The 144,111-nt window shown below is 47.3% G+C and overlaps 2 protein-coding genes across 11 annotated transcripts; one reads left to right on the top strand and one right to left on the bottom strand.

Moving 5' to 3' along the window:
• The first annotated feature begins 2,508 nt into the window (after positions 1-2,508).
• Positions 2,509-49,674, top strand: serhl (serine hydrolase like). The gene is made up of 13 exons (XM_041177872.1): positions 2,509-2,527; positions 5,081-5,161; positions 6,687-6,836; positions 12,676-12,789; positions 19,133-19,174; positions 19,833-19,852; positions 21,778-21,852; positions 28,227-28,330; positions 37,380-37,459; positions 42,728-42,762; positions 45,695-45,771; positions 47,410-47,503; positions 49,396-49,674. The coding sequence occupies exons 2-13, from the start codon at positions 5,119-5,121 to the stop codon at positions 49,504-49,506; spliced, it is 945 nt and encodes a 314-aa protein (XP_041033806.1). The 5' UTR covers positions 2,509-2,527; positions 5,081-5,118; the 3' UTR covers positions 49,507-49,674.
• Positions 49,675-108,348: 58,674 nt separating this feature from the next.
• On the bottom strand, positions 108,349-138,190 carry naga (N-acetylgalactosaminidase, alpha). 10 transcript variants are annotated; one of them, XM_041177983.1, is made up of 9 exons: positions 137,983-138,190; positions 127,970-128,158; positions 126,134-126,308; positions 122,777-122,954; positions 120,611-120,705; positions 117,568-117,729; positions 115,270-115,467; positions 112,793-112,936; positions 108,349-109,976 (listed from the first exon to the last, which is right to left on the bottom strand). In XM_041177983.1, the coding sequence occupies exons 2-9, from the start codon at positions 128,122-128,124 to the stop codon at positions 109,842-109,844; spliced, it is 1,242 nt and encodes a 413-aa protein (XP_041033917.1). In that variant the 5' UTR covers positions 128,125-128,158; positions 137,983-138,190; the 3' UTR covers positions 108,349-109,841. The 10 variants fall into 10 exon arrangements, with proteins under 10 accessions (XP_041033917.1, XP_041033920.1, XP_041033915.1 ...); XM_041177986.1 differs by lacking the exon at positions 137,983-138,190 and adding an exon at positions 135,695-135,820 and having other exon boundaries at positions 127,970-128,143; XM_041177981.1 differs by lacking the exon at positions 137,983-138,190 and adding an exon at positions 135,695-135,820.
• Between the last annotated feature and the right edge of the window lie 5,921 nt (positions 138,191-144,111).

The raw sequence follows: 144,111 nt of genomic DNA on the forward strand, positions 1-144,111 counted from the left end.
TACAGGGCATTGGTGAGACCACATCTGGAGTACTATGTACAGAACTGGTCTCCTTATTTCAAGAAAGATGTAAATGCATTAGAAGCAGTTCAGAGAAGGTTTACTAGACTAAGAGCAGGAATGCACAGGTTGTCTTATGAGGAAAGGCTGGACAGGTTAGGCTTGTATCCACTGGTATTTACAGAATCACACAGTGCAGAAGAGGCCCTTTGGCCCATCGAGTCTGCACCAACACGTGAGAAACACCTGACCTACCTACCTAATCCCATTTACCAGCACTTGGCCCATAGCCTTGAATGTTATGACGTGCCAAATGCTCATCCAGGTACTTTTTAAAGGATGTGAGGCAACCCGCCTCCACCACCCTCCCAGGCAGCGCATTCCAGACCGTCACCACCTTCTGGGTAAAAGAGTTTTTCCTCACATCCCCCCTAAACATCCTGCCCCTCACCTTGAACTTAGGTCCCCTCATGACTGACGCCCCAACTAAGGGGAACAGCTGCTCCCTATCCACCCTGTCCATGCTAATCACCCGGCTAATCTTTGTGTCATCTGTAAACTTACTAATCCTACCCCCCACATAGTCATCTATGTCGTTTATATAAATGACGAATAATAAGGGACCCAGCACAGTTCCCTGTGGTACGCCACTGGACACTTGCTTCCAGTCACTAAAGCATCCTTCTGTCATCACCCTCTGTCTCCTACAATTAAGCCAATTTTGAATCCGCCTTCAAATTACCCTGTATCCCATGTGCATTTGCCTTCTTTATAAGTCTCCCATGTGGGACCTTGTCAAAGGCTTTGCTGAAATCCATATAAACTACATCCACTGTACTACCCTCATCTACACACCTGGTCACCTCCTCAAAACATTCAATCAAATTTGTTAGGCATGACCTCCCTCTGACAAAGCCACGCTGACTATCCCTGATCAAACCTTGCCTCTCCAAGTGGAGATAGATTCTCTCCTGCGGAATTTTCTCCAATAGTTTCCCTACCACGGACGTGAGACTCACTGGCCTGTAGTTCCCGGGCTTATCTCTACAACTCTCATTATATACTGCCAATCTGAAAAAGACCCATTTAAGCCCACTCTCTGCTTCCTGTTAGCCAGCCAATCTTCTATCCAGGCTAATACGTGACCCCCTACACCATGAGCTTTTATTTTCCGCAATACCCTTTGATGTGGCACCTTATCAAATGCCTTCTGGTGGTAAAAACAAAAAAACTGCGGATGCTGGAAATCCAAAACAAAAACAGAATTACCTGGAAAAACTCAGCAGGTCTGGCAGCATCGGCGGAGAAGAAAAGAGTTGACGTTTCGAGTCCTCATGACCCTTCGACAGAACTGTTCTGTCGAAGGGTCATGAGGACTCGAAACGTCAACTCTTTTCTTCTCCGCCGATGCTGCCAGACCTGCTGAGTTTTTCCAGGTAATTCTGTTTTTGTTTTGCCTTCTGGTGGTGTTCGCATTGCATTTGCTGCCCTTGTCCTTCCAGGTGGTAGATTTGAAAAATGCTGTCAAGGGAAGTGAGGGTTAACAAGGGTGTTTCCTTCCTCTCTAACCAACCATATGGGCGATTGCTCCCCCTGTTGGGTTTACAGGGAATTGCGGCTTGTTGGCGCATTCTGTTAGCGGAAGGCGGGGGTACAGACCCCGGTCATTGACGGCAAAGTTCAATGTCATTCTTCTTGGGAAAGCAAACCCTTCGTTTGTTTACAAATACGATTTCTTTTATTAGGCGGCTGGTCCCTCGCGCCTCGAATGACGATTTACAATTTAACGGGCACATTTAAAGCTCATTCCCCCACTTCCCGATGAATGGGAAGGGCGCCTGGCACGTCACCCGATCCACTGATTGGACAGAGCCCGTGTCAATCAAAGCGATCCCCGCGGGTCATTGGACAGAAGTCCGTCTCCCCGTCCCCGCGCTGGATGGTTCCGAGCTCGGATTGGGTAAGGGGCATGTCAATCAGGTGTGGGCGGGGACCACTCACGCATCTGGCTGCGGACTGCGCATGAGTCGGGCCTTGGCGGTTCAGGCCCGGGCAGGAGAGTGGATTTGGCAGTTTCGGTAAAACTCGCATTTGTTATTGCTGTTATTTACTTATTATTGTTGGATTTGTTTTACCTGAGAGTGTCCATGATTTATGGTCACGTTAGAGGTTGGTGAGCTCTCACCTATATGCAGGGGGGTGGGGTGTAGGTGAACCCTGACCTGTTTGCGAAGGGGTGTCTGGGTGTAGGTGAACCTTGACCTGTTTGCGAAGGGGTGTCTGGGTGTAGGTGAACCCTGACCTGTTTGCGAAGGGGTGTCTGGGTGTAGGTGAACCCTGACCTGTTTGCGAAGGGGTGTCTGGGTGTAGGTGAACCCTGACCTGTTTGCGAAGGGGTGTCTGGGTGTAGGTGAACCCTGACCTGTGGGGGAGAGTTTTGGTACAAAATTAGGTGAAGGAATGCAAAGTGACAAGTTATGATGTGCAGTTGCTCCTCGGACATATAGGAAGCCTTCCCCTGATTTTGGTATGAGGACCATTGCTCTTTTTAATCACCAGAACAAATGTCATGATTTCAAACTTTGCAAATGGCACCAAAACTTGGAAATGTGGTAAACAAGGATTTTGTAGTAAGTAACGGATTTCGGGAAAACGGACTGGTAAAACGACATATGGCAAATGAAATTTAATGCAGGGAAGTAAGACCATAAGACATAGGAGCAGAAATTAGGCCATTCGGCCCATCGAGTCTGCTCCGCCATTCAATCATGGCTGATAAGTTTCTCAAACCCGTTCTCCCGCCTTCTGCCCGTAACCTTTGATCCCCTTACCAATCAAGAACCTATCTATCTCGGTCTTAAATACACTCAATGACCGGGCCTCCACAGCCTTCTGTGGCAATGAATTCCATAGATTCACCACTCTCTGGCTAAAGAAGTTTCTCCTCATCTCTGTTCTAAAAGGTCTTCCCTTTACTCTGAGGCTGTGCCCTCGGGTCCTAGTCTCTCCTACTAATGGAAATATCTTCCCCACTTCCACTCTATCCAGGTCTTTCAGTATTCTAATAAAAACAAAAAAACTGCGGATGCTGGAAATCCAAAACAAAAACAGAATTACCTGGAAAAACTCAGCAGGTCTGGCAGCATCGGCGGAGAAGAAAAGAGTTGACGTTTCGAGTCCTCATGACCCTTCGACAGAACTTGCGTTCGAGTCCAAGAAAGAGTTGAAATATAAGAGTTGAAATATAAGTTTCAATCAGATCCCCCCTCATCTTTCTAAACTCCATCGAGTATAGACCCAGCGTCCTCAAACGTTCCTCATATGTTAAGCCTTTCATTCCTGGGATCGTTCTCAGGAACCCTCTCCAGGGCCAGCATATCAAGTATGAGGTGATACGTTATGGTCAGAAGAACGAATGGAGCTGGTATAAAGAAACTATTCAGTTTTAAAGGAGGCACAGGAACAGAGACGAAGCTCAATGGGGAAAGGTCGCTGTCTATGGCCCTCCCCCCATAGTACACCGAGGGTTTGGAACTGTTATAAAAACCACTCTGGGTGAATGCACCATAGGCAGTAAGATAGTTGAAAAAAAAGCATACGGGACCCTTGGCTTTATGACCAGAGGAGTAAGGTACAAAAACAAGGAAGTTTTGCTCATCATTCCTAAAACACAGGTTAGGCCTCAGCAGCGGAAATCTTGTGTTTAGTTCTGGGCAACGCACTTTGGAAGATTTAATAGAATGGTTCCAGTAGTGAGTGACGTGGGGAGATTGAAGAAGCCCGAATTGTCCTCTGTCGGGGGGAGATTTGCTCGAGGAGTTCAAAATCACGAAGGCTTATGATGGCTCAATAAGCAGAAACTGTTTTTGGGGCGGTGAGGGAGCGCTAACCAGAGGCCATCGATTTATGGTGATTGGCTAAAGAACTAGAGAGGAGATGAGGGAATTTTTTTTACACAAACAATTATGATTGGAATGTGCTGATGAAAAGGTAGTGAAAGCAGGTTCAATACCGTTCAAAGAGAATGTGACACTTTAGCTTAGGAAGGGCATTATTGTCAAAGAGGGAGTGCTGTGAAGGTTCATCAGACTTGTTCCTGGGATTGTGGGACTGTCCTATAAAGACAGATTGGGGAAACTGGGTCTATATTCTGTAGAGTTTTGAAGAATGAGAGGTGATCTCGTTGAAACCTACGAAATATTTGAAGGGATAGACAGGGTCGATACAGGTAAGATGTTTCCCCTGGTTGGGGAGTCTAGAGCCAGGGGACACAATTTCAAAATGAGGGGGAAGCCACTTAGGATCGAGATGAGCAGAGATTATTTTTACTCAGGGTTTTGAATCTCTGGAATTTTTAAAATTCATTCGTGGGATGTGGCCTTCGCTGGTTGAGCCTTCATTTATTGCCCGTTCCTAGTTGCCCTTGAGAAGGTGGTGGTGAGCTGCCTTCTTGAACCGCTGCAGTCCATGTGGTGCAGGTACACCCACAGTGCTGTTAGGGAGGGAGTTCCAGGATTTTGATCCAGCGACAGTGAAGGAACGGTGATATATTTCCAAGTCAGAACGGTGAGTGACTTGGAGGGGAACTTCCAGATGATGGTGTTCCCATCTATCTGCTGCCCTTGTCCTAGATGGTAGTGGTCGTGGGCTTGGAAGGTGCTGTCTAAGGAGCTCTCTACCCCAGAGGGCTGTGGAAGCTCAGTCACTGAGTATGTTTAAAATAGAGATAGACAGATCTCTAAATACCAATGGCGTAAATGGATATGGGGATAATGTTGGGGGGGGGGGGTGGGGGGGGGAGACATTGAAATGGATGATGAGCCATGATCGTATTGAATGGTGGAGCAGGCTTGACGGGCTGAAGGCTTACTCCTGCTCCTATTAAGGAAAAATATTTACTGGGCTATGGGAAAGGGGTGGGGCAGTGGGACTAATTGGATCACTCTACCACAGGCACAATGGGCCAAATGGCCACCTTCTGTTGATAGACACTGATATTTGAGGCGGAGCGTGATTAATAAATGTGCTTTAGCCCATGGGCTCACCGATAATTTGCAGTGTTGTTCTTCCCTTTAAACAGGATTTTATCTGAATCCTTTGCTGCAGCCAGCGGAACAAATGTCTATCTTTTCAAAATGGATTTCCACAGCAGCCTTAAAAGGTAAGAGTTGATGGGGACACCAATCTGTGGGTGAAACTCGAAAGTGGTCCGTTCTTCAGCGATCAGTGCCTCCAATTTCAATTAGGGTTATTACCATTGAGAGGGAGTTTGGGTACAAAGATGGAAATTCATTGTGGGGAAAGGAAGGTTGAATGGGAATAAGGATTTTTAACATTAATTTTTCATGATTTATATTAGGATATTTTTATTACACTATAAATGACTTTCACCAGCAAATTTTGATTTTCACTTTTGTTTCTGTTGAGTTGCAATGCCTTGCTGTTTAATAAAAAATGATGGAATTTGCCTATAAGCCTGTTATAGGTTTATCTCTGAGCGAGTGTGATAGAGAATTGTGACATGAAGTGTTAACTTGTTACAACGGAAAGGGGAGCACACGGACGGTATTCGGTACTCTCCTATTCCTTCAGCTTTCCTCTACCGATCATTGAGAGGCACCTTGTCACCAATCTGATACTGGATTTTGCATCTTGGCCGTGGATAATTGCAATATGTAGTGCCCTGGATAATTGCAATATGTAGTGCCCTGGCTGGTATTTCAGATTTCCTTTACAACTGCAGTATTATTATTAAAATTAGGTTTTGTGCTGCTGACTAAGAGAAACTGAAATTCTTCCACTTTTTCAACTTGGGCAGGCCATGCTTAACATAAAGAAAACAGTACAGACCTTCATTTTTTTATATCCAAGGAAATTCATGGGAAGTTGACTAGAATACCTTCGTCTTTTCAGTGGTGTTTGTAGTCATTTAATTATTTGAGTTTAAAATGGTCTGTGCTTTAAAAAAAGTACTAAAGGCAAATATTTTATACCTGTTTTGATCCTGCAACCCAGCAGTAACTGTCCATCTGCCTGTGTCTGTCCCTATAATCAGCTGCTAATGGTTTTATGGCTATCCCAATTCCCCCCATGGTGGTGATCTCCTTGGCACCTTCTTCCTGTGCCTGGCTAAGATTAGAATCGTTTATGTGGGGGCTGGGGGAAAGATCAGGCTTTCTTCTGGCACTCTGTGCTGTTGCAGTGCCACATTAATGCAAAATGTTGAAAATGTTCACTTATTTGGACAGTATTTTTGTTTTTTTTTAATTCTTTCATGGGATGTGGGCATTGCTGACAAAGCCAGCATTTATTGCCTATCCCTAATTGCCCTTGGACTGAATGGTTGCCAGTCAACCACGTTGCTGTGGTAGTTACAAGGAGGCCAGACTGGGTAAGGCCTGCAGATTTCTTTCCTGAAAGGCCATTAGTGATTCAGATGAGTTTTTACAACCGATTGACAGTTTTGTGGTCACCGTTACTGAGACCAGCTTTCAATTCTAGGTTTATTACATAATTAATCACATTTGCTGTGCTGGTGGGATCTGAACCTCTGTTCCTGTACCATCAGCCTGTGCCTCTGGCTTACTAATCCAGTGACACTGCCGCTGCGCCACCGTCTCCCCTTTGCTCTACTGATGCTCACTGGAAAACCTCACAGTCCTCTCCCACTTGTTCTTTCTACACAGGTCTCTGCCAAGAGCTGAGTTTCACAGTCCCGTGGGGCCACATTGCGGCCAAGGCTTGGGGACATCCCAGTGGGCGGCCAATAATTTGCTTGCACGGCTGGGCAGATAATGCAAACTCCTTCGACCGACTCATCCCATTGCTTCCAGAAGGTGAGTGTTGGGCTACGTTATAATCATGGATTTCGTGACAGGAAGCACCATCTTTTTTTAAGGTAATCAAAAAGGCTAATGAACATTGACTTTTATATATAGGGAGTTGGATTGGAAGACCCTGCCTCGGCTCATCTGCTTCTGAAACCCTCACGTTTGCCTTTGTTGCCCCTAGACTTGACTATTCCAATGATCTCCTGGCTGGCTTACCCACCCCCAGCCCTTGTCTTGCACCTCCCCCTGTAAACTTGAGCACATCCAAAGCTCGACCCATATCCTAACTGGCACCAAATCATGTTCCCCTGTGCTCACTGAGCTCCATTTGGCTCCTGCTTAAGCAACGGCTCGGTTTGGAAATTTTCACCCTTGCTCCATGCCCTTGCCCTCCCTAAGTCTGTAACATCTTCCAATCCTACAACTCCTCAAGATATCTGCGCTCCTCCAATTCTGGCCTCCTCCATGTCCTCGATTTTAGGTGATCCATGCCTTCATCTGCCTGGGTCCTAAGCTCTGGAATTCCCTGCCCAAACCTCTCCACCTCTCTTTCTTCGTTTAAAGATGCTCCTTAAAACGTGCCTCTTTGGCCAAGCTTTTGCTCATCTGTCTTGTGTGGCTCAGTGTCAAATTTTGTTCAAAAATGCTCCTATGAAGTGCCTTGGAGCATCTTACTACACTAAAGGCTCAATAAAAATACAAGTTGTTATACACACCTTAAGTTAAACTCCATTTGGAGTAATTGTTCTCAGTTTTGGGTCCTCCAGCTCAGGAAGGACATTTTGGCCTTGGAGTGGACACATCACATATTTACCAGATTGGCGCTGGAGCTCAAAGGGTTAAATTATGTGGACAGGTTGCACAGACTAGGCTTGTATTCCCTTGAGCATAGAAGGTTTAGAGGTGATCTAACAGGTGTTTATTAAAATAATTCAACAGAGTGAATAAAAAGAAACTATTTCCTCTTGGGGAGTCCAGAACAAGGGGACATAACCTGCGGAATTAGAGCCAAGCCATTCAGAGGTGATGTCAGGAAGAATTTCTTCACACAAAGGATAGTAGAAATCTGGAATTCTCTTCCTTACCCCCCCTTCCCTGAAAGAACTGTGGATCATTTGGAGCTTTCAAAACTGAAATGGGAAGATTTAGTTGAATTAGGATATTAAGAGAGGCAGGGAAATGGAATAATCAAAGTGCAGATCAAATATCTAAATGAATGGAAGAACAGGCTCGGTGGGGTGGGGTGTGTGTGGGTGGGTGTATGTGTATAGCAGGTTTTAAGCAAGCACAGAGGCAGGGAAAGGGATTAGGGGAGGCAGGGAAAGGGATTAGGGGAGGCAGGGAAAGGGAATAGGGGAGGCAGGGAAAGGGATTAGGGGAGGCAGGGAAAGGGATTAGGGGAGGCAGGAACAAAAGGGATTAGGGGAGGCAGGGAAAGGGATTAGGGGAGGCAGGGAAAGGGATTAGGGAAGGCAGGGAAAGGGATTAGGGGAGGCAGGGAAAGGGATTAGGGGAGGCAGGAACAAAAGGGATTAGGGGAGGCAGGGAAAGGGATTAGGGGAGGCAGGGAAAGGGATTAGGGGAGGCAGGGAAAGGGATTAGGGGAGGCAGGGAAAGGGATTAGGGGAGGCAGGGAAAGGGAATAGGGGAGGCAGGAACAAAAGGGAATAGGGGAGGCAGGGAAAGGGAATAGGGGAGGCAGGGAAAGGGATTAGGGGAGGCAGGGAAAGGGAATAGGGGAGGCAGGAACAAAAGGGAATAGGGGAGGCAGGGAAAGGGAATAGGGGAGGCAGGGAAAGGGATTAGGGAAGGCAGGGAAAGGGATTAGGGAAGGCAGGGAAAGGGATTAGGGGAGGCAGGGAAAGGGATTAGGGAAGGCAGGGAAAGGGATTAGGGGAGGCAGGGAAAGGGATTAGGGGAGGCAGGGAAAGGGATTAGGGGAGGCAGGGAAAGGGATTAGGGAAGGCAGGGAAAGGGATTAGGGGAGGCAGGGAAAGGGATTAGGGAGGCAGGGAAAGGGAATAGGGGAGGCAGGGAAAGGGATTACGGAAGGCAGGGAAAGGGATTAGGGGAGGCAGGAACAAAAGGGATTAGGGGAGGCAGGGAAAGGGAATAGGGGAGGCAGGGAAAGGGATTAGGGAAGGCAGGGAAAGGGATTAGGGGAGGCAGGGAAAGGGATTAGGGGAGGCAGGAACAAAAGGGAATAGGGGAGGCAGGGAAAGGGATTAGGGGAGGCAGGGAAAGGGATTAGGGGAGGCAGGAACAAAAGGGAATAGGGGAGGCAGGGAAAGGGATTAGGGGAGGCAGGGAAAGGGATTAGGGGAGGCAGGGAAAGGGATTAGGGGAGGCAGGGAAAGGGATTAGGGGAGGCAGGGAAAGGGAATAGGGGAGGCAGGAACAAAAGGGAATAGGGGAGGCAGGGAAAGGGATTAGGGAAGGCAGGGAAAGGGATTAGGGAAGGCAGGGAAAGGGATTAGGGGAGGCAGGGAAAGGGATTAGGGGAGGCAGGGAAAGGGATTAGGGAAGGCAGGGAAAGGGATTAGGGGAGGCAGGGAAAGGGAATAGGGGAGGCAGGGAAAGGGATTACGGAAGGCAGGGAAAGGGATTAGGGGAGGCAGGAACAAAAGGGATTAGGGGAGGCAGGGAAAGGGAATAGGGGAGGCAGGGAAAGGGAATAGGGGAGGCAGGGAAAGGGATTAGGGGAGGCAGGGAAAGGGATTAGGGAAGGCAGGGAAAGGGATTAGGGGAGGCAGGGAAAGGGATTAGGGGAGGCAGGGAAAGGGATTAGGGGAGGCAGGGAAAGGGATTAGGGAAGGCAGGGAAAGGGATTAGGGGAGGCAGGGAAAGGGAATAGGGGAGGCAGGGAAAGGGATTACGGAAGGCAGGGAAAGGGATTAGGGGAGGCAGGAACAAAAGGGATTAGGGGAGGCAGGGAAAGGGAATAGGGGAGGCAGGAACAAAAGGGAATAGGGGAGGCAGGAACAAAAGGGATTAGGGGAGGCAGGAACAAAAGGGAATAGGGGAGGCAGGAACAAAAGGGAATAGGGGAGGCAGGAACAAAAGGGAATAGGGGAGGCAGGAACAAAAGGGATTAGGGGAGGCAGGAACAAAAGGGATTAGGGGAGGCAGGGAAAGGGAATAGGGGAGGCAGGAACAAAAGGGAATAGGGGAGGCAGGAACAAAAGGGAATAGGGGAGGCAGGAACAAAAGGGAATAGGGGAGGCAGGAACAAAAGGGATTAGGGGAGGCAGGAACAAAAGGGATTAGGGGAGGCAGGAACAAAAGGGATTAGGGGAGGCAGGAACAAAAGGGATTAGGGGAGGCAGGAACAAAAGGGATTAGGGGAGGCAGGGAAAGGGAATAGGGGAGGCAGGAACAAAAGGGAATAAGGGAGGCAGGAACAAGAGGGAAGGCCTGTGGCTGGGTGGAAGGTAAGTGAGATTAAATGATGAAAGGGATGATGGGGCAATGCGAAAAGAGATGAATTTGGAGCAAGTAAAGAAATGGGATGGATCGAGAGGAGGTGTAGACGGGAATAACAAAATTGTTGCCAACAGCTGTTGTTTAAATGAATTGGTTTTGCAAGCGCAGGCTGGTTGAGAATGGTCCGCACCCTGCCATGAACAGCTGGAGGAACATATTGTTTGATTCAATCAACCAATCACTGGGACATACAGCCTACATGTCTGGCATCACACCAGCATTGAAATTCATACAAATACCTGCCACATGTTCCTCCAGTTCATAATAGGTAGAGAAAAAGACCGACTCAGCACACACTTGCAAAACCCAAAACAGAGTCTAGTGTCAGATGTGATTCCGCAGTTTGGCAGCACCTATTGAACAATCCTGAGTGCACTAATAGCTACACTAACAATCAACTTAAGATAATCAGTTGTGCTTGTAATGTGGCTCATTTACACTTTCTAGAAGTGAAATACATTCATATGCAGGAGCCCATTCTCTGCAAGCAAAATGAATATGTCTAAGCCTTGCACTTTGTTTGAATTACCCAGTAGCTTGGGGAATCTATAGTTCTCTGTTGTTTTCTCTATGTTAACGCCTCGGCCAATCAGAGTTGATTTTCCAACCAATCAGCACCCTATTCTCTTGTAGTATAAATTGTTGTGATCGTGTGAAATTTGGCATTCTTGTGTTTGTCTTGTCAAACGTTTTGGCAACATGTCTCTCTCTTCAGCAATAATAAAGTAAAGATTTGTCTGTAATTTTGCCATGCTGCTGCACACACTGCTGAGAATGATGTCACTTTTGAGGTTTCCTCCTTTGTCTGGTGTAACCCCCTATGCCCCGGCTTCTTCCTAGAGACTCTGCTACTGGTGTTCAGCTGCTCAGTTTACTGCCTCAAACTTACACAAACCACTACAAGTGCTAAAGACTCAGAGAAGCATCTCCTTCTCCCTCTGTACAAAATTCCTACTCTTTCCAAATTCTAAATTTCCCACTCAGTTCATGATGCAATTTCTGTTAAGCTTGCTGCATAAGAATAATTCTCCTCTTCTCCTATCTGCAGTTTGCCAATCCTGGTCCTCCCAACAGTGGGTACAGTCTCCTCTAATTTACTTTAGCAACAACCTTCATAATTTTGAACATGTCTATTAAATCTCCCTTTAATCTTCCCTTCTCTAAGGAGAACAATCCCAGTTTCTCTAGCCTTTCCACATAACTGAACTCTCATCCTAGATGTCATTCTAGCAAGCCTCTGTAGCCTCTCTGAGGCCTTGCCATTCTTCCCATAGAGTGTATGCCCAGAACTGTATACAGAGGCCTAACCAGTGATTTATAAAGGTTTAGCATAACTTTGTTGCTTTTGTACTCTTGAACTATGTAGAACATGCCTGTGTTTATGCTCCATATGTATCTCCTCCACCCCTCTTCATCTCAACCTACCAGCGTAACCTTCTATTCCTTTCTCCCTCCTGTGTTTAACTGGCTTCCCCTTAATTTTGTCTATGCCTCAACTATTCCTTGTGGTAGTGAGCTCCACATTCTCAACACTCTGGGTAAAGCATACCTGAATTGAATATTAGATTTATTAGTGACTATCTTAAATATATGGCCCCTAGTTTTGGTTACCTACACAAGTAGAGACATTTTCTCTACGTCTGCCCTGTGAATCCAATTCATAATCTTAAAGACCTCACCAGATCTCCCACTAGCCCCTCTTTTCTAGAGAAAAGAGCTCCAGCCTGTTCAACCTTTCCTGCCTGGTGGAGCCGCTTCGTTCACTGGCAGTGGGAGATGGTGGCGTAGTGGCAGTGTCATTGGACCAGAAATCTAGAGGCCCAGACCCAATGCTCTGGGACACATGTTCAAATCCGACCATGGCAGCTCGTGGAATTTAAATTCAGTTGATAAAACCTGGAATTAGAGCCAGCCTCAGTAATAGTGACCATGAAACTATCATTGATTGTCATAAAAAAAAACCCATCTGATTTACTAAAGTCCTTTAGGGAAGGAAATTGGCTGTCCTCGCCTCAATCTGGGTACATTTGACTCTAGACCCACAGCAATGTGGTTGACTCTTAATTGCCCTCTAAAATGGCCTAGCAAGCCCACTCGGCTCAAGAGTAATTAGAGATGAGCAATAAATGCTGGCCTTGCCAGCGATGCCCACACCCTATAAAAATAAGTATCGGTCCTTGTGAATCTATTGCAGTTACACAACCGTGGAAATCAGCTGAGGCTGCCAGCTGCAACCCAGTTGAAATTGTGACCCAGAATTTGACCATCGCTGGGCCCAGTCTGAGAAAGTGAACTTCCTTTGATGGAAGAAAATTGTTCTTCTGCAAAGCCTATGTGTAGTGACTGCTCTTTCCTCTTCCAGAGTTTTATTACGTGGCATTGGATCTTCCTGGCCACGGTGTTTCCTCGCACCGGTCCCCAGGTATACCCTATTACTTCACTGAATACATCTCTGACGTGCGGAGAGTGGCAGACGGTGAGTTTCAGACCCTCGAGTGGGATTTAATGGAGTTAGTGAATCTGGTCTTGAGAACGTTACCCCTTCACTCAGCCCCCGCTGGTTCTTCCTGCTTGCAGGTGGTGTGTAGCTGAGGCAGTAAGAACAGAAAATGCTGGAAAAGCTCAGCAGGTCTGGCAGCACCTGAGAGAGGGAATCAGAGTTAACGTTTCGAGCCCAACATGACTCTTCTTCAGAGCTGGAGAGAGGCAGAAATGTGGGTTTTATGGCTTTTGAAAAGGTGGGGCGAGGCAGGTGGAACAAAAGAGATAGGTTAGAGGGGCAGGAGAAATTAAATGACAAAGATGGCATGAAACACAAGACAAAAGGAGTGGTAATGATAGTGTTAAAGATTAAAACTTTGATCCAGTGTAGGTGTTAACAGCAGAATAAAGGGCAGCACTGTCTGAAAGCAGAATTTTGCTTAATTTTGCCAGCATTTTCTGTTTTTATTTAGGATTTCCAGCATCTGCAGTGTTTTGCTTTTAATGTTGTTGAGGCATGCAGATTGGCAGAGCTGACTTAACTGATGGGAACGAGAGAAGCAGCCAAACTTTGATCACTAGAAAGTGGACGTTTGTGGACATTGGCCTGTGTTGGCTATAGGGACTGTTATGGTCAAGGCTCACACATGAAGCATGCCCAATTTGATGAGGTACCAGAGGATGACTTTCCCAGCATGCATTACAGTAGTGTTGTGGTTATGCCTCTGGTCTAGCCATCCAGAGGCCTGGACCAAATGGACTTGCATTTACATAGCACCTTTCACAAATGAATGATGTCCCAAAGTGCTGTGCAGGCACTGAAGTACCTCTGACATGCAGTCATGGTTGTAATGCAAGAAATGAGGCATCAAATCTCTAGAGAGCAATATACTACAGATGTAACAAGATAATGACCAGATAATATTTTCTTCATGATGTTGGCTGAAGGGTAACTTGGCAAGGACACCAACGTGAACTTGCCTACACTTCTTTGAATAGTGTGATGGGACCTTTGGCATGTACCTGAACAGGAAGACTTCAGCTTGTAATCCAGGCTGATACTCCAGTGCTGAAGGAGTGCTGCGCTATCAGAAATTTAAGATGTTAAAGCGAGCCCCTGTCTGCTTTCTCAGGTGGATGTCAAAGATCCCATGGCACTATTAAAGAAAAGCAGGTGAGTCCTGCCCAGTATTTATACCACAACCAATCATTATCTTGTTACTACTTTTGGGATCTTGCTGTGCCTGAACAGCTGCCATGTTTCCTACATGACAGCAGTGGCTATGCTTCAAAAATATTCCATTGGCCATTTTGGGACGACCTGAGATTGTGAAATATAAATACAATTTTCTTCTTCTTAAATATGAACATCATTTTATTTAAGCCAAAATGTATGGAGGAGGCAGCATGTAAAAGGCTCATGACTAAAGGTTTCAGCATTACTTGGTTTTGGAGGGAAATATCAGCTGGAGATCAGCCCCCACCTCTCTCCTCCCCTCCCCATCACAGAATTACAGAATTTTTACAATGCAGAAGGAAGCCATTCAGCCTAGGGAGTCTGCACTGGCTCTCTGAAAGAACATTCTACCTAGTTCTACTCCCATGCTTTATCCCTATAACCATGCGTGTTCATTCTTTTCAGTTAGCAATCTAATTTCCATTTGAATACCTCGATCGAACCTGCCTCCACCACTCTCTCAGGAAGTTCGTTCCAGACACCAGTGACCCTCTGGGTGAAAAATTTTTTCCTCACATCACTTCTACTTCTCTTGCAGATTATTTTGAATCAGTGCCCTCTAGTTTTTGATGCTCTCTTGAGTAAGAACAGTTTCCCACCACTTCCCCTGTCCATACCCCTCAGGATCTTGAATACCTCTATCGTCTCCTCTCGGCCGCCTTTTCTCCAAAGAAAGCAGTTCCACCCCACCAATCTATCAGCATAGCCACAGTTCTTTATCCCTGGAATCCTTCTTGTGAATCTCCCCTGTAGTCTCTTTAAGCCTTCACATCCTTTCTCAGGTATGGTGCCAGAACTGGATGCAGTACTCCAGATGAGGCCTAACTAGTGTCGTATACAAGTTCAACATAACCTCCTTACTCTTGTACTCAGCGCTCCTATTAATGAAGCCTAAAATACTATATGCTTTATTAACTGCTCTCTCAACATACTCTGCCATCTTCAGTGACTTATGTACATAAACACCGAGGCCCCTCTGTTCCTGCACCTCCTTTAGAGTTGCTCCCTTTATTTTCTACTGTCTCACCATATCCTTCCTGCTGAAATGCATCACCTCACACTTCTCTGCATCATACTTCATTTGCTACTTGCCTGCCAATTCCACCAACGTGTCTTATGGCCTTTTAAAGTTCAAGACTATCTTCATCACAGTTGACACCATTTCCAATCTTCGTATCATCTGCAGATTTTGAAATCATGCCCTGAACACAACAGTCTAGGTCATTAATATATATATATATATATATATATATATATATATCAAGAAGAGCAAGGGTCCCAAAACTGACCCCTTGGGAGCTCCACTACAAACCTACATCCAATCTGAAAGACAACCATTTATCACTACTGTTTCCTGTCACTCAGCCAATATCTAAGTGCCTACTTTCCCTTTTATTCCATGAGCTGGAATTTTGCTCACAAGTCTGTTGTGTGGCGCTGTTTCAAATGCCTTTTGAAAATCCATATACACCATATCAGCAGCGTTGCCCTTATCAACCTTCTCTGTTAGCTCCTCAAAAAAGCTCCAGCAAGTTAATTAAACTTGATTTTCTCTTAATGAATCCATGCTGGCTTTCCTTAATTATCCCGCACTTGTCTAAGTGACTATTGATTTTGTCCCGAACTATAGTTTCCAGAAGTTTCCCCACCACTGAAGTCAAACTGACTGGTCTGTAGTTGCCATCTTTATCCTTGCACCCTTTTTTGAACAAGGGTGTGATGTTGCAATTCTTCAGTCCTCTGGCACCACCCTTGTCTAAGGAAGACTGGTGCCTCCGCAATTTCCACTCTCTCTTCCCTCAGTACCCTTGGATGCATCTCATCCAGTCCTCGTACCTTTATCTAAATTAAGTAAAGATAGCCTTTTTAACACCACCTCCTTCTTGATTGTAAATTCCTCTAGTGTGCCAGTTTGGTCTGAGTAGCAGCATCTTTCTTTGTAAAGGCAGATGCAAAGTACTTGTTTAATACCTCTGTTATTTCTCCAGTCTCCACGTGCAAAAGTCACCTTTCCTATCCCTAATCGGCCCTACTCTTTCTTTTACCACCATTTTATTATTTACATGCTTGTAGAAGACCTTGGGATTCCCTTTTATGTTCGCTGTCAGTCTCTTTTTATGCTCTCTCCTTGCTTTTCTTATTAGCTTTTTCACTTCCGTCTATATTCAGCCTGATTCTCCTTTGTATTTTCTACCTGATATCTGTCATATGCACACTTCTTCCTTTTCGTCTTCACCTCTATCTCTCTCATCATCCACTCTGGTTTTATTTGTCCCACCCTTCCCCTTCAAGTTAATATACATTGCTATTGCCTGCAATACTTTTTCTTTGAAGGTGGCCCATTGTTCAGCCACTGTCTTTTCCGACAACATTTCATTCCAACTCACTCGACTCAAATATATTCTCATCCCATTGAAGTTGGCTTTCCCTCAGTTGATTATCCCTGCTCTGGATTGCTCCTTGTCTTTCTCCATGTTGATACAATGGTGAAGGTCCCCTAAATGCTGTCCCACTGATATTTGATCCACTTGAGCCAGCTCATTCCCCAGAACCAGGTCCAACAGTGCCTGACCTCTTGTTCAAGACTATGCTGCAGAAAATTGTATTGAACACATTCCAGGAATTCTCACCCCTCTTGTCCCTTTGCACTATTCCCATCCCAGTCTACATTTGGTTAATTGAAGCCCCCCCATTATAATTACTCTATAATTCTTGAACCACTCTGTAATGTCTTTGCAAATTTGTTTCTCTACATCCCTTCCATACACTATACTGATCAATGTTATTGCACCTTTAACTTTCCTTGCCTCTAGCCAGAGAGATTCCATTCTTGACCCCCCCCCCCCCCCCCCCGAACATCCTCCCTCTCCAGTACTGTAATGCCATCTTTAATCAGTACTACCACTTTCTGCACCTGCCCCTAACTTTTCTTCCTTTCCTGTCTTTACTAAACACCTTGTACTCAGGAATATTTAACACCCAGTCTTGCCTTTCTTTGAGCCAGGCCTTTCTTATAGCAGTAACATCATAGTTCCATTTGTCAACCTGTGCCTGTAGTTCACCAATCTTATTAATCACACTCTGTGCATTCACATACATGCACATTAACCCTGATTTTGGCTTTCTTTTTACTTTTACCTTACTTTGACCCCACCTAATGACTTGCTATTGCCTACTCTAATTCTGTTAAACTCTCCAAGTATTCTATTTACCTTGACAATCTACCTTTGATATATTCCCCTTATTAGTTAGTACTACTTCCCACTGCCAGTTTTCCACTCTCCACCCTGAATTTCTCCACCAGTTCCCCCCCCCCCCCCCCCCCCCCCCCCCCCCCCCCCCCACCGCCAATCTAGTTTAAATCCCCCCCAACAGCATGAGTAAACCTCCCCACAAAGGACATCGGTCCCAGTCCTGTTAAGGAGTAACCTGTCCTCCTGGTGCAGGCTCCATCTGTCCCAGAACTGGTCCCAATGCATCAGAAATCTAAAACCCTCCCTCCTACACTGTTTCTCTGGCCACATTGAACTGCTCAATCTTGCTATTCTTATGCTCACTAGCACGTGGAGTAATCCAGAGATTATGGCTCTTGAGATCCTGCTTTTTAACACCCTTCCTGAATCCCTAAAACCTGATTTCAGGATCTCATCCCTTTTCCTACCTATGTCATTGGTCCCGATGTGGGCCACGAGCTCTCTCTGTTCACCCTCCCCCAAAAAAATGTCCTGCAGCAGATCTGTGACACCCTTGACCCTGGCACCAGTGAGGCAGCATAACCTCCTAGAGTCATGACTATGACTTCAGAAATGCCTGCCTCCTCTAACCATGGAATCCCCTACCACTATAGCACTTCCATCCTTCCTCCTCCCGTCCTGTGCAACTGAGCCAGCCGTGGTAGCACAAACTTGGCTCTTGTTACAGCCCTCTGAGGAACCATCTCGCACACCAGTATCCAAAATGGAAAAATGGTTAGAGAGCGAGATAGTGCAGGAATCCTGAGGCTATCTGCCTGTTTGTCTTTGATACTCTGGCGGTCACCCATTCCCTCCCTGCCTGTGCACTACTTAGCTCCCGTGTGCCGCCTCGCTAAACGTGCTATCCATGTAGTCCTCGGCTTTGCAGATGCACCACAGTGACTCGAGCTGCCGCTCAAGTTCTGCAACCTGCAGCTCAAGTTTCTGCAACTGGTGACCCTTCCTGCAGATGTAGCCATCGAGGGCACTTTGTGACTGCATGACTTCCCACAATTTTAAAAAAAATTTGTTCATGGGATGTGGGTGCCACTGGCTAGGTCGGCATTTATTGCCCATCCCTAATTTTCCTTGTTCAGAGGGCATTTAAGAGTCCGCCACATTGCTGTGGGACTGGAGTCACATGCAGGCCAGACCAGGGAAGGTTGGCAGATTCCCTTCCCTAAAGGACATTAGTGAACCAGATGGATTTTTATGACAGTCGGCAATGGCTTCATGGTCATCATCAGACTTTTAATTCCAGATTTTTATTGAATTCAAATTTCACCATCTGCTGTGGTGGGATTCGAACCTGGGTCCTCAGACCATTACCCTGGGTCTCTGGAAGACTAGTCCAGTGATAATAACTCTATGCCACCACCTTCCCACACCCTACAGAATGCACATTGCACACGGCTGAGCTGTACTGACATACCATGCAGTAATAGATGCTTTATATAAAGTTTAAGGAATGATATAATAACTCAACTGATATTCACTGATTGTCCCCCTTGATGCCGAGTCCAGAAAGGCCTATATTTACTAACCAGTCAACATGAGGGACTCCTGTGACATCGCTTTTAGATTTTATCTGTAAACTTCCTTACAGTCTTAATGTCCACTGTTGGTTGTATGTGGGTGTGGAGCGAGGGTGAGGAGAGCATAAACTCTGTGTTGCCCCCATAGTCTAACAATCTGCAGCACTGAACGCCGAGGCTCCCACAAAGGTGATTGGAGAAAATGCTAAGCTGAAGTCCATGGAACTTGCCCCCGGTGAGGAGTCGACATCTGCAGGAGATGAGGTTTGGAAATTTGATGAGAAGTTAAGGCTTCAGACATGTTTCTGATCATATTTCGTTTTACTATTGCAGCCTTAAACTGGAATAGATTCAGCATTTTAAGCCACAGCATGGGTAAGTGAACATCCTAATTAATCAAGGAAAATGACATTGTATGTGTGGTGACACACAGTAAAGTGCAGACCAAGTGTAGTCTTCAGGTGAAGTGGGGTTAGAGACTAAGTGATCCATCAGCGTAACATATGAATGTCAGTGAGTCAGAAGATTGCAAGTTTAAGCCCTACTCCAGAGACTTGAGCACACAATTCATGCTGACATTCCCAATGCAGAACTGAGGGAGTGCCGCCGTGTCAGAGGTGTTGTCTTTCAGATGAGACATTAAACCGACATTAAACAAAATTCAAATTTGAATTTAAACAAAAGGTTAGTGGCCACTAACCTTAACCAATCAGAGTCCACTTGCCAACCAATCAGAGCACTTGGCTCATGCAGTACAAATTGTTGTTTCCCCCGTTGCTGTTGGTAGTTTCTTGTGAGCTATCCTGATGAGTGCAAGACGAAACGCTTTGACAGCATGTCTCTTTTTTTCAGCAATACTTAAGATCTGTACTAGCAAACAACTATTTGATATACTGATAGTACTAGATGAATAGGGAGGAGATTCTTGTGGAATATAAATGCTGGCATGAACCACTGGGGCCAAATGTTTCTGTGCTGTAAACTTTAGGCAATTTTATTTCAGACATTAATCTTTTCCATGGTTCTTTTTCAGGGGGGAATGTTGGAGGCCTGGTGAGTGCTGAGACTTTAACCATTTTAAGATGAGCTGCAGATTCCAAAGCCATGGTTTAATTTTGTAATCGTCATTTGCATTGACATGCTTGACTTCCATGTAGTACTTGTGCTGCAATAACCATCAAGTTTTGTGGAAGTAAGTCAGCTTCGTTTAGAGTCTGGGGCTGTGGCTGACCCAGGGAGCTATGAGGAAGGAACAGCAGTCCTGTTGATGTGTCACGTTGGGTTGGTGGGTTTGGCTTTGCCTTCAGTATTTACTCAGGTGCTTAAGTGTGTGATTCAAATGAAGGCTGCATGTTGACGAACTGCCCATCTGGCCCGGGGAACAGATCTGGAAGAATGAATGGCTCCATTTAATAATGTACAGAACAATCTGCTCGAGGCAGCGTAGTTGATGAAATGAGGCAAGGGCGGCCAGCAGAACCCGGTTACTAAGGGGCAGAGTCCATTGAGCAGGCATTTCAGCATAGAACCCCAACAGCTGATGTGCTAGAGGCTATCTTGTTTTTAGATAAAACAGGAGAGACACACCCAGCCTTGGGAAAAACCTTTTAAACATGTTTGGGCAAGAAGCTTGTCAGATTGTTTTGGTGCTCTGATGAGTTCTCTAAAAACACAGCCCTTGGGAGATGGAAGTGCAGCAACAGCATCTACTGGTGGGATTTTTCTCATTTCAGAATGCCGGACAATATGAATACTAGGCTTTTCTATAATTTAGGTCATAGAATAATACAGCAGGAGGCCATTAGGTCCATTGTGTCCATGCTGGCTCTTTGGCAGAGCTAACTAATTAGTCCCAGTCCCTTGCTCTTTCCCCATAGCTCTGCAAATCTTTTCCTTTCTAGGATTTATCCAATTCTCTTTTGAAAATTACTATTGAATCTGCTTCTGCCACCCTTTCAGGCAGCACGTTCTAGATCGAAAAAACAATGTTCCCATGGGAAAACCACCACTTGTAAGTTCCCTCTCCAAACTGCACACCATCCTGACTTGGAAATATGTCACCATTCCTCCCCTGTCGCTGGGTCAAAATCCTGAAACTCCCTTTCTAGCCGCACCATGTGGCCTGCAGAGATTCAAGAAGGTGGCTCACTACCACCTTCTCAAGGACACTTCAGGATGGGCAATAAATACTGGCCTAGCCAGTGATACCCAAATCCTCTGAACGAATAAATAATTTCTTTTAAATTGCGATGTCGCCTCTGGTTCTTTTGCCAGTCACCTTGAATCTGTAATAAAAACAGAAGTGTGGAAAAACTCAGCAGTCCTGGCAGCATCTGTGGATGGAGAATAAGAGTTAAAGTTTCGAGTCTAATATGACTCTTCAGAACTGAAGAGAGTTAGGAATGTGATGGGTTTTATGCTGTTGAAAAATGGGGGAGGGGCAGGTGGAGCAAAAGAAGTCAGGGATTTTTTTTAGATACTTTATGAATAAAGTATATTTTTGAAAAAAAGAAGGGTGTCAGGGATAGGCTAGAGAGCAGGGAGATACAATGACAAAGCTGTCATGGAACCAAAGGCAAAGGGAGTGGTAAAGATGCAAAGCTTGGTCAGAATAGGTGATATTCTGCGTTCTCTAATTGCCGACCCTTCTGCCGCTGGAAACTGCTTCTCCTTGTTTACTCTATCCAAACGGTTCATGATTTTAGACCTCTTATCAAATCTCCTCTTTAACCTTTGCTACTTTAAGGAGAAAAATTCCAGCCTCTTCACGTAACTGAGGACTTTGGCAGAAAACCATTAGTCTGAGATTGTGATACAGCAACAACTGTAACGTGACTGGAAACAAGAGTTTTAATATATCGATAATGATGCCTAATATATATTCATCTGAGTACATGTAACTGTGTCCACGTGCGTGGTGCATTAGTGAGTTATAACTGAGTCTTTTTTTTCTTTCTGATTTGTTCTTGCTCTTGTAGTTCTGTTCAATTTTCCCAGAGATGGTGGATAAGCTGATTATACTGGATGGATATGGGTTTTATCCATTCGCTGGTGTAAGTTTTATTGTTTTTTAATATGAATATGCATGCAGGATAAAAGCAAGCTGGCAGTATGTTACACACAAAATAACAGATAGCTGAGAGTCCTGCACACAGCTGCCTCCAGATCTTACACTTTGGCTATATCCAGTCTGGTGGTCAGGGTTACCTGGACAATGGAGCTCAACTTATTGATTTCCCTTCCCCAGCAGAAACAGCTGATCTTCCAACAATGTGAGAGACGGTGACCCAGTGGAATGTCACTGGACTAGTAATCCCGAGGCCCAGGCTAATCCTCTAGGGGCACAGGTTCAAATCCCGCCACAGCAACTATCATCCATTGTCATGAAAAGGTTCACTAATGTCCTTTTAAAGAAGGGAATCTGCCGCCCTTACCTGGTCTGGCCTACCTGTGACTCCAGATCCATAGTAATGTGGGTTGACTCTTAACTGCTCTCTGAAATGCCTAGGAAGCAATTCAGTTCAAAGGCAATTAGGGATGGGCAATAAATGCTGGGCTTACCAGTGACGCCCATGTCACAGGAAAAAAAAAATTATAAAGGGGAGTTTAAAAAAAAATCAGGCAGTGCTGTCAGGGTTCTCAGTAGGAGGGTTGAACTGCTTTTGCCACTCCCAGCTGCACTGTTTTAGTCCACACTGTGGCTCTGTGCTACAGCTGAGAGTGGGAAGTTGGATAGTTCATCTTAGAGCAACAGATAGACTCGTATCCCAAAGCCTGAGCCTGGGGATACCTCCCTTCGTAGACTGCACCCGACTTTCAGATCTCACCCTCGGCAAGTGGCAGCGTCTCTGACATCCATTCCCACCATGTCCTGCACTCAGTGTCCACTGATACTGCTTCCACCACACTTCCCAGCAGTACATTCCAGATCCTGACATTGGGACTGAGCTGGGAGGATGGGTTAGAGGCAGTAACACTGGGACTCAGCTGAGTTCCAAGCAGGTATTTTTCACACCCTTCACTGTCCAGAAGCAGAGTATTGAGAGTAGGTGAATCTGGAGGCCACGAAAGCTTTTGTAAAAGTTTCAACACTCAAGAGGCCGAGGAAGGAAGGTTGTGTTAGAGTGATGGAAGTAAATTGTCTTGCAGATGAATGGGAAATGGGGTTTAAAGCTCAGCTCAGGGTCAAGCAGAGTGTCAAAGTTGTGAATATTTTGCTTCAACCTCAAATAGGGTACTGTAGTGTACCACAATCCTACCACAGCCAGTGCAGCTGAGAGTGGCAACTGCAGTTCAACCCTCCTAAAGAGAAACCTGACAGCACTGTCTGATTTTTTAAAAATCCCTCCCCATATTAGTCTTTTTTTCATGTGATATGGGCGTCACTGGTAAACTGGTAAATGGTAGCCAGCAAGAAAGAGTGACTCCGTCAAACATCAGATGAGAGGCACCCTCTACATGGTCATACACCTACACCCAGCCGCCTAAAGTCAAGGAAGTGCTTCATGAACAATATTGTTCCATTACAGTCAACCCCATCTGAAGCCCACATTGCCTTGTGGAAAGACTGGCTTGCCAGTCTCGAACAGCCCCCAGCGATGGAAATTCTACCAGATGAAAGCCTTCCCCCAGGAGCTAATTGCAACTGGACAACCTGGAAGTGCCTTAACAAACTTAGGACTGGTGTAGGTCGTTCAAAGGTGTCACTAAGCAAATGGGGATATACAACCTGCCTGACAACTTGTGAATGTGGAACTGAGCCACAGACTATGCAACATCTCCTGCAATGTCTATTGCTAGAGGAACCCTGCATTGTGGCAGATCTTGCCGAATTCAACAAGGTGCAAAAATGTGTCCAGTTCTGGCTGGGTCATGTATAGACTGTCTGTGGACACGATAAGAAGACTGGTAAACTCAATATTAATTTGGAACACAAAGTCAGTAATGGTTACCACGGAACTACCAGATTGTGGTAAAAGCCCACCTGGTTCACTAAGGCTCTTTAGACTCTCGCCTGGTCTGGCCTCACTTGAGTCAAATCTACGTGATGTGATTTGCTCTTAACTTCCCTCTGAAATGGCCTATCAAACTCCTCATTTGTTAAGGAGGCCTACTTCAAGAGCAATTAGGGATTGATTAAAAATACATGTCCTTATTCCAAAAAGTAGGAACTTTTTTATTCCAGTCCATGTGGTGTAGGTGTACCCACAGTGCTGTTAGGGAGGGAATTCCAGGATTTTGACCCAGCGATAGTGGAGGAACGGCGATATATTTCCAAGTCAGGATGGTGAGTGGCTTTGAGGGGAACTTCCAGGTGGTGGAGTTCCCAAGTGTCTGCTGCCCTTGTTCTTTTAGAAGGTAGTGGTCATAGGTTTGGAAGATGCTGTCCAAGGAGCCTTGGTGAGTTCCTTGCAATGCATCTTGTAGATGGTACACACTGCTGTCACTGTGTTGGTGGTGATGGAGGGAGTGAATGTTTGTGGATGGTTGCCAACCAAGTGGGCTGCTTTGGCCTGGATGGCGTCAAGCTTCTTGAGTGTTGGAGCTGCACCCATCCAGGCAAGTGGGGAGTTTTCCATCATGCTCCTGACTTGTGCCTTGTAGATGGTGGACAAGCTTTGGGGAGTCAGGAGGTCAGTTACTCGCTACAGGATTCCTAGCCTCTGATCTGTTCTTGTAACCACAGTATTTATGTGGTGAGTCTAGTTCAGTTTTTGGTCAGTGGGAGCCCCAGGGTGTTGATAGAGGGGGATTCAGTGATAGTAATGCCATTGAATGTCACTGGTCGATGGTTAGATTCTATTATTGGAGATGGTTATTGTCTGGCATTTGTGAGGCGTGAATGTTACTTGTCAGCCTAAGCCTGGATATTGTCCAGGTTTTGCTGCATTTGGACATGGACTGCTTCACTATCTGAATGGTGCTGAACATTGTGCAATCATCAGCGAACATCCCCACTTCTGATGTTATGATGGAAGGAAGATCATTGATGGTTGGGCCTAGGACACTATCTTGAGGAACTCCTGCAGTGATGTTCTGGGACTGAGTTGATTGACCTCCAACAACCACAACCATCTTCCTTCGTGCTAGGTATGACTCCAACCAGTGGAGAGATTTCCCCTGATTCCCATTGACTCGAGTTTTGCCAGAGCTCCTTTCGTCAAATGTTGCCTTGATGTCAAGGGCAGTCACTCTCACCTCACCTCGGGAGTTCAGCTCTTTTATCCATGTTTGAACCAAAGCTATAATGAGGTCAGGAGCTGAGTGGCCCAGGCGGAATCCAAACTGAGTGTCAGATAGCAGGTTATTGCTATGCAAGGGCCGCTTGATAGCACTGTCGATGACCCCTTCCATCACTTTTTTGATGATCGAGAGTAGACTGATGGGGCAGTAATTGGCTTGCTTTGATTTGTCCTACTTTTTTGTGTACAGGACATACCTGGACAACTTTTCACATAGTCGGGTAGATGCTAGTGTTGTAGCTGTACTGGAACGTTTTGGCCTAGGGGCTTGGCAAGTTCTGGAGCACAAGTCTTCAATACTATTGCTGGAATATTGTCAGGGCCCATAGCCTTTGCAGTATCCAGTGCTTTCAGCCATTTCTTGATATCACGTGAAGTGAATCAAATTGGCTGAAGGCTGGTAGCTGTGATGCTGGGGACCTCCACAGGAGGCCGAGATAGATCATCCACTCGGCACTTCTGGCTGAAGATTGTTGCGAGTGTTTTAGCTTTTTGCACTGATGTGCTGGGCTCCCCCATCTTTGAGGATGGGGATATTTGTGGAGCTTCCTCCTCCAGTGAGTTGTTTAATTGTCCACCACCATTCACGACCAGATGTGACAGGACTGCAGAGGTTGGATCTAATCTGTTGGTTGTGGAATTGCTTAGCTTTGTCCGTCTGTGCTGTTTGGCACATAGTAGTCCTGTGTTGTACCTTCACCAAATTGACATCTCATTTTTAGGTATGCTTGTTGCTGCTATTGGCATGACCTCCTGCACTCCTCATTGAACCAGGCTTGATCATCTTGCTGGGTGGTAATGATAGAGTGGAGGATATGCCAAGCCATGAGATTACGGATTGTTGTTGAGTACAACTCTGCTGCTGCTGATGGCCCACAGTGCCTCATGGTTGCCCAGTCTCAAGTTGCAAACCTGTTCGAAATCTATCCTATTTAGCATGGTGGTAGTTTGTCACAATATGATGGAGGGTGTCCCCAATGTGAAGGTGGGACTTTGTCTCCACAAGGACTGTGCGGTGGTCACTCCTACTGATGCTGTCATGGACAGATGCATCTGCAGCAGGCAGGTTAGTGAGGATGAGGTCAAGTATGTTTTTCTCTCTTGTTGGTTCCCTCACCACCTGCCACAGACCCAGTTTAGCAGTTATGTTCTTTAGGCCTTGGCCAGCTCAGTATGCAGTGGTGCTACCGAGCCACTCTTGGTGATAGACATTGAAGTCTGCAACCAGGGTACGTTCTGCACCCTTGCCACCCTCAGCGCTTCCTCTAAGTGGTATCCAACATGGAGGAGCGCTGATTCATCAGCTGAGTGGGGGGCGGTATGTGGTATTCAGCAGGAGGTTTCCTTTCCCATGTTTGACCTGGTGCCGTGAGACTTCATGGGGTCCGGAATCGATGTTGAGGATTCCCAGAGCAACTTCCTCCTGACTGTATACCACTGTGCCACCACCTCTGCTGGGTCTGTCTTGCCAGTGTGACAGGACGTACCCAGGGATAGCGATGGTGGTGTCTGGGACATTATCTGTAAGGCATGATTCCATGAATGTGACTATGTCAGGCTGTTGCTTGACCAATCTGAGACAGCTCTCTCAATTTTGGCTCTAGCTCCCAGTTGTTAGTCAGGAGGACTTTGCAGGGTCCACAGGGCTGAGTTTGCTGTTGTCGTTTCCAGTGCCTAGTTCGATGTCGGGTCGTTCATTTTATACCTTTTCAAGTTTTTAGCATCTGTCGATGACACCATTGGTGGGAGTGACCACCTCACAGTTCTTGTGGAGACAACTGAGAGGCTTGCTAGGCCATTTCAGAGGGCGTTTAAGAGTCAGCCACATTGCTGAGTCTGGAGTCGCATGTAGGCCAGACCAGATAAGGATGGCAGATTTCCTTCCCTAAAGGACATTAGTGAACCAGATGAGGTTTTATGACAATCGACAGTGGTTTCATGGTCATCATTAGACTTTTAATTCCAGATTTCTTTTACTTCAGATTGCACCATCTGATGAGGTGAGATTCAAACCTGGGTCCCAAGAGCATTACCTGGGCCTCTGGATTACTAGTCCAATGTCAATACCACTATGCCACCCATAATTGAAGTAGCCCATTTAGCCACTTGTGCCTGTTCTTCCATTCTGATCTGCGATCTAATTCCTACACCTTTACCTCATATCCCTCAAGGCTTTTGGCAAGCAAAAACCTATCAATCTCCATTTTAAAATTAGCAATTGATTTATCATCAGTTGCCCTTTGCAGAAGAGAGTTCCATCCCTCGAACATCCTTTGCCTGAAGTGTTTCCCAATGAATTTTTTTTTAAAAAAGGGAGCCCAGGTGAGGAATGGAGTCAGTGGAACTTTCATTAGGACAGAGGAGGTTTATTGGATAGAAGTATTTAAAGTTAGGAAGAGAGGGAACAGTGTGGATTGAAACAGTGTTTCCAGTATTTCAAGGACATTAATTTAAAAGATTTTGATTAGAGAACAGGAGAAACCTTTATATAAAAGAGGGTTGTGACGCTTTGAAATGCACATCTGGCATCAATGGTTGAAGCACAGACTATGTCAATATTTAAGAATAGGGCAGATAGGTGTTTGAAGGAAAGGGGAGTTAAAAGGATGTGGAAACTGAGTGGTACATGAGACTTGGAATATTGCTGGATATGGAGGATAAATACCAAGATGAACTGATTGAGTGAAATGGTCTTTATTGCATGTTGTGATCTTCGTATAGTTCCCTAACCTGGTCCAGGCTAAGGCCTGGAATGGAAACTGAGTCGGTGGGAAGATCGTGTGGAAATTGCAGCAGACGACAGCTTCAGTCTTCTCCATTTTTAGCTGAGGAAAGTTATGATTTGATGTCAAACAAACAAACTGACAGCGCAGAGGTAGCTGTGGGGTCAGGCGAGGTGGTGGGGAGGTACAGCTGGGTGCTATCTGGTAAAGAGTGGAAGCTGAGAGCACGTCTGCAAATGTCCCCAAGAGACATCATGTCGTAAATCCACACAAGTCAAAGTCAGTTTAGCCAGTTATGGTCATCTCACTGCTTGAATCTGGCTCACAGTCTGTTGGGAGAACAGGGAGCTAAGAGCATGTTTTATATACAAATATAGAAAGGGGAGTAGAAAGCTGGTTTTTGTCAGGTTGGGAGTGCCTGTGCTAAACTATCATTATGAAATACTTTGTTTTAATTACTAGAACGTTGTGCAGGAACATCTTCAGAAAGCAATCAACGAGCTTATAAAACTGGAGAAGGAACAGGATTCACCCAGAGTGTATACGCCTGATGGAGCTCTAAAGAGGTTGGTACTGGTACTATGGCAAGAATTAAGAATGGGTCAGATTGTTATCTTGAGAGAACTTGCATTTATATAGTACCTTCCACAGCTGGGACATCCCAAGAGTTTCACGTTACTCCCGAAGTACAGTCACTGTTGTCCTGCCAGCCCTTGCAGCAGCCAATTTTCACACATCCAGATCCCTACATCCCTAAATTTAGAAGAATGAGAGGTGATCTTATTGAAACATATAAGATCTGAGGGGATTTGATAGGGTAGATACTGGGAGGATGTTTCTGCTTGTGAGAGAGACTAGAACTTGGGGACACAGTTTAAGAATAAGAGGTCAACTGTTTAAGCCAGCGGAGAAATTCTTTTCTGAGGGTCATTAGTCTGTGGAATTCTCTTCCCCAGAAAGCAGTGGAGGCTGGGTCATTGAATTTATTCAAGGCAGAGTTAGACAGATTTTTGATAGACAAGGGAGCCAAGGTTATGGGGGGCAAATGGCAAAGGGTAGTTGAGACCACAACCAGTTCAGTCATGACCTTATTGAATGGCAGAGTAGGCTCGAAGAGCTGAATGGCCTACTCCTGCTCCTAAGTCCTATGTACTTATCCCACCAAAAGTAACTGGTGTGATTGACCAGTTTATCTGTTTTGGTGACGTTGCTAAAGCTGTGAATGCTGACTGGGACACGAGGGCCGGTTTCCTCAATCTTCAAGTGTGGCTATGGGATGTTTTTACTTGCACATGAACAGGCAGATGTGTCCCCACTTTAATATCTCATCCAAAAGACAATACAGCACTCCTGCATTACCACACTAAAGTGTTAGCCCTTTAAATTACTTGCTCAAGTGGGGCTTGAACCCACAACCATTTGACTTGGGCAGACATTTATTTAATACAAACTGAGATGGATTGAGGCCCTTAAATGGCCTTTAGTTGACCATCAAATTTGAGTCCCTCCACAAACTCCGAACACTTGCCACCCGTTTGTAATCCATCCTGCCCACTGAACCGGACTGTCTGCAGTCTAGGCAATCGAGCCAGTCGGAGCAGCAGCAGGAACAGAATGAACGTGGGGGTGAACGTTGCCAGTGGAGCTTCTCCAATAAAAGCCTGAAAGCCGAGGCCCAGATAGAACCAGTCTGAGCAGCAGCTAACCCCAATAGGAACCCTACCAGAATTCGAAAAAGCTGACAAAAGTGACATCAGCGCAAAGCAGAGAGCTGATTGGTAGACAGTGGGTAAGTTGGTTTTCTCCATTTTAAAGGTTGTAATCTCTGGATTACTCCCGGTGCCACGTGCTAGTGAGTATAGGAATAGGCGGATAGAGCAGATGAATGCGTGGCTGAAGAGTTAGTGCAGGAGGGAGGTCTTTAGGTTTCTGGGTCACTGGGTCTGTTTCTGGGAAAGTGGGACCTGTACAAGTCAGACGAGTTGCACATGAACCAGAAAGGGACCAGCATCCTCGAGTCGGGGTTTTCAGGTGCTGTTGGAGGGGGGTTAAAACTAATTTGGCAGGGGGATGGGATACAGAGTGAAGGTATAGTAGGGGGTGATGCACATACAAGTATAGAAGACAAACTGAGTCAGTCTGGAAGGCAGGGTGTGTATAGTCAAGTTAAGGCACAAGGGAGCATGGCAAGGCTGGATGACATTTATTTTAATGCAAGGAGCCTTGCGATAAAGGCAAATGAGTTGAAGGTGTTCATTAACACATGGGGATAATATATCATTGCTATCACGGAGACATGGTTGAGGGAAGGGCAGGACTGGCAGCTCAATATTCCAGGATTCCAGGGTATAGAATCGTCAAGCAAGTGGTGGTGGTGGTGGTGGGAGGGGGGTCAATATTAATCGAGGAGTCAATTACTGCAATGAAGAGGGATGATATCTTAGAGGTTCCTCAAATGAGGCCATATGGGTAGAACTTAAAAAAACAAAAAGAGGGCAATAACATTGCTGGGAGTGTACTATCAAGCCCCAAACGGTCAGGGAGTGGTAGAAGGGCAGATATGTAGGCAAATCTCAGTAGTATAAAAATAAAAGGTTAATAATAGTAGGGGACTTCAACTTCCCCGATATTAACTGGGATAACCTTAGTGTGAAAGTCTTAGAGGGGGCGGAATTATTAAAATGTATCCAAGAGAGCTTTTTAAATCAGCACATAAAGTCCTACAAGAGGTGCTTGGACCTAATTTTAGGGAATGAAGCCAGGTAAGTGCTAGAAGTGTCAGTAGGAAAGCATTTTGGTGCTGGTGAGCATAACTCAGTAAGATTTAAGAGAATTTAAGGGAAAGAACAAAGATGGACCGGAAATAAAAGTTCTGAGTTGGGGGAAGGCCATTTTTAATATAAGATAGGATCTGGCCAAAGTGGATTGGGAACAGCTACTTGTAGGAAAATCTACATCAGAGCAATGGGAGTCATTCAAAAAGAAAATAGAGAGAGTGCAGGGCCAATATGTTCTCGTAAAGGTGAAGGGTAGGACCAACAAGCCTAGAGAACCCTGGGTGTCGAGGAATGCACAGGATTGGATAAGGAAAAAAAGGGAAGCTTATGGTAGGTACCGAGGGCTCAAAACAGCGGAAGCCCTAGAAGAGTATAGAAAGTGCAGGGGGGTATTTAAAAAGGAAATTAGGAGAGTGAAGAGGGGGTGTGAATAAACACTGGGTAAAATAAAGGAAAATCCAAAGGCATTTTATAACTATATTAGGATCAAGAGGATAACCAGGGAAAGAGTAGGGCCCATTAGGGACCAAAGTGGCAATCTGTGTGAGGAGCCGAAAAATGTAGGTGGGGTTTTAAATGAGTACTTTGCATCTGTATTCCTCCAGAGAAGGACGATGTAGGTATAGAAGTCAGGGAGGGGGACTGTGATATACATGAACAAGTTAGCATTGAGAGGGAGGAGGTTTTAGCAGGCTTAAAAGTGGATAAATTCCCATGCCCAGATGAGATGTATCCCAGGCTGCTGTGTGAGGCAAGGGAGGAGATTGCAGGGGCCCTGACTAATTTTCAAATCCTCTCTGGCTATGGGAGAGGTGCCAGAGGACTGGAGGACAGCGAATGTGGCACCATTGTTCAAGAAGGGTGGTAGGGATAAACCAGGTAATTACAGGCCAGTGAGTCTAACATCAGTGGTAGGGAAACTTTTGGAAAAGTTTCTGAGGAACAGAATTAATCTCTACTTGGAGAGGCAGGAATTAATCAGAGATAGTCAGCATGGCTTTGTCAGGGGGACATCATGTCTAACAAACTTGGTTGAATTTTTCGTGGAGAAGACTAGTCCTGTAGATGAGAATAGTGCAGTTGATATAGCCTACATGGACTTTAGTAAGGCTTTTGACAAGGTCTCGCATGGGAGACTGGTCAGGAAGGTAAGAGCCCATGGGATCCAGGGCAATTTGGCAAATTGAATCCAAAATTGGCTTAGTGGCAGGAGGCAGAGGGTGATGGTCAAAGATTGAGACTGGAAGCCTGTGACCAGTGGCGTACTGCAGGGTTTGGTGCTGGGTCCCTTTGTTTGTAGTGTACATTAACGATCTGGACATGAATGTAGGAGATATATATGTAAGTTCACAGATGACACGAAAATTGGTAGTGTGGTAAATAGCAAGGAGGAAAATCTTAGACTACAGGATGTCATAGACGGGCTGGTCAGATGGGCAGAACATTGGCAAATGGAATTTAATCCTGAAAAGTGTGTGGTGATGCATTTTTGGGAGGTCTAACAATGCAAGGGAATACATGATGAATGGTAGGACCCTAGGAAATACAGAGGATCACAGGGACCGTATGCCCATGGATCCTTGAAGGCAGCAGGACAGGTGGCTAAGAAGGCCAATGGATACTTGCCTTTATTGAATACAAGAGCAGAGAGGTTATGATGGAGCTGTATAAAATGTCAGGCCACACCAGGAGTACTGTGTGCATTTCTGGTTGCATATTATAGGAAGGATGTAATTGCACTAACAAAGGATGCAGAGGAGACTCACCAGGATATTGCCTGAGCTGGGGCTTTTCAGCTGTGAAGAGGGACTAGATAGACTGGGGTTGTTTTCCTTAGAGCAGAGAAGGCTGAGGGGGGTACCTGATTGAGGTGTACAAAATTGAGGGGCATAGATAGGGTAGATCGGAAGAAACTTTCCCCTTAGTGAAAGGGTCAATAACCAGGGAGCATAGATTTAAGGTAAGGGGCAGGAGGTTGAGGGAATTTGAGGAAAAACTTTTTCACCCAGAGGGTAGGGGGCATCTGGAACTCACTGCCTGAAAGGGTGGTAGAGGTGGGTAAGAAGTATTTAGATGAACACTTGAAACGCCATAGCATACAAGGCTACAGGCCAAGTGCTGGATAATACAATTAGAGTACATAGGGTCTTGATGACCGGCCCGGACATGATGGGCTGAAGAGCCTCTTTCCGTGCTGTAAAACTCTGACTCTATGACTCTAACCTGTCTGATCCTGAGCAGAGCCTCCAACCTATTACTCCTCTCTGTCCACAAAGATCGTCCACTTCCACCTGTGTAATATAGCCTACCTTGTTCAAAACGGTGGGTTTTCAGTAAGGTTTTGAAGCAGTGTCAAGAAGATATAATAATTCTCATTTATTGGAATTTATTGTAAAATAGAGTGATAGTGGGATGTGTCTGTGTGAGAGAGAGAGAGAGAGATTTAGGCCACAAGACCATAAGATGTAGGAGCAGAAGTATGTCATTTGGCCCATCAAGTCTGCTCTGACATTCAATGAGATCATGGCTGATCTGATTATCCACAACTCCTGCCTTTTCCCCATAACCCTTGATTCCCTTACTGATTAAAAATCTGTCTATCTCAGCCTTGAATATACTAAACGACCCAACTTCTACAACCCTCTGCGGTAAAGAATTCTACAGATTAACTACCCTCTGAGAGAAGAAATTCCTCCTCATCTCTGTCTTAAATGGGTGACCCCTTACCCTGAGATTATGCCCCTTGGTCTTAGACTCTCCAAAGGAAAACAACCTCTCCAATCTACTCTGTCAAGCCCCCTAAAAATCTTTTGTGTTTCAATAAGGTCGCCTCTCATTCTTCTATACTCCAATGAGTACAGACCCAACCTACTCAACCTCTTCTCATAAGAAAATCCCTCTATACCCTAATGAATCAACCTAGTGAATCTTCTCTGGACTGCCTCCAATGCCAGTACATCTTTCCTTAGATAAGGGGACCAAAACTGTTCACAATATTCTAGGAATGGCGTAATTAGTGCCTTGCATAGTTCTAGCAAGACTTCCCTATTTTTATACTCCATTCCCTTTGACATAAAAGCCAACATTCCATTTGCCTTCCCTATTACCTGTTGAACTTATATGCTAGCTTTTTGGGATTCATGCACGAGGACCCCCCAAATCCCTCTGTGCTGCAGCTTTCTGCAGTCTTTCTCCATTTAAATAATACTCAGCTCTTCTGTTCTTCCTACTAAAGTGCATAACCTCACATTTTCCCACATTATATTCCATCTGCCAAGTTTTTGCCTACTCATTTAACCTGTCTATACCCCTCTGTAGACTTTGTCATCCATTTGCCTTCCCACTTATTTTTGTCATCCGCAAGCTTAGCGATAGTACATTAATTTCCCTCCTCCAAGTCATTAATATATATATATATATATAGTAAATATTTGTGGCCCCTGCACTGATCCCTGTGGCACTCCACTAGTTACAGGCTACCATCCTGAAGATGCTCCCCTTATTCCTACTCTGTCTTCCATTAGTTAGCCAATCCTCTATCTATGCTAATATATCACCCCCAACACCATGGCTCTTATCTTATTACGTAGCCTTACGAGTGGTACTTTATCGAATGCCTTTTGGAAATACAAATATATTACATCTACTGGTTCCCCTTTATCTATCCTGTTTGTTATGACCTCAAAGAATTCTAATAAATTTGCCAGGCATGATTTCTCCTTCATGAAGCCATGCTGACTCTGCTTGATTGTATCATGCACTTCTATATGCTCTGCTTTACATCCTTTGTAATAGACTCTAACATTTTCCCAATGACGGATGTTAAGCTCACTGGCTATAGTTACCTGTTTTTTGTTTCCCTCCCTTTTTGAATATGGGTGCTACATTGGCAGTTTTCCAATCCTCTGGGACTTTTCCAGAAGCTAAGGATTCTTGGAAGATTACTACCAGTGCATCCACTATCTCTGTAGCTACTTTAATTGAATTAGAGGCAGCTAGTCTAGGTGCTTTGATCTTAGAAGAAAGGGTAAGTTTGAAATGTTAACTGGATAAACATGGGGAAGTTTAGAAACATAGGTTTCAAGGGATCATTTGCATTTTGAAATAAACCAGACTACATTGTTTTCAAACGAGGGGTGAAATGTGTCACCTAGCCAGGTGAAGTTTAGAAACAGCCTGTTTATTTTTCCCAAGCACTACTGGTAAAACTTGGTGCTATGAGAGGGTTTTATTACCAGGGCGATAAAGCCCAAATACGTAGTGAAACAATGGGTGTTTGCATTCAAAGAGGAACATGGAAAAAGAAGAGAAGACTGTTTTGTAAGGGAAGGCATTTTTAAGACCTTACAAGTATGAAAAGCCTTCAGCATCTATGCCTCAAGCTTCTGTCTTCCAAAGGACTGACGTTAAGAAAACTCAGATGGAAGTCAACTTGTTCAGGGTGTCATGTTTCTTTGACTGGGACTTTTAAAATCTGTGTGTCTTACTGTTGCCTTAATGAAAGCGTAACTGGGAGTTAGATTGAGTAGGGGATTTAGAAGTTATCATAGTAATTTGTAGATCCATGTATTTAAAATCTTTTCTCTTATTAAATGTTTAATCTAGTTTTATAAAAACCTATGAGACTCGGTGGTCTTACTAAATTCAAGGCATACATCTCGAAATTTATACAGTCTGAAAATTGGTTGTGACAGTTGTTTCAAATTTCCCTCTGGGATTTGAATGGCTCAGCATTTACCATTGCAGGCAAGGCTGTGAAGGGATTTAAACTCGAGGATGTTAGAGAAATAAACAGCCTTCAAAGAGGAGGGAAAGGAAATGCAGCCTTTGTCTTTTTTCACACCTTAGTCAGGAACCAGGAATTTGCAAAGATCTGCCAACCATTTCAGGACGTGGCAAAGTGGTATAAGGCTCCAGATGCCCTCAGGTTGTGCCTATTTAAAGCATTTGGGTTTTGTGTGCTTAACATCATCTCAACTCAACTCACCAGTAGAATGTGGCTCCATATGTCACGTGGGATAATGCCCTTGTCCTTTTAAATATCATCATCAACATGTTTAAATCCCTTTTCTCTTGAAAGTTCTGAGTGAATCTGTTTCCACCAGCCTACATGTAGTGCATTCTTGGTTCCTTTGCCAATTACCTGTAACCTGTGTCCTCTATTTACTGACCCTTCTGCCATTGGAAACAATCTCTGCTTATTTACTCTATCAACAGCCTTCATGATTTTGAATGCCTATATTAAATATTCCTTTCTACTTCTCTGCTCCAAAGAGGATTTCTTAATCATGCCACATAATGAAAATCCTTCATCCTTGATACTCTCTATTCTCTACATTCTAGTCTCTTCTACACCCTCTTCAAAAGCTTGATATCCTTTCTAAGTATGGTGCCCAGAATTAGCATTTTTCTACAATAAGGGCATGATATAAATGCAAGTTGTTGTTGCAATTGGATGACAATTACAGAGTGTCGAACAGGGGCAAACTCTGACTTGCACAGTGTGTTTTAAGTTCAGGAGTTTGCTGATTGAGATCCTGTACGTTGAGAAAGACCAAAATAAAAACCGAAAAAGCTGAAATACTCAGTGGGTCTGGCAGCATCTGTGGAGAGAAACCACGTTTAATGGCCAGAATCTTCTGCTTCCGCCATGGGGAGTTTGGCGGGGAGGGGACTTTTAATCACATGTGAGCGTGGCAGATGGGGATCCTGCTGACCCAAGTCCATGGTGGAGAAGTCCGCGGGTGGCCTTCATGTCCTGTCATCAGTTGGGGCCCTTGAGTGGCCGATTAAAGCCCATTTTGGGCTATCTCATTGCTGTTTGTGGAAAATTACTGGGCCTTATCCTGCCACCATTGCAGGTAGTGGGGCTCGCTTCCAGCATGTGTAAATGAGGGTAAAGCAAAATGTCTACTATTAGATGCGATTCCACGATTGGGCAGCACCTGCTGAGCAACCCTGAGTGTGCTAATAGTTACGCTAACAAAGAAAGACAAGTGGGGTTTATAACATGATTCGTTGTCACTTGCTAGAAGTGACATGTTTTCATGTGCAAGGACCCGTTCTTTGCAAACAAAAGGATTATGTCGAAGCCTTGCACCTTTTTTGAATTACCGGAGAGTTTGGGCTGTCTATAGTTCCCCATTGGTTGAGGTATTGCCATGGAGAAGTAATCAGAGTCAATTTGCCAACCAATCAGCACTCTTTTCTCCTGTAGTATAAATTGTTGTCATATGAAATTTGGCATTCTTGCATTTGCCCTGTTGGGTGGAAGACAAAAAAAGCTTTGGCAACATGTCTCTCTTGTCCTCAGTGTTCATAGTAAAGGAACAAAAGAAATATCCAGATGAGGCGTGAATGGCGCCATGCGTCTGAATGCAGTGTAAAGGAATAAAATAAAGAGGCAAGACCAAACTGGCTTAAAAAATATATAAAACAAGGTGAAGGCAGTGGTTGTGATGTAAAATTATCGACCTCTGTGTTGAGTCCAGAAGCCTGTAGACTGCTGAGTCAAAAGATGAGGTGCTGTTCCTTGAGCTTACATTGAGTGTCATAAAGCTCAACGCATGACACCACATCCACACACCAACTCCACCCCTACCCACCCACCCACTACCACCACCACCTTCTACAGGCTCAAAGCCTATTACACTTCTACCCTTCGGACCTGAAACATTACCTTTGTTTCCCTCTACGGATGCTCAGAACTGCCAAGTGTGTTTCCAGTGTTTTCTGTTTTTATTTCAGGTTGTTTTTCCTCTGCTTTATCGTTGTCCAATGTCTGTCGTATTGAACTTTCAGATTCTCTTAAACCAAACTCTTTTCCCCCATTCTTCAGGCTGCTGCTGGGAAATGGATCGGTTTCAGAGGAAAGCGGCAAGATTCTGCTTCAGCGGGGATCTACTGAGGTACCTGGAGGTACAGTTAGGCTGCGAAATGGGAGTATCTGATTGTGAACTTTTATTTTATTCCTAAGTTGTTGGACGTTTGCCCCGGTGCAGTCACGATAGGAGTCATAGAGTCAAAACAGCATAGAATTAGGCCATTTGGCTGATTGAGTCCATGTTGACTCTCTGTGGAGCAATTCAGTCGATCCTTTCCCCTGCTCTGTCCCCTGGTGCTGTAGGTTTATTTTCCTTAAATGTCCATTCAATTTCTGACTGAAATCATTGTTTCTGCTTCCACCAGCCTTGTAGGCAGCAAGCTCCAGGTTACCACTCCCTGCTCAAAAAAATGTTCTTCCTCACAACCCCTGCTATCTCCTGCCCAAAATCTTAAATCCTTGGTCCCTTTATTCTTGTACCATCAGCTACTGGAGCAACCTTTCTTTTTCTATCTCATCCAAACCTGTCACATGTCATTCAGATCTCTCCTCAAACTCCCTTGCTCCCAACCCCAGCTTCCAATACAAAAACAAAATTACCTGGAAAAACTCAGCAGGTCTGGCAGCATCGGCGGAGAAGAAAAGAGTTGACGTTTCGAGTCCTCGTGACCCTTCGACAGAACCCAACACATCGTCATCAAACCTGCTGACAAGGGTGGTACTGTTATTGTCTGGCGCACTGACCTCTACCTCGCGGAGGCTGAGCGTCAACTCGCAGACACTTCCCTCTACCTCTCCCTGGACCATGACCCCACCACTGAACATCAAGCCATTGTTTCCAGGACTGTCACTGACCTCATCTCCTCTGGGGATCTTCCTCCCACAGCTTCCAACCTGATAGTCGCCCAACCTCGGACGGCCCGCTTCTACCTCCTACCCAAAATTTAAAAGACAATTCTGTCGAAGGGTCATGAGGACTCGAAACATCAACTCTTTTCTTCTCCGCCGATGCTGCCAGACCTGCTGAGTTTTTCCAGGTAATTCTGTTTTTGTTTTGGATTTCCAGCATCTGCAGTTTTTTATTTTTATCCCAGCTTCCAATACCCTTACAGATGGTGAGTTCCAAGTTATTACTACATACGTCATAAGAAAGTTCTTTCTCACAGTCCCTCTATCTCTTACCCAAAACCGTAAATCTGTGACCTCCCTGTATCATCAGCTAATAGGAACAGCTTTTCTTTTTCTACCTTTTATCTAAACCTTGTCCATTTCTATCAAATCTCTCCTCAATCTCCTTTGCTCCCAGGAAAATTGTCCCAGCTTCTCCAACCTAACCTTGTAGCTAAAGTCCGTCATTCCTGGAACCATTCTGGTGAATCATCTCTGTATCCTCTCGAGGACCCTTGTAATGTTCCTAACGTGTAGTGACTAGAATTGAGGCAACACTGTAGCTGTGGCCTAACCAGAGCTTTAGAAAGTTTCAGTATAGCTTCCCTACTTTTGTTCTCAATGTCCCTATGTAGGAAGGCCAAGATCCAAAATGCAAGAAACGAGGGAAGGAAACATTTGCTTTTCCTCCCTTTCTCTTGTGCAAGTCCTGTTGCACGCTCATTTCTCATGTAGTTGGGTCTGGCTCCTTCGGGTATCATTTTGGTGAATCTGTGCTTCTGTGAGATCGACTGTCAACTGCCCTTTGAAATAGCCTAGCAAGCCACGCAAGAGGGTGACTCACCGCTGCCTCCTTGAGGGCAATTAGGGATGGGCAATAAATGCTGGATTTGTCAGTGATGCCCACATCCCATGAATGAATTCTCTCCCCCAGTGCCCTGGCCAACATTCTGTCGACCAACATCAATAAAGCAAATTCATGGACTCAGGTGTTTACAGCACAGAAGGAGGCCATGCGGCCCACTGATTCCATACTGGTCAACAAAGATCTGACTACACATTTCCGCTACTTGTCCCATAGCCCTGGAGGCTATGGCAACGCTAGTGAATATCTAAATACTTCTTAAATGTTACGGGACTTTCTGACTCAACCACCCTTTCAGGCAGCGAGTTCCAGACTCCCACCACCCTCTGGGTGAAAAAATTTCTCCTCAATTCTCCTCTTCCTTCTACCTCTTACCTTAAATCTATGTCCCCTGGTTATTGGCCCATCCACTAATGGAAAAAGTGCCTTCCTATCCACCCTATCTATGTCTCTCTGCTTATACACCTCTATCAGGTCCCCTCTCAACCTTCACTTCTCCAAGGAAAACAATCCCAGCCTATCCAATCTTTCCTCATAGCTCAGACCCTCCAGCCCAGGCAGCATCCTGGTAAATCTCCTCTGTACCCTCTCCAGTGCAATCATATCCTTTGTATAATGTGACCAGAACTGCACGCAGTACTCCAGTTGTGGCCTAAGCAATGTTTGTACAGTTCCAACATAACCTCTGTGCTCTTGTATTCTATGTCTTGGCTAATAAAGGCAAGTATCCCATATGCCTTTGTAACCACCTTATCTACCTGCCCTGCTACCTTCAGGGATCTGTGGGAATGCACACAAAGGTCCCTCTGATCTGCAGTACTTTCCAGGGTCCTACCATTCATACTGTAATCCTTTGCCTTGTTAGCCCTCCTAAGTGAATTACCTCTCACTTTTCTGGGTTGAATTCCATTTGCCACTGCTCTGCCCACCTGACCAGTCCATCGATATCCTCCTGCAGTTTACGGCTATCCTCCAAACTATTTACCACCTACCAATTTCCATGTCATCCGCGAACTGCTTGATCATACCCCACCTACATTTAAGTCTAAATCATTTACGTACACCATAAATAGCAAGGACCCCAGCACCGAGCCCTGTGGAACCCCACTGGAAACAGACTTCCAGTCACAGTAACATCCCTCTACCATCACCCTCTGTGTCCTGCTTCTTAGCCAGTTTTGGATCCAACGTGCCACTTTGCCTTGGACCCCATGGGCTCTTACTTTCTTGATCAGTCTGCCATGAGGGACCTTATCAAAAGCCTTGCTAAAGTCCATGTAGACCACAAAAAATGCATTACCCTCATCAACACTCCTAGTTACCACCTCAAAAAATTCAATCAAATTTGTCAAACACGACCTTGCCTTAACAAATCCATGCTGACTATCTCCGATTAGTTCATGTCTCTCCAAGTGCAGATATACTCTGTCCCTCAGAATTCTTTCTAATAACTACCTCACCACCGAGGTTAGACTCACTGAGCTGTAATTTCCTGGTTTATCCCTTCCTCCCTTTTTTAACAATGGGACAACGTTAGCAGTTCTCTGGCACCTCACCTGTGGCCAGAGAGGAGTTGAAAATTACTGCCAGGGCCCCTGATATCTCTTTCCTTACCTCCCTCAACAGACTGGGATGCATCTCAAACGGGCCTGTAGATGTATCCACTGTTAAGGCCACTAAACCCGCTACTACCTCCTCTCTGTAAATTTTGTCTAATATTTCACAGTCCTCCACCCTGACGTCTATACCTGTGTTATTGTGAAGACCGACGCAAAGTATTCATTGAGGACTGTACCAATGTCCTCCGGTCCATACATGCATTACTTCTTTGGTCCCTAATTGGCCCTACTATTTCCCTAGTTATTCTCTTGCTCTTTATATATTTAAAAAACCCTTTGGGTTTTCCTTTATTCTACCCACCAATACTTTTTCATGCACTTTTAGCTTTCCTAATTTCCTTTTTAAGTCCCCCCTCGCACTTTTTATACTCCTCTAGAGACTCTGCCGTATTGAACCCATTGTGGCAGCTGCTCCAAGCTTTAGTGCGTCCCTCAGCAAGTAGTCCTGGTCCTTGGAATGTGCCAGTCTGCAACACTCGGTCAGGGACAACTCTTTGCGCTGGAAGACCAACAAGTCTTGGGCATACCAAAGTGTGTTTTTCACCGAGTTGATGATCCTCCAGCTGCTGTTGATGTTTCTCGGTGTGTGCCCCTGGGAACAGCCCGTAGAGCACAGAATCCTGTGTCACAGAACTGCTCGGGATGAACCTCGACAGAAACCACTGCATCTCTCTCCAGACCTTCTTTGCAAAGTCACAATCCACAAGGAGGTGAACAACGGTCTCTTCCCCACCACAGCCACCTCGAGGGCAAAGTGCAGAGGGGGTGAGACTCCTGGTGTGTAGGAAGGATCTGATGGGGAGGGCCTTTCTCACCACCAGCCAAGCTACATCTTGGTGCTTGTTGGAAAGTTCTGGCGATGAGACATTCTGCCAAATGACTTTGACAATCTGCTCAGGGAACCATCCCACAGGATCCACCCTCTCCTTTTCCCTCAGGGCCTCTAAGACGTTATGTGCCGACCACTGCCTGATGGACTTGTGGTCAAAGGTGTTTCTCTGCATAAATTTTCCCACGAGGGACAGGTGGTACGGCACGGTCCAACTACTTGGAGCGTACTGCGGCAGCGTGGCCAGACCCATCCTTCACAACAGCGGGGACAGGTAGAACCTCAGCACGTAGTGACACTTGGTGTTTGCGTACTGAGGGTCTACGCACAGCTTGATGCAGCCACACACAAAGGTGGCCATCAGGATTAGAGCGATGTTGGGCACGTCCCGGTCCCCCCCCCCCCCCCCCCATCTAGAGGTTTGTACATTGTGTCCCTGCGAACATGATCCATTTCCGACCTCCAGATAAAGCAGAAGATGGCTCGGGTGATCGCCACCACACAGGAGTCTGGAATGGGCCAGACCTGCGCCACGTACAGCAACAGCGAGAGTGCCTCACACCTGATGACCAGGTTCTTACCTGCAATGGAGAGGGAGCGTCACTCCCACATGCCCCGTTTTCTTTTCACCATAGCCGCTCGCTCCTTCCAGTTTCTAATGCATGCCCTGGTCCCTTAGACCATCTGACCTGACGGTGAAGGGGACAAAGGATTGGTCAGTCCAGTTCCCAAAGAACATGGCCTCACTCTTGCCACGATTTACTTTGGCTCCTGAGGCCAATTGGAACTGGCCGCAGCCCAGGGTGGTCCTCTCAAACTCTCTTCTGGTGATCTTTCCAGATGGTCCGGTCATTTATCGCATTGCTGTTTGTAGGAGCTTGCCATTACAACAGTTACTACACTTCAGAAGTCCTTCATTAACTGCAAAACACTTGGGATGTGCTGAGGGTGTGAAAAGCATATATAAATGCAAGTTCTTTCCTTGGAAAAGATATTTAGAGTGCAGCCTTTCTGAATGATCCATGTGGTATGGTTTTTTTTAAGAAGTGTGATAATCTTTAATGGGTTTCTGAATGTGAAAAATTATAAATGTTAACAGGGGAGGAATTGAGAATTGTATTTTTTTATGTTTCTGATTGTTTGTTTGTGTCATTCTTGTCAGGTCTTATCTTCACCCGAGATTTAAGAATCAATCTGGTGAGTTCTCTTTTAACTTTGCCAAGTGCTGTACCAGTGATAAATTAGTACATCACTTATTCCATTTTTCACCTTTGGTGATAGTTGCCTACCCACCACCCCACCCACCTCAAACAGACAATCAGCACGAATCTGTCTAATGAACATATTTATTAACTAGCCTCCACTGCTCTAAGGAAGAGAATTCCAAAGACAAATGACCCTCTGCGGGAAGAAATTCCTCCTCATCTCTGTCTTAAATGGGAGACCCCTTACTCTGAAACAATGCCTCCTAATTATAGAGTCACCTTAACGGTAACCCACCACCTCCAAAAGACCGGGATACGCTAGGGCTTGGTGGTATTGTCACTGGACTAGTATTCCAGAGACCCAGGGTAATGCTGTGGGGACCTGGGTTCAAACCTCACAACAGCAGATGGTGAAATTTGAACTGAATAAAAACCTCGAATGAAAAGTCTAATGTCGACTTTTGCCGATTGTCGTAAAAACCCATCTGGTTCACTAATGCCCTTTAGGGAAGGAAATCTGCCATCCTTACCGGGTCTGGCCTACATGTGACTCCAGGCCCACTACAGTGTGGTTGATTCTTAAATGCCCTCTGAACAAGGCCAATTAGGGGTGGGCAAAAAATGTTGGCCTAGTCAGTGACACCTACACCCCATGAACAAATTTTAAAAATAATTGTTTTGTAGCAAAGTAGTAACTGAGATAGGACCTCAGAAAATATACAAGATATTAAACCATATCATAAAGGCAAATCCAGGACATTACTTCAAGCTAAACCATTACAGTTGGATCACACTGGGGGAGACACGGTTTGAAGTAAAAACAGATTTAATGCAGACGTCATGCTTTTTTTAATATATTTGTTCACGGGATGTGGGCGTCACTGGTTAGGCCAGCGTTTATTGCTCATCCCTAATCACCCTCAGAAGGTGATAGTGCACCACCACCTTGAACCAATGCTGTCCATGTGGTGTAGGTACATCCATAGCCCTGTTGGGGAGATGAGAAAATAAGAACTGGGAGCAGGAGTAGGCCATATGGTCCCTCAAGCTTGCTCTGCCATTCGATAAGATCATGGCTCCACTTTCCTGCCTGCTCCCATAACTCTTGACTCCATTGTAGATCAAGAATCTGTCTAATGAACATATTTATTAACCCAGCCTCCACTGGTCTAGGGAAGAGAATTCCAAAGAAAAATGACCCTCTGGGGGAAGAAATTCCTCATCACCTCTGCCTTAAATGGGAGACCCCTTATTCTGAAACAATGCCCCCTAATTCTAGATTCCCCTAGGAGGGGAAACATTCTATCAACATCTAGCCTGTTATGCCCCCTCAGAACCTTATATATTCAGTAGGATCACCTCTCATTCTTCTAAACTCCAATGAGTATAGGCCTAATCTGCTCAACCTTTCCTCATAGAACAACCCTAGTGAACCTTTGTTGAATTACCTCCAATGCAAATATGTCCCTCCCTAAGTAAGGAGACCAAAGTTGAACACAGCACTCGAGGTATGGTCTCACCAACGACCTGTACAGTTGTTGTAAGACTTCCCTACTTTTATGCTCCATTACCCTTGCAATAAAGACCAACATTCCATTTGCCTTCCTAATTACTTGTTGTGCCTGTATACTATTATCCTAAACACCTTAATTGGATCACCACTTAACCTAGTCTATACCACCTGCCCTCATAACTTAACACTTTTAGCTTCAGTGTGAATCTGGTGAATCTGCATTGCATCTCCTCCAAGGCCAGTATATCCTTCCTGAAATGGGGTGGCCGGACCTGAATGCAGTTGCTCCAGATTAGGTCTAACCAGAAGTCTGCACAGGATTAACACAACTTCCACTCCTTTGTATTCCAGCCCCCTTGAAATAAAGGCTAACATTCCATTAGCCTTTTTAATTTACCCTGATCTACCTTAATTAGGTCCAAAGTGAATAGCACCTCACTTCTCCACAGTGAACTCCAGCTGTCACAGTTCTGTCCACCCACTTAATCTGTCAATGTTGTCTTCTATCTTTCTGCTCCTCCCTACACCATTTACAGTGACACCTAACTTAGTGTCATCAGCAAACTTGGGTATATGGCTCACTACTCCTACTTCTAAGTCATTTATAAATATAGTGGAAAAGCTGAAGTCCCAGTGTGAACCCCTGAGGTTCACCACTAGTTGGCTTGTCAATTTGAGAACATCCATTATCCCTACTCTCTCCTATCTTCTACTATATCTCCTATCCAAGCCAATAGGTTGTCTCCACTTCCATGTGTGCTTATTTTTGTTTAAGTCTATTATGTGGAACTATATCAAATGCCTTCTGGCAGTCCTCAAAAAAAAAAAATTCAACTAGGTCCATTAGACATGACTTACCCATTACAAATCTCTGCTGCTCTGCCTAGTCAGCTTATGTTTCTCCAAATACTAAGTCACCCTGTCCTCAATAACTGATTCTAGTGATTTTTTTTCACAAGACATTGGGCTAATAGGTCTCTAGTTTCCTAGTTTATCTCTTCTACCCTTAAGTAATGGACATCTTCCTCTGGGGTACCCTTCCTCTCCTATGTTTCACTGACTATTCAGGATAGGCAGATGACCCCCATAATCTCAACCCCGCCCCTGTCAACCCACTGCCCCTGTGTAACTGGGACTAAGAATTGCAGGAGCTTCTTTCATTTCTTCACCTTAATTTAGCCTTCCCCTGCCAAACACCAGGAGATTCAGAGGGGCAGTTGTGTGTGCCTTTGAAGGCATGCCGGGCCACGTGACAGAGTTTTCTCAACTGCCTTGAACCGCTGTCATTCGTACATGCCCGTGAGAGCTGTGTTCTTGGTGAAGAAGGGACTCATCTGATTTGAAGCAAAAAGAGCAGCCAGTAAAAGCAGAAGTTAATGGTTCCACCTTGTATTTTGTTCAACCTCATCAGCCCAGCCCTTTGAAGAACACCATTGACCAGTGTCTGGAGTTTCAGAAGAATATCACAGCAGCCGTTCTCATTATTAGGTAAGTACATCGCCTGCCTGTAACCCCTCACTGTTTTCCTAGGTGTGAGCTATGGCCCCGTGGGTAGCACTCTCACCTCTTGAGTCAGGAGGCTGCCACTCCAATCCCACTCCAGAGATCTGAGCACAAAACCTAAGCCAATACTTCAGTGCAATGCTGAGGGAGTGCTGTCCTGTCTGACCTGCCATCATTCTGATGAGATGTGAACAGAAGAGCACAAGAAATAGGAACTGGAGTAGACAATATCTCTGTGTAGCCTGCCCTGCCACTCAGTACAATCATGGCTGTCTTGGGCTTCAACCCCACACAACGAGCTTGATCAAACATTGCAATTGTCAGGTTGGTTAAGGGTTAAGTTTATATTTACCAGATTTTCCCTTTTCCACTGCACAGCCCTTGATAGATCCATCTAATGTTCTGGGACTGAGACCAGGAAGGCTCCAGATTCAGCTCCTGGGGCAGAATTTTCTGCCAGGCGGGTGGGCGGGCCTGACCCAATCTCCGGCGGGCGGGGAGCCAATCCCTGCCGGAGAAACGGGCACCGCCGCCATTTTAAGTGGATGGGCCAATTAAGGCCCGCCCAGCATGACATCCGGCGGGAAGCGTTTTGGGCTCCCTGTGCGGGCGGGGGTGGGGTTCCCCAGATGCGAGAGTGCGCTCTTTCATGCATGTACACGAAAGAGCGCACATCTCCCTGAGGCTAAGTGCAGCCTCAGGGAGATCGCTGACAGCTTTATAAACTTTAAAAATAGAAAAATAAAAAAATCCTTAACATGCCCTGTTAATAAATTTCACTGAAACTTTAATAAACTTTTTTAAACCCTACATGAAACATCATTCCGCCGTTGGATGAGGTTTCATGTTTTTTCAGAAGCCCGCCGGGCCTCCTGGCCTGCCCTTAAAGGTTGGACGGACGGGTCCTTTAATTGTTTTAATCATCCTGTCAATGGCCTCAATTGGCCATTGACAGGTCGGCGGGCCCACAGCTGATTTCGCTGTCCGCCCACCTTCCTGCAGATTTAAATGGGACGGAATGACATCGGGGGTTCCCTTGATGTCTTCCCGCATCATTTTGCGCATCAGTGAGCGGGCCCCGCCCCCTGCTCATCAGCAAAATTCAACCCCCAGTCTCTGAGTTTGCTGATCTTAGCCTCAATACACTTAGGCTGCGGCTTGAAAAATCATTCAGGATTCCCATTTCTGAACCTTATGCTCTGGGAAGTGCTTGTGTGGGTGTCTGATGTGGGGTGGGGATGGTCCCCAGTGTTGAATAGCCTGGTTTCACACACAAAAGAATAGCCACAGGTCAGGCACTGGGTGGTGTGGGGGACTGTGGGCTGCTTTATAGAGCTGGACCCCAGCATAATTCAGCCTCTTGGGAAGGGGAGACTGGCCACAAATAACCCCTCAACTATTTCCCTGTACCCCAAAGCCATCTCTCCAGGCCCTGTCTCTGGTCTTCAGACGTAACGCGTTGCAGCCAATCAGGTGCTGGAGCAATGGGTGCCTCTGCTGCACATGTTCAGAATTACACTCGAGACTGATCTGATCCAAGCAGGGGTATTTCTGGGCTTCACCCCTGAGTTTCACCACAGCAGCAGCCTGATGCCAGTGACTCTGTGTCTTTGTTTTTTTCAGCGCTAAGGATGGACTGTGGAAGCAGGAGAAGTGGAACCCTAACAAGCCACCATTTAGTCTCTTACTGGATGGATACCGGTCTCTTTCAATTCAGGTAAAAGAGATGTCTCCAATGTCAGGATTAGAAACTGACCTCTCTCCAGTCTGGCCCTTTACAAATACAAGTCATTCCATCAGGACAACATTAAATTAGAACACAACTCAATCAGGCACCTTTAAAAGGGCAAGACCTTGATCTTCACGGCTATAACACAACACACCTTGTATCAGACCATACATTTGCTACACGTTTTTCTTTCTACTATTATTACGTACCTCTTTAGGGTAACTTACAGAAATCAAGGTATAAAAACATAGAATGTTACAAGTCGTGGAGCTCTAAAAGTAGGCACTATCTGTAAACAGTGCATGAGAACATTGGAGAGCCCTTCTCCTGTTGTCTGCCTTATTGGACTGGACTGTTTTGCTCACAGGATCTATAGATGGATGGCCTCTTTTTCTCTGTCAGATTTTTATGCACCAATATCTAGTGAAAACATCAATCACCCAATCAAACTCCTCACTCACGGTAAATACTCACTGACACCATTTCTGACATGATTCGTACACTGTTAACTGCTCCTTTCAGAACCACAACTTGATAAAACATTCTGTACTCTAGCTCCTCAATGTTCAAGGTAACTGTTTCTCTCTCTTGCTGTGTGACCATCTCTCTTATTGAGGTGTAAATTTTCAGTGCCTCTCTAATCTCGAAAGCTTAAAGTTTTGTTGTGTAAGCAGCTCTGGGATCATCCTTCTGCATTATGGGCAGGTTTAGCTTGGCCATTTTATGTTCTTTCGCTATGATTCACAGAATCACAGAATTTTAACAGCAGAGAAGGAGGCCATTCGGCCCATCATGTCTACACCAGCTCTCCAAATGAGCATTATAACGTAATGCCGTTGCCCTGCCTTTCCCCCCACACTCCACGTTGTTTCTATTCAACTAATCATCTAATGCCCTCTTGAATGCCTTGATTGAACCTGCCTCCACCACACTCCCAGGCAACGCACTCCAGACCCGAACCACTCGTTGTGTGAATAAGTTTTATTCTCACATCACATTCCTCACTACCTTATCTTTATAAGAGTGCGCTGCTTACATATTAAGATGCTGAACCTAAACAAGAGTGCTTTATATGTTTAAAAAATACTGAATCTAAACATAAGTTTCAGACACTGAAACTACCTAATCTTACATTCCCATCCACGAGGGAGAGGGAATGAGTTCCTGACTTCTTGCTGATTTAATTAGTCAATTCCAAGTTTTGGGTTTTCTGTCAGTCCGTTCACTGTATAAACCAGCACATCATAACACTTAAATTTTGAGGGAAATTATCTGGGTTTAAATCAGATACAGCAAACAACAGAATACCAAAATAGGTAACTGACATGCACCTTTGAGAGAGGTACATCATCCCCCTCAAATCCCTGGGTGTCGTCAACCGCAGGTTGTTTGGTGCTTTCCTGACCGGTCACTTCTACTGATGGCCCGCAGCTATAGCTCCCCTCAATCTTTTCCAAAAATTGGAGAACCACAAGGTGCCAGAGAACAACTGGGCTAGGGTTCTTCAATGACTTTTGGATGTTGATTAGGCCCACGGAACAAAGTCCCTTTAATCCTTCTAATGTCACTGTCATACATTTGGCCTGTGCTGAGAAATAAGAGTTAAAGCACCTAATCTAAATATTATATACTAAAAATGCCAAAACCTTATAGTTTGCAATTCTAACTTCCCCCTTCCTATTCCTGTTTATGCAACTTCCTTAAAATTTGTATAGTACAGCACTCAATTCAGCCCGAGTGTTCCTCAGTTCAGCTATCTCCTCTGTCCCTATTCCTGTGTGTGTAACTCTCACTCTTTTTGCTCTCTCTATTCCTGTGTTTAATTCTACCACCCTCACTCTTCCTGCATCCCCCTCTCACTTTCTCTTCACTTTCCACAGTTCCGATTGGAGAAGGTTGAAGGAAATCACCATGTCCATCTGAACGAGCCGGAGCGAGTTGCAGGAATTGTCAGCGAGTTTCTCAGGATGGACCTCGCCTCTAAGCTATGAGAGTGAAATGTGGGCAGGCTGTGCCCAGCACTGGTTAAAGAGTGGGAAACGCCCAATCACTGGCAACAAGACAAGAGTTCCCAGTCCTCTGCGTACAGCTGGGCCTGATCAGTAAAAAACCAGTTTAACTATAGTTAACAGGAAATATTAAAGGCAATGTAAAATTAATTGCTGGTTTGAGTTGAGATGTAAAGATTATTTCTTGCTGACTAATTGGAAGCTGATGGTTTGTTGAAATAACAGACCTGACAGCAGGTTAATTGCAAAAGAATGAAAGGCTGGAAGCTTGCTGGAGTATGATGGGGGTGGGTGTTGAATGGTTTGAGATTTTGATTTTCTGCTCAGTTCACAGCATAGAAAATTAAAATCTTAAACCGTTTAAATCAGGTACAATAAATGAGCCATGGCTAACGTCCACAGCCCAAGGGCAGAGTCTTAATAGCGCTAGTTACTAATGCACTATAACTGTTCGGGTGATAACCCATCAAGAGGCCAACTCCGCTGGATTAACTGCACTAACATCTAGCTTTTGTATAAAAGTGTAAATTTTTTAATCCAATAAAAGATTAATTTGTGTATTTACATAGAATTTACAGGAAAGAACCAGGGCATTCAGCCCAACCCAACTCGAGCCCAACTCTTCAACTCCCTAGCCTAAACCTTGCTGTGAAGTTCTCTAACTGTCCAGAGGGAGAGTCTCTGTCTTGCAGCTCCACACGCTGGAAGTGTCCAAGGGTCTTATGATGGCGTGTGAGGTTATCTGGGTAAGAGACCATATGGTAATATTGCTCGCGGAAGTGTCCCACCATGAGAGATTCAGCATCACTGGGAGAGATGGGAAGAGCTCGGAGAAAATAAATCGACACGTTTTATTTCTCTGGTGCCTTTAGTGTAGGGAACGTTCCAGGCATATCAGAGGAGAGGAAAGGGGACGTCCAGCCATAATGGGAGAGTTAGGTAAGATTGTTAGAATAGCCTTGTTCAGACACAATTACTGAGTAAGAGCGAAGTTAGTGTATTTTGCTACATTCTCAGGATGTCCTCTAGCAGCTCATAGCCATGGTGAAAATGTACTTTTGCCATTACTAGATTATAGATTTGAAATTTTTTTGCCAGTAACAGTGTAATTGTATTTTCAAGCAAGAAATAGACATTCTCAGTTGAATGGCTGAAAATCAATGATTGTGGCTGAGTCTTTTCCTGTCTCATAACAATGAAGTTAATATATTAGTTAATAAGTTAAGCTTTTTGTTCTGAAAGTTCTGAACCTCAGATGGTTCTGGATATGTTTCAAAATGTGACAACCAACAATTTACAACGACTGAACGATTTTATAAGCACATGCAGTAACTACTTTAGACAACATCCCTCAAACATCAAATCAATGAATGGTCAGTTAACCTGTTTTTGCTGGTGTTGATTGAGGGAGGAGTGTTACCCAGGTCATCAGACTTCTTTGCTTTTGTTTAAATAGTGCCAAGGGATCTTTTACCTCTAATTGAATAAGAGGACACCTCATCCAGTTCTGGGCCCCACACTTTAGGTTGCATTCACAGCCATCTTCAGCAAGAAGTGCCATCTTGGCTTCCTCCTGAGGTCCCCAACATCACAAGCCAGTCTTCAGCCAATTCAATTCACTCCATGTGATATCAAGAAGCAGCTGAGCACACTGCATACAGCAAAGGACCTGGACTCTGACAATATCCCAGCTGTAGTACTGAAGACTTATGTTCCAGAACTAGCTATACCCCTAGCCAAGCTTGTTCTAGTACTGGCGCCTGCCTGACAAAGCAGAAAATTGCCCTGGTATGTTTTCTGTCCACAAAAAGGCAGGACAAATTCAATCTGGCCAATTACTGCCCCATCAGTCTACTTTCATTCAGCAAAGTAACTGACAGTGTTATCAACAGTGTTATCGAGCTGCATTTACTCATCAATAATCCACTCACTGATGCTCAGTTTGGGTTTTGCAAGAACCATTCAGTTCCAGACCTCATTACATCCTTAGTCCAAACGTGGACAAAAGAGCTGAATTCCAAAGGTGAAGTCAGAATGACTTCCTCAAGGCAGTGTTTGATCGAATATAGCCCCAAGGAACCATTCTAAAATTGAACCCAATGGAAATCGGGAGGAAATCTTCCCATTGATTGGAGACATACCTAGCAAAAAAGATGATCCCAGCCCCTGGACAACGCTGCAGGAGTTAGAGAAGTATCCTGGGCCCAACTGTCTTCAGCTCCTTCATCAGAGACCTTCCCTTTATCAGAGGGGATGTTCGCTGATTGCACAGTGTTTAGTTCCATTTGTAATTCCTCACATACTGAAGCAATCTGTGTCCGTATGTGGCAAGACCTGGAAAAGGTCCAGGCTTGGGCTGATAAGTGACAAGTGGCAAGCAATGACCATCCTCCAACAAGTGAAAGCCTGACCAGCACTCATTGGCATCACTGAATCCTCTACACTCATTACACTCAACATCTAGGGGAAGGGCGGGTGGTCACCACTGGCCAGAATACTAAACTGTGGCTACAAGAGCAGGTCAGGGATGGAAATTCTGCAGTGAGACACTCACCTAATTCCCCAGTCTCCAGATGAGTCTCCAATTTCCACTGCATACAGGGGACAGGTCAGAATTGCAGCCCCAACACTTAAGAAACTCAACACCATCCAGAGTAAAATAGTCTGCTTAATCAATGCCCTATCCGTTACATTATATGTTCACTCTCTTCATCACCAGTGTAATATCACTGCATGATGTACCATTTACAAAATGCACTGCAGAACCTCAGTTGACAACAACTCCCAAACCTGCAACCTCTACCCACTAGAAGAACAAGGGCAGCAGGCACATGGGCCCCTTCAAGTCATACACCAACCCTGACTTGGAAATAAATATTACAGTTCTTCATCTTGGAGCTCCCTTCCTAACAACACTGTGGGTGTATCTCCACCCCACACTGCAGTGGTCCGAGCAGGCAGCTCTCTGACATTCTCGAGGGCAGTTAGGGGAGGGCAACAAATGCTGGCCTAGCCCATATCCTGCGCATGAACAAGTTTTAAAACTATTAAAATCTTGGGGTGCAGAGGAGGTTTGGTAAGATAGTATCACGGCTGAGGGACAGGTCAAGCGGGTACCCTCATCAGCTGCAGCGTCATTAAATTGCAGATATTGAGAGATAATATAAGACCTGGGATTGTCCCCTTAACCTTCTCTGTTCTGTGGAGAGTTGGAGAAGTTGGCATTGTTCTCCTTCGAGCAGAGAAGGTTCGGGGAGATCATCCAACAGAGATGTTCAAAACCCTGAGGGGGTTTTAGTTGTATACTTGAGAAAGGAAATTTTGCTGGGTTATGGAGGTGAAGCTGATTGGGTAGTTTCTTTCTTGGTAACATCACCCTTGGCAACCCCCAGGCTTCCCAACCCCCCTCCCCCTCAGCCCACCTGCTACAGAAACCCTCATTTATGCTTCTGTTACCTCCATACTCAATTATTTCAATCTTTCCCAGCCAAAGTCAGAGTAAAGGAGCGAATGATCTGCCCGTAATTGGGAGATTCCTGGTGAGGGACAGGTCAGCTCATCTGCAGCTTCAGAAATTGTAGACATTATGTGAGATGGTACAGGACCTGGGGTTGTTCTCTTAACAAGCACCTCTGTTCTAAGGGGGAGATTTAATAGGGGTGTTCAAAATCATGAAGGGTTTTGAGGGGAGTTAGTGGTGTAGTGTTATTGTCACTGGACTGGTATTCTAGAGACCCAGGGTAATGTTCTGGGGACCCGGGGTTCAAATCCCACCAAGGCAGATGGTGAAATTTGAATTCAATAAAAAAATATGGAATTAAAAGTCTAATCATTGTCAATTGTATAAAAAAAAACCCATCTGATTCACTAATCCCCTTTAGGGGAGGAAATCTGCTGTATGTAACTCCAGACCCACAGCAATGTGGTTGACTCTTAAATGGACCTAGCAAGCCATTCAGTTATCAAGGACAAATAGGGATGGGCAATAAATGATAGCCTCGCCAGTGACACTCACGTCCCGTGAATGAATAAAAGAAAATGCGAAAGTCTTTCCAGTGACAGGAAGTTTGATACCAGAGGAAGACCTGCAATTTTTGGCATACCAAAGAGCACCTTTCACCAAGTTGATGATCCTCCAGGCTGCTATTAATGTTTATCTTGGTGTGTGCCTTGGGAACAGCCTGTAGAGAACAGAGTTCTCTACATCACAGACCTGCTCAGGTGGAACCTTGGCAAAAACCACTGCATCTCTTTCCAAAACTGCTTGGCAAAGACACATTCCAGAAGGAGGTGGATAATGGTCTCTTCCCCCATCACAGCCATCTTGAGGGCAATGTGCATACGGGTGTGAGACTCTGGGCATCTAGGAAGGATATGATGTGGTGGGCTTTCTAACCACCAGCCAAGCTACGTCTTGGTGCTTGTTGGAAAGTTCTGGCGATGAGGCATTCTGCCAAATAATTTTGACAGTCTGCTCGGGGAACCATCCCACAGGATCCACCCTCTTCTTTTCCCACAGGGCCTCTAGGATGTTATGTGCTGACCATTTTCTGATGGACATGATCAAAGGTGTTTTTCTATACAAATCTTCCCATGAGGGACAGGTGATATGCACAGTCCAACTAAGTGGAGTGTTCCATGGCAATGTGGCCAGACCCACCCTTCACAACACCATGGACGTGTAGAACCTCAGCACGTAGTGACATTTGGTGTTTGCATACCAACAGTCTGTGCACAGCTTGATGTAGTCACACAAAAGTGATCTTCAGGATGAGGGCAACATAGGGTATGTTTTTTTCCCTTTAGAGGTTTGTACGTGTTCTGTGGGAATGGCATATTTTCGATTTCCAGCTAAAGCAGATATCTGAAGTACCGCCACAGCATGGAAGCGAGAAACTTTCAGGCATTGGTAATTGGTGTTTAGTTTGTAAAGGGTTGGATACAAGAGTGGGAGCTTGGATTTAATTAATAGAGAAGCAAAATGCTGCAGATGCTGTAGTCTTTGAAAGCCTTTTTATCAGGCCTGGAACGTTAACTCTATTTGTCTCTCCAGACCTGACTATTTTTGAATTTTCTCCTGTTATTGCATTTATATAACACTTTTGTTTAACTCATTCATGGTCAGGCCAGCATTTATTGCCCTTAATTACCCTTGTGAAGATGCTGGTGAACCACCCTCTTAAATGTAACTTGAGTGTCTTCCTAGGCCATTTCAGAGAGCATTTATGAGTCAATCACATTGCTGTGGGTCTGGAGCCATATCTAAGTCAGACCAAGTAAGGATGGCAGGTTTCCTTCCATAATGTTTTTAGCAACAATCCAATAGTTTTATGATGAGCATTACAATCCAAGATTTAATTAATTAATTGAGTTTTAATTTCTCAGCTACCATGGTGGGATTTGAACACATCATTGGTTCAGGTCTTTGAATTACGAGTCCAGTGACTTGACAACTGTGCTACCGTGCCTGTTTTAACATGCACTCTTTTTGAAGTGTAATCCTTCCAAACCCACGACCACTACCATCTAGAAGGACAAGGGCAACAGACACATGGGAACACTGCCACCTGCAAGTTCCCCTCCAAGTCACTCACCATCCTGACTTGGAAATATATCGCCGTTCCTTCACTGTCACCGGGTCAAAATCCTGGAACTCCCTCCCTAACAGCACTGTGGGTGTACCTACACCACATGGACTGCAGCGGTTCAAGGAGGCAGCTCACCACCACCTTCTCAAGGGAAACTAGGGATGGGCAACAAATGCTGGCCCAGCCAGCGAAGTCCAGATCCTGTGAACGAATTTTTTAAAAAGCACTCATTAAAGTCTGTTCAGAAATTGAAGGGAAAATCTAATCAAAGTGTTGAAAATTTTGAAGATTTAGATAAATAAGGAGAAACTGGTTCTGGCAGGAGAGCAGAGGATACAGGTTTAAAGCAAAAGATAAGAGAATATTTTTTTCACGGGATGTGGGTGTTGCTGACTAGGCTGGTATTTATTGCCCACCAGCAAGTTATGATGGACTGGAATGAAAGGGTGGGGAAGCAGATTCAGTAGTCAGTTGCGAAACAGAATCCAATATATTCTTGAAAAGGAAACATTGCAGGGCTATGGAAAGCATAAAATTACAGAGACATTGAGTGATGAAGTGAGTGAGTGGAACTGTGGCAAATTGCAGCAGTTCAAGAAGGTGGCAGCTCATATTCCATGGAAGAATAGAAGAAAATGGATTAAAATGCAGGTAAGTGTGAGGTCATCCATTTTGGACCAAGAAAGGATAGAATCAAGAGCCAGGTTTTATCAGCAAATGGACCAGTCAAGGCAGTAACATAGACAAAGTTGCAGATGTGATAATACTTGTGATGGAGAGAACATGGGATCAGAGGCTCAGCTTGAGGTTAAGAGGGAGCCAAGGCTTTAACTGCTCTGGTTCAGCCTAAGACAGTGGCCTGGGAGGTGGAAGGATAAAGAATTTGAAGATTATGTCAATAAAACAACTTTACTCCCCAGCTAATTCTGCTTCACCTCAAATGAAATATGATGGAAACACAGCAGCTAATTTGCCCACAGCAAAGTCCCACAAACAGCAATGTGATAATGACCAGTTCATGTGCTTTAGTTATGTTGATTAAATGATAAATATTGGCCAGGATACTGGGAAGAGCTCCTCAAAACAGGGCCTTGGGATCTTTTACATCACCTGAGACAGAATATGGTTAGGTTAATATGTCATTTGAAAGGCAGCACCTCCAATCGTGCATCATATCCTCAGTACTGCACTGGAGTGCCAAACCTGGGTTATATGCCCAAATCTCTCAAGTGGGACTTGAACCTCCAGTCTTTTGACTCAGACAGTGAGAGGTTATCACTGAGCCACAGCTGGCACCTTGCCTAAGTGGTGGCCAGTTTCCCTCCTCTCACATCTCTCTTACTCTGCTCTGAATCTTCATTGACTAGTTCAATCACTGTCTCTCCCAGATGGTTTTGATTCCTCTGTTGGAAATGGGATTGTTTTAGGCCCTTTAGATGTCATTTGACTCTTGGAAAATAAACACAAATTGTTCAATAGTTTTTCTGAAGTTTAGAACAAACCACAGACTATTGTCTGCTGCTAGAAATGTACAGAAAACAGTGGCAATTTTAGACAGAATGAAAAGAAACAAAGATGTGATAGGCCTCTTGTATGGTAGTTCAGAACTAGAAAAATAACCTCACAAAAGTCTTACTTAAAACAAGAAGGAACTGTTGGGAGCAGAGGCAACATGTAGAAGACTTGGCAGAGTCTCTTCAGGAGACATTCCAGGGACTGGTCAGTTTATGTTTTGAACATAAGGGGAGGTGATGACGTGGTGGTTTTGTTGCTGGACTACTAATCCAGAGACCCAGGGTAATGCTCTGGGGACCTGGGTTAAAATCCCACCACGGCAGATGGTGGAATTTGAATTCAATAAAAATCTGGAATTAAAAGTTTAATGATGACCATGAAACCTGAGAAAGAATAAAATACATGTACAGGACAACTAAGGGTTAAACGGTTAAAATCATTGTGTAATACTACAGCACAGTTCGCTATTTTGTTCTCACAGGCACACCTGCAGCTGCCTGCTCATTGAGCCCGAAAGGAGTATCATAAACAAGCTGCCTGGAATCCTTGACACAAGGGTGGGATGTCTGCCCCAACACAATGAGACAGGATCAAGCAATCGTTTGTGCTTTAGAATATTCACCCCCTAGCACTATAGATAAGGTCAAGCAGGGTTATCTATTCTCTGCAACACAAAAACAGAATTACCTGGAAAAACTCAGCAGGTCTGGCAGCATCGGCGGAGAAGAAAAGAGTTGACGTTTCGAGTCCTCATGACCCTTCGACCGAACAGTTCGGTCGAAGAGTCATGAGGACTCGAAACGTCAACTCTTTTCTTCTCCGCCGATGCTGCCAGACCTGCTGAGTTTTTCCAGGTAATTCTGTTTTTGTTTTACCGTAACTATGTGTGTACTCTAATGCTCCCTCAGAATGTCAGTTAGCTCCACTGTAAGCTGCTGGGCTGTCCGTGATATCACGATTTTAATAAAAGGCTTCCGAGACAAACCTCCTGGGTCTGAGTGTTCACTCCGATTTCCGCAACAATTAAGTGATGAGGATGGGATCCGACTGAAGTCCGGTAGCCTCTTAAGTTGGAGAGGTAATTGAAATTCCCAGGTACTGTACTAGGGGCTGGCAGAACTGCAGTTTACATCTAGACACTCTATGGCCTCTCATTGCTAGGAATCGAAGGAAGGTTACTGAATCTGTGCCCCATCTGACCCTAGCAATTTGGCCCCCCTTTCGGTCACACCATATAGGTCCTATGATAAAAAGACTTCAACAGACCCCTACCTCTGAATGCATTGGGTCAGTTGAATGGTTAGGATGTGTGGAGGGTAGGATCCATCTCCCCGGGATTTTTGGGGTTTCCTGTAAAGTAATTGACCCCCTAGCCAAGTTTCATTGACAACAGCTACCTCCCCACCCCCCACCCCCCCCCCCCCCCCCCGAGCAATCTGACTTTGTCGGTCCCTATGCGTTAGACGTAGTTGAGGTTGGTCTGTGGGCTTTGCATTAACATTATGTCGGTCAAGTGCTTTCTGCCACAAATCATTGTGTTAAGCTGTGTAAAATGCTGTCCTACCCTGCGTTCGACAGTATCGGTTAACTCCTGACACTGAAGCAGGCATAGCTCCCGTTGTAAATGCTCTGTTTCAACAAGGGGTTCTTAAACCCACTGTTAGCCCCTGCAACACACCCATATTACCAATACCTAAAATCGGACGACCAAACGAATGGCGTTTTGTACTGGACTTGCGAGCTGTAAATAACATTGTGGTCCCCATAGCACCGGTAGTACCCGATGTAAATGTAATCCTGGCCTCCATCCCGACCACCGCCGTGGCTTATACCGTAATAGACCTGTGTTCCGCTTTCTTTTCTATCCCCCTCCATCCCGACAGTCAGTACCTGTTTGCTTTTACCTATAAGGGGCAGCAGTATACCTGGACAAGACTTCCCCAGGGATACACTGAAAGTCCTGCAGTGTATGCTGCTGCAGTAAAACGGGACTTGGATGAATGTCATTTAAATGGGAACTCCAAACTTATACAGTACGCCGATGATCTTTTAGTGGCCTCACCTACACTGACAGACTGTGTGAAAGATTCAGTAACCTTACTTCGATTCCTAGCAATGAGAGGCCATAGAGTATCTGGAAGTAAACGGCAGTTCTGCCAGCCCCTAGTACAGTACCTGGGATTCACTTTAAAAACAGGGACTCGGCAGTTTGGACCCGAACGAGTGCAAGCCATCCTGCAAATACCTGCCCCTAAAACAAAGAAAGAGATTCTTTCCTTCCTAGGTATGGTGGGCTATTGCAGACAGTGGATTCCCGATTACCGTCTATATGATGCTGTTCTCCGTGCAGTTACAATGAAGGAAGCGCCTGCGGTTGTCCAGTGGACCTCAAAACAGGAGGCAGCGTTTAAAGCTCTCAAGGCAGCTGTGACCAGGAACCCGGCTCTGGGGTTACCCAACTATGAGCGTCCCTTTCAGCTACACGTTTGCAAAAAGGGATTCGCCACCGGAGTTCTTACTCAAGACCACAATGGAGGTAGGCGACCGACCGCTTATTATTCTATGGCTCTTCCCGCTGTGGTGATGGGGATGCCTGCTTGTCTCTGCGCTGTCGCTGCTGCGGCCACAATGGTTGCCTTTAGCCCTCGATCACCCTTGTGAGGTACGAGTGCCCCATGCCATCATGCTGCTACTAAATTCTGCTGCTACACAACATTTTACTGCCTCACGACGCACGGGATATGAAGTTATTTTATTATCACATCCCAACTACACCTATCGTCAGTCGCCGGCCATTAACCCGGCTACTTTTCTTCCCGAGAGGTGGAGCATGACTGTATTGCCCTGGTCGAGCATTCCACTTCTCCCAGAATGGATTTGCGGATGGACCCCCCCCCCCCACCCCCACCTTCGGGGTGCAGAAGTTACTTTTTACACCGACGGCTCCTCTCAGCGACCTAGAGACTGTTTTCTCTGTCGAAGGGTCACGAGGACTCGAAACGTCAACTCTTTTCTTCTCCGCCGATGCTGCCAGACCTGCTGAGTTTTTCCAGGTAATTCTGTTTCTGTTTTACTATTTGCTCATTGCCGGTTACGCTGTCGTGAGCCAACACCACATCGTGGAAGCTTCCACACTACCCCCTGGCACTTTGGCACAGGCAGCAGAACTTTTCGCCCTAACCAGAGCTTGTATCCTGGCCAAAGGTCTAGCAGCCCATATTTATACTGATTCCCGATACGCCTTCGGTGTTGTCCACGATTTTGGTCAAGTATGGAAAAATCGGGGTTTTATTACATCAGCGGGTCGGTCTATCACACATTCCCAGCTCGTGCTGAACCTCCTAGAAGCGATTCAATTGCCTAAGCATCTGGCGATTATTAAATGTAAAGCGCACACTAAACTGACTGATGATGTCTCTGTAGGGAATGCTCGCGCTGACCAAGCGGCCTTCTCCGCCGATGCTGCCAGACCTGCTGAGTTTTTCCAGGTAATTCTGTTTTTGTTTTGGATTTCCAGCATCCGCAGTTTTTTTGTTCTTATCAAAGAAATTATAGCTGCACAAACCCCCCTTTTGCAACTGCTCTGTGTCCCGAATCGCGCCCCTCCCCACACCCCCTTCCTGCCCTGGAATCTGCTGAGTTGCAGGCAGCCCAACAAAACTGTATTAAGCAGGAAACACGGGCATGAGAAAAGGCACAACGCTATTATAAAAATGGTTTTTGGTTCCATTTGGACGGTCGACTGGTTTGTCCGCGAAGTCTGTTTTTGCCCCTTTGTGTCGCCTGGTGCATGCACAGGCACACATGGGCAAAGAGGGGATGCAACATGCAATAAACCAACAATAGTTTGCACCTGGCATCACTCCAACTATACAAAAAAATCACTCATTCTTGCTTAATTTGCCAGCAGAATAATAAAGGGACAGCGGCAGCTAAGTATGATCACCTACCAATGCCTAAAATGCCTTGTGAGAACTTGCAAATTGATTTCGTGCATATGCCCCTGGCCTCAGGGTGTAAGTATTTATTGGTAATAGCAGATACGTTCACCCGATGGGCCGAAGCCTACCCTACCTGAAGGGACGATGTGCGAACAGTAGTGAGAATATTGTGGAAGGAACTGATACCTAGGTACGGAATACATATGGGAATAAACAGTGATCGGGGAACTCACTTTACTGGAAAGATAGTGAAGGATTTAGTGCAGATCATGGGTTTTCAGTGGAAGCTGCATATTCCTTACCAGCCACAGTCCTCAGGAACAGTTGAAAGGGTGAATGGGGAACTGAAGAACACCTTATCCAAGGTTTGTCAGGATAATAATTTTTCATGGCCCGAAGCGCTCCCAGTGGTGCTCTTCGCTATGTGAAACCGAAATAATAGTTACTGGAATAACACCCCATGAAGCCCTCATGGGACGCCCCATGATGACCGGAGCCCAACCTCCTGTATGTGCAGAGAAATTAGCCTTAATTTGGAATGATGAACAGTCCCTGGCATACGCCCAGGCAATTTGTAAAACTGCAGTTGAACTACACGAGAGGGTCAGGCAGGCTCAGGCAACCATGGGAGATAAACCTATACACACCTCTCAGCCGGGTGATTAAGTTTATGTAAAAAATTTAAACAAAGATTTTCTTTCTCCTAGGTGGAAAGTACCCTATCTGGTACTGCTGACCACTCCAACAGCCCTGAAGGTTAAAGGGAAGGAGGATTGGATTCACGCCGCTCGTTGCAAGAAACATTGTCCAGCAGTTCCATAACCATTGTGAACAGTGTATTAACTTGCATCATGGATCAGATACTGCTTTTTGCTATATGTTATCCTTTTGCTTGTTATGGAGTGTACCTAAAGGATTCACACCCCAACACTTTTTTGTCTTTATACCGCACCTATGCTGGACAAGTAGGACAGAGCGCCTGTTGGATATGTGCCCAGATTCCCCACCATGGGGGTGAGACAAGCACCTATCAGGCAAACCTCTGACTGAGGAAGAAATAAAGGATCTCACAAACTTTCATATCCAGTCAGATCTTGCGGAACCCAATATGTTTAAAGGGTAGTTCCATCACTCTCCCCCTGCTAAGGGGTGGAACAAAGCATGGGATAAGAATCAGACCCCCTCCGGAACCGATAAACACCACCTGTTGGTGTTCGACCCTTGCAACCGGTACCTATAACCCGGGAAACAGTAGTTGTCGAAACACCATATTTACTAGCCCTAGTAGTTATGATCCTCAAAATCTTCTAAATGGTACTTACTGGGTTTGTGGAGAAAAAGCATATCCCTGTCTGCCTGGAATGCAGCAATTATCATCCTTTTTTAATCAAGATGCCGATAAACGGGGAAGGGACACTACCACTCCCACCTGGAGTGGTTGCTGCTACCTGGCATATTTGAATCCGTACCTCCGCTGTATAAGTAAGTTAGATATTAACCCACACCTGCGTCTGCATCGCCATGGCATTTCGGAGTCCGAGCGATTTTGGATGATTCTCCTCCCCTCATATGGGACTGCGCGTAACTCCCGAGAGGCTATCAACCTGGCAAGCTGCGCTTGAAAAATTTGTCAATTCAACAGCTGACGCTTTTATTGAGACACAGAAACAGATTTCAGCTCCCACCACTGAAATGATAGCCCTACGCCTGACAGCTCTGCAAAATAGAATGGCCCTTGATTTCCTCCGAGCTGAAAAAGGTGGCACTTGTGCCATAATAGGCTCAGAGTGCTGCACTTATGTGCCTGATGTTTCTGAGAACATTACTAACCTGGGACAGCATGTTATGGATAAAGTGAGAGAACTAAAGAAAGTTGGGGAAAGATTGAGCTCTTTTTATAACAGGGATTCCTGGTGGGCTACAATAAAGGGGTGGTTCTCCGTTTGGGGAAGTTGGCTGCTATATGTTTTAATCGGGTTGGTTTAATAGGTGTTATAGGGTGTTGTGCATGTGTTACTTTGAGGATTTGCTGTATCTGATGTATTGATGGAGCTATGAATGGAGTCACCACTGGATTAGGAGGAGCTCCCATTGTCCCTCAATTGGTATGCACTGGCCCCAGTGAAACCCACTGGTGGGGAGAAAAAGTTTACCCTGCCAGGGATCGCCTTTTCCTTATGGTTAGGAGCCCCCTTATGATGATGAAGATATTATTCCTCATTGGTATTAATCGAAAAGATTAACAAGGAGGGATTGTGGAAGAATAAAATACTTCTACAGGACAACTAAGGATTAATCGGTTAAAAATCATAGTGGAGTTCGCTATTTTGTTCTCACAGGCACACCTGCAGCTGCCAACTCATTGAGCAGGAAAGGAGTATCATAAACAAGCTGCCTGGAATCCTTGACACAAGGGTGGGATGTCTGCCCCAACACAAAGGGACAGGATCAAGCAATGGTCGTTTGTGCTTTAGAATATTCACCCCCTAGCACTATAGATAAGGTCAAGCAGGGTTATCTATTCTCTGAGATAAAAACAAAAAACTGCGGATGCTGGAAATCCAAAACAAAAACAGAATTACCTGGAAAAACTCAGCAGGTCTGGCAGCATCGGCGGAGAAGAAAAGAGTTGACGTTTTGAGTCCTCATGACCCTTCAACAGAACTGAGTGAATATTAGGAAAGGGGTGAAATATAAGCTGGTTTAAGGCCGGGGGGAGAAGTGGGGGGGTACTGTGGTTGTAGGGACAAGCAAGCAGTGATAGGAGCAGATAATCAAAAGATGTCACAGACAAAAGAACAAAAGAACACAGAGGCGTTGAAGGTGGTGATGTTATCTAAATGAATGTGCTAACTAAGAATGGATGGTAGGGCACTCAAGGTATAGCTCTAGTGGGGGTGGGGTGGAAAGGCTAGCAGGGCATAAAAGATTTAAAAATAACGGAAATAGGTGGGAAAAGAAAAATCTATATAAATTATTAGAAAAAACAAAAGGAAGGGGGAAGAAACAGAAAGAGGGTGGGGATGGAGGAGGGAGTTCAAGATCTAAAATTGTTGAATTCAATATTCAGTCCGGAAGGCTGTAAAGTGCCTAGTCAGAAGATGAGGTGCTGTTCCTTCAGTTTGCATTGGGCTTCACTGGAACATTGCAGCAAGCCAAGGACAGACATATGGGCAAGAGAGCAGGGTGGAATGTTAAAATGGCAAGCGACAGGGAGGTTTGGGTCATTCTTGCAGACAGGTTCCACAGGTGTTCTGCAAAGCGGTCGCCCAGTTTACATTTGGTTTCTCCAAATAAAAGGTGTGGCCATGGGTACCCGCATGGGCCCCAGCTATGCCTGTCTCTTTATGGGGAATGTGGAACATTCCTTGTTCCAGTCCTACTCCGGCCCCCTTCCACAACTCTTTCTCCGGTACATCGATGATTACTTCGGTGCTGCTTCATGCTCTCGTCGGGACTTGGAAAAATTTATTAATTTTTCTTCCAATCTCCACCCCTCCATCATTTTCACATGGGCCATCTCTGACCCCTTCCCTTCCTTGACCTCTCTGTCTCAATCTCTGGTGATAGACTGTCCACCAATATCCATTACAAGCCTACCGACTCCCACAGCTACCTCGACTACAGATCCTCACACCCCGCTTCCTGTAAGGACTCCATTCTATTCTCTCAGTTCCTTCGCCTCCGTCACATCTGTTCTGATGATGCTACCTTCAAAAACAGTTCCTCTGACATGTCCTCCTTCTTCCTTAACCGATGCTTTCCACCCACGGTCATTGACAGGGCCCTCAATCGTGTCCGGCCCATCTCCCGCGCATCCGCCCTCACGCCTTCTCCTCCCTCCCAGAAACATGATAGGGTCCCCCTTGTCCTCACTTATCACCCTACCAGCCTCCGCATTCAAAGGATCATCCTTTGCCATTTCCGCCAACTCCAGCATGATGCCACCACCAAACACATCTTCTCTTCACCCCCTCCGGCTGCATTCCGTAGGAATCATTCCCTCCGGGACACTCTGGTCCACTCCTCCATCACCCCCTACTCCTCAACCCCCACCTATGGCACCTCCCCATGCCCACGCAAAAGATGCAACACCTGCCCCTTCACTTCCTCTCTCCTCACCGTCCAAGGACCCAAACACTCCTTTCAAGTGAAGCAGCATTTCACTTGCATTTCCCCCAACTTAGTCTACTGCATTTGTTGCTCCCAATGCGGTCTCCTCTACATTGGAGAGACCAAACGTAAACTGGGCGACCGCTTTGCAGAACACCTGCGGTCTGTCCGCAAGAATGACCCAAACCACCCTGTTGCTTGCCATTTTAACACTCCACCCTGCTCTCTTGCCCACATGTCTATCCTTGGCTTGCTGCATTGTTCCAGTGAAGCCCAACGCAAACTGGAGGAACAGCACCTCATCTTCCGACTAGGCACTTTACAGCCTTCCGGACTGAATATTGAATTCAACAACTTTAGATCTTGAACTCCCTCCTCCATCCTCACCCCCTTTCTGTTTCTTCCCCCTTCCTTTTGTTTTTTCCAATAATTTATATAGATTTTTCTTTACCCACCTATTTCCATTATTTTTAAATCTTTTATGCCCTGCTAGCCTTTCCACCCCACCCCCACTAGAGCTGTACCTCGCATGCCCTACCATCCATTCTTAATTAGCACATTCGTTTAGATAATATCACCAACTTCAACGCCACTGTGGTTCTTTTGTTCTTTTGTCTGTGACATCTTTTGTTTATCTGCTCCTATCACTGCTTGCTTGTCCCTACAACCACACCACCCCCCACCCCCACTTCTCCCCACCACCCCCCAACCTTAAACCAGCTTATATTTCACCTCTTTCCTAAGATTCACTCAGTTCTGTTGAAGGGTCATGAGGACTCGAAACGTCAACTCTTTTCTTCTCCGCCGATGCTGCCAGACCTGCTGAGTTTTTCCAGGTAATTCTGTTTTTGTTATCTATTCTCTGTCTCACTTCTTATCACCAGTTGGGCTTCTCCTAAGATCCTGGGTAGTTGTAAGCTAGAATAGATCAGTTGTATACTGCATGCCATAAGCAATGATTCTCAGTGTAATTAATTATTGAAGGTTAGACAGTTTTATCACCTTCAGGCTCTTGGATATGTACAACTTTTACTGTAACTATGTGTGTACTCTGATGCTTCCTCAGAGTGTCAGCTAGCTCCACTGTAAGCTGCTGGGCTCTCCATGATATCACGATTTTAATAAAAGGCTTCCGAGACAAACCTCCTGGATCTGAGTGTTCAGTCCAATTTCCGCAACAAAACCATTGTCGATAGTTATAAAAACCCAACTGGTTCACTAATATCCATTTAAGGAAGGAAATCTGCTGTCCTTACCTGGTCTGGCCTCCATGTGACTCCAGACCCACAGCAATGTAGTTGACTCTTAAATGCCCTCTGAACTAGGGGAACTAGGGATGGGTGATAAATGCTGGCCAGCACAGCCACATCCCATGAATGAAGTTTTTAAAAAAAACTAATCCACAGTTTTTTTTTATCCTTTTAAAGCATTTGTTGCCCATCCCTAATTTCCCTTGAGAAGGTGAGTTTGGAAGGTGCTGTTGAAGGAGGCTTGACAAGTTGTTGCAATGCATTTTGTAGATGGTACATACACACTGTTGCCACTGTGCATTGGTGGTGGATGGGTTGCCAATCAAGCAGACTGCTTTGTCCTAGATGGTGTCAAGCTTCTTGAGTGCTGCTGGAGCTGCACTCATCCAGGCAAGTGGAAAGTATTCTATCACACTCCTGACTTGTGCCTTGTAGATGGTGGAGAGGCTTTGGAGAGACAGGAGGTGAGTTGCTCGCTGCAGGATTCCTAGCCTCTGACCTGCTCTTGTAACCACAGTATTTATATGGCTAGTCCAGTTCAGTTTCTAGTCAATGGTAAACCCCCAGGATGTTGATAGTGGGGGATTCAGTGAAGATAATGCTGTTGAATGTCAAGGGGTGATGATTAGATTCTCTCTTGTTGGAGATGATCATTGCCTGGCACTTGGGTTGCACGAATGTGACTTGCCACTTGTCAGCCCAAGCCTGGATATTGTCCAGGTCTCACTGCATTTGGACATGGACTGCTCCTTATTTATGTTCGGCAGTTGAGTAAAGTGTTTAATCATCTTAGTACCAGTTTCTGTGATCATGTCTCTGCTCTAGGTTAGAACTAGGTTATCAATATTAGCAATAACCCAATACCTCTGAGGACACAGCCCATCTCCAGATACCTACTGATCTCATTCCCCAGGCCTGCCTTCCTGTTCCAAATGTGGGTGCTCCTCTTGAACTGGCAGTGGTTGGACAACATGTGCTCATTGCCAGGCTGGAGCAGCGCCTCCTGCTGTGATGTCCAAGAGTATAGGCCTAAGTCAGAACATTGGGAGATACCCACATTCAAATACACACTCTCTGGGTTAGGCACTTGTTACCTGGTGGCTGTAATGTTTCCTCTTTATCACCCAACACATATCGCAGGCAAATCACATTGGTATCAACTCAGCTGCTGTAAGCAGTGGAGATTGTGTAAAAGTATATTTACATTAACAGCATGTGGTGGGGAAGCACTCACCCTGTTTTATCCCAGTTTTTCCCCATGGTGACAGTGTCTTCTACATCCCAAATGGGAAAGGATAGAAGGACTTCCATTCCTTTAACCAGCTCAGGACATTTCGAAGCACAATTGAGCTCTTTTAAAATGTAATCATTCTTGTACTCCAGGAAATATGGCAGCCAATTCGTCCACAGCAGGGTCCCACAAACAGCAGTGTGGTAATGGCCACATCATCTTTTTGGAGGTAGTTGAAGGACAAATATTGGCCAGGACACCATGGGCGAGATGTCCCCTGTTCATGTTCAAGATAGTGCTATGGGATTGTTTACCTGAGAGGACAGATGGGCCCTCAATTTAATGTCTCATCCTAAAAACTGCACCTCCAACAGTGCAGCACTCCCTTCTTACCGGGCTGGAGTGTTAGCCTGGATTATATGCTCTACTGTGGAGTTAGATATGAACCCAGAACCTACTAACTCCCCGGCATGAGTGCTAACCACTAAGCCACAGCTAACTTGTGCATTGCAGCTAAGAGCCGGGTGGAATTGAGGTGAGTGTTAGGTCCCTCCACAGACAGAGGTGCTCCAGCAGGTGTTGGGTCAGTCGTTGCCGTGGTGTTGGTCGTTATCTCTGCAAAGGGTGGTCATGTTGCCATAGCATTAATACAGAATAAGGACTTCAATGACAGGAGCAACTGTTGGACAATTGGACAGGGCAGAGAAGTAAGGTACCATCAGATACTGGAAGAATGACAGGTTTCCAATAACAGGAGGGTCAGTACTTGGAGGGCACAGATTTAAGGCAATTGACAAAATATCCAGTTAAGTAAAATCAATATGGGTGAAGGTTTGGAATAGCAAGGGTCAGAAAATGGTGGAAGTAGTTTGTACACCCTCTAACAAGAAATTTTTGAAGCTCATAACAAAGGTAATGTAATAATTGTGGGGGACTTTAATTTTCATATAGACTGGATCAATCAAATTGGCAATGGTGGTCTGGAAGATGAGTTTGTAAAATGCTTTTGTGATAGTCTCCTGGAACAGTGCATTATGGAATTCACCAGGGATAAAACTATTTTACATTTAGTATTGTGCAGTGAGGTGGGGTTAATTAGTAATCTCATAGTAAAAGATCCGCTGGGAAATAGTGATCATACTATTGAATTCCATATTAAGTTTGAAAGCGACACACTCCAATCATCAACAAGAATCTTAAACTTAAAGCTAGTTACAAAGGTATGAGGGGTGCGCTGTAGATAGACTTAATAGGTATGCTGGTAAATAAACAGGAAATATGAAGAAACATTTCAAAATGTTCAACAAAAATGCATTCTGTTTAAAAAAAAACAAGAACTCGGCAAGATCAACCCATCTTTGGCTTAAAGACAGTGTTAGATTAAAAGAAGGGACTTATGTTGCAAAGAGTAGTAGTAAGTCTGAGGACTGGGAGTGTTTTAGAAATCAGAAAAAGACCACCAAGAAGTTGACAAAAACTGAAATTTAGAATGAGAGTAAACTAGCCGGGAATATAAAAGCAGATTTTAAGAGCTTTTACAAGAATGTAAAAAAAGAGAGTAGCTAAAGTAAATGTTGGGCCCCTAGAGGCAGAGACAGAAGAAAAATTATCCTGGGGAATGAGGAAATTGCAGAGACACTGAACAAATGTTTTCTGTCTATCTTGACAGAAGCAGTTACAAGTTACATAGCAGAAATAAAGGGTAACTTAGGGTCTAATTAGAGTGAGGAAATTAAGGTAATCAATATCAGCAGAGAAAAAGTATTGGAGAAACTAAAGGGATTAAAATCCACAAAATCCCCAGGAACTGACGGCCTAATAGTAGATTGGAAGTTAGCAAATGTAACATCACTATTCAAGAAAGGAGGGAGAGAGAAAACAGACCAGTTAACCTGACGTTATTTGTCAGGAAATGCCAGAATCCATTATTAGGGAAAGCCAACTCCACCAATGCTGAAACCCAGGGTGTCTCAGCAGGTGAGGGTTAGCCAATCTGGGAAGGGACCATTAGGATGGTGGCTAAATGTGCTAATCGATGTCATGTCTCTGTGCCACAGGTGCATTCAGAGAAGCTGGGAAAATAAGTCCACTACCTTGTAAAGTCATTACACATTATTGGCGTTGCACTTCTCTCCTGGAACCCAGAGAGATAGCATTGATTGGCACATGTGGCTCACCCTATGGTATTCTCCTTGACTGGCTGATCTTCTCTGTCAATATAAGAACCTGGGGTTCAATGTTGGAGAAGTCGGTTGCTGTGCTTTGCAAGAGGAGGGTTTTGTCTCTTATAAGTTCTTGCCCTGTGCCATTTATATTCTACAGCAATTCCAATCTCTGCTGAATTGGCTAAAGTTACTGCGTTCCCTTTTAAGAAGCTGCTGGAATTAAATCTGCAATAGCTGTAGAATGGATATAAGTGACTGAACCATGCCAACAGCCAAATAGCAGAATACTGCCTTAAAGTAATCTTCCCATCATCTCATGCAGCTCAACAACAGCCTGCACAAGCACCTCTAATACAGTAAGACATCACAATCTGCTTCATAGAAATGCTACCAAACAAAATTTGACACTGAGCCACGTATGAGGTATTAGGATAAGTGACCAAAAGCTTGGGTAGAGGTTTTAAGGGGTTTCTTAAATAGGGCATGAGAAGCTCATGGAGCGAGAGGTTTAGGAAGGGAATTCCAGAGCTTGTGCCCCGGCTGCCAAAGGCACAGCTGCCAGTAAAAACAATTAAAATCAGGGAATGTGCAAGAGGCTAGATTTGGAGGAAAGCAGAGGTCTTGGAGAGTTGTAGAGCTGATAGAGATTACAAAGATGGCTCGAAGCCAGATAATCGAAAACAAGAATGAGAATTTGACAATCAAAATGTTACTGGACTGGGTGCCAACGTATCGGTGAACAAGATTATGGCTGAGTGTCAAACCCCTTTATTTTGTATTTTCTCCCTCTCCAATCCATAAACTGCCAACGGTTATTTTCTATTTTGTAGGTGCTGTTAAATGGATGTAAGATTTTCTGCTGCTTGTCTTGTTGCTGTGGTTGCACTCAGTGTAACTGGCCTGTTAATGTTCTTAATTGCTTGCCTGCTGCCCTCTGTTGGAGTGATATGGTACTGCAAGTGTGTTGCCAAATTAGATCTTCTAAAAAGACTTGTATTTATATTTATACTCACACTCTAATCCCCAATCACTCCTTCCAAGTGAAACAGCAACTTATTTTAATTTAGTATATTGTATTCGCTTCTCACAATGTAATTCTCTTTCACACTGGGGAGAACAAACGCAGGTTGGGTGACCACTTGTGGGGCATCTCTGTTAAGTCTGTAGGGCGACACCAAGTTTTTGGTCACGTGTCATTTTAATTCTCTACCTTGCTCTCAAACTAATTTTCTTTTGCAAAAATATAATAAAATTGTATAAAATATCTGAATAAACATTGCCAACATTTCAAAATGTTCATCGCAGAAAGTGCAATAATATTTCACTTGCATTTCCCCCAACTTAGTCTACTGCATTCGTTGCTCCCAATGTGGTCTCCTCTACATTGGAGAGACCAAACGTAAACTGGGCGACCGCTTTGCAGAACACCTGCGGTCTGTCCGCAAGAATGACCCAAACCTCCCTGTCGCTTGCCATTTTAACACTCCACCCTGCTCTCTTGCCCACATGTCTGTCCTTGGCTTGCTGCATTGTTCCAGTGAAGCCCAACGCAAACAACACCTCATCTTCCGACTAGGGACTTTACAGCCTTCCGGACTGAATATTGAATTCAACAACTTTAGGTCGTGAGTCCCCTCCCCCATCCCCACCCCCTTTCTGTTTCCCCCCTTTTTTTTTCCCAATAAATTATAAAGATTTTCCTTTTCCCACCTATTTCCATTATATAAAATAAAAAAAAAAACCCACTAGAGCTATACCTTGAGTGCCCTACCATCCATTCTTAATTAGCACATTCGTTTAGATAATATCACCAACTTTAACTTTAACACCTATGTGTTCTATTGTACTATTGTTGTTGACATCTTTTGATGATCTGCTTCTATCACTGCTTGTTTGTCGCTACAACCACACCAACCCCCTCCACCTCTCTGTCTCTCTATCTCTCCGCCCCCCACACACACACCTTAAACCAGCTTATATTTCAACTCTTTCCTGGACTCGAACTCAAGTTCTGTCGAAGGGTCATGAGGACTCGAAACGTCAACTCTTTTCTTCTCCGCCGATGCTGCCAGACCTGCTGAGTTTTTCCAGGTAATTCTGTTTTTGTTTTGGATTTCCAGCATCCGCAGTTTTTTTGTTTTTTTTTGCAATAATATTCAAGTTTTCTACATAGATCTTATTGCACTCTGAGGTGCATCAATAAAAAAGAACATTATAAATAATTCAGAATGGTTGTTACAGACAGTGCAATGGTACTTAAGTTGTCTATGTGGTTCATGTTGCACTCTGAGGTGTTTCAATACACTTGTGATACATGTAATATTCACTGCATATATTTAACATTAGTCATACAAGAGGTCTATACAATTCCCAGCCCCTCGGTGCCCTGTGGCAGAAAGGTTTTAGACAGTGACCTTTCCCCCTTGTTCCTTTGTGGCGGCTGCCCCAAGATTTAGTGTGTCCCTCAGCACGTAGTCCTGGACCTTGGAATGTGCCAGTCTGCAACACTCGGTCAGGGAAAACTCTTTACGCTGGAAGACCAACAAGTTTCGGGCAGACCAAAGAGCGTCTTTCACCAAGTTAATGATCCTCCAGCTGCGGTTGATGTTTGTCTCGGTGTGTGTCCACAATCCACAAGGAGGTGAACAACGGTCTCTTCCCCACACGTTTTGCTCTGATACTAATCACTCTGTCCTCAGCCTCCTGCAGTGTTTCAGTGAAGCTCAAGGAACAACACATCTTAGGATGAGGTACTTTACAGCTTTTCAAACTCAACATTGTGTTCAACAATTTTAGAGAGTAACCTCTGCCCCCATTTTGTTTCCTTTTTCTTTACAGGTTTTGTTTTCAACTCATCTTCTTGTTTTTGTTTTTAGATAGCAGCCATTCATCATTCTGCCATTCACACCTTCTCTACACATCTTTGGCTTCTTTACATGTTCCATTATCATTCCCTTTGGCCTTGCACCAACTCCTTTGTCATTTAATCTCTCCTGTCTTCTCTCCGATGACAGATATTTTCTTACCTCCTTTTTCCCATCCTTCTCCTTTACTTTTCTCAAATCTATAGGATTTCTAACTTTTCTTCAGTTGCCTTCAGCTCCACCGATTTTCTTTGAAAAATATACTTTATTCATAAAATATCTGGAAGAACATTACAAAACATTTCAAAATCACCATCACAAAAAGTACAATTAGATTCAACTTTTACACATGGATCACAAGGTGCATCAATACAATCAATGAATATTACAGTCATTTCAATATGGTCAATGCAGACATTCAGATAGTGCAATGGTATTGAAGTTATCAACATACATCATGTTGCACTCTGAGGTGCTTCAATACAATTATAATACAATTAGTATTAACTGCAGACATTCATTGTGAGCTGTACAGCCCGAGGGGGTCTAAACAGTTCCCAGTCCCTCGGTGCCCTGTGGCAGAAAGGTCTTAGACAGCAACCTTTCTTCATTGTTCCTCAGCCCGTAGAGCACAGAGTCCTGTGTCACAGAACTGCTCGGGATGAACCTCGACAGAAACCACTGCATCTCTCTCCAGACATTCTTTGCAAAGGCACAATCCACAAGGAGGTGAACAATGGTCTCTTCCCCACCACAGCCACCTCGAGGGCAACGTACAGAGGGGGTGAGACTCCTGGTGTGTAGGAAGGATCTGATGGGGAGGGCCTTTCTCACCACCAGCCAAGCTATGTCTTGGTGCTTGTTGGAAAGTTCTGGCGATGAGGCATTCTGCCAAATGACTTTGACAGTCTGCTCGGGGAACCATCCCATAGGATCCACCCTCTCCTTTTCCCTCAGGGCCTCTAAGACGTTATGTGCCGACCACTGCCTGATGGACTTGTGGTCAAAGGTGTTTCTCTGCATAAATTTTTCACAAGGGAGAGTGCATCTTGTAGACGTGACACACTGCTGCTACTGTGTGCCGATGGTAGAGGGAGTGAATGTTTGTGGATGTGGTGCCAATCAAATGGGCTGCTTTGTCCTGGACAATGTCAAGCTTCTTGAATGTTGTGGGAGCTGCACTCATGCAGGCAAGCGGGGAGTATTCCAACATATGCCTGACTTCTGCCATGTGGATGGTGGACAGGCTTTGGGGAGTCAGGAGGTCAGCGCAAGCCTCTGACCTGCTGTTGTAGCCACAGTATTTATATGGCTAGTCCAGTTCAGATTTTGGTCAACAGTAACGCCAAGGATGTTGATAGTGGGGGATTCAGCAATGGTAATGGTATTGAATATCAAGGGGTGATGGTTAGATTCTCTCTTGTTGGAGATGGTCATTGCCTGGCACTTGTGTGGCGCAAATGTTACTTGCCGCTTGTCAGCCCAAACCTGGCTATTGTCCAGGTCTTGCTGCATGGACTGCTTCAGTATCTGAGGAGTTGTGAATGGTGCTGAACATTGTGCAATCATCAGTGAACATCCCCACTTCTGACCTTATGATGGAAGGAAGGTCATTGATGAAGCAGCTGAAGATGGTTGGGCCAAGGACACTACCCTGAGGAACTCCTGCATGATGTCCTGGAGCTGAGATGACTGACCTCCAACAACCACCTTCCTTTGGTGCTAGGTATGACTCCAACTAGTGGAGAGCTTTCCCCCTGATTCCCATTGGCTCCAGTTTTGTTAGGGCTACTTGATGCCACACTCTGTCAAATGCGACCTTGACGTTAAGGGCAGTCATTCGAACCTCACCTCAGGACTTTAGCTCTTTTGTCCATGATTGAACCAAGATCGTAATGGGATCAGGAGCTGAGTGGCCCTGGCAGAACCCAAACTGTAAGCAGGTTATTGCTGAGCAAGAGCCACTTGATAGCACTTTACTGATGATGGAGAGTAGGCTGATGGAGCGGTAATTGGTCCTGTTGGATTTGTCCTGCTTTTTGTGTACAGGACATACCTGGGCAATTTTCCACATAGCCGGGTAAATGCCAGTGTTGGAGCTGCACTGGAACAGCTTGGCTAGGGGAGCAGCAAGGTCTGGAGCACAAGTCTTCAGTACTATTGTCAAAATATTGTCAGGGCCCATAGCCTTTGCTGTATCCAATCCCTTCAGCTGTTTCTTGATATCATGTGGAGTGAATCAAATTGACTGAAGACTGGCATCGGTGATGCTGGGGACCTCCACAGGTATCCAAGATGGATCATCCACTGGGCACTTCTGGCTGAAGATTGTAGCAAATGCTTCAGCCTCATCTTTTGCACTGATGTGCTGGGCTCCTGCATCATTGAGGATGAGGATATTTGTGGAGCCTCCTCCAGTGCGTTGTTTAATCGTCCACCACCATTCACGACTGAATGTGCTTATGCTGTTTGGTACGCAAATAGTCCTGTGTTATAGCTTCACCAGGTTGACACCTCATTTTTAGGTATGTCTGGTGCTGCTCCTGGCATGCCCTCCTGCACTCTTCATTGAACCAGTGTTGATCCCATGGCTTTGATGGTAGTGGTAGAGTGGGGTATATGCTGGGCCATGAGGTTACAGATTGTGATTGAGAACAATGCTGCTGCTGCTGATGGCCCACAGTGCCTCATGGATGCCCAGTCTTGAGTTGCTAGATCTGTTCAAAATCTATCCCATTTAGCATGGCGGTAGTGCCACACAGCACGATGGAGAGCATCCTCAACTTGAAGGTGGGACTTTGTCTCCACAACGACTGTTCGGTGTTCACTCCTACCGGTACTGTCATGGACCGATGCAACTGTGGCAGGCAGGTTGGTAAGGATAAGATCAAGTATTTTTCTCCCTCTTGTTGGTTCCCTCACCACCTGCTGCAGACCCAGTCTGGCAGCTATGTGCTTTAGGACTCGGCCAGATTGGTCAATAGTGGTGCTACTCAGCCATTCTTGGTGATGGACTTTCAAGTCCCTCACCCAGGGTACATTCTGCACCCTTGCCACCCTCAGTGCTTCCTCCAAGTGGTGTTCAACAGGGAGCAGCACTGATTCATCAGCTGAGGGAGGGTGGTACGTGGTAATCAGCAGGTTTCCTTGCCCAAGTTTGATCTGATGCAATGAAACTTCATGGGATCTGGAGTCAATGTTGAAGACTCCCAGGGCAACTCCACCCCAGCCGTATACCACTGTGCCACCATCTCTGCCAATGGGCAGGACTGGACATACCCAGGGATGGTGATTGGTGTTGTCTGGGACATTGATTCTAAGAGGATGACTATGTCAGGCTGGTGCTTGACCCCCAATTTTGGCACTAGCCCCCAGATGTTAGTAAGGAAAACTTTGCAGGCTCGACAGGGCTGTTGCCATTCTTGTTTCCGGTGCCGGGTGGTCCATCCAGTTTCATTCCTCTTTTTTTAGACTTTGTAGGGTTTGATACAAGCCTGAGTGGCTTGCTGGGCTGTTTCAGAGGGCATTTAAGAGTCAATCCACATTGCTGTGGGTCCGGTGTCACATGTAGGCCAGACCAGGTAAGGACAGCAGATATCCTTCCCTAAAGGACATTAGTGAACCAGTTGGGTTTTTACAGTAATCGACTTTTAATTGCTAATTTTTAATGAATTCAAATTCCACCATCTGCAGGATTTGAACCCCGGCAGGTCATTACCTGGGGTTTCTGGATGACTGAAGACGAGTCATACGGACTCAAAACGTTAACTCTGTCTTTCTCTCCACAGATGCTGTCCGACCTGCTGAGTTTTTTTCCAGCAGTTTTTGTTTTCGTCACTGGGTTACTAGTCCAGCGACAATACCACAACACCATTGCCTCCCCAGAGCTTCGGCTATGAAAAAGGGTCAAATGCACTGGAAACATCAATTCTGTTCCTCTCTCCACAGATAGTATCTGGATTTTCCAGCATTTTCTGAGATCATGTTGGGCATATAATCAATACCGTATTAATTTAACAGTTTAAGTACATTATTGATATAATTAAATAGCAAAGAACCTAAGCTTCCAACTGTCTCTGTGTTTATTCTGATAAGGAAGGGAGACAGAGCAAGAGTGAACCACTAATGGTCTCCCCAATAGCTGGGGAGCTCCGCTCCACCTCCCACGTCCAAAAATTAAAGAGGTTTCACACGTGGTGAGTACACGAAGCACAAGTGAGACCGAGCAAAAAGCTGCTGCTAAATGTCTTTCAGATCTTACCACCTTCAATTCACGGTTACCTAAAATTGGTTATTGATTGTAACTAATTGATACTGTAACAATTTATAAATCTTTGATTAAAGTATTAGATCAAACCATTGAAACCAATGTTTAAATCTTTTTCGCCAAAGACTGCTTTAATTTGTTCCCATATCTGCATATCATCAAATATTCACCAATCAGTGAGCGGTTTAGTCTTCGGTGGGTCGTCACAATCGATTGTATCCAATCGAGGCAGCCTCAATTAAAGCTGTTGTTTGGACAGTTGCATGTCCATCAGGTTCAATTCATGCTGATGATTGGCGGCTTTTTGCCGTCCCCGCTTGTGATTGGTAACTTGATTTAGAGGTGGGGTTTAGAGCAGTCCCGCCCTCCTGGTGTCCAAGGGGGCAAGTGTTACACTGAGCTGGGCAGCAGCTTCAGTCAGTGAGAGACAAATGGGTAGGGAGTGATATAAAAGTGGAAAGGGACATTAGCATTGAAGAGAATGAATATTCAGATTCACGAGAATGATTCCAGAGATAAGAAGCTTAAGTTATGTGGATAGATTGGAGAAGCTGGGGCTGTTCTCCTTAGAGAAGAGAATTGAAGGCGGATTGATTGAGATAAAATTACCAGGGGTCTGGACAGAGTAGACAGGGTGAAGCTGTTCCCATTGATAGAAGATTTGAAGACCAAAGGGCACAGATTATAAAGCAAATGGCAAAAGAACCAAGCATAGGGAAAATCTTTTTTCCGTGGTGAATATCCCTCGGATAAGGATTGTACTTAAACCAAAAGCTTTTTATTGAATGAAATATTAGCAACACTAGACCCTTGTTAATTTCCTTATCTGTGTCTCTGGCTCATCCTTTCATGTTACATCAACATTTTATTATAATGTTCAGTCCTTTGAGTGTTAGCTATGATTCAGTGGTTGCACTTTCTCCTCTGAGGCTTGAGCCCGCAATCCAGGCTGGTGCTCCAGTGCAATACGCTTCCGGAGGTACCGTCTTTCAGATGAGACATTAAGCCGAGGCCCTGTCTGCTCTCCTAGGGGAATGTAAACAATCCCTTGGCACTATTGTAGAGCAGGTGCCCTGGCCAACATCTATGCCTCAACCAACATCACTAAAAAATGGTTTTCCAGCTATAATCATATTGCAGTTTGTGGGAGCTCGCTGTACGCAGTTTGGCTGCTACATTCTTTACAACAGTAGGATGATGGGTCTGGCCACACTGCCGTGGAACACTCCAAGTAGTTGGACCGTGCTGTACCACCTGTCCCTTGTGGAAAAATTTATGCAGAGAAACAGCTTTGACCACAAGTCCATCAGGCAGTGGTCAGCACATAACGTCTTAGAGGCCCTGAGGGAAAAGGAGAGGGTGGATCCTGTGGGATGGTTCCCTGAGCAGACTGTCAAAGTCATTTGGCAGAATGCCTCATCGCCAGAACTTTCCAACAAGCACCAAGACGTAGCTTGGCTGGTGGCGAAAAAGGCCCTCCCCATCAGATCCTTCCAACACGCCAGGAGTCTCACCCCCTCTGCACGTTACCCTCGAGGTGACTGTGGTGGGGAAGAGACCGTTGTTCACCTCCTTGTGGATTGTGCCTTTGCAAAGAAGGTCTGGAGAGAGATGCAGTGGTTTCTGTCACGGTTCATCCCGAGCAGTTCTGTGACACAGGACTCTGTGCTCTACGGGCTGTTCCCAGGGACACACACCGAGACAAACATCAACTGCAGCTGGAGGATCATCAGCTCGGTGAAAGACGCTCTTTGGTCTGCTGGGAGTTTGTTCCCCCTGGCTGGGTAATCTAGAACACAGAGTCACAGTCTCAGGATAAAGGATTGGCCACTTAGGACTGAGATGAGGAGAAATTCCTTTACTCCAATGGTTGTGGATCTTTGGAATTCTCTACCCCCTGAGGGCTGTGGGTGCTCAGTCGCTGAGTATGCTCAAGACTGAGATTGATGGATTTTGGGTACTAAGGGAATTAAGGGACCTGCGGATAGTGTGAATGATGGAGTTGAGGTAAAAGATCAGCCATGATCTTACTGAATGCCGCAGCAGGTTTGAGGGACCGATTCCCACCTCTCTCTCTCTCTCTCTCTCAAGTCTAACACACGATGTCAGTGATACGTCATCATCTAAGTCACACATTAGCATATCCCATCTGTTAACTCTTTATACTACACCTCTCCACAAGTATGCTATCCGACTTTTTAACAACAACATGAAATTGATTTTCTGCACCCGCCCACCGCTGGGATCTGCTTGTCCCACTGCAAGTCAAAGGGCTTCTGGCTGGGGCAACCCCTCACCCGCAGCTGGTCCTGCCCATGCCAGGGCTGGAAAGCCCCGGCCTATGCCTTTAACTATTTACATTGCGTTTCTGGAACTGCCTTTTTGTACAACTACAGATTCCAGCCAACTCCTACTCTTCCCCTCTCCAAGTCACAGTCCTGGGAGATTCAATCTCCCTCAGTATTCTCAGTCCTTATGGAAGACGCCTTGGAGACATGAAAGCTTTCTCCTGCATCTGGTAGGACGTCATTTGCAGAATAAGATGACATTTTATCAGCATATTTGTCAGCTAGGAAGCTGAGTGTAGGTTTCAGAATGGCTGAACTGCAAAGACAACGTAGACTTTGGAATGAAAGACTGATTCAAAAGAGAAGACTGAGAGAATTGACCTTTGGATCCTCTGGGACCAGAAGAAAAGAACTCAGGACACTCTGAGAAACTTAAAAAACAAAATACTGTGGATGCTGGAAATCTGAAACAAAAACAAAAAATGCTGAAAATACTCAACAGGTCTGACAGCATCTGTAGAGAGAAAGGCAGTTAACGTTTCGAGTCCGTATGACTCTTCATCAGACTCTTTAGCTCTGAACAAGAGTCATACAGACTTGAAACATTAACTCTGTCTTTCTCTCCACAGATGCTTTTAGACCTGCTGAGTTTTTCCAGCATTTTCTGTTTTTGACTCCGAGGAGCTTGTTGCTTTGGGAAGAATCTTCCAAAGAGGAATGATTTTCAACTTCAGGAGAGCCTGTGACTGCTGTATCCTCCACTGCTGTATCTTTCAGTGCTGTATCCTTCACTGCTGTATCCTTCAATGCTGTATCCTCCACTGCTGTATCTTTCACTGCTGTATCCTTCACTGCTGTATCCTCCACTGCTGTATCCTTCACTGCTGTATCTTCCACTGCTGTATCCTCCACTGCTGTATCCTTCACTGCTTTATCTTCCACTGTTGTATCCTCCACTGCTGTATCCTTCACTGCTGTATCCTCCACTGCTATATCCTCCACTGCTGTATCCTTCAATGCTGTATCCTCCACTGCTGTATCTTTCACTGCTGTATCCTTCACTGCTGTATCCTCTACTGTTGTATCCTCCACTGTTGTATCCTCCACTGCTGTATCCTTCACTGCTGTATCTTCCACTGCTGTATCCTCCACTACTGTATCCTCCATTGCTGTATCATCCACTGCTGTATCCTCCACTGCTCTATCAAAGACTGAAAAGGCATTGAAGATCTGAGATTTCAATGAACTTAGACAATTATGGAAAAAATGACCAACTTCCTGTATTCTGTCAGGAAAAAGAGAAGACATGATTTCCTAATGATATTTTGGGAGAACCATCCATTTTCTGTAGACAGTGGTAAGTGAGCCACACTTCACTCTGTGTGAGGTTGCTCCATTATGGGCAATGGGAAGAATTACTGATAATATACAGACAAGACAGCCTCATCTTCTGTAATGAGAGGAATCTCCTGTAGACAATCAACTCGGGGACAAAATTGCTGTACAGGATCCTGCAGCTTCAGAAGTGCTAAAGATTCTGCTGCAGATTCTGTGCTGACCTCCAGCTCTGAAGTGAAGAAGACTTTCAGCTGGGACTGAAGTATGGATGCCAATTGGCTTTCATACTTGGGAGATACCAGCTCTTGAGCAACCTAATCTGTAGGGATCCTGACCTGGACTCAGGAAAGACACCCTCTGAGGAAGACTCTTCATGAACAACAGGAGGGAAAGGAGACAATATCTTTCTTGTGGGCAGGGCTGCTGTCCATGGACCTTCGCAGTCAATGGAGTCGTGTGAACCCTTGGAATCCCACTGAACTATAGCCCTGTTAAATCCTCTAAGCTTGGCCTGCCTCACACACTGGACCGCTTGATCTAAAGTAAGATCGTCTTTGGTCCACAGAAAGTCAGGGAGTTTTTCATCCTGGACACCCATGACTATGTGATCACGGATTAGCTTGCCCCTCAGCACCCCATATCTGCAAGAATTAGCTAGGCAGTAAAGGCTAATAGGAATAAGTCAATCAATTCTCTAGGTCATCACGAAAGCTGGTTAAACCATGCTCGTTCTATTACTAAATTTTGCGTCAGGCTAAAATAAATGTCAAAGGCTTTAATTATGCAATAAAATTCACAGTGGACTCCTGCACACCCTGTCTTAGGAGAACGTCACCTGCTGCTTGTAGTATAAAGGTGTTCAGGCAGAGCAAGGGTCAATGTGGGACTGGGAAAACAGTACCGCCCACAGTATGATGTAGAGAGTCACATGAGGGTCGACTGTGTGTGTTGTAGAGTCTGGAAAGGGCCTGCATGGAGACAGTACCAATGCATGGTGGTATCTTGGAGATGTATTCAGTTATGGGTTACCAGTAAACAGTTTATGTTTAACCACACAAGCCTCCAGACTTCTTAGTGAGACAACAAACAACCTTACAACATGGTGGCGGTGAAGGATGGACTCCGAAATCCAAGAGAAGCTGGAGAAGGAACCCAGAATCCCAAAGCATGAAGAACCGAAGAAACTGAAGCCTGACCTGAGTGAAGAGGGCCTAATTTGGAGATTACCTAAAAAAGAAAAACTCCATTGCAGGCATGGAGGCTGAAGGACTCTAGCAGGGCATGTGGAGGTCCATTGCCAGACCTGATTGAACACAGACTCAATGGACCTAGCTAGATCAAAAAAAGGGTGAGCAAAATTCAAAAAAGGGGGAAAAAAAGCAGCAGTTGATTCCCGGCCTTGGAGGGGGAGGGAGTTGTCCCAAACGACTTGTCTGGACATTTCCTGGAGAATCGAAGAGTTTGAAAAACAAACAGCCTGTCAGTGCTTTGGGAGCCTGCCAAAACCCGACAAAGCACAGGAAGAACAAAGAGAAGAAAAGAAACAGCAGCTGCAGAGCCATTTTGAAGAGTAAGAAATACTTTCCTCCTCTTATGAAAACCAGCCATGGAGAGTAAATTAAAACTACCAGGACCATTTAGGCTAAGGTAAGGGCCAAACCAGACCTAAAATTGGCAGTCTTGGAGAAGAAAATTTTTAGATTACAGGAGTACATCAGAATTAAGCAAGGGATCAGAAAAAATACAAGTTAATATGTTGTTTATACTTATTTGGTGTATTTGCTGATGAAGTAATCCTAAATCAAGATATAGATGAATCCTCAACCACATTTGGTGAGGTATTGAGAGCCTTTGGCCAGTATTTCAAAGTCCATGTTGTAGAAAGTGCAGCCCTTAAATGAAGTTCTAGAACACCTCCAATAAAGCATCGAGGGAGACAGGGGACCCCAGGCCAAGGGAGAAAATACCTGCATACCTCATGATGGTCACAGACAATGTCAATGCAATGAAGTGCACAAGAAGAAGTGTTTAGTGCAGAAGAAAGAGGGTGAAAAACATCCAGAAGGCTTAAACATAGAGATTTTTGAAAATGTCAACTCATTACCCAAACTGCAACAGCAGGTGGCAGTGCAGCACAAACAGCTGGCTGTGAATGAAGGAAAGCCAGCTGAGGTACCCCAAAAAAAACAAAGCCTGCAAAAAGAAAATGAAGCTATTCCACAGGAAAATGTTCGTATAAAAGCTCTGCACAAACTAGAACCAGATGGCAGGGAAGACCCAGCAATGTTCAATATTCCAGGAGGAAGTCAAAAGGTACAAAAAAAGAGACTGAACAGCTGAAGAACTAGTTGAATAGGAAGTAGGAGGCACTGAAAGGAAAAGCTGCAGAACCTTCCAAGCTGCGAGCAGATAATGAAGCCAAGAGTAGCATGATTACAGAACTGAAACAAGTTAAGACTTCGCTGGAGAGAGACCTGGCCAAGAGTGAAACCAAAATGAAGGACAAGGGCAAAACTCTGCAACAGGTGGAGACAGAAAAGGCAGTAATAAGATCATAAAATGCAAATCGAAAGCTGAAACTCAAGGAACTAGAAGGAAAAGCACTGTGTTGGGGGATTTCTCAATTACACTTCTTGGGGTCTATTAATTTGCTGAGGGTTTCCTGTCGAATAGTGTGGCCTAGAGAAAACAAGAGAAAGCCACAAGACCCCGGCTGGAGATGAAGACACAGTTGATTTTATTATCGTTGCAATGAGAGATGTGGAGTACACAAGAGTCACATCTAACGAATACAGGCATGTAACCAGTTTTTATAGTAAGACAGTTTCATTCATTGCTGTCGCTAACAATACAGCGGAGATAGTAAACAATACGCAGAGATTGCTTCCCATTTCATATTAACGATTGTGCACCATCAATGTTACAATGCAGCCGGAGGTAAACTCTGATGAGTATTGATAGCCTGTTAACAGTCGGAGGTGAACGCCGATGAAGATTGAGATAAAAGCAAAAAATTGCAGATGCTGGAAATCCAAAACAAAAGTAAAAATACCTGGAAAAACTTAGCAGGTCTGGCAGCATCTGCTGAGAGGAACACTGTTAACGTTTCGAGTCCGTATGACTCTTCAACAGAACTAAGTAAAAATAGAAAAAAGGTGAAATATAAGCTGGTTTAAGGGGGGGGGGTGGTGAGGGGGACAGGTAGAGCTGGATAGAGGGCCAGTGATGGGTGGAGATAGCCAAAAGATGTCACAGACAAGGACAAAGAGACGTTGAAGGTGGTGATATTATCTAAGGAATGTGCTAATTAAGGGTAGAAAGCAGGACAAGCAAGGTACAGATAGCCCTAGTGGGGGTGGGGTGGGGTGAAGGGAAGGGATCGAAATAGGCTAAAAGGTAGAGATAAAACAATGGATGGAAATACATTTAAAAATAATGGAAATAGGTGGAATAAGAAAAATCTGTATAAATTCTTGGAAAAAAAGGGGGATCGGAAAGGGGGTGGGGATGGAGGAGAGAGTTCATGATCTAAAATTGTTGAACTCAATATTCAGTCCGGAAGGCTGTAAAGTGCCTAGTCGGAAGATGAGGTGCTGTTCCTCCAGTTTGCGTTGAGCTTCACTGGAACAATGCAGCAGGCCAAGGACGGACATGTGGGCATGAGAGCAGGGTGGTGTGTTGAAATGGCAAGCGACAGGGAGGTCTGGGTCATGCTTGCGGACAGACCAAAGATGTTCTGTAAAGCGGTCACCCAGTCTGCGTTTGGTCTCTCCAATGTAGAGGAAACTGCATTGGGAACAGCGAATGCAGTAGACTAAATTGAGGGCAGTACAAGTGAAATGCTGCTTCACTTGAAAGGAGGGTTTGGGTGAGGAGAGAGGAAGTAAAGGGGCAGGTGTTGCACCTTCAACATCCATCCATCTCTCTTTAACTGCCCTCCCAGAACAAGGTTATGGATGTTCACAATGCCCACATGATTCCGATTATTTTAAACACACAAAATACACATACAACCCACGTCAACATCTGTCCCTATCTTACATAGATTTACATTATTAACTAGCTCAGCCTATTACCTTTGTTCTCAACTGACCCGGGTTGGCTCACGAACAGCAGGGGTCCGAGCACCGGCACCAAAGAGTTGTCCCTACATACCTTTTCGTCCAGCTAATGTCATGGGGGACAACCACACAGCCAAGGAACCATGTTCCCTGACTGAAAATTCCCCCAACACACTGGATGTCTCAAACGTACTGAGAACCACTGAGCTGTTGAAAAACGACATGACTGAAATAAAAATCAAGAACCTAGAAAGCCAAGGAAAAGTTGAACAGGTTGCAAGAGAAAGTAGAAGTTCTCACAAAAGAGCCTGAAGAATCTCAGGAACAATTAGCAGAAGTGAAACCTGAGCTTGAAGGATAACACACAGGAGTTAGACTGGGAGGGTAAGGGGTGGGGGCAGGGTTAGGGTGGGGTAGAGGGTGGGTTCGGGGGTGCGGTGGGGGGACTCACTTAATGAAACCGACCTCAGATCACAAATCCATTTACCAAGAACCAGGTCAGTTGGAAACCAACAGGGAGAGGGATGTCCCCCAACGAGAACAGAAACCTGCCTAACAACCAGTGAGAGAGGGAGAGGGAGATGAATTCACTTTCACCTGCAAAGCTTCACCTCTACAGTTTTGGCCCCAACTTTGTCTGGAGACCTAGAGGCTTCCAACTTCTATTTATCGAAAGAACCATGAGAGAGAACCCATGCAGGCCCACATTTTTAAAGGACTAACATTTGGGCATGTGATTTACTTCTTGCATTTTCTTTTGCTAATAGCCTAAATGCAGGCTTTGTATCTCGAACCCACCCTTACTTGTGTGTATGTCTGTGTGCATGATGGAGTGAGTGTATTTCGCTGCATTTACATTTCGGGGTATTGCATGAATAAGCATCATCCTTCCTTTTGATTTAAACTTACCTGAAAGGCTGCTTCGTGTTTAATATGAAAAATTACTACACTCGAAAGGTTTAAAGCACTCCCTCCAAAACACATTTTGTTGGGGACAGCTGAGGGGCAAGGAGAAGGGGGAAAAGCTATCCCACCATCTCTCTCCCCATCCATAACGTTGAACAGCCAGAGACATACATGCCAACATATCTCTGGGAAGTTACATGAAATGCAAATGACTGGAATGGATGATAATAGCTGGAATGTTGATGGGATATCCCCATTGTGTGTCAATTACATTGGCTTCAACCAATTATGTGGAAAATGGCAAACATTGATATTGTCATCACATAACTGAAACTGGTTGGAGAGGAAGTTGATACCTTACTAATCCACAAGGGAAGCCCAGAAAGGCAGCACCTCAGAGGGAAAAATCTCACCCAGCAAAAGGAAAGAACCCTACCTCAAAAAGAAAGTCATCTCAAGCGGTGAAGTACGGCTAGCTTGTTTTACTTGCAATATTATATTTCTTCACTACAAAGGCTTGAACACAATTTTGACTGAAAAGCCAGCAACTTCCAACCTCTATTGTCTTTAAGAGACCGGGAGAGAACCCTTCAGGCCTGCAATGTTTTTGACCACCATCTTAAGGACTGTAAAGAAGTGACCTGTTTCTGTTTTATCTTTCTAGTAATCTAAGTGCATGTTACGTCTATAGAAATCATCTTATCTTTTCTTTTGTGTGTGTGGGTCTGTGTGTGTGTGTGTGTGTGTGTGTGTGTGTGTGTGTGTGTGTGTGTGTGTATGAGTGTGTCTGCATGTTTAGGGAGTGGGGGTTTGTTGAGTTTACATTTCGGGTGTTTTGGAAATAAAAGTCTATCCTTTCTTTAGATTTAAATTTACAAGAATGCCTTTTGTGTCTGTTCTTTAAAGTCACAGCACTCAAAGGGTTCAAACACTTCTTCTCAAAAAATACATTTTGTTGCAGTCAGCTGAGTGGTAAGAAAAGGGGGAAAATTATCCCACATCTCTCCCAGTCAGTAACAATTGCAATAAGTCTTCAATCCTATACTCCAATCCTCTCATAATAAAGGTGAACATACCATTTGACTTCCTAATTATTTTCTGTACTTGCTTGTTAACTTTTGTATAATTCATGTACAAGGGCACCTGGGTTTCTGTGAATATCAATATTCCCTCAGCCTCTCAATACTTACAAAATGTTCTGCTTTTCTATTTTTCTTCCAAAGTGGTTAAATTCACTCCTCCCCGTATTTTTATATCCCAACTGCCATTCTCTTGCGCACTCACTCAGCCTATCTATAACCCTCTGCAGCCCCTTGTGCATCCACCTCACAGCTTTACCGTCCCGCCTAACTCTGTATCATCAGCGAACTTAGATACGTTACAGTTTGTCCCCTCATCCAATTCACTCATTATAGATTATAAATAGCTGAGGCCCAAGCACTGATTCTTGTGGCACTCCACGTGTTACACCCAGTCTTCCCGAAAATGATGGGTTTAGAATCATAGGGCGGAATCGTCCCAGATTTGCACAAGCTGCAGTAGTCGGCAGGGAAAGGAACGTTTATCCCGCCGGCTGCAATGGTGAGTTTTCGGGTGGTTTTGTCCTAATCCCACTTCATTAAGCATGTATTCCCAGGAAACACACCATTTTCCATGGCGGGCAGGCTCTCATATGCCTGCCGTGCTGTCATCTCGCTACTTTGTCATGCTGGCCGCCATATTGAAGTGCAGCCGCGCGCACACCTCTCAGCGGAGATCTCAACGAAACACGTAAAATTCTGACCGGGATGGACAGACTGGATGCAGGGATGATATTTCCTCTGGCCGGAGGCGGGGTTGCGGGGGGGATCTAGGACAAGGGGTCACAGTCTCAGGATACGGGGTAGACAATTTAGGACTGAGATGAGGAGAAACTTCTTCACTCCTATGGAACCTGTGGAATTCTCTAGCACAGAAGGCTGTGGAGGCAAGTCACTGAATACATTTAAGAAGGAAATGGATTTCTGGACTCTAAAGGAATCAAGGGGTATGGGGAGAGTGCAGGAGTGAGGTGTTGAGACAGAGGATCAGCCATGATCATATTGAATGGTGGAGCAGGCTCGAAGGGCTGAATGGCCTACACTCCTGCTCCTGCTTTCTGTTTCTATGTGAAATCTTGGTTCCTGCACAAGATAAAGGCAGGTGTCTCAGTCCTGGGCCTCTTCCTGTGCTTTGTGCAGCCTTCCGACCAGAATGATGGTCTGGCCTCACACTCTCTGGACGCATTACCGATACCTGCACCTCGATGGTGCTTGTCATTGCTGCCAGTGCAGTGGGCAAACGTCACATAGCTCCGTCATTCTCTCTGTGTGCTCTCAGCACCTTTAAGGTGGGGTTGGCACCCGTCTTATTAGCATCTGTGACCAATGACACTGCTCCAGAAGGGGACAGGTGCTGAAGGAGGACAAAGGATCAGGTGCATTTAAAGTTTCACGGCTGTGTCTCCATGATATGACCCTGATCACAGAGCACAAGCGAGCTGCCCTTGACCAGACAGGAGTCAGACATTCACGGAAGCCATGTGACGATCTATGGAGTGTCCTCACTGCATGTCGTCATTATCCTCCTGGAATCAGGCAACTATTAGGGCCTCCGCTGAGAATCCATGACAGAAGCCTTATTACAGAGGGTATGTGCACTGCCAACAGCCAGACTGGAGTTAAACGTTCATAGTTGCATTGTGAGGAACTATGGTGTCTCCTCACTGCATGTTGTCATCATCCTTCACAAATCTAGCAGATATGAGGGCCTCCTCTGGCCGGTGCGATGACCTCATCGCCTTCATTGTCACCTTCGAGGACCTCCTCACCCTCATCCCCATCGACATCCTCCTCACCCGAGGAGACCTCCAGCTCCTCCATCTCCTCCTCAGCCAGCTCCTCTCCCTGTTGCAGCGCCAGGTTGTGAAGGGCTCAGCAGGCAATGATGATGTGTGACACCCTCTGTGGACTGTATTGCAGGTCCCAACCAGACCGGTCCAGGCACTGGAACCTCATTTTTAACATCCCGATGGTTTGCTCCACCAGGTGCGAGTTGCAGCATGAGCCTAGTTATACCTCTGCCCTGCTGCAGTCTGAAGCCGCCGCACGAGTGTCATCAGCCAGGTCCTCTGTGGATAGCCCTTGTCCCCAAGGAGCCATCCCTGCAGCCTCTGTGGGCCCTGGAAGATGTCACGGATCTGAGACCGACTGAGAATGTAAGAGTCGTGGACATTCCCTGGAAACCGAGCGCAGACCTGCAGGATGCGTTTGTGATGGTCGTACACCAGCTGCACATTCAGCGAATGGAAGCTCTGGTGGTTGACATCGTTGACCTCTTGTTGCCACGGAGACCTGAGCACAGTCGATGACACCCTGCAGCTGTGGTAAACCTGAGCAAATCCAATCGCTCTTGCATCCTGGCTCTCCTGGTCCCGGGCGAATTGCACAAAGTTGTTTGCCTTTGCGAAGATGGTGCCTGTGACCTCATGGATGCATTTATGGGTGGAGGCTTGTGATATCCCACAGATGTCACCTGTCAAGCCCTGAAAGGAGTCACTGGTGTAAAAATTGAGCGCCGCTGTCACTTTCACAGCGATGAGCAGTGAATGCCCTCCCTGTTCCCATGGCACCAGTGGCAGATGTGACCGACCAATTGCCTAGACATGCGCAGTTGTTGGCAACACTGGTTCTCAGTCACCTGCAGGAATGAGAGGCGACGTCTATAGACCCTGGGTCTAGCTAGGCCCTGACCTGCGATGGCTCGCTGTGGTTCTTCAGCAACGTATGTGGGAGCCCCAGCCACCCCTTCTTCCTGAGGGTGCTGCTCCTCTCTCTGCGCAGCCAGGTGTCCCTGTCGCTCTCTTCTCCATCATCTCCACTCCTTGTACACCACGGGGCATACAGCTAGGTCACCAGGCTCCATGGTCCTGATGTGCAGCTCCTGCAGGATGAAAGAGAGAGATGTGTGGGTTAGCCTGGGTACACTACAAACCTCTCTTGGTTAAGTCTGAAAGCCCCTTAATGCCTCCCGGAGAGCGTTGGCCACCGCTTGGATGGCCAGAGTTTAATGCACTGCATGGCTGCCCGAAACCTCACCCACACCCGCCCCACCCTATCTGACCGATAGGCGGCAGCTTTGCCCACTGGACTGCACGTTGTGCCCTCAGCTCAGACACAGGCATTCTCCTAACCCGCACTGCAAGGCTGCTCTGTTAGCTTGAACATTGGGGGGACATTTTTTCAAAAAAATATTTTATTCATAAAATATCTGGAAGAACATTACAAAACATTTCTTAATCACCATCACAAAAATGCAATCAGATTCAACTTTTACACATGGATCACGAGGTGCTTCAATACAATCAATGAATATTACAATCATTTCAATATGGTCAATGCAGACAGTCAGACAGTGCAATGGTATTGGAGTTATCGACATAAATCATGTTGTACTCCGAGGTGCTTCAATACAATTATAATACAATTAGTATTCACTGCAGACATTCATTGTGAGCCATACCGCCCGAGGGGTCTATACAGTTCCCAGCCCCTCGGTGCCCTATGGCTGAAAGGTCTTAGACAGCGACCCTTCCCCATTGAGCCTTTGCGGTGGCTGCCCCAAGCTTTAGTGCATCCCTCAGCACGTAGTCCTGGACCTTGGAATGTGCCAGTCTGCAACACTGGGTTGGGGACAAATCTTTGCACTGGAAAACCAACAAGTTTCGGGCAGACCAAAGAGCGTCTTTCACTGAGTTGATGATCCTCCAGCTGCAGTTGATGTTTGTCTCGGTGTGTGTCCCTGGGAACAGCCCGTAGAGCACAGAGTCCTGTGTCACAGAACTGCTCGGGATGAACCTCGACAGAAACCATTGCATCTCTCTCCAGACCTTCTTTGCAAAGACACAATCTACAAGGAGGTGAACAACGGTCTCTTCCCCACCACAGCCATCTCGAGAGCAACGTGCAGAGGGGGTGAGACTCCTGGTGTGTAGGAAGGATCTGACGGGGAGGGCCTTTCTCATCACCAGCCAAGCTACATCTTGGTGCTTGTTGGAAAGTTCTGGTGATGAGGCATTCTGCCAAATGACTTTGACAGTCTGCTCAGGGAACCATCCCACAGGATCCACCCTCTCCTTTTCCCTCAGGGCCTTTAAGACGTTACGTGCCGACCACTGCCTGATGGACTTGTGGTCAAAGGTGTTTCTCTGCATAAATGTTCCCACCAGGGACAGGTGGTACGGCACGGTCCAACTACTTGGAGCGTTCCACGGCAGCGTGGCCAGACCCATCCTTCACAACACCGGGGACAGGTAGAACCTCAGCACGTAGTGACACTTGGTGTTTGTGTACCGAGGGTCTACGCACCGCTTGATGCAGCCGCACACAAAGGTGGCCATCAGTATGAGGGCGATGTTGGGCACATTTTTCCCCCTTTATCTAGAGGTTTGTACATCGCGTCCCTGCGGACACGATCCATTTTCAACCTCCAGATAAAGTGAAAGATGGCTCGGGTGATCGCCATCGCGCAGGAGTCTGGAATGGGCCAGACCTGCGCCACGTACAGCAACAGCGAGAGTGCCTCACACCTGATGACCAGGTTCTTACCCACAATGGAGAGGGAGCGTCGCTCCCACATGTCCAGTTTCCTTTTCACCATAGACACTCGCTCCTTCCAGTTTCTAACACATGCCCTGGTCCCTCCGAACCATATCCCCAGCACCTTCAGGCCATCAGCCCTGACAGTGAAGGGGACAAAGGATCGGTCAGCCCAGTTCCCAAAGAACATGGCCTCGCTCTTCCCACAATTGACCATGGTTCCTGAGGCCAGTTACAACATGCCCAGTCGTCCAACTGTTCTACATTTACTAAAATGCTCATTAGTTTGAAGTCTGTGCCGGAGGGGTGAAAAACTCTGGAGCACTTGGTGGCGTTTTCATGCCTCTGTGTTGCTTGAGTGGGCAGATAAGCTAGAGGCCCGGCTCCAAGCATTTCAATGTGGCCGCACCTGAACTGTCAGCTGCAGAGAAATGGTCATTTTATACAAGGTTTCCATAATGCGTAGCCACTTCCCTCACCTCCCCCCCACCCCCACAACTCTGCACATGCTTGTGCACTTCCATCAACCACAGTGCTGCCCTTTCCCCCTCCCTCAAGTCACCTCGACTGCAGTGCAGCCCTTGTTCTCCCCCGCAAGTCGCCTCCACCTTGAAGTCCAACAGGCGACCCAGGCGAGCGCTGCACAGCGTTACTGTACACTCACTCCCGAATTCCCCTCAAAGTGCAGCCTGCCAAGTCCACACCTTATATACGCTGTTGTGTAATCATGCTAACATGCTCAGGTGATCCAGCATGGGGAGATGATTCCAGCGGGATGGGCTTATAATGATACGCAGATGTATCACATTGTGGTTCTTGACATCCGATGGTGGGAGACACAGCCCATCATTAACAGGCGGAGGGGTTGATTGCAAGCTGGCTTCACTATGTTGTGAGACCAATTTTGGGCCTACTCGCCCTATCGTCCACTTTCGCTGCCAAGCACGCGTGTGGGCACAGAAAATCCCACCCATCGAATGACTACAGCATGAAGGAGGCCATTCATCCCATCATACCTGTGCTGGCCCTCTTACAGGGGCAACTCACCTAGTCCCACTCCCCTGTCTTTTCTCCATAGCCCTACAAATTTTTCTTTCCGGCTATTTATCCAATTCTCTTTGGAAAGCCACAATTGAATCTGCCCCATGCATGGCGCCCACTGCATAAAAACATCTCTCCTTATGTCTCATTTGGTCTTTTGCCATTCACCTTGAATCGGAGTCTTTGTTTATTCCTACTCTTGGTTTTTTGTCTGCTAACCAATCCTCAATCCATGTTACCATATTACTTCATTGTGGTTTCCCCTTACCAAAGCTGCTGGTTCAACCTCAAAAGACTCTTAACAGATTTTCTAAGTACCCCATTACTACAGCCCTAATAGTAGACTTTGTTTGGGGGTCGGTTAGCTCAGTTGGCTAGAGTGTGGTGCAGAATGACCTCAATGGTGCGGATTCATACCCTGCGCAGACTGTGGGTGGTCCATGGAGGCCCTGCTTCCTCCCCTTGCCCCACGATTGCCGAGTGGTGCCCCTCAAGCTATATATAACCAATTATCTCTCACCAATGGAGGCAGATCCCAATGATCCTTTGTGGGCAAATGCTAATTACTAAGAGTAGAGTCTAGCATTTTGCCTGCTGCTGAGGTCAGGATAACGAGCCTATTGCTCCCTGTTTCCCCTCTCCCTCCTTTCTTGAATAATGGCGTTACGTTCCAATGCTGGGGACTGTTGTAGAATCTAGGGAATTCTGGATGATCAAAACCAATCAGGATCAAAATCTCAGAGGGTTTGAGGAGGTTACAGATACAAGAAGTAAAGGGGAAAAGGCAGGGAAGGGAGATGAGGGCGGAAAGCAACTTTTAAGGGATAGACTTGAAGGACCAATTACAATAATTTGCCACCCCCTTCTCATCAGCCCTGCACTTCCAGCTTTCCTCAACAGGGGTCTGACCCTTGACCTGTTGAGATGCTGAAATGGCTGAACCTTCCCACCACCACCCCCCCCCCCCCCACCACCCCCCCCCCCCCATAGGAGTCTGTGTAGAACAGAAATAAATGGAGATACAAATGGTATCTGGCATGGGCTCGATGGGCTGAGTGGTCTCCTGTGCCGTAATGGCTGTATGACTATGAGGAGGTTTTTACTGACTAGCATTAAACATTATTGGGAAATGCTCAGCACTTTGAGCTAACATCTGTGCCAACCGTGACTCAGTGTCTAACACTCTAACTTCTGAGCCAGAAGCCAGGGGAAAAGTAAAACTGTCACTCCAGTGCAATACTAAGGGAGTGCTGCACTGCCGCTGTCTCTCAAATGAGAAGCTAAGCTGAGGCCCTGTCTGCTCCCTCAGGAGGATGTAAAAGAACTCATAGCTCAAGTTATTCCTGGTGTATTGACCAGTATTCCTCCCTCAAACAACATCACTAAAATAGGCGCTCTGAAGAAGGGCATATGGACTCAAAACGTTAACTCTGTCTCTCTCTTCACAGATGCTGTCAGACCTGCTGAGTTCTTCCAGCATTTTCTGTTTTTTTCTTTCAGATTTCCAGCATATGCAGTATTTTTGCTTTGATCACTAAAAAAAGGACGAACTGGCCTCATTGCTGTTTGTGGGATCTTGCTGTGCACCAAATTCGTAGCAGTGATTCCTACATTAAACAATAGTAGCAGCTTTATATAGTACCTTTAATGGGATAAAACATGCCAAGACGCTCCAAAGAAGTGCTATAGAGCAGAATTTGACTATGAATCAGATAAGATGATATTAGGCCCATAGCTTGGTTAAAGAGGTAGGTTTTAAGGAGTGTTTTAAAGGAGGAAAGCAAGGTAGGGAGGCCTAGGGAGGGAATTCCAGAGCTTAGGGTCCAGGCAACTGAAGACAAAGCTGTGATGATGGTGCAAATAAAATTGGGGATGTTCAAAAGACCAGAATTTGCCTGACAGCAGGGATCCTGGAGGATTGTGGGGCTGGAGGAGGTTACAGAGATAGGGAGGCTTGTAGGGGCTGGAGGAGGTTACAGAGATAGGGAGGCTTGTAGGGGCTGGAGGAGGTTACAGAGATAGGGAGGCTTGTAGGGGCTGGAGGAGCTTACAGAGATAGGGAGGCTTGTAGGGACTGGAGGAGGTTACAGAGATAGGGAGGCTTGTAGGGGCTGGAGGAGGTTACAGAGATAGGGAGGCTTGTAGGGACTGGAGGAGGTTACAGAGATAGGGAGGCTTGTAGGGGCTGGAGGAGGTTACAGAGATAGGGAGGCTTTTAGGGGCTGGAGGAGGTTACAGAGATAGAGAAGAACAGTGTCATGGGGGGATTTGAAAACAAATATGAAAATTTTAAAACTGAGGCCTTGCTGAACTGGGAGTCGATGTAGATCAGCAGGCACAGGGGTGATAGGGGAATGGAACATGATGCAAATAAGGCACTGGCAGCAGAGTTGTGGATGACCTCAAGTTTACGGAGTGTAGAATGTGGGGGACCAGCAAGGAGTGTTTTGGAATAGTTGAATCTAGAGGTAACCAAGGCAGGAATGAGGGTTTCAGTAGCAGATGAGCTGAGGCAGGGGTGGAATTGGGCAATATCCTGGGTGGGGTGGGGTGGGGTGGGGTGGGGCGGGGTGGGGTGGGGTGGAAAGAGGTGGTCAACATGATGGTATAGATGTGAGGTCAGAAGCTCCTCTCAAGGTTCAATGTGACACCAAAGTTGTGATCAGTCTGGTTCAGCCACAGACAGTTCCCAGGGAGAGGGATGGAGCCATTGTTTAGGGGACGGAGTTTGTCATGAGGACCAAAGATAATGGCTTCAGTCTTCTCAAAATTGAGTTGTAGGAAATTTCTGCTCATCCAGTACTGGATGTCGGATAAGCAGTCTGATAACTAAGTAACAGCGGAGGAGTCAAGTGGTGAGGTAGAGCTGGGGATCGCCAGTATATATGTCAAAATTAATGCTGCATTTTCAGATGATGTCACCGAAGGGCAGTATGTAGATGAGAAACAGGAGGGGCCAAGGATAGATCCTTGGGGGACAGCAGAGGTAATGGTGCCGGAGTTGGAAGAGAAACCATTGTAAGCTTTGACTACGCTTAGATGGATAAGAATGAAACCAGGTGAGAGCAGTCACACCCAGCTGGATGACAATGGGGAAGCATTGGAGGAGGATGGTGTGGTTAACCATGACAAAGGCTGCAGACAAGTGGAGAAGGACAAGGGAGGGAAAGTTTATCTTTGTCGCAGTCACGTAGGAGGTCGCTTGTAACTTTGATAAGAGACTGTTTCAGTGCTGTGGTGGGGGCAGAAACCTGATTGGAGGGATTCAGACACGGGGTTCCAGGAAAGGCGGAAATGGATTTGGGAGGTGACAACATGTTCAAAGGCTTTGGGGAAGAAAGGGAGGTTGGAGGTAGGCCGGTAGTTTGCAAGGACAGTGGGAGCAGGGGGTGGTTTTTTTGAGGAGCGGCAGATTAAAAGGAGAGAGGGACAAACATCTGAAGAGAGAGAGCTGCTTACAATATTGGCTAACACGGGAGCCAGGAGGGGAAGTTGGATGGTTAGCAGTTTAGTGGGAACAGGATCGAGAGAGCAGGATGCGGGTCTCACAGATAAGATGAGCTCAGAGGGGGGATGAGGGGATATAGGAATGAAACTAGAGAAAGGTTCAAGTTTAGGGCTAGGGTGGGGGGCAACTTTAGAAGAGGTTTGGTCTGGTGGTCTGGTGGAAGGGAGAGAAGCAGTAGAGGCAGCTGATTGTATTGCCTCAATGTTTGTGGCAGAAAGGTTCACGAGCTCTTCACATTTATTGTTAGAACCACAGAATGTTTATAACACAGAAGGAGGCCATTTGGCCCATCATGTCTGTGCTGGCTCTCTACAAGAACAGATCACCCAGTGACACTCCCGGCCTTTTCTGCATCGCTCTGCAAATTTTTCCCCTTCAGATAATGATCCAATACTTCATTGAAAAATCTCCAGCAAGTCTGTTAAACGTGATTTTCCCTTAACGAACCTGTGCTGGCTTACCTTAATTAATCTATATTTGCCCAAGTGGCTGTTAATTTGGTCCTGAATTATTGTTTCCGAAAACTTCCCTACTACCGAGGTTAAACTGACGGGCCTGTTGTTGCTGGGCTTATCCTTAAACCTTTTTTTTGCACACGGGTGTAACATTTGCAGTTCACCAGTTCCCTGGCATCATTCCTGTCTCTGAGGATGATTGGAAAATTATGGCCAGTTCCCCCCTAATTCCCACCCTACTTCCCTCTGTATCCTCAGATGCATCCTCCATGCAGTGAGTGTCCATTTTTGCTGTGCATAGGTGACTCTCGAGTTTCTCTGAGAGCGATTCCTTCGTGATGTCTGTTTGAGCCCATTGAGACATTGAGACGCTCCTGGACCTTCATACTCTGGGGGGTGTCTAGGGGGATAGATCTTGATGTTTAGTTTTGAAATGATAAGATGCTGGTCAATCCAGCAGTCAATGCCACACATAGCTTTTGTTTCATGCACACCTCTACCTAATGTTAACATACTCAACTAGATGCCAATGCATAGTACGGGGGCGCATCCAAGATGTCTCGTTCTGACAGAGAACTGTGTTGATGATTAAGAGCTCATGCTCGGCACACATCTTCAGTAAGAGCAGCCCGTTGCTGTTACATCTGCCAACCCTGATTTTTTCACCCTTTGCCACGCCTGGTGATCTGCACCAACTCTTGCCTTGAAGTCACCAAGAATGATTAGCTTGTCTGACTTTGGCACAGTCAAAGAGTGGAGGTCATCATAGAATTTACCCTTGACTTCATCAAGGTTGGTGATGGTAAGGGCGTGTACAGAGTCGTTTACCTGTTGCCTGCAGGGGGAGTTTAAGCCCCATCAGGTTATCATTAATACCCTGAAAACGACTTACTGACGAGATGCTTCATGACAGCAAAGCCTACACCAGCTTTGTGCCATTCTTCTTTTCCACAGACTCTCCAAAAGGATGTGTAAACTGCACCGATTCCCTTGAGCTGACCCTCCTCCGATAGACGTATCTCGCTTAGGGCGGAGATCTGTACCTAGCCAGCGCTCTCCCGGTGAACAGTTCTTCTCTCAGTTTATAGGCTGTGGCGCTGTCCATGAAGGTGCCCATGTTCCATGTGCCAGTGGTGACCGGTCACACTTTTACTTTCTTTTTTGAGATTGACTTGCGACCGTGTGGATGGGATTCCTGCCAGCTGTGCCCCCTGGCCAGGGAGGTGAAGCAAACAATGTTTAGGGCAGCTTTCCTAACCCCTTCCTCACACAAGGGCTGCCCAGTCGCTCGGGGGACTGCCAAGTTCCACTTCTGCTTTCTTCCAGTGAAAAACCTGTGGCCTGAGCCGCCCTTGTGCAGATCAATAACTGCAGCTCCCAGCGAACCCACTCGCCCTTCGCCACAGGGCGTGTGACAGGTAGATGATGGATGACAGATGGTAGAGGGATGACGATCACAATTTGCACATGAATTGGATTATAACGAGGGAGAGTAACGTATTGCCAGCCAACTCTCTCGTCCTGACCTATCTTGGTCGAGTGGCAAGTCTTGCCATTAAACTGCTTCGATGGTAGGCCGAATCAGGTGAGGGTATAACAGGGTCGGGCCTCAGTGACTTAGGGATTTGTCTCCTGGCCCGTGATGACTGATTCTGGTGGGCTGGGCAGATAAAACCGACCTAAGGTCCAATAGTCTTGAAGGCGGGTCAGTATTGTGTTGTGCAATGAATAGAGCTTGACAAGACATGGAAGGAACATGGTGAAATGCTCAGAGGAGGACAAAGCGCCAGCAGAGTAGGGGATCTGGCCGAGGTGTGATCTGGTAATAAGCACCAGACTGCCAACGTGATGATCTTGGGTGGGTCTAGTGGTGGAAGGTATTGCCAGGCACAGAGGCTTCGTTTAGGAGGACACTGGAATCATTCTTCATGCGTGTTTCCGTTAACACTATGATGTCGATGCATTCAATGAAGAGTGCAGGAAGTCATGCCAGGAGCAGCGTCTGGCATACCTAAAAATGAGGTGTCAGCCTGGTGAAGCTATAACACAGGATTACTTGCATGCCAAACAGCATAAGCAGCAAGTGATAGACAGAGCTAGGCAATCCCACAACCAACAGATCAGTCCTGCCACATCCGGTCGTGAATGGTGGTGGACAATTAAACAACTCACTGGAGGAGGAGGCTCCACAAATATCCCCATCCTCAATGATGGGGGAGCCCAGCACATCAGTGCAAAAGACAAGGCTGAAGCATTTGCAACAACCTTCAGCCAGAAGTGCCGATTCATCTCGGCCTCCTGTGGAGGTCCCCAGCATCACAGATGCCAGTCTTCAGCCAATCAGATACATCCCACATTATATCAAGAAATGGCTGAAGGCACTGGACACTGCAAAGGCTATGGGCCCTGACAATATTCCGGCAACGGTACTGAAGACTTGTGCTCCAGAACTTGCCGCACTCCTAGCCAAGCTGTTCCAGTACAGTTACAACACTGGCATCTACCCGGCAATGTGTAAAATTGCCCAGGTATGTCCTGTACACAAAGAGCAGGACAAATTCAACCCGGCCAACTACCACCCCATCAGCCTACTCTCGATTGTCAGTAAAGTGATGGAAGGGGTCATCAACAGTGCTGTCAATAGCTTAGCAATAACCTTAATTTTGCTTCCAATCTCCACCCCTCCATCATTTTCACGTGGTCCATCTCTGACACTTCCCTTCCCTTCCTTGACCTCTCTGTCTCAATCTCTGGTGATAGACTGTCCACCAATATCCATTACAAACCCACCGACTCCCACAGCTATCTCGACTACAGCTCCTCACACCCGGCTTCCTGTAAGGACTCCATCCCATTCTCTCAGTTCCTTCGCCTCCGTCGCATCTGTTCCGATGATAATACCTTCAAAAACAGTTCCTCTGACATGTCCTCCTTCTTCCTTAACTGAGGTTTTCCACCCACGGTCGTTGACAGGGCCCTCAACCGTGTCCGGCCCATCTCCCGCGCATCCGCCCTCACGCCTTCTCCTCCCTCCCAGAAACATGATAGGGTCCCCTTGTCCTCACTTATCACCCTACCAGCCTCCGCATTCAAAGGATCATCCTCCGCCATTTCCGCCAACTCCAGCATGATGCCACCACCCAACACATCTTCCCTTCACCCCCCTTATCGGCATTCCGTAGGGATCGCTCCCTCCGGGACACCCTGGTCCACTCCTCCATCACCCCCTACTCCTCAACCCCTCCTATGGCACCACCCCATGCCCACGCAAAAGATGCAACACCTGCCCCTTCACTTCCTCTCTCCTCACCGTCCAAGGACCCAAACACTCCTTTCAAGTGAAGCAGCATTTCACTTGCATTTCCCCCAACTTAGTCTACTGCATTCGTTGCTCCCAATGTGGTCTCCTCTACATTGGAGAGACCAAACGTAAACTGGGCGACCGCTTTGCAGAACACCTGCGGTCTGTCCGCAAGAATGACCCAAACCTCCCTGTCGCTTGCCATTTTAACACTCCACCCTGCTCTCTTGCCCACATGTCTGTCCTTGGCTTGCTGCATTGTTCCAGTGAAGCCCAACGCAAACTGGAGGAACAACACCTCATCTTCCGACTAGGCACTTTACAGCCTTCCGGACTGAATATTGAATTCAACAACTTTAGGTCGTAAGCTCCCTCCCCCATCCCCACCCCCTTTCTGTTTCCCCCTTCCCTTTTTTTTCCCAATAAATTATAAAGATTTTCCTTTTCCCACCTATTTCCATTATATTAAAAAAAACCCCACTTGAGTGCCCTACCATCCATTCTTAATTAGCACATTCGTTTAGATAATATCACCAACTTTTAACTTTAACACCTATGTGTTCTATTGTACTATTGTCGTTGACATCTTTTGATGATCTGCTTCTATCACTGCTTGTTTGTCCCTACAACCACACCCCCCCCCTCCACCTCTTTGTCTCTCTATCTCTCCGCCCCCCACACACACACCTTAAACCAGTTTATATTTCAACTCTTTCTTGGACTCGAACGCAAGTTCTGTCGAAGGGTCATGAGGACTCGAAACGTCAACTCTTTTCTTCTCCACCGATGCTGCCAGACCTGCTGAGTTTTTCCAGGTAATTCTGTTTTTGTTTAGCAATAACCTGCTCGCTGATTTTCAGTCTGGGTTCTGCCAGGGTCTCTCAGCTCTGGATCTCATTACAGCCTTGGTTCAAACATGGACAAGAGCTGAAGTCCAGAGGTGAGTTGAGAGGGATGGGCAATAACTGCTGGCCCAGCCAGTGACGCCCATGAACGAATATTTCAAAATCAGCCACAATAAGTTCCTGGATGGCAAGAGCCTTGTTCACAGGTAAACAGACATTCTGGAGGGAGATGCAGAGCGGGGCACCCGCTGGCAGTGTCAGCAATGAGAGGGGTGTGTTGGACCGATAAGAGATTGGCAGTATTAGCCCCTAGCTCCCCAACTAAGCTTCGGAAGTATTGCATTGGCTGTAAAGTTTTTTTTTTGCAAAAATATACTTTATTCATAAATCTTCAAAAACATTTCGAAACATTTCAAATCACCATTACAAAAATACAAACAGGTTCAACTTTTACAACATGAAACACAAGGTGTATCAGAAAAATCAATGAATATTTCAATCATTGGCAGACATACATTTTAATCTGTACAGCCTGAGGGGCTCTTTACAGTTCCCAGCCCCTCAGTGCCCTGTGGCTGAAAGGTCTTAGACAGCGACCCTTCCCCATTGCGCCTTTGTGGCGGCTGCCCCAAGCTTAACTGTGTCCCTCAGCACGTAGTCCTGGACCTTGGAAAGTGACAGTCTGCAACACTCGGTCGGGGACAACTCTTTGCGCTGGAAAACCAACAGGTTTCGGGCAGACCAAAGAGCGTCTTTCACCGAGTTGATGATCCTCCAGCTGCAGTTGATGTTTGTCTCGGTGTGTGTCCCTGGGAACAGCCCATAGAGCACAGAGTCCTGTGTCACAGAAGTGCTCGGAATGAACCTCGACAGAAACCACTGCATCTCTCTCCAGACCTTCTTTGCAAAGACACAATCCACAAGGAGGTGAACAACAGTCTCTTCCCCACCACAGCCACCTCGAGGGCAACGTGCAGAGGGTGTGAGACTCCTGGCATGTAGGAAGGATCTTACAGGGAGGGCCTTTCTCACCACCAGCCAAGCTATGTCTTGGTGCTTGTTGGAAAGTTCTGGCGATGAGGCATTCTGCCAAATGACTTTGATAATCTGCTCGGGGAATCATCCCACAGGATCCACCCTCTCCTTTTCCCTCAGGGCCTTTAAGATGTTACGTGCCGGCCACTGCCTGACGGACTTGTGGTCGAAGGTGTTTCTCTGCATAAATTTTCCCACCAGGGACAGATGGTACAGCACAGTCCAACTACTTGGAGCGTTCCGCGGCAGCGTGGCCAGACCCATCCTTCGCAACACCGGGGACAGGTAGAACCTCAGCATGTAGTGACACTTGGTGTTTGCGTACTGAGGGTCTACACACAGTTTGATGCAGCCGCACACAAAGGTGGCCATCAGTATGAGGGCGATGTTGGGCACGTTTTTTCCCCCTTTATCTAGAGGCTTGTACATCATGTCCCTGCGGACACAATCCAGTTTCAACCTCCAGATAAAGCGGAAGATGGCTCGGGTGATCGCCACCACACAGGAGTGTGGAATGGGCCAGACCTGCGCCACGTACAGCAACAGCGAGAGAGCCTCACACCTGATGACCAGGTTCTTACCCACAATGGAGAGGGAGCATCGCTCCCACATGTCCAGTTTCCTTTTCACCATAGACACTCGCTCCTTCCAGTTTCTAACACATGCCCCGGTCCCTCCAAACCATATCCCCAGCACCTTCAGGCCGTCAGCCCTGACAGTGAAGGGGACAAAGGATCGGTCAGCCCAGTTCCCAAAGAACATGGCCTCGCTCTTCCCACAATTTACCTTGGCTCCCGAGGCCAGTTCGAACTGGTCGCAGATGTGGATCAGTCTGTGCACTGACAGCAGATCCGAGCAGAAGATGGCGACATCGTCCATGTACAGGGACACTTTGATCTGAGTGCCTCCACTACCTGGGATCGTCACTCCTCTTATGCCCGGATCCTTCCTGATGGACTCAGCAAAGGGTTCTATGCAACACACAAACGGGACAGGGGAGAGAGGGCAGCCCTGCCTGACTCCAGATTTAATAGGAAAGCTTTCTGATTCCCACCCATTGATTGAGACTGCGCTACTGATGTTAGTGTAGAGCAGTTGGATCCAATTGCGAATTCCATCCCCAAACCCCATTTTGGAGAGCACATCCACCATGTAGGGGTGCGATATTCTGTCAAAGACCTTCTCCTGATCCAGGCTGATGAGGCAGGTATCCACACCCCTGTCCTGTACATAGGCAATCATATCCCTGAGCAGCACGAGGCTGTCAGAGATCTTCCTGCCCGGCACAGTGCAGGTCTGGTCAGGGTGGATCACCAATTCCAGGGCGGATTTGACCAGATTGGCAATGACCTTGGACAGAATTTTATAGTCCACATTCAACAGTGAAATGGGTCGCCAATTTCTAATTTCCTCCCTTTCCCCCTTGTGCTTGTAGATGAGGGTGATGATGCCTTTCCTCATGGATTCTGACAAACTGCTGGCCAGGAGCATACTCTTGTACACTTCTAGCAGGTCTGGGCCGATCCAGTCCCACAGAGCCGAATACAACTCCGCCGGCAAGCTGTCGCTTCCGGGAGTTTTACTCTTCTCGAAGGACTCAAGGGCCTCAGTCAGTTCGTCAGGAGTTAGCGCTTTGTCCAGACTCTCCCGTGTACTGTCGTCTAAGACCTCCGTGATAGAGGACAGGAAGGACTGGGAGGCCGTGCTGTCTGTGGGCTTCACGTCATATAATCCGGCATAAAAGGATTTGCTGATCCTCAAAATGTCGGACTGTGATGACTTTACTGAGCTGTCTTCTTCCTTCAAGCTGCTGATCACAGAGCTCTCTCTGTGCACCTTTTGGAAGAAGAAACGTGAGCATTGGCTGTAAAGTGCTTTAGGACGAGAGGCGCTACATAAATACGTGACTTATTTTCTTTAACGGCAGAACAGGCTCAAGGGGCTGAACGACCTCCTGCTGTTCTCATCTCAGTTCCCCCAATTTCAGCATTTCAATTTCCTCTTAAGGCATTTTGTGCAGCTCAAAAAATTGTCAGCGGCTGCGGAGAAAAGGCAGTAATTGTTCTTGGAAGTAGATTCTTTCTCTAGAAAATATTAAATACTTTGATCAGAAATTTGAATCCTTTCCTTCTTGTTTTGAAATCAATGATATGGGAATGCTCTCTCCCTCTGCTGGATTTATGTGGAACTGTAGTCATTTGACTGCAATCAGATGCTGCACCTGTAGCCATCAGTTTGGATGGAGAGGTGAATTTATCAATGTGGAACTGTGGTCATGCTCGCCAGATGGGACAAGGACATCTATTGGAAGAAAATGGAACTGAAGTGCATCCAATTTCATCAATTCAGCAACTCACGAGTTTCTCAGAGGCTGGAGATGAGGGTCTTTCACAGGCTGAGGGGTGGCACTGATGAGCACAGAGGTTCCAGAAGGTGAATGTTTACTGCTTGAAGCCAATGGCATGAATGGTGAAGCCCAGGAGAACAAGGAATGAAAAATGGGCCCATGTCGGAACTAGAGTTGCCAACCCTCCAGGGGTCTCCAGGAATTGAAGATCAATCTCCAGGACACTGCTATGTGTAACCCTGGGGAAAAATAATCAGGACATTAAAAAATATTGCTGTTTATTTGGTCATTTTCTTTGAACATTTCTCTTTACCAGATATAAAGATATTGAAAATGGGTAAAAGGGCTTGTTTGGGTTGATAGTCAAGCACCATCCAATTGGGTAATGAGTCTTTTTGCTTTCCAATTGGCGTAGGAAGACAATGTGTCACAAGGATGGATGTGTTGGCTGACTCATGGCTGGGCAAGCCATGTGATGAAACCTCCAGGAATGCATTCGATCACAGTTGGCAACACTAGACAGAATCATGGAGGTAGCAAGCAAGGAAATCACTGAGGTGAGAAAAGTTGCATTTATAGAGAGCCTTTCACAAGAACCTGAAGCATCTTTTGAAGTTACTGTTGTTATGATCCCAGCTGAGCTTACCCCTGGACAAACCTGATCCCAGCGTCGAACCCAGCTTGCTAAATCCTAACTCATGTATGTTTGTTTAGAAACGTGGAGAGTAGCTACTGAAGAGATTCACAGGAGTCAGCTGATGAACTATTAACAAAAGAATGAAACATTTATTAAACAAGAAAAGATGAACTATATTACAAAACTCCTTCACCCACAAAAATACCTTTACAGATATGTACAGAGTTGTAAGGATAACACAAGTTACAAGAGCTATCTTATATTCTAATGTTCACAGTAAGTACACAGTCCATGTAAACCAATAGGTGACCTCTGGTCAGACACACCGCACTCCAAAACCAAGTGACAGACGCCACCTCAACCAGATGCTATGGATCTCTCATCAACTCCCCCCAGATGTTTGTAACACCATGAGCCAAACAGTCTCACTGAACTCTTGGCTTTCACACAAGGGTTTCCAATCTCCACTCTCCGAGACCTCGCCTTGGAATCTTCTCCCAAACCGATGCTTTATCTCAGGCACCTTCTGCAAGGGTTCACCTCCAGGGTTTTGAACTCCCCTTTCGATATTCCTCTCCCCGGGTCACCGTTACAAAGTCACAAAAAAGGAATGAAACCGAATAGACCACCCGGCAATGACTGTGTGTTGGTCACTCCCACCAATACTGTCTTGGGCAGATGCGTCTGCAACATGCAGATTGGTGAGGATGAGGTCAAGTAGCTTTTTCCTTCTTGTTGGTTCCCTCACTACCTGCCGCGGGCCCAGTCTAGCAGCCATGTCCTTTAGGGCTCAACCAGTTTCGTCAATGGGGTGCTCAAAGCCACTCTTGGTGATGGACATTGAAGTCTCCCACCCAGAGTATATTCTGTGCTCCTGCCACCCTCAGTGCTTCTTCCAAGTGTGTTTAACATGGTGGAGCATTGATTCATCAGCAGAGGATGGGGTGGTTGCAGTACATAGTAATCTGCAGGAGGTTTTCTTGCCCATTTTTGATCTGATGCCATGAGACTTCATGGGGTCTGGAGTCGATGTTGAGGATTCCCAGGGCAACTCATCCTGACTGTATACCACTGTGCCACCACCTCTAATAGGCCTGTCCTGCCAATGGGCCAGGATATACCCAGGGATGCTGATGGTGGTGCCTGGTACATTGTGTAAGGAAACTATATTTTTATTTTTTGGACTGTGGCTTTAAGATTGGACCTTGGCTTTAGAAAGCTACAGTGGCTGCAATTTTTTTTTAAATGTTCTCTGAAGCAGGAAGAGAAGGTCTACAAAGTGGCTATTCCTTAGGTGTGCCAGGTTGGATGATGGTTCCAGAGAGGACATGTTTGAGAGAGAACTGCCTAGTGATAGGGTTTGATTGGCTGCTGACCAGGGTTTTGTGATAGCAATAGCGAGCTATGGATCCCAACCTGCCAAGAGGAAAGACTTAAAAACCTCTCTCTCTCCTATGTTTATGGCAAAACTCCAACAATTCTGACGTAGTAATTAGCTGACTATCCCTCACATCTCTGTATCCAGTTTTTTGAGAAATCACTAGTAGAGATGTTAAAAGCAGGTTTAACTAGTAAACTACAGGCTGGAAATGCTGAGAGATCACCTCATTATCAGCAGCACCAGTCTGCAAGGAACTTGGAGGATTGCAAACAAAATCACCTCATCTAACCCTGTACTCCAGATTGGTGCTATTGAACTGTTTTATTCCTCACCCTTGTGTGTGTCTTATTTGTGTGTGTGTGTGTAGGGGTTAAAAACAGGTAGAGAAAGTTATTGAGTTAAGAGTTAGCAGTTCGTATTTCTTTCTTTTGTTATTGGTTAAAAACAATTTGTTTAATAAACGGCTACTTACTTGTTAAGTTTACAAACCTGGTCCTCGTGTTCTGTTAATCTAAATTAAATTACACAGTGAGGTAGAATTGGGGCATTGTGGTGGTCTGATTAAACTTTCCACATTTGTCACAGCTCAGGGAGCAGTGGGGCTTGACATTACAGCGCACTATCCCCAGCGAGTCATGACAATTGTTGAGGTACGATTCCATATGATGACTATGTCAGGCCGTTGCTTGACCAGTCTATGGGACAGCTCTCCCAATTTTGGCATAAGCCCCCAGATGTTGGTAAGGAGGACTTTGCAGGGTTGACAGGGCTGAGTTTGCTGTTGTCATCTCCGAGGCCTAGGTCGATGCTAGATGGTCTGTTTGGTTTCATTCCTCTTAGCAGTTTGATGCAGCTGGGTGGTTTGGTAGGCCATTTAAGAGTCAACCACATTGCTGTGGGTCTGGATTTGCATATAGGCCAGACCAGGTGAGGATGGCAGATTTCCTTCCCTAAAAGATGCTAATGAGCCAGATGGGTTTTTACAACAATCGACAATTATTTCACAGTCACTGTTACCGAGATTCACTTTCAATGCCAGATTTATGGACTAAATTTAAATTTCACCAGCTCCCATGGTGGGATTTGAACCTGTATCCTCAGAGCATCTTCCTGGGCCTCTGGATTGCTAGTCCAGTAACATTACCACTCTGCCACCGCCTTAATCAATGAATGGGAATCGGGGAGCTTTCTGATCGAATCCGGAGTCAGGCAGGGCTGTTCGTTCTCGCCCTTGTCCTGTTCGTGTGCTGTATCAAACCCTTTGCCGACTCCATCGGGAAAGATGCAGGCATAAGAGTGGCAAGCTCAGGCAGTAGAGGCACCCAGGCCAAAGCCTCGCTGTACATGGACGAACTCACCATCTTCCACTCGGACCTGCTGTCGGCCCGCAGATTGATGAGCATCTGCGACCAGTTCAAACAGGCCTCGGGAGTCAAAGTAAACCATGGCTAGACCTAGGTCATATTTTTTGGGAACTGGGTCAACTGATCCTTTGTCCCCCTTCTCTGTCAGGTCAGACTAGCTAGTCCGGGGGGAGTGGTGGAGGTGCCATCTTCAGCTAGTCTGACCTGAGGGGCCGGTGGGAGTGGTGGAGGTGCCAAAAGCTGAGAGCAACGTATAGCCAAAGTGAAACAGGGATTGAGCATGTGGGAGTGACGGTCACTCTATGTTGCAGCTAAAAAGCTGGTCATTAGGTGCGAGACACTCTTGGTGGCAGAGATCTGGCTCATATCCCGCTCCTGTCCCATGGCGACCATTCAAATCCCTGATGGAATCCTTTATAATGAGGGCTCAAAATCAACTTCACAGTTTATTTGAGCTTTTTTAAAAAATACGATGGAAGACTTTTGGTAAAGTTTTAATTTTAAGTACATAAATCAAAGTAGTAGCAATTTACTGGACAATTGTTAATATAGCTTATAACTAACAGGAAACTTTCAAACAGTTTAACATTCAAGGAATCAATTCTGCTTCCCTTTCAGTGAGTTATCGTCCTTCCTCAGCACGTTGACACCTTCAATAGAGGGAGTTTAAGGAGTGATTTGATCAAAGTTTTCAAGACATTCAGGTTCTCTCTATCTACCCTATTGGATCGTTTATTTCAGCTGGTTGGGGAGTCCAGGACAAGGGGGCAAACCTTTCAGGAGTGAAGTTAAGAAATACTTCCACACTTGGGGGTAGTCAAAATTTGAAACTGTCCCAAAACAGATTTGGATTGATCTTCAACAACTTCTGTTTAATAGTCGTTTGGTCGTCCAGAGCTTGAGTATTGATGAAAAAAGACATTCTGTCAAAGCTTCTCACCTTAAACTCATCAGGACAATCCCAACTTCAACTTATATTTACTTTGCAACTGTCGTATAAAACTCTCTAAGCCACTTCACAGAGATATGGTCAGATCAAACTGGACACCTGGTCAAGAGAGACTCAGGAGGGGTGACCAAAAGCTTGGTCAAGAAGGCTGGTTTTAAAGAGGATTTTAAATGAGGAGAGAGAAGTAGGGAGGTGGAGAGGTTTAGGGAGAGAATTCCAAAGCTAAGGGTCCGGGCACCCGTGGTGGGGTGAATAGAGTGAGCGATGTACGACAGGACAGAATTGGAGGAGCGCGGGGATCTGGGAAGATTGAAGGCCTGGAGAAGGTTACACTGGTCAAGCAGGGTCATGGAGGGATTTGAGTCAAGGAAGAGGATTTTAAGTCGGAGGCTTTGCCAGGCCGACAGCCAACATATGTCGGCAAGCGGAGGGCTGATGGGTGAGTGGGACTTGGTGTGAGTTAGGATGCAGGCAGCAAAGCTTTGGATGCGCTGAGGATGTAAGATAGGAGGCCAGCCAGGAGAGTGTTGGAGTGGTTAAATCTGGAGGTAACTCAAGAGGCTTCCAGTATCAATGTGAACTTACAGAGGTGGAATAGACGGTCTCTGTGTTTTCCAAGTTGCTTAGTACCCCACAGCTGCTCCCTGGAGCTGACTGACGAATAGCTTTGCTTGAGTCGCCCTCATAATTCCACCAACACCCCAGCCCCAAAAAAGCAGCTGCTCCCCTCCCCCTTGCCCACGGCTGCAACCAAACTCATGGGGGAAAATAGATGGATTACACGTGCCACCCACCCCCCCCCCCCCCCCCCCCCCCCCCATCCCCCCTGCCAACGTGGGACTCAACAACATCATCCTAACCCAAGTTAAAATGTGAATAGTGACTGGCGGAATGGCTAGTCAGGCAAGTGGTCCAAATAGATCAGCAAGATCCCAGTTTCAGTTGGCGGAGTTAACTGATCACTGCCAGGATGGCGTCAGGCAGTCAACCTTGATACATGACATAGAGGGAGGATTAAACAACAAGAGAACAAATTATAACTCAGGCAATGCTGTATTTGCCAAAATTTGGGATTGTAGTTATTTGACAAAACAACCAAAAGGCGAGATGAAAGTTTATTTGCGCAGTGAGTTGTTGGGATATGGACTGTGCTGCCTGAAAGGGCAATGGAAAGAGGTTCAACCAGAACTTCCAAAAGGGAATTGGATAAATGCTAGCAGGGAGAAAGTTTGCTGGGCTATGGGGAAGGAGTGGGGCTGTTTGGATAGCTCTTTCAGAGGGTGCAATGGGCTGGATTTCGGTGGTGTATCGTTCAATGTCAGACACCATTGGCAGCAATGATCCTCCCCACTGTCAGACACATGCTCCCTTGACCTGTCAAACACTCCCAAGATAAGCAACAGCATAGATGAGATGTGGAGTAAAACTGAGGCTGTAAAAGCTGTTTCTTTGTTGTAGATTCTACGTATAACATGTTCACTTCTATACCGTCTGAACACATCGGGGCTCCACATTGCCAGACTTAAACCACTCAGTGCAGAGTTGAAACTTAAAACGATGACTTCAAATTGGAAAGTCAAACATTGTTATTTCATAAACAGGGATCAGCCTTTCTTTCTCTAAGTTGGAAGCTCGATAAGAGCTGATCCTTTCTGAGGTACAAGACCACTGGCTCAGGCTGCCCACCACGATTGTGATTCATGTCCAAGGGGAAACAGAGGAAATTCAGCAGGATATTCAACCAGGGGCGGCAGCCTTGGAAGGAGATGGTCCTATCACAGTGTCAGATAGTGACCTGCACACAGCAGAGAAGCTCGGCGTATTATTCTTATCAGAAAGAGTAAGAATTCGGGGGTGGGGGGCAATAGTAAAAGGCAAATTTGGGAGTGATAGTAGGAGATTATCAGAGAGATGGAGATAGAGAGAGAGTGGCCAAGAGAGAGAGGCAGGGTAGGGGGATGGTGCCGAGAGTGCATGAGACAGTGGCAGGTTGATAGTACAGAGAATTCACATGACAGAGCTGAAGGCATCCTGATTAAACCCCTTGCACTCTGGACGCCCCATAATCCAGGGAAGACTGTAAATGAAATCGGACCGAGAAGGAGCCCGGGTAACCCTGAAAGGAAGGTGAGCTGTTGGAGGAGAAACCTCCTGCTCGCTGCATGGCTGAGCTTTCAAAATAGACTCAATTTGAGAACAACACGGACATTCAAGGGTCAATATGCCTGAGAGGAATAAAACAAAGACCATAGCTGTCGCCATGGTGACGAAGGCCGCTTTCACTGCTGCAATGGACCAGCTTCGGGCCTTCTCTACCCCTGGGTCCTTTTGAGTTTTCTCTCGGGATACACGTATAGCATCACCACTCCAGAAGGATTGATGGTGACAGTGAATTTGGTGTCAATGTCCAGGCCCCGCTGTACCCACTCTGAGTACACATCCTGAGCCTAAATCCAGAAGAGAAACAAGAAGAGACAGGACACATCAGAGTGGCATTCCCTCACAAACTGGGCAACGAACCTAAACTGCTCATAGTTCTTGTCGGGCAAAACATGTTTTGCAAATGGAAAAAAAATCGCATTTCTATAACACCTTTCACAACATCCCAAAACGCTTTACTGCCAATGGAGTGAATCTGAAAAATAGTCGTTGCTGTAATGTAGGAAATACTTTGGAGATAATTTGTACACAGCAAGCTCCCACAAACAGCAACGTGATAAAGACCCGATAATCTGTTTCCGGCAGTGTGGGACATGGGGCAAATATTGGCCCGGCTGCTTCACGTCCACCTTCGAGGGTGAACGGGGCTTCGGTATAACATCACGTCGGAAAGATGGCTCTTTCGACAGCGCAGAACTCCCTCAGTACTGCACTAGAGTGTCAGCCTGGATTTTGTACTCTGGAGTTGGACTTCCAGGCCTCGGATTTCCTCACTGAAAGGGGGCAATCGGCCAAACTGGGGCAGATTTGGACACCCAGGGAAAGGCCCCTTTTAAAATGGCGCTGGTATTAACAGGGCATTGAGGCCCATTTTGAAACTGTTACTCCCTCACCCCATTAACACCAGGGCAGTGAAATTTGTCGACTCCAGTGAGTTTACTCAGTGACTAGCTGAGTTATATGATTCGGGTGGGGGGAATACAAGTTCGATCACTGGTCTTTGCTGACCTGAGGTGACTGACAATTGGCCTCAGGATAAGTTGAAACCCCCGCTCCAGATTCTTATCCAATGACCTCCTCCTGCCTGAGTCTTACTCAGGGAATTGGCCTTGACTGTGATGCTCCAGGTGGTGGAATAGCTGGCACTCATTATACAAGTTCACACCTGAAGGGTGGGCATTTGAGTTGAGTATGACAGGGTGACTGAAACGCAGAAAACAGTAGCCGAGGAAGACTGAGTGCCTTTGGTGAGGGTGTGACTGGGATAAATTGTGAAATAGTGGTTTCAGTGGCCCTGCCAGCAAAGCTCACATCCTCATGAAAGAATAAAGAAAAAAAATCAAACTGGTTTATTTGGCTTGTTACATTGGGAAGGTCTGTCCAATAGCTGAACACTGGACAATCTCCCACATGGGCAGTCATGAATCACACAAAAACAAAGCCATTTGGCCCATCGTGACTGTGCAATCCAAGAGTTTTCATACTAGCCTTACAGGATGACAAGGCAGGCGATAACTGCAGGAGGGTGGCTGCTAGAATTAATTCCCATTTTACAGACACACGGGCTGCTCTTAATTTCGTATTTGCATCCTAAATTTCCACGTCTGCAATTATTATGAGAACAGCGTTGTCCGGAAGTGGCGGGGGGCCCCTTGGTGGGAGGATCTCTACACGGGAGTCCTCCCCTTCACTATCGGAGGATGGAGGGGAGGGTGTTGCATGTAAGAGTCCTGTGCAAAAGAAGGTTAGAGTGGTGCACGGACTCCCAGGCCACCTGTATTTTCTGCGGCCTTGTTGTGGGGGGGGGTCCATGTTCCATGTTCATATAGATTGTCAGAGGTTGCAGTCCCTTTTTGATTATTCGAAGGGGCTGCTTCTCAAGGTTTGGTTGTACTTCAGCCCCGTGATCTTTGGCCACCCGATGCTGAGAGAGGGGCGTTGTGGGTGGGCAGATTGGAGGACTTCCTCGTGGGTCTGCTCCTGGGCCTGATCAAGGTGGCATTAACAGGTACAGGCAGCGGGCCGTGGAGAGGGGCATTAGACCCAACTGTCTGCCCCTATTCTGCAGCTACGTCCGCACCCGAGTGTCCCCGGAGAGGGAGCATGCGGTGTCCATCGGTACTCTTGAGGCCTTCCACGACTTGGTGTGCACCCCAGGGGCTGGAGTGAATCATCAGCCCCAGGAACATTATTTGAATTTAATTTGAGAAGTTGTTTTCAAAGTTTTATCTTTTTGTTACAGTGCCCCTTTTAAGGGCTTTCAATTAGTTTAGTAGCTTATTTGTTTATTTTATTGGTTTTAAAAAAAAGAGCATTTAATGAAAACAGCCAATGTAACCTTGTCAGGCTGCAATTACAGCCTCTAACCAGTAAAGGCACTGCAGAGGACAGGGTTGAGATAATGTGAGACGTTTACATAGGAAGTTCCATTATAAACGTGGAAATAGGCAGTGCGGGCCTCGGGGGGGGTGCTCCCAAGGGGTAGCACAGACCTGGGGGGGCCCAATAGAGGTGATGCGGACCTGAGGGGCTTGGGGTGGAATCTGTTTTTTCTTGTTATGTGGAGAAAAAATGTCCAGCAATAGGTCCCTGATACCCCTTGAAGATCCAGATCCAGAACCTGACAGGGATTCCCAGTACCTCCATTACATCAAATCTACAGCACAGAAACATGTCATTCAGCCCCAGTGGTCTATGTTAGTGTTAATGCTCCTGCCCACGTCATCATATCCCATCGGTATATCCGTAAATCCTTCTATTCCTTTCTCCCTCATGTGTTTATCTAGCTTCCCCGTCAATCCATTTATACAATTTGCCTCAGTCACTCCCGTGGTAGTGAGGTCCACATTCTCACTACTCTCTCGCTAAAGAAGTTCTCCTGAATTTCTGGAAACATTCTCTTTATATCTACCTTGTCAAACCCATTCTTAATTTTAGACACCTCTGTCGGGTCTCACTTTACCAGAGAAAAGAGGCCCAGCCTGTTCAAAATTCCCTGATAGTTATAACCTCTCTGTTCTGGTATTATCCTTGTGAATCTGTTTTACACTCTCTCCAGTGCCTTTCTATCCTGTGTAAACTACAAAAGGGAACCCATGCTCACCGAGAACACATTGGGGGCAGTGATGTTGAGTTGGCTCAGAGATGTGGTGTAGTGGTAAGGCATGTCTGTGCGCTGACTGAAGAAAACCAGTGCCATGGTGGACAAAGAAAGTTCTCGCATCCAGACGTCAATATTGTTTTTACCCTGGTGGTGAGGGAGGGGAACAGGAAAAATAAAAGATATTGAAAAGATATCAGCCATAGCTTGCTGGTAAAGTAGTAGCATGTTAATGACACACACCGACATTAATGTATAACTTGGTCAACAAGTTCTTGCAATTAAGAAATTTGCCACAAGTGCTGGTTGACTTACTCTGCTCTGCCATTTGCATTGTACATTCAGCATCTCACTCTTAGCTTCCTTGCTATTTTAACAAACTTGCTGGATCTGTACATTAATTTGGCCATTAAATTCATCACAGAAAGTTAGATTTGCTTAATAACAGTATAAGTACCTTGTAACAACATGAATATTGTTAATGACTGCCAATCAACCTCTCTGGCCAAGAAAAGTAACAATTTAAACTGTTCAGTCTCATTCCTTCAGGGAGTTAATTGTTGTCGGAGATTTTAAAAAGGCTGCATTTGGTGACGTTGCGACTGCAGAGGGCACACATCCTTATTTGGGCTGTTGAGAAACCCTTGTCCCACTTTTAAATGGCACGTTGATTAATCACTAATAAATGATCAAATCTGGCATCTAATTGCTGCCTGATCGCCTCAAAATTATTTTTCACCTGGGACTGATTAAAAACGCTAATATATTTTTGCTGAGGGGAGAAAGGGCAGGGAACTGAGGTCGAACAGATAGACCAACCACAGGTAATGGTCTGGTAGGACCCAAACCATTCTAACTCCCCTAAAAGATACTATAGGGTTCTCATGTTTAAAGTGGGATGCTGATAGTACAGTCCTCGACACAGATATATACTGAACCGACAGGGAAAACTGCGCATGGGCAAAGATACCAAGCACACCTTCAAGATGACATCAGGAGATGCAGCGTGTTAAAAATGTCAAATTTTACATTTTCTTTTCTTTTCTTGTTCTGTACCTCTTATCTCTCTCAATCCAATCTTTCTTTCTCTCTCTTTATTTCTCTTACAGTTATTTCAGAAAAGCTAGTGTTTTAAATCAGCCCCAGGTGGAAAATAAATTTTGAAGTGATCAAGCAGCAATTAGGTGACAGATTTGATAATTTATTAGTGATTCATCAATTACAGTGCACAAACAAAAACCATTAAATAGCGGGATAAGGGTTTTTGACATAATGAAGTCTGCCCTCTGAAGTTGCAAAGTCACCAAATGCAGCCTTTTCAAAATCTACAATTGACTACCTGAAGGAATGAGATTGAACAGTTTAAATTGTTATTTTTTTGCATCATCTTGCTGATTTGACTCTAATTCATCCCCCTCCCCACTTCTCCGTCTTTCCATTGTTTATTTCTCAGTTCATTGGTTAAGGAAATATGTTGTTGGTCCTGTCAATCACAAAAGTCCCAGAAGCCCTGTAACCCTTGCCGCTCCATTATCATCTCACACTCCCAGCACAAAATATTTTTCAATCTTCAGCGCGGTGAAACAAAACTTAACAGCAGAAAGTTCCAGCTAACTGTGGAAGGACAAGGGCATCTGAGACATGGCAACACCACCAGGGAGTTCCCCTCCAAGCCACTCACCATCCTGACTTGGAAAAATATCCCTGTCCCACTGTTGTTGGGTCAAAGTTTTATTAATCATGGGATGTGGGCCAGCATGTCACTATTACGGTTAGTGAAGGCCCAGTTTCTGGCTAGAGACCTTTTTCAAACTGCTTGGTCCATCCTGGCGGGGCTCCCAACCATGGCTGCCAAGCAACACCAACCCTCTGCTGCTAACCGTGAGCGCCCATCCCAAGGTCAGGAGCGTGAACTCCTCTGTTACTGTAAGAGGTAAGAGGTGGCACACGCACCCACACACACACACACATACACACACACACGTAACACATGTGCGTGTGAGCACAGGCCGATTCTAGCATTTATCAACATGTCCCGATCAATTTTTATTTATTCGTTCATTGCCCACATTGTTGTGGGTCTGGAGTCACATGTAGGCCAGACCAGGTAAGGATGGCAGATGGGTTTTTTTACAACGATCGGCAATGGTTTTTAATCATCAGGCTTTTAATTCCAGATTTTTTATTCAATTCAAATTCCACCGTCTGCCGTGGTGGCATTCGAACCCGGGTCCCCAGAGCATTACCCTGGGTCTCTGGGATACTAGTCCAGTGACAATACCACCGCCTCCCCCTATGAATGACACATTAGAGACTCAAATGACCTGTGACCTTTTGGTTCATGCGGTTTAATGGTGTCTTTACACCCCTGGCCACAGCTGCAATCCCACTTTTCCTCATTCTTATCAAGCACTTTGGTGCTGGGCCCAATCCCTCTCAAAGCCCCTCAGTTCCTTGCTCCTCTTCTACCTGCTGCTCACCTTCAGTAACAGGCGGCCCTGCACACCCAGCGGATCCTGGTTGATCCTGATCAGCAGCTTGTTCTGTAGGATGGACGAGGCCTTCATGGAGATAGCCCGCAGGTCATTAGACATGAAGAGGGGAGCAGCTAGGATGGCCCAGAGAGCCATCTGTGCTTTGGATTGCTCGTAACTCAGGCCAAAGTTCCCTATTATTAACTGGAGAGAAAAATCAAAGAGTTGAGAAGGATGGAGACAGCACAATGCTATGAGTGACTGTACAACAAATATAACCTGCATTTATGTAGCACCCATGATGCAGCAAAACATCCCAAGGCACTTCACAGTAGCGTAACCAGACTAAACTTGACACCGAACCAATACGAAGATGTTAGATCAGGTGAAGTCGGTTTTAAAGAGTGTCGCAAAGGAGAGGAGGAAGAGGTGGAAAATTGGAGACGTTTAGGGAGAGAATTCCAGAGCTTAGAGCCGAGGCAGTTGAAAGCATGACCACCAGTGGTGGACAGATGGAAATCGGAGCCAGATTTGGAGAAGAGCAGTTATCCTGGAGGACTGCAGGGCTGGAGGAGGTTACAGAGATAGGGGCAGGTGAAAGGTTTGTAAACGAGGGTAAGAATTCAAGGCATTGAGTTATTAGGAGCCAATGTCAGTCAGTGAGAACAGGGGTAATGGGGGAACAGGACTTGGCGTGAGTTAGGATACAAGCAGTAGAGTTTTGGATGAATTGAAATTTATGCAGTGTAGAAGGTGGGGGACTGGCCAGCAGTGCATTGGAATAGCTGAGTCTGGAGTCAACAAAAGTATGTTTGAGAGTTTCAACAGCTGATGAGTTAAGTCAGGGATGGAGTTGGGCGATATTATGGAGGTGGAAGTAGGTGGTATTGACGACGGAGAGACGAGGAGGTTGGAAGCTCAGCTCAGGGTCAAATAGGACGTCAAGACCATGAACAGTTTCGGGTAGTGACGTGGGAGAAGGATAGAATTGGTGACAAGGGACCAGGCAGCGACACTAAAATGTTTGAGATTTCATTGTGCAATGGGATAAGAACTCTCAACGCATTATTCCAAATGGTTAACATTCCCGTTAAGGAATTTCTCATAAACCAGCGGTTGCTGATGTCACATCGTCCCGTAAGCGCCAGTCTGAGAGATTCTTGGATTTCCGCTGGGATTGTCCCGATCTCCCACTAACACTCCAAGAGAAACAAAGAGGGGATATCTCGGCGTAGTCCGACAATCATTAGCCCCTCCCCCTTCCTCCTCCTGCCAATGAGATTAGCAGCTCCCGCGAGTAGGTTTCACCTTGAGTGATGGCAGATCAGAGGTTCCACAAAGCTGCAAAAACAGAATTCAAATCTCCAGCTGCCAAGACTGGTTACGGGGACGAAATGGGACAGGTTGCCCAGTCTGCTACTCCCAGCACTATAGTAGCAGAAATTAAAACAGGAAATGCTGGAAATACTCAGGTCAGGAAGCACCTGTGGAGGGAGAAACCATGAAGGGTCATCGAGCTGAAACGTTAACTTTGTCTCTCCCTCTCGCCACAGATGCTACCAGACCTGTTGAACTTCCAGCACTTTCTGTTTTTATTTCAGATTTCCAGCACCCACAGTATTTTGCTTTTGTAGTCCAGCAGCAGAGCTGTGCTCGATGCTGTAAGAATATAGACTGACACACAGAGAAAGAACTTGCATTTCTATAGTGGTGTTTGCAATCTCAGGACATCTCAAGGTGCTTTACGACCAATGAAATATTTTAAAGTGTAGCCACGGTTCTAAAATAGCAAATGCTACATATAACCCATGGACACAGCAAGATCCCATAGACAGCAATGAGATAATGACCAGATAATCTGCTTTTAGTGGCGTTGGTTGAGGGCCGAATATTATCCAGGACACCAGGGACACCTTCCCTGCTCTTTGAATAGTGCCACGGGATCCTTTACGTCCATTGGCGAGGGCAGCAAGTCCTCGGTTTAACGTCGCATTCAAAAGGCGGCCACTCTGACAGTGCAGCACTCCCTCAGTATTGTGCTGGGAGTGTCCGCCTGGATTATGGGCCCAACTGTCTAGAGTGGGACTTGAACCCACTTCTGAATGGAAATTGGCAGTTGTCATTACAAAGATGGACTCAATATGTATAATAGAAATACAGAAGGACTATCAAATTGGGGGACAAGTGCCTACAGCGACTCCTACTCTCCAGTGAACCTGCAGCGTCTAACCCTGCTTCACCTGAAGGCTCCCATTCTGTGGCAGTGCAGGATGTGCAGCAGCGATGCAAAGTAAGGCAGGGTACCATGTCTGGGTCGTTCCATCTCCCTGGGCCAGCCGCAGGCTGTAGCACATCCTGGTGACTCGAGTACCAGTTAATGATTTTGCGAACGCTCTCCCATGAATCGTCAATGTCATCGTAGTTCCTCCACAGGTTGCAGATCTCCCCCAGGAACGTGTAGTTCACCTGCAAACAGCCCATTAAGACAAAGAGTCAATGTCAATGAGTGAGGGGAGAGAGAGAGGAGAGAGGGAGGAAGGGGTAGTACGTGAGAGTGAGAAAGGGAGCATTTCCACAGCATTCACAAACTCAGAAATCCCAAAGTGCTTTCATGCCTTTTTGAAGTGTCGTTACGAGATAACGATGAGAGGTTAGGATCACCAGGAGCAAACAGATTTAGACGGCCCTTGTACACAAATCACTGAAAGCCGGAGCATAGGCCTTCATCTCAGGTGCCTGAAATACAATGGGGAGGAAATTCTGCTTCAGCTGTAGAGAGCCTTAGTCAAACCCCATCTGCATCCACTTTGGGGGATTGTAACCCAGTAAGGCCTCGGAAGGGCTGCAGTGCAGAATCACCAGAATTTGGCCGGCTCACCGCATCGCCGGAGGATCCCGTCAGCAAGCGGGATCGGAAAATCCCGGCCTAGACTTATATCCACTTAAAGTTAGACGGGGGATATAATCAAGGTGTTTCCTCTTGATTAAAGGATTTGATCGAGGTGGGGGAATGACCAGGCCATTACAGGGGGTGATGTCAGGGAGCGCTTTCTCACACAAAGGGTAGTGGGAGTCTGGAACTCTTCCGCACACCCCAAAAAGGCTGAGAGATGCTGGAAGAGTCAAGGGTTATAGGGAACAGTCAGGAAAGTGGAGTTGAGACCACAACCAGATCAGCCATGATCTTAACGACTGGCAGAGCAGGCTCGATGTACCAAGTGGACTACTCCAGGTCCTATGTTTAGTTGGAGGTTTCAGAATTGAGATCTATAGATTCTTTCTGGGAAAAGGTAATGGATCAAAGGCAGGTTAATGTAGCGGAGGTAGAGTTCAGCAACGATCTGAGTGGGCAGGTAGAAGAGACGCAGGCAGAATGGCTGCTGTGATTGCCTTTTAAGATTTTCCACAACTCAGCTTTAACTCTTCCCAAGCTATGGAGATTAAAAGCTTTTGTAATACAGCATTTCCTCATGGTTCATACCCTTTGGAGTTATATTTGTTTCTGATCCCTGCACCTTCCAGAGGGTGGGAACCAGCACTGGGCAGAATTCCAAACCAGCGCTTTATAAACCCTCAACAGAATTTCCAGACTGACTCTTCACTCACCCAGCAATGTTTCCCTTGGTACCAATACCAGGAGGGTCCAATGCAATGCGGCTGTCCATCCGAAGGATACTGGCCGTCGGCAATGAGAGATAAGCAAGCCCAGCAAGAGATCAGCAGAGAATAAGGCAGCTACCTGCTGAGTGCAGGAGGAGGCAGTTGAAAGAACGAGAAAGTGTGAAGTAATGCATTTTGGGAATTGCGATAAGACAGGGGAATACACACAAAAAAAGGGAGCATACTGAACAGTGGGGAGCCACAGAGGGACCTTGGGTATATGCACACAGGTCCTTAAAGGTAGAGGACAGATGGTTAAGAAGGCATGTGGCGTGTTTTCCTTTTTTTGAAATATAGATTATAAGAGCTAAGAGGTTAAGCTAGAACTGTATCCAAAATGGTTAGACCACAGCCAGACTACTGCGTACAGGTCTGGCCACCACATTACAGGAAAGATGAGGGTGCAGAGGAGATTTACGAGGACGCTACCAGGGCTGGAAGATGTTGGCTCTGAGGAAAGATTGGACACCCCTCGGAACGGAAGGAGGCGCAGGGGTGACTTAATTGAGATATATAAAATTGTGAAGTGCTAGATAGGGTAAACAGGGACACCCTCTTGCAAAGGAGATCAAAATCGAAAGACATGGATTTAAAGTAATCGGTGGAAGGGTTTGAGGGAAGATGAGGAAACATTTTTTCACCCAGAGGGTGGTAGGGACCTGGAATTCTCTGCCTGAAAGAGTGGCAGAGGGAGAAACTCTTTCCACTTTGAAAAGTGCTTGGACGTCTACTTGAAGAGTCTTCAGCTGCAGGAAAGTTGGGATTAGGCCGGCTAGCTCTTCATTGCCGGCACGGATACAATGGGCCAAATGGCCACCTTCTGTGTCGTAAATTTTCTCTGACTTTTATGAATGTAAAACAAGTCCATTTATGGCTGTTCTTCCCAGTAACAAACAAGGGGAAAAAAGATGTGAAAACATTAGCTCATTGATTTTTCTTTTTGGATACATGGTATTCAAAATAAGATGGCCTGGGCCTCATCTCCCAAGGGAAAGGACTAAATCACCCCTTACTGTACTCACTGGAAAGGCTGTATGGGAAGCCATTGTCTTGTTCAAGACTTGTGTCTCCAAGTCAAATAAAGCTCTTTAGAGTTAGAAAATAACTACTGTCTCACTTGGTCCTTTAATATTCAGAACTGAAGAGAGAGGAGAAAGCCTCTCTATATTGTACACCACTGCTGTGTGAATGCTGCTGTTCTAATCCACACTGAGACTAAACAGGCTAGGGATCTTTCTCTTAGAAAAGAGAAGGCTGAGGGGTGACATGTCAGGGACCTTTAAAATTACGAAAGGCTTTGTGGTTGAATCCAAAACTAGGGATCACAGATGCAAGACGATCACCAATGAATCCAACAGGGAATTCAAGAGAAACTTACTTACCCCAAGAGCTGGTTAGAATGTAGAACTTGCTCCCACAGGATAGGTATAATTAAGGGTGAAGTTAGATAGACATGTGAGGGAGAAAGGATTAGAAAGTTGTGCTGATCGAGTGAGATGAAGAGGGTTAGGAAGATGCTTGTGTGGAGCATAAACACAGGCATCACTCTGTTAGCCTGCTTGTTAGCTGTACATTGGATGTAATTCTGTGCAAGTGGGTCCCTCCTGTTCCACAAAACTGCTGCAGGAATCACTCTCCCTGATCCCTCTGTCGGTAAGAGAGTACACACAGTGTCCGGAAGCCTTACCTTAGGGGGAAGGCCTCCCTCATAAGCTGGCCAGCTACAAGAGAAGGCAATCCGACGGCCTGTGGCGTTCAGTGCCTTTGACATCAATGGATACCCTGTGATTAAAAAAAAACAAACCAGAGAGTTAAAAATCCACCTCTCTCCGGCTTCTGAGTTTACACGAATTTAACCCAAAACAAGTGAACACAGCAGACCAGGAAAACAAATCTGCTTCCACTCCTCTCATCACCTCCACCCCTCCTCCGCACTCAGATCCCTGCTGAGCCAGGGCACAAATAGGAGCATCACCATTTGTTAGTGTCCCTGCGTTTGGGAGGAGAGGGGAGGGGGAACTAGCCAAAGTTGATTAATCAGCAGGCTCTACTGGAAAGGGCCGGTGTGAATGGATTTCAGGCCACAACTAGATTGGGCTTTGACACGATACCGCCTGCAGTTGAATAGTTTATAACTCCTTTGCCTCAGGAAAAATTCCACAAGCCGCTTCACAAAAGCGCGATCAGCAAAGAAAATAAAAAGGACACCAAGCCAAAGAAAGAGACATTAGGAGGGGTGACCAAACCCCTGACCACAATGTGGGTTTAAGGAGGGTCTTGTAGGAGGAAGGGGAGGTGGAGGTGAGGGAAGATCTTAGGAGCAAGCTTGGAGCTAATGGAAATGTGAGCACTGCCTATGAAACCAGGCCCCAGCAAGAGGTCCAGTCCTTCTGGAAAAACGCTCATAAAGGAAAAACTGGCTAGAAAATAAAAACAGCCACCAGGAATCAGCTGAATGCTATAATTTTTAAAATCTGTTTACAACCACTTCACCTTGTCATGACTTTGGCCACACTTTTGCATCAACATTTAACATTAAAACTGCCCATGTAAGCATTTTGAATTGAAATTCTGCGTAAACAGTGGCATGTAACACTGTGGCCATTAAGTGGTGATAAGGAACAATTTCTTTCTCGGCCAGGGCGTTATCGTGAGGAAAGAAGTTTCTTCTGAATTCCTTATTGAATTTGTTGGTGACTATCTTACATTTATGGCTAGTTTTGTCTATCAGTCTATCAACTTGCATTTCTAGAGCAACTTTCAGAAAGTCCCAAAACGCTTTAAAGCCAACGAAGTACTTTTTGAAACGTAGTCACTGTCATAACGTTGGAAATGTGGCAGCCAATTTGTGCACAGCCAGTTCCCACAAACTGCAATGGAATAATGACCAGCTTGTTTTTTGCAACACTTGTTGAGGTATAAAAATTGGTCCAGGACACCATGGAGAACTCCCCTGTTCTTGTTCAAAATAGTGCCAGGGTATCTTTTACATCCACCCAAGAGGGGAAATTACAAATATCAAAGTTAATTAATTTAGGTAATTAGCATATTGTTACAAGATGACATCCTCATTAGAACGTGGAAATTGTCTTTGGGAATAGGTGATAAACACTGCATATTTTAGATTGCAATTCTGACATTGCAACAAACCCTCAGTGCACTGGAAGCGCAGCCTGGATAATGGGGTCAAGCCTCTGGAGCGGGGGTTTGAACTCACGACCTTCTGGCTCCGAGGCGAGAGTGCTATCCATCGAACTTTCCCGAGGCACTGCTCCCGAGACAGGGAACACAGATCAGGCCGGCTGGAGAACAGTGCTCCTGACTGTCTGGCTATTAATGTACAATAATGAATAAGAGTATATAAGGAGAAATTATTCCCAGTGGCAGGAGTGTCAGCAACCAGAGGACACAGATTTAAGCTACACCCCCATATAATAACCAAGAAGAGCCAGTTAGTGATTAGGAGAAATTTATTAAGACAGGGAGCTGTGATGATCTAGAACGTGCTGCCTGAACAAGCGAGGGAAGCAGATTCAATAATAACTTTCAAAGAGAATTGCACAAATACTTGAAGGGAAAATATTTTAAGGGCTATGGGGAAAGAGCAGGAGTGCAGGACCAACTGGCTCTACTGAAGATCTGTACAGACAAGATGGGCTGAATGGCCTCCTCTTGTGCTGTATCATTCTCTGATTCTATGGCCTTTCTGCTGAGAGTCAGGAATGCCAACCTCTACGGCAATTCCCTGAACTCGTGGAGCCAGACCCCTCGCCAGGAAAGCTCAGGGAATTTTACCCTCTTAACCCTATCGCTGTGCAGTGCTGCTGGCCTGACCAGTGACTCCTGTTCTCACCCAGAGCCTTGGTGGAGGAGTTGGAGTAGCAGCCATCCAGCTTCAACATGTCCACTCCCCAAGAAGCAAAGGTGTCAGCGTCCAACTCAATATAGTCCAGTGTGGTGCCTGGATATCCACCACAGGTGTAGGTGCCCAGGTCTCCATAAATGCCAAGCTTCAAGCCTTTTGAATGAACCTGTAAAACAAGACACAGAGAAACATTTATTTTTATTGATGGGCAAAGGGATTAAAGGGTTACAGAGCCTAGGCAGGTCAACAGAGCTCCGATACAGAACAGTCTTGGCTCAGTTGAACAGGCCTCTTAATCACTAACTGGCTCTTCTTGGCTATTATATGGAGGTGTAGCTTAAATCTGTGTCCTCCAGCCATCTTGAATTCCAGCTGCTGCCTTAACACAGGACATGGGCAAATTGTCTGATCGAAAAGGGGGCCGTAAATCTTCACCCCTCTCCCAATAGCCTCAAACCTATTTTGTCTCAGGGTCTTGCGTTCAACAGTAAGACAGGTTGGCAAGGAAGGGGCTTTCACCCTGTCTGTGAGGGCTGGGTCAAAGGTAGGCCTGAGAGGTGAAAGGTCATTGATAAAGCAAAGCAGCAACGCCAAGTGGAGCCCAGTGAAGGAACCAGTTAGTCCGAGGCTCAAAGGGTCTGGGATTGGTACAATGGCCTGTAGTGAAAGTTCAGTCAGTGAGGAAAAGAAGGCGAGAAAAGAACTAAACAGTTGGTAACTTGAGGCCACAGACTTCACTGAAGCAGAAGTGAGATGGAAATTGGGAACCAACTCACTTAATTGTTTTGCTAATAGTTCCCTCTCTTGATGTTGTAGGGGTTTGCTGAAACATGGGTAAGGGAACAAGCTTCCCACAAACTTCTTGACCAGCACCCACACCTTCAAGCACATTGGGAAAACTCTCTGGAGCTTACAAATAGAAAATAGAAAATCATAGAATTAAACAACGATTACAGCACAAAAGGAGACCATTCAGCCCGTTGTGCCTGCGCCGGCTCTCACCTGGTCCCAATCCCCTGCCCTTAACCCTTTTCAGATAATTACCCTCCCTTTTGAAGGCCTCAATTAAATCTGCCCCCACCACACTCTCATGCAGTGCATTCCAAATCCTAACTACTCGCCGTGTAAAAAATCTTCTTCCTCATGTCTTCATTGCTTCTTGCGTCATTCATCTTAAATCGGTGTCCGCTGGTTCTCGATCCTTCTGTCAACGGGAACAGTCTCTCTCTATCTACTCTGTCCAGGCCGCTCATGATTTTGAACGCCTCCATCGAATCTTATCTTAATCTTCTCTCCTCCAAGGAGAACAACCCCAGCTTCTCCAATCTATCCGCGTTAACTGAAGTCCCTCATCCCTGGAACAATTCTTGCAAATCTTCTCTGCACCTTCTCTAAAAACCTTCACCATCCCTCCCAAACGTGTGGTGCCCAGAACTGGACACAATGGGCAGAATCTTACTGAGGCATTGGGCTTGGGGGGGGGCGGTGGTGGGGGAGATTTCGCGGGGTGAGGGCGGCAGGGAGAGGGGTGCAAGGGGGTCAGCAGCACGGGAGGGGGGGTTGGCTCTCAGTGGTCTCCACCTCTGCCACTTTCCTGACCCCCCACCACCCTCCCTGCCAGAGGTGACCAGCTGCCTGCACAGTTTTAGCTGGTTTAATCCCCGTGGCAGTGGGATGAGGCCCTCAAGTGGTCATCATTTGGCCTCAAAATAGACGGCAAGGCCAGAGAGCCAACCATGGGCCTTCCTGCCCAGAGTTCAATTCGGGCAGAGGTGGGTAGGAGGCAGGGTTCAGGCGCGCCACAATCCTGCCTAAGTACATGCCCTGGCTGCCTCCAAGCTCGCCACCAGCGACGGCACAACATTCCACCCAACATCCCAACGCCCGCTACCTTCCAGTACCTCATCCAAGGGGACACTCTCCCTAAGTGAGGGCAGTGGGGCAATGATGGCAGTTGGTTTCTTCCCTTCGTTTGAGCACAAATGTTGGGAGGAGGCAGGACAAGTCGATTAGCCTGTTACAAAAAAAAAGGATCCTTGACTTCGGAAAGAGGTCTAGAGTACAAACGCAAGGTTAAGTGAAGAAGGGTGGGAGGAGGTTCGTGAGGAACATAAACAGCAGCATGGAGCAGTTATGCTGAATGGCCCATTTTGGTGCTGTAAGTTCCGCGTGACTCTCCGTAAGGAAGTTAAGCTAAACCATTATAAATAACCAGTTAGGCCCCAGCTGGAGTAGTGTGTCCAATCCTGGGTGTCACACTTTGCGGTGGGGGGAGGGGGGGAATGTCAAGCCTTTAAGAGTGAGTGCAGAGGCAGTTCGCCAGAACAAATACCAGGGATGGCGCACTTCCATTCTGTGGAGAGACTGGAGAAGCTGGGCACTGTTCTCCACAAAGCAGAGAATGCTTTCAGGAGGGGAAATTTTCACAGAGGTGTTCGAAGTTGTTTCCACTAGGAAGAGGGTCGGTAACCAGAGGACACAGGTTTAAAGTCTTTGGCAAAATAAGGAGATTTTTTTTTTTAAACATAGCGAGTTATGATGATCTGGAAATCTCTGCCCAAAGGGGCAGATTCAGTAGTAACTTCCAAAAAGGGAATTGGATAAACAAACACTTGAAGGTGAACATTTACAGAGCCATGAGGAAGGTATAGGGGGGAGTGCAACTAATTTGGAAAGTTTTTTTTTGCAGAGGACAGGCTTGATGCCTTGAACAGCTGTATCAAGATTATGACAGGTTTATACAAAATTGCAAAAGGAAAGCCCTTCCCATTCACTGATGGTAGAGCGACTAGCAGACACAGATTTGAGTTTTGGGCAAGAGCTACAGGGGGTGATATGAAGAATACTTTTTTTTACTTATAGGGAGTGGTAATGTCCTAGAACCTATTCCCCAGAGTGGAGGAAGCAGAAACAATCAATTATTTCAAACAGAAACTGGATGGGCACTTGAGGAAACAAATTTCCAGGATTGCGGGGATAGAGCAGGGAAATGGGACTGACTGGATTGCTCTACAGAGAGCCAGCATGGACTCAATGGGCTGAATGGCCTCCATCTGCGCCATAAGGATTCTATGATTCTACAAAAAAAAATCTGCAGAACTAACATGTTCCTCTTTAAGCAGAAGCCAGACCTCTGAGTGACACATTGCAGAAGGAGATCAGCACCACAACCAGTTTCCATCCCATCCTGACTCAATCGCCGTCCACATCAGCTACAAATCAATGGTTAAGTGGCCAACTCACCGCTGAGGTGGAGCAGTGGAGTCAGGTTCACAAACTGAGGGGAGGGGGAGAGCAGGTTAAAGGAGAGGGAGAAAGAAACAGAGGGATAAAATCTCGACTCACATATTTAGCCAAAGCTTTAATTCCACTGGGGAATCGTTGGGGATCGGCAACCAGCCGCCCCTCCGAATCCCTCTTCTTTGCTGCCCAACAGTCGTCGATGTTCACGTACTCATAGCCAAGCTCCTTCCAACCATCCTCTGCTAACCGGTCAGCCATGTCCATAAACAGACGCTCACTGTTTGCAAACAGAGGCAAAAAAAGGACAAAGATTTAGATTTCTTGCCCCATCACAGGCCCCAGTGCAAGGCCCAGGCCCCAGGCCCCAGCTCAAAGCCGAGGCCCAAGTGCGAGGCCCAGGCCCAGCACGGCATCCAGGCCTGCCAACCAAGAAACCACTGTCGCCAGACAGAGGCCAGGGCTGGAATGCTTGTCTATGAGTGTGCCCAAGGTGTCAAATGTGGCTTAGTGGGTTCAGGTGCCACCCCAGAGACCTGACGGCCTAATCCATAATGACTTCCATAAGGAGGATCCCAGCTCGGAGCCTTTGCCTCTGCTCATCAGCTGATAGTTTAAGGGGAGATCGTAGCGACAATGTCACTGAGCGGGTAATCTAGAGACCAAAGTTCACACTCTGGGGATATGGATTCAAATCCAACCACGGCAGCTGGTGGAATTTGAAATCAATTAATAAATCTGGGATACAAAGCTAGTGATTATTGTTAAAACCCCATCTGGTTCACTAATGTCATTCAGGGAAGGAAATCTGCTGTCCTTACCTGGTCTGGCCTACGTGTGACTCCAGACCCTCAGTGATGTCATTGACTCTTAACTGCCCTTTGAAATGACCTGGCAAGCCACTCAGTTCAAGGTCAATGAGGGATGGGCAACAAATACTAGCTTTGCCAGCAACGCCTACATCCCATAAAATAATTTTTAAAAATTTAATGTCTGGGGTAGCAAAGGAAGGAAATCAAAAATAAGCCCAGCTTCCTGCCCCTTGAGTCTGACGGGAAAGAGTGGGCACTGGGTGAAGACAGGATAGTTGGATTCTGTGATGCCTTCTCTGGTCTAATAGCAACTGACACACAAGATCCAGGTTGACATATGGTCACATTGATGAGCTAATGAAGGCAGCTGGTATCTGAGGAACTGAACCCAAAAGTAGCTAAACTCCTGTGTGAGTCAGTGCCCATGGAACTGTCCCCCAGTGAAAGATAGTGTCATTGGAAATCGTACCCAAGTGAGAGACAGTGTCCATGGAACCTATACCCCAGAGAGGGGTCAGTGTCAGTGGAACCCGTATCCCAGTGAAATTCAATGCCATTGCACTCCAATGAGAGTCAGTGCCCGTGGAACCCGTACCCCAGCGAGCGTCAGTGCCAGTGGAACCCGTACCCCAGTGAGCGTCAGTGCCAGTGGGACTGTGCCCCAGTGAGCACCAGTGCGACTGTGCCCCAGTGAGTGCCAGTGCCAGTGGGACTGTGCCCCAGTGAGCGTCAGTGCCAGTGGGACTGTGCCCCAGTGAGCGTCAGTGCCAGTGGGACTGTGCCCCAGTGAGCGTCAGTGCCAGTGGGACTGTGCCCCAGTGAGCGTCAGTGCCTGTGGAACTGTGTCCCAGTGAGAGTCAGTGCCAGTGGGACTGTGCTCCAGTGAGAGTCAATGCCAGTGGAACTGTACCCCAGTGAGAGTCAGTGCCAGTGGGACTGTGCCCCAGTGAGAGTCAGTGCCAGTGGGATTTTTATCCTGGATGAGTCTGGCTGGTCATGGCTGATATGATGATAGGGGCACGTGTTCCCCTATGATATTTTCAGGGACAATGGGGCCCAATTTGATTCTCCGTCCAGTTTTAGTTGACGTTGCTCAGGTTTCTCAGTGAGGTTCAGGTTGCGGCCTCACCTGATGCAGTTTTCGGGGTCAGCTTCACAGTCAACGTTGCAGCGAAAGCGCTCCCAAGCCAACCATCCCATAGGCGGGGTCTTCATTAAGCCGTTGTCCAATGAGAGCCCGCAGCTGGCAAGCAGCAACATGAGGGACACAACCAGCAGCTCCATCTCTGGCCAAGGAAATCACCTACAAGGTCAACAGCTTATAACATCCAAAGCAGAAAACAGGCAGTCAGACAGGCACACAATAATACAGCACAGAAAGAAGACGTTCAGCTAATTGCCCCTGTTATGATCCCCCAGCTGAGGTTACCCCTCGACAAGCCTGATCCCAGATTGGAACCCAGCTTAATAGATCCTAACTTTTATTTATTTAGATTCGTGGAGATTAGCTACTGAACAGAGTTACCGGAGTAGGTTAACAAAAAATAAAACATTTCTTTAACAAGAACAGATGAACTGTGTTACACACTCCTTCACCCACAACTATACCTTACAGATATATACAGATTTGTAAAGATAACACAAGTTACAAAAGCTATCTTATACTCTAATGTCTACAGTAAATACACAGTCCATGTAAACCAAAAGGCACCATGTGGTCAGATATACTCTGAAACTAAGTGACAGATGCTACCTCAATCAAATGCTCTGGATCTCTCATCAATTCCCCCCAGACACTTGTCATACGTTGGCCAACCAGTCTCAAGGAACTCCGTCTATCATACAAAGGTTTCCTATCGCCACTCTCCAAGAACTTGCTTTGGAATCTTGTCCCAAACCAACATTTTCTCTCAGACTCAACCATCACCGCTTCATCACATGCCCATAGCAAGGAGTTACAGACCTTCAATTGTCTCTTTGGACCTTCTTGCCTGTTGCAAGCTGTTCTCACTTTAAATCTGCTTTCTGCAGCTTTTGTCTCTTTAAATCTGAAGCTTGGAACCTCTCTGCCTCTCGCTCTTAACTTCATTAACAGGTACATTTCCAGGTTCCCCTCCCCTGGATTTTGGGGTCTTTCTTTAGCTTGGGACTTTTGATCTGTCCCTTATTGGCTGCTCCTGCCTGGCAGCTACTTTCAACCAGCTGAATTCCAACAGCTTCCATAAGCAAAACTACTGTTTTTCTTCTTGTGCATGTATCTGTGGGAGGGACCTGCCTCTCTGGGCCCCTGTTGCTAGGCAACAGCCCACTTCTTCCTCTCGTTTGTTTACTTAACTTCTTGGTCGTAAACTCTCATTAGAAATGCAAGCAGCTTTTTAAAGTGAAACTAAAGCTCCATTTGACCTTTCTTAACACACAGATACAGAAATACAAATCAAACTTAAACTTTAAAGCTAAAACTCATTCCTAATACTTACAAATACCAATATAACTTATTAAACTACCTCCATTTCCATTGGTCTCACTCCCTGCTCTTTCTCGATAACCCACAAAATTTCACCCCTTCAAGTATTTATCCAATTCCCTTTTGAAAGATAATATTGAGTCTGCTTCCATTGCCCTTTCAGATAACGCATTCCAGGTCACAACAACTCACTTTGTAAAAGTTCTCCTCATGTCACATCTGATTCTTCTGCTAATTCTCTCCAATCCGGCGTCCGCTGGTTATCAGAAGATGCCAGTGGAAACAGTTTCTCCTCATTTACACTTTTAGAACCCCTTCACAGTTTTGAACGCCTCTATTAAATCTCCCCTTAGCCTCCTCTGCCGTAAGGGGAACAATCCCAGCTTCTCCAGTCTCTCCACTTCACTGACACCGAAACAGATATACTGGTTTTAGCCTTTCTCTGCAGTTCTATGGACGCCCCTTGACCCTAAATGCAACACACCCTGTATCTGATCCTGCCCTCAAGCTGGCTGCTGTCCATGGGTGGGCTCCAGCCTGTGCAATTTTCCATTCTAACCCACAGCCCCCAAACTCCCAGAAGAGCGTGTGTGTGTGGGGTTCAGAAAAGCCCAGTTGTTAAAAGCTCAGACAGAATACCCGTCTGCTCTCGGGGAGAATACACACTGGCTGTCATGGAGAATACACGTTGGCTCACGGGGAGAATACGTGCTCGCTCTCGGGGAGAATACGTGCTCGCTCTCGGGGAGAATACGCGCTCGCTCTCGGGGAGAATACGCGCTCGCTCTCCGGGAGAATACGCGCTGGCTGTCGTGGAGAATGCGCGCTCGCTCCCGGGGAGAACGCGCGCTCGCTCCCGGGGAGAACGTGCCCTCGATCCCGGGGAGAACGCGCCCTCGATCCCGGGGAGGGTGCACGCTCCCTCTCGGGGAGAAGGCGCGCTCCCTCTCATGGAGAATGCGTGCTACAACTCGGGGAGAATGCGTGCTACAACTCGGGGAGAATGCGCGCTCCAACTCGGGGAGAATGCGCGCTCCAACTCGGGGAGAACGCACGCTCCAACTCGGGGAGAACGCACGCTCCAACTCGCGGAGAATGCACGCTCGCTCTCGTAGAGAATGCGCACTCACTCCCGGGGAGAATGCCACTCACTCCCAAGGAGATTATACTCACGCTCTCGGAGAGAATACACGCTCGCTCTCGGAGAGAATACACGCTCGCTCTCGGAGAGAATACACGCTCGCTCTCGGAGAGAATACACGCTCGCTCTCGGAGAGAATACACGCTCGCTCTCGGAGAGAATACACGCTCGCTCTCGGAGAGAATACACGCTCCCTCTCGGAGAGAATACACGCTCCCTCTCGGAGAGAATACACGCTCCCTCTCGGAGAGAATACACGCTCATTCTCGGTTGAATAACCATCCACCCTTGGAGACAATACTCACTAGGTCTTGATTTTTCTGCAACTTTCAGTCTTTCCCAACATTCCTGTTCTGTTCAGTCCAGCCAGTCACCTGATTCGTGTCATTACATCACCTTTCACTCCACTGAACCTTTGATCAAACCCTCCCCTTCACCTGGACATTGGGAGAAAGATGATCCCTCTCAAGCACAACCAAAGCTCCTGGAGCAACACAAGATAAATGGCTGAGGCTGCCAGAGGAGAATACACAGGGAGAATACACACTCAATCTCGGGGAGAATGCGCGTTCCCTCTCGGGGAGAGCGCGTGCTCGGTCTCGGGGAGAGCGCGCGCTCGGTCTCGGGGAGAGCGCGCGCTCGGTCTCGGGGAGAGCGCGCGCTCGGTCTCGGGGAGAGCGCGCGCTCGGTCTCGGGGAGAGCGCGCGCTCGGTCTCGGGGAGAGCGCGCGCTCGGTCTCGGGGAGAGCGCGCGCTCGGTCTCGGGGAGAGCGCGCGCTCGGTCTCGGGGAGAGCGCGCGTTTGCTCGCGGGGAGAGCGCGCGCTCGCTCCCGGGGAGAACGCGGTCTCGCTCCCGGGGACAGTGCGCGCTCGGTCCCGGGGAGAGTGCGCGCTCGGTCCCGGGGAGAGTGCGCGCTCCCTCTCGTGGAGAATACCCTCCTGGTCTCGGGGAGAGTGCGTGCTCCCTCTCGGGAAGAGTGCGCACTTCCTCTCGGGGAGAGTGCGCGTTCCCTTTAGGGGAGAATACCCATCTGCCCTCATGGAGAATGCACGCTCGCTCTCGGGGAGAATTCGCGATCCCCCTCGGGGAGAATTCGCGCTCCCCCTCGGGGAGAAGGCGCGGTCCCCCTCGGGGTGAAGGCGCGGTCCCCCTCGGGGAGAATGCGCGATCCCACCTCGGGGAGAATGCGTGATCCCTCTCGTGGAGAATGCGCGCTCCCTCTCGTGGAGAATGTGCGCTCCAACTCGGGGAGAATGCGCGCTCCAACTCGGGGAGAATGCACGCTCCAACTCGGGGAGAATGCATGCTCACTCTCGTAGAGAATGCACACTCGCTCACGTGGAGAATGCGCACTCGATCCCGAGGAGAATACACACACGCTCTCGGAGAGAACACACGCTCGCTCTCAAAGAGAACGCGTGCTCCCTCTCGGGGAGAATTCAGACTCCCTCTCAGGTAGAACACGCGCTCCCTCTCGGGGAGAAGGCGCGCTCCCTCTCGGGGAGAAGGCGCGCTCCCTCTCGGGGAGAAGGCGCGCTCCCTCTCGGGGAGAAGGCGCGCTCCCTCTCGGGGAGAAGGCGCGCTCCCTCTCGGGGAGAAGGCGCGCTCCCTCTCGGGGAGAAGGCGCGCTCCCCCTCGGGGAGAACGGGCGCTCCCTCTCGGGGAGAACGAGGGCTCATTCCTGGGGAGAATGCACTCCCTGTCGGGGAGAATGCGCCCTCGCTCCCGGGGAGAATGTGTCCTCGGTCCCGGGGAGGAATGCAGGCTCCCTCTCGGGGAGAAGGCGCGCTCCCTCACGGGGAGAAGGCGCGCTACCTCACGGGGAGAAGGCGCGCTCCCTCACGGGGAGAATGCGCGCTCCCTCACGGGGAGAATGCGCGCTCCCTCTCGGAGAGAATACACACTCGCTCTCAAGGAGAATACACGCTCACTCTCGGGTACAATGCGCGCTTGCTCCCAGGGAGAATGCGCGCTCACTCCCGGGGAGAATACACGCTCGCTCTCGGGGAGAATACACGCTCGCTCTCGGGGAGAATACACGCTCGCTCTCGGGGAGAATACACGCTCGCTCTCGGGGAGAATACACGCTCCCTCTCGGGGAGAATACACGCTCCCTCTCGGGGAGAATACACGCTCCCTCTCGGGGAGAATACACGCTCCCTCTCGGGGAGAATACACGCTCGCTCTCGGGGAGAATACACGCTCGCTCTCGGGGAGAATACACGCTCGCTCTCGGGGAGAATACACGCTCGCTCTCGGGGAGAATACACGCTCGCTCTCGGGGAGAATACACGCTCGCTCTCGGGGAGAATACACGCTCGCTCTTGGTTGAATAGCCATCCACCCTCGGGGACAATACTCACTAGGTCTTGATTTTTCTGCAACGTTCAGTCTTTCCCAACATTCCTGTTCTGTTCAGTCCAGCCAGTCACCTGATTCGTGTCATCACATCACCTTTCACTCCACTGAACCATTGATCAAACCCTCCCCTTCACCTGGACATTGGGAGAAAGACGCTCCCTCTCAAGCACAACCAAAGCTCCTGGAGCAACACAAGATAAATGGCTGAGGCTGAGAGAGGAGAATACACAGGGAGAATACATACTCAATCTCGGGGAGAATACACGCTCGCTCTCGGGGGGAATGCGCGCTCCTTCTCGGGGGGAATGCGCGCTCCTTCTCGGGGGGAAGGCGCGCTCCCTCTCGGGGAGAAGGCGCGCTCCCTCTCGGGGAAAATGAGCGCTCCCTCTCGGGAAGAATGAGCGTTCCCTCTCAAGGAGAATGCGCGCTCCAACACGGGGAGAATGCGCGCTCCAACTCGGGGAGAATGCGCGCTCCAACTCGGGGAGAATGCGCGCTCCAACTCGGGGAGAATGCGCGCTTCAACTCGGGGAGAATGCGCGCTCCAACTCGGGGAGAATACCCTTCTGCTCTCGGGGAGAATGCGCGCTCCCTCTCGGGGAGAATACCTGGTCCCTCTCGGGGAGAATGCGCGCTCGCTCCCGGGGAGAATGCGCGCTCGCTCCCGGGGAGAATGCGCGCTCGCTCCCGGGGAGAATGCGCGCTCGCTCCCGGGGAGAATGCGCGCTCGCTCCCGGGGAGAATGCGCGCTCGCTCCCGGGGAGAATGCGCGCTCGCTCCCGGGGAGAATGCGCGCTCGCTGCCGGGGAGAATGCGCGCTCGCTGCCGGGGAGAATGCGCGCTCGCTGCCGGGGAGAATGCGCGCTCGCTGCCGGGGAGAATGCGCGCTCGCTGCCGGGGAGAATGCGCGCTCGCTGCCGGGGAGAATGCGCGCTCGCTGCCGGGGAGAAAGCTCGCTCGCTCCCGGGGAGAATGCGTGCTCTCTCCCGGGGAGAATGCGTGCTCCCTCTCGGGCAGAATGCGCGCTCCCTCTCGGGGAGAATGAGCGTACCCTCTCGTGGAGAATGCACACTCCAACTCGGGGAGAATGAGCGCTCCAACTTGAGGAGAATACCCTTCTGCTCTCGGGGAGAACGCGCGCTCCCTCTCGGGGAGAACGCGCGCTCCCTCTCGGGGAGAACGCGCGCTCCCTCTCGGGGAGAACGCGCGCTCCCTCTCGGGGAGAACGCGCGCTCCCTCTCGGGAAGAATTAAGGCTCTCTCTCGGGAAGAATTAAGGCTCTCTCTCGGGGAGAACGGGCGCTCGCTCTCGGGGAGAACGGGCGCTCGCTCTCGGGGAGAACGGGCGCTCGCTCTCGGGGAGAACGGGCGCTCGCTCTCGGGGAGAACGGGCGCTCGCTCTCGGGGAGAACGGGCGCTCGCTCTCGGGGAGAACGGGCGCTCGCTCTCGGGGAGAACGGGCGCTCGCTCTCGGGGAGAACGGGCGCTCGCTCTCGGGGAGAACGCGGGCTCCCTCCCGGGGAGAACGCGGGCTCGTTCCCGGGGAGGAATGAAGGCTTCCTCCCGGGGAGAATGCGCGCTCCCTCTCGGGGAGAATTAAGGCTCTCTCTCGGGGAGAATGCACATCCGCTCTCGGGGAGAATGGGCGCTCGCTCTCGGGGAGAACGGGGGCTCGCTCTCGGGGAGAACGGGGGCTCGCTCTCGGGGAGAACGGGGGCTCGCTCTCGGGGAGAACGGGGGCTCGCTCTCGGGGAGAACGGGGGCTCGCTCTCGGGGAGAACGGGGGCTCGCTCTCGGGGAGAACGGGGGCTCGCTCTCGGGGAGAACGGGGGCTCGCTCTCGGGGAGAACGGGGGCTCGCTCTCGGGGAGAACGGGGGCTCGCTCTCGGGGAGAACGGGGGCTCGCTCTCGGGGAGAACGGGGGCTCGCTCTCGGGGAGAACGGGGGCTCGCTCTCGGGGAGAACGGGGGCTCGCTCTCGGGGAGAACGGGGGCTCGCTCTCGGGGAGAACGGGGGGCTCGTTCTCGGGGAGAATGCGCTCGTTCTCGGGGAGAATGCGCCCTCGGTCCCAGGGAGGAATGCAGGCTCCCTCACCTGGAGAATGCGCGCTCCCTCTCGGGGAGAATACCTGCTCCCTCTCGGGGAGAACGCGCGCTCGCTCCCGGGGAGAACGCGCGCTCGCTCCCGGGGAGAACGCGCGCTCGCTCCCGGGGAGAACGCGCGCTCGCTCCCGGGGAGAATTAAGGCTCCCTGTCGGGGAGAATTAAGGCTCCCTGTCGGGGAGAATTAAGGCTCCCTGTCGGGGAGAATTAAGGCTCTCTCTCGGGGAGAATGCACATCCGCTCTCGGGGAGAACGGGCGCTCGCTCTCGGTGAGAATGCGGGCTCGTTCCCGGGGAGAATGCACTCCCTCTTGGGGAGAATGCGCCCTCGCTCCCGGGGAGGAATGCAGGCTCCCTCACGGGGAGAAGGCGCGCTCCCTCACGGGGAGAAGGCGCGCTCCCTCACGGGGAGAAGGCGCGCTCCCTCACGGGGAGAAGGCGCGCTCCCTCACGGGGAGAAGGCGCGCTCCCTCACGGGGAGAAGGCGCGCTCCCTCACGGGGAGAAGGCGCGCTCCCTCTCGGGGAGAAGGCGCGCTCCCTCTCGGGGAGAAGGCGCGCTCCCTCTCGGGGAGAAGGCGCGCTCCCTCTCGGGGAGAAGGCGCGCTCCCTCTCGGGGAGAACGCGCGCTCCCTCTCGGGGAGAACGCGCGCTCCCTCTCGGGTAGAACGCGCGCTCCCTCTCGGGGAGAACGCGCACTCCCTCTCGGGGAGAATACACGCTCGCTCTCGGGGAGAATACACGCTCGGTCTCGGTTGAATAGCCATCCACCCTCGGGGACAATACTCACTAGGTCTTGATTTTACTGCAACGTTCAGTCTTTCCCAACATTCCTGTTCTGTTCAGTCCAGCCAGTCACCTGATTCGTGTCATTACATCACCTTTCACTCCACTGAACCTTTGATCAAACCCTCCCCTTCACCTGGACACTGGGAGAAAGACGCTCCCTCTCAAGCACAACCAAAGCTCCTGGAGCAACACAAGATAAATGGCTGAGGCTGCCAGAGGAGAATACACAGGGAGAATACACACTCAATCTCGGGGAGAATACACGCTCACTCTCGGGGGGAATGCGCCCTCCCTCTCGGGGAGAATTCAGACTCCCTCTCGGGGAGAATGCGCGCTCCCTCTCGGGGAGAATGCGCGCTCCCTCCCGGGGAGAATGCGCGCTCCCTCCCGGGGAGAATTAAGGCTCTCTCTCGGGGAGAATTAAGGCTCTCTCTCGGGGAGAATTAAGGCTCTCTCTCGGGGAGAATTAAGGCTCTCTCTCGGGGAGAATGCACATCCGCTCTTGGGGAGAACGGGCGCTCGCTCTCAGGGAGAACGCGGGCTCGATCTCGGGGAGAACGCGGGCTCGTTCCCGGGGAGAATGCACTCCCTCTTTGGGAGAATGCGCCCTCGGTCCCAGGGAGGAATGCAGGCTCCCTCACGTGGAGAAGGCGCGCTCCCTCTCGGGGAGAATACCTGCTCCCTTTCGGGGAGAATGCGCGTTCACTGCCGGGGAGAATGCCCGCTTGCTGCCGGGGAGAATGCCCGCTTGCTGCCGGGGAGAATGCCCGCTTGCTGCCGGGGAGAATGCCCGCTCGCTGCCGGGGAGAATGCCCGCTCGCTCCCGGGGAGAATGCCCGCTCGCTGCCGGGGAGAATGCCCGCTCGCTGCCGGGGAGAATGCCCGCTCGCTCCCGGGGAGAATGCCCGCTCGCTCCCGTGGAGAATGCGTGCTCACTCTCGGGGAGAATGCGCGCTCCCTCTCGAGGAGAATGTGCGCTCCCTCTCGGGGAGAATTAAGGCTCTCTCTCGGGGAGAATGCACATCCGCTCTCGGGGAGAACGGGCGCTCGCTCTCGGGGAGAACGGGGGCTCGCTCTCGGGGAGAATGCGCCCTCGGTCCCAGGGAGGAATGCAGGCTCCCTCACCTGGAGAAGGCGCGCTCCCTCTCGGGGAGAATACCTGCTCCCTCTCGGGGAGAACGCGCGCTCGCTCCCGGGGAGAACGCGCGCTCGCTCCCGGGGAGAACGCGCGCTCGCTCCCAGGGAGAACGCGCGCTCGCTCCCGGGGAGAACGCGTGCTCCCTCTCGGGGAGAATTAAGGCTCTCTCTCGGGGAGAATGCACATCCGCTCTCGGGGAGAACGGGCGCTCGCTCTCGGGGAGAACGGGGGCTCGTTCCCGGGGAGAATGCACTCCCTCTTGGGGAGAATGCGCCCATTGGTCCCGGGGAGGAATGCAGGCTCCCTCTCGGGGAGAAGGCGCGCTCCCTCACGTGGAGAAGGCGCGCTCCCTCACGTGGAGAATACCTGCTCCCTCCCGGGGAGAATGCGCGCTCGCTCCCGGGGAGAATGCGCGCTCGCTCCCGGGGAGAATGCCCGCTCGCTGCCGGGGAGAATGCCCGCTCGCTCCCGGGGAGAATGCCCGCTCGCTGCCGGGGAGAATGCCCGCTCGCTCCCGGGGAGAATGCACCCTCGCTCCCGGGGAGAATGCGCGCTCCCTCTCGAGGAGAATGCGCGCTCCCTCTCGTGGAGAATGCGCGCTCCCTCTCGGGCAGAATGAGCGTACCCTCTCGTGGAGAATGTGCGCTCCAACTCGGGGAGAATGAGCGCTCCAACTTGGGGAGAATACCCTTCTGCTCTCAGGGAGAATGCGCGCTCCCTCTCGGGGAGAATACACGCTCGCTCTCGGGGAGAATACACGCTCGCTCTCGGGGAGAATACACGCTCGCTCTCGGGGAGAATACACGCTCGCTCTCGGGGAGAATACACGCTCGCTCTCGGGGAGAATACACGCTCGCTCTCGGGGAGAATGCACGCTCGCTCTCGGGGAGAATGCACGCTCACTCTCGGGGAGAAAGCCCGCTCCCTCACGGGGAGAATGCACACTCGCTCTCGGGTAGAATACACGCTCCCTCTCGGGGAGAATACACGCTCCCTCTCGGGGAGAATACACGCTCCCTCTCGGGGAGAAAGCCCGCTCCCTCACGGGGAGAACGCGCGCTCCCTCTCGGGGAGAACGCGCGCTCCCTCTCGGGGACAATACACGCTCGCTCTCGGTTGAATAACCATCCACCCTCGGGGACAATACTCACTAGGTCTTGATTTTACTGCAACGTTCAGTCTTTCCCAACATTCCTGTTCTGTTCAGTCCAGCCAGTCACCTGATTTGTGTCATTACATCACCTTTCACTCCACTGAACCTTTGATCAAACCCTCCCTGTATCGCGGACATTGGGAGAAAAACGCTCCCTCTCAAGCACATCCGAAGCTCCTGGAGCAACACAAGATAAATGGCTGAGGCTGAGAGAGGCTCTAATACTCCGCAGACACTGCCACCTACAGCTGGCACCTGACAGTGACCAATGATTGATCTTCTCTCAGTTTTGGCGACTGCTGCTTGTGTTAATTAATTCTGCACAAGTCTCACAAACAGTAATAAGATGACCAGCCGCTTAATCCGTTTGCTCATTCAAGTCCCACTCCAGAAAGCTGAGCATATAATCCAGGCTGACACGGGTGTAATACTGAGGCAGCACTGTGCTTTCGGGTCGGGCATTAAACCAAAGCCCCATCTGCCCTTTCAGGTAGATGTCAAAGATCCTGCTGCACCATCCAAACAAGAGGAGTTTTCCCTGGTGTCCTGGTAATACTTACCTGGCAGGGGAGAGACCTTCATTGCGTTTCTGCCAGGGAAAGAGCAATGGCTATAACCAGTCGAACTCCTTACCATGGGGTACCTAACACCATCCGAGTCATGGTGAAGGGCAGCGAGCAAGGAACAGGAATGGATAGGACCTTCTTCAACAAGAGGATCCTATTCAAGCTGTGTGGTTTCGAGGCTGCGGAGATCTACTGCCTACAGGATTTCCCCAGCGCTGGATTTTTTGATGTGACTTTCAAGCAAGTGGCAGCTTGTGTCAAACTCCTGAAGGTGTTTGAGGAAAAGAAAGACCTGCCAGAAATGAAGATCCTGACGGTGGAGCCGCTCTTTGCTCTGCCGTTGCATCGTGAACGGGTTGCGACGGTGCATCTGTACAACCCCTTCGTCCCTGTCGCTGACGTGCTCACCTTCCTCACCAGGTACTTCGATAAGGTTGGGAGCTGCACCGCGGTTAGAGATGATTTGGGGATCTGGACATGTAAACGCCAGGTTAAGGTCACGCTCAAGACCGACGGTAAGGGAGCCGCCTTCCACCCCCCTTCCAGATTCGCTATCGGGGGAAGCCGTGGGTACCTTGTCTACGCTGGGCAACCCAAACTTTGTCGCTCATGCGGCAAGTCTGGTCATGTGGCGGCCAACTGCAGCTCCGTCCTCTGCAAGAACTGCAAACAGCAAGGGCACCAGACAAAGGACTGCAAACAGACTAAGTGCTGCAACCTGTGTGGTGAGGCAGGTCATCTCTACAGGACCTGCCCCAAACGCTGCCTCACTTATGCACAGGCAGCCAAAGCCAACGAGGGGGAAGCAGAAGAAATGCCTCGTGTCACTCCAACCACCAAGGCCCCCAGGGAGAACAACGGGACAAAGGAGGACACAGAGAGAGACAAGGTGGAGGAAAAGATTGGGGCAACAGACGGCCAATCAACAGCACTGCCCCCTGAACCTCCCACTTCTCAGGAGAGCAAATCAGTGGAAGAGGAGGAAGTAGCGGAAAATCAGCAGGGGGAGTGGCAGCTGGTGAAGAGAGCCAAAAGGAAGAAGGGGCTAAGAAGGGACCAAGCCACTTCCCAGACAAGTGGCAAGAGGCGTCTCCCATCCGACACGGATGACAAGGGCAGCAGCTCTTCGGACAAAGAAGGGAAAGGGCGGCATCTACAGAAGAAGCGGCAAAGCTCTAGGGAGTTGGAGGATGAGACACCCGAGCTCCAGAACATTGGAGACAATGCGGAGACCAGCGCACCCCAACTTTGCCCACAACCCGAAGAGGCCAGTGTACCCCAGCCCCAGGAATCTGGGAACAGTGAGGCGCTCAGCGCACCCCAGCTCCGGGAAGCCAGGAGCAGCAACGCCCCAGAGGGGGAGAGGATTGGAGAAGCTTCTCCAACAGAGAACATTTCAAACCCCGCTCTCTGCACGGACCCCCAGATGCCACCCGAGCAGAACATCTCCAATGGGGAGGTTCAGGACGCTTTCCTCAGCCCATCCAAAGTGAGACAATTTGTGAACACTACGGGTATGAAGGAGCAGACCAAAGGTCTGGAACTCTCAGAGACAACAGGTTTGGTAAGCGACTAACTGCTTTAAAATAGGTGTAAAGATTGTATCCATAAATGTGTGTAGCATTAAATCTACTACGCGATGTGTTGTGACCTTGGACTACCTTGCCAAGGTCAAAGCTGACCTGTTGTTTCTGCAGGAGTGTGCGATACCGCACCTCAGCTCCTACAGGCAATGGTCACCATGGTGGGTACCATGGGCCATCGATCTGGTCGGGAGGAAACGACTCTCGTTCCTCCGGCCTGGGGATTCTGCTGCAGGGAGACAGCTTCACCATCTCCCAGGTTAAGGAGGTGGTGGGTGGGCGCCTCCTCGTAGCAGACGTAATGTACAAGAATGCTCCACTCCGGTTATTAACGTCTACGCCCCGTCACAAGGTGCTGAGCGGCTGGAGGTTTTTCAGCAGCTCCCACTGCTGCTGGCGACCTCCAGGCCAGTCATTCTGGGCGGTGACTTCAACTGCATCATCGATGTGGCTGGAAGATCCGGCAGGGCCGACAGCAGATTGGACGCTACGTCCAGATCCCTGATGGAAACAGTTAAGGATGCCAAGCTGCACGACGTCTTCAGCAACCCTGCAGACGGAGCACAGCGTAGATACACCTGGTCGCGGCCTGACGGGTCCATCCGTTCCAGGATAGATTTCCTGTTTGTGTCGCGTGCATTCACAGTCAGATCCACCGACGTTCAAGCCAGTGTTCTTCTCTGACCACTGCCTCCTACTGGCTGACTGTCACTTAGAGGAAGACCAGAGGGTTGGCAGGGGGGCATGGAAGCTAATCGTGAAATTGCTGACCCCAGAGAACATTGAGGAGCTCAAGAGGGATTACAAAGGTTGGAGAACCATGAAACCCCACTTTGAGTCACTGACACACTGGTGGGAAGCGATCAAGGGAAACATCAAGAGGTTTTTCATCCTCAAAGACACCCAGAAAGCTAGAAAGGAACAGAGGGAAATGTCCCGACTCCAGAAAAACATACAGAATCTGCTCCGGCTGCAGTCGATGGGGGTCGATGTCAAGGAGGAACTCCAAGAGGTGAAGAGCCAGCAAGCCTCGCTCTTTGCCTCGGAGGCTTCCAAGATCATCTTCCATTCCAGAGTCCGCTCCGTGGAGCAGGATGAGACATGCTCACGTCTCTTCTTCCAAAAGGTACACAGAGAGAGCTCTGTGATCAGCAGCCTGAAGGAAGAAGATAGCTCAGTAAAGTCACCACAGTCCGACATTTTGAGGATCAGCAAATCCTTTTATGCCGGATTGTATGACGTGAAGTCTACAGACAACACGGCCTCCCAGTCCTTCCTGTCCTCTATCACGGAGGTCTTAGACGACAGTACACGGGAGAGTCTGGACAAAGCGCTAACTCCTGACGAACTGACTGAGGCCCTTGAGTCCTTCGAGAAGAGTAAAACTCCCGGAAGCGACAGCTTGCCAGCGGAGTTGTATTCAGCTCTGTGGGACTGGATCGGCCCAGACCTGCTAGAAGTGTACGAGAGTATGCTCCTGGCCAGCAGTATGTCAGAATCCATGAGGAAAGGCATTATCACCCTCATCTACAAACACAAGGGGGAAAGGGAGGAAATTAGAAATTGGTGACCCATTTCACTGTTGAATGTGAATAAGATTCTGTCCAAGGTCATCACCAATCGGGTCAAAGCCGCTCTGGAGTTGGTGATCCACCCTGACCAGACCTGCACTGTGCCGGGCAGGAAGATCTCTGACAGCCTCGTGCTGCTCAGGGATACGATTGCCTATGTACAGGACAGGGGTGTGGATACCTGCCTCATCTGCCTGGATCAGGAGAAGGCCTTTGACAGAATATCTCACACCTACATGGTGGATGTACTCTCCAAAATGGGGTTTGGGGAGGGAATTCGCAATTGGATCCAACTGCTCTACACTAACATCATTAGCGCAGTCTCAATCAATGGGTGGGAATCAGAAAGCTTTCCTATTAAATCCGGAGTCAGGCAGGGCTGCCCTCTCTCCCCTGTCCTGTTTGTGTGTTGCATAGAACCCTTTGCTGAGTCCATCAGGAAGGATCCGTGCATAAGAGGAGTGACGATCCCAGGCAGTGGAGGCACTCAGGTCAAAGTCTCCCTGTACATGGATGATGTCACCATCTTCTGCTCGTATCCGCTGTTGGTGCGCAGACTAATCCACATCTGCGACCAGTTCGAACTGGCCTCGGGAGCCAAGGTAAATCGTGGGAAGAGCGAGGCCATGTTCTTTGGGAACTGGGCTGACCGATCCTTTGTCCCCTTCACTGTCAGGGCTGACGGCCTGAAGGTGCTGGGGATATGGTTCGGAGGGACCGGGGCATGTGTTAGAAACTGGAAGGAGCGAGTGTCTATGGTGAAAAGGAAACTGAGCATGTGGGAGCAACGCTCCCTCTCCATTGTGGGTAAGAACCTGGTCATCAGGTGTGAGGCTCTCTCGCTGTTGCTGTACGTGGCGCAGGTCTGGCCCATTCCACACTCCTGTGCGATGGCGATCACCCGAGCCATCTTCCGCTTTATCTGGAGGTCGAAAATGGATCGTATCCGCAGGGACACGATGTACAAGCCTCTAGATAAAGGGGAAAAAACGTGCCCGACATCGCCCTCATACTGATGGCCACCTTTGTGTGTGGTTGCATCAAGCTGTGCGTAGACCCTTGGTACACTGATGTTCTACCTGTCCCCGGTGTTGTGAAGGATGGGTTTGGCCACACTGCCGTGGAACGCTCCAAGTAGTTGGACCGTGCCGTACCACCTGTCCCTCGTGGGAAAATTTATGCAGAGAAACACCTTTGACCACAAGTCCATCAGGCAGTGGTCGGCACGTAACGTCTTAAAGGCCCTGAGGGAAAAGGAGATGGTGGATCCTATGGGATGGTTCCCTGAGCAGACTGACAAAGGCATTTGGCAGAATGCCTCATTGCCAGAACTTTCCAATAAGCACCAAGACATAGCTTGGCTGGTGGTGAGAAAGGCCTTCCCTGTAAGATCCTTCCTACACACCAGGATTCTCACCCCCTCTGCACGTTGCCCTCGAGGTGGCTGTGGTGGGGAAGAGACCGTTGTTCACCTCCTTGTAGATTGTGTCTTTGCGAAGAAGGTCTGGAGAGAGTTGCAGTGGTTTCTGTCGAGGTTCATCCCGAACAGTTCTGTGACACAGGACTCTGTGCTCTATGGACTGTTCCCAGGGACACACACCGAGACAAACATCAATTGCAGCTGGAGGATCATCAACTTGGTGAAAGACGCTCTTTGGTTTGCCCGAAACTTGTTGGTCTTCCAGCGCAAAGAGTTGTCCCCGACCGAGTGTTGCAGACTGGCACATTCCAAGGTCCAGGACTATGTGCTGAGGTACACAGTTAAGCTTGGGGCAGCCGCCACAAAGGCGCAATGGGGAAGGGTCGCTGTCTAAGACCTTTCTGCCACAGTGCACTGAGTGGCTGGGAACTGTAAAGAGCCCCTCAGGCTGTACAGCTTAAAATGAATGTCTGCCAATGATTGTAATATTCATTGTTTGTACTGATACACCTTGTGATTCATGTTGTAAAAGTTGAACCTGATTGTATTTTTGTAATGGTGATTTTGAAATGGTTCAAAATGTTTTTGAAGATTTATGAATAAAGTATATTTTTGCAAAAAAAAAATTTTCTCTGGTGTCCTGACCAACAAGTAACCCCCAGCCAAAACTTAAAAACACGATTAGCTGCTCATGATCTTATGGCTGTTTTTAGGATCTTGCTCTGCACAAATTAGTTGTCCTGTTTCCTGCATTACAACAGGTACTTAGATGAGAAGTGATTTGGGACGTCCTGGGACTGTATAAGGCGCTATGTAAATGCAAGTTTATTCTTTTGTCTCAAAGTGCTTCACAGCCAATGAAGTACTTGTGAAGTGCAGTCTGTTTTTGTAACATAGGAAACATGACAGCCACTTTACTTGTATCAAGGCCCTACAAATGGAAAATGTTTTTTGGTGACGTTGTTTGGGTTAACCTTTAGCCAAGAC

Source organism: Carcharodon carcharias, chromosome 31, assembly GCF_017639515.1.
Source record: "Carcharodon carcharias isolate sCarCar2 chromosome 31, sCarCar2.pri, whole genome shotgun sequence".
Classification (NCBI taxonomy): Eukaryota; Metazoa; Chordata; class Chondrichthyes; order Lamniformes; family Lamnidae; genus Carcharodon; species Carcharodon carcharias.

What these genes read in the sequence shown, in the direction of transcription:
- serhl (XM_041177872.1), top strand. Translation starts at nt 5,119, where the DNA reads ATGTCTATCTTTTCAAAATGGATTTCCACAGCAGCCTTAAAAG. An exon ending in GGGGGAATGTTGGAGGCCTG is followed by an intron (nt 19,853 to 21,777) that starts GTGAGTGCTGAG and finishes TTGCTCTTGTAG; the next exon opens with TTCTGTTCAATTTTCCCAGA. An exon ending in GGTTTTATCCATTCGCTGGT is followed by an intron (nt 21,853 to 28,226) that starts GTAAGTTTTATT and finishes TTTAATTACTAG; the next exon opens with AACGTTGTGCAGGAACATCT.
- naga (XM_041177983.1), bottom strand. Translation starts at nt 128,124, where the DNA reads ATGGAGCTGCTGGTTGTGTCCCTCATGTTGCTGCTTGCCAGCTGCGGG. An exon ending in CTCCTCCACCAAGGCTCTGG is followed by an intron (nt 120,706 to 122,776) that starts GTGAGAACAGGA and finishes TTTTAATCACAG; the next exon opens with GGTATCCATTGATGTCAAAG. An exon ending in AGGGAGGCCTTCCCCCTAAG is followed by an intron (nt 117,730 to 120,610) that starts GTAAGGCTTCCG and finishes GGCTGTTTGCAG; the next exon opens with GTGAACTACACGTTCCTGGG.